This window comes from Aquarana catesbeiana, linkage group LG09 (genome assembly GCF_042186555.1).
Source record: "Aquarana catesbeiana isolate 2022-GZ linkage group LG09, ASM4218655v1, whole genome shotgun sequence".
Taxonomy (NCBI): Eukaryota; Metazoa; Chordata; class Amphibia; order Anura; family Ranidae; genus Aquarana; species Aquarana catesbeiana.
This window is the reverse complement of record NC_133332.1, coordinates 59,509,629-59,626,561: the sequence shown is the minus strand read 5'-3', so window position 1 is coordinate 59,626,561 and position 116,933 is coordinate 59,509,629. Positions and strand designations below refer to the sequence as shown.

Here is a 116,933-nt window from a genome sequence, read left to right as displayed (position 1 = left end):
CATAAGGCAATAGATGGATACTCTTACCAGATGTGGTGGACCCACTTACTGGCGGTAGTGGGTCAGTAGAGCTTGTGTGGGCCGAATGCCTCACAATGTAGATCCAAATGGAAAAAGCGATCACCCCCAGCAAGATAACCGGACTTCAGTGATGACAATCCTGGCACGATACCTGGATTCTTGTGGTTCTCCAGTAATGACACCGAAACTCCACTTAATGTACTGACCCTCCCAATGTCAGAATGTGTAAAGGAGGCTCAACTGACTGGGGCAAAATGGAAAAAAGGGAAAAGGCTGCATATGGTGCAGATCAAACCAGAAAGGTTTATTTAAAATGACGGTACATCAAAGTTAAATGAGTACATAAAAAAGTGATCACAGGTAAAATATAAAATCAAAATAGCAATATGAGGAGCATGCATAGCAAACCCAGAGAGAGGATGAATCTCCCTAATGGGGGCACAGACAGCAATAAAAACTGACATGTATTCTAATCCCTCCCCACTCTATCCAAAACTGAAAAAAAAAAGTTTTGCCTTTAGTTATATTTTAAGAGTTCCCTTCACAAGAACTAAGGGGCCAAGCCCAACCCCTGAAAAACAGCCCTACATGATTTGGACCAGTGCACAAAGCAAGGTCTATAAAGAGGAGGTTATGAGTAAGCTCTAGTTGTAGCATGAAAAGCGTTAACTTTCAGCCATTCCCCACACTGTCTGTGAGGATTTTATGGAACATGCAATAAAGATTGAAGAAGTGCAGCGGATTCCGGATCCTTTTCTTTTCTGTAGCTTATCAGATGAGCTGTGCTAGCACCTTCACCACAAGTGGCTGGTAGATAGATGGCTAATCACTCACCTGGGGCAGCTTTGCTTGTGTGTTTTTTCCAGGATGCTTCATGTCTCACTTCCACTCAAAAGTGTATATACTACATATTAAAAAAAATAAAATAAAATAAAACATAGTTAAGTATTATATAGATAAACCAATAAAAACATTTGTAATTGTGCTCACAATCACCACTGTGATCCTCAATCTTACTATCCACCACCATGTGTGCACCCCAAACAATGTATTTTCACCAGTTAAAAAGACCTATTTGGTCAGATACAGTCAACTGGGTAATATGGCACACTCTGCATATACAGTAGCTGTGTATTACTAGCAAGATGGAATGGGCTGGGCAAAGAAACATGGCAATAAAACATAGTCCACATAAATCAATATGTCCATGTGGGGAGAATAATATGCTGTCTTTAGAAGGCTGTCGGTTCAAAAGTTAGAAGAGGCTCTGAAACATAGGAAAGACAAAGAACAGCGCCCTCTAAGTGCAGTAAGTTGATTATTTTAATAGTTTAAAAATAAGCATGGGAACACTCACAAACGAGCGAAATTTTCCAGCATGGGTGTATCATATGTGTGTTCATCCATGCTGTCCCGAGGTGAAGCCTGGCTGATGATGGTAGTGAACTGTTGTCTGGCCATGATCCGGCTGCACTGTTAGCTCACAGCGCTTCTGGATAGCTGGAGCGAGGATCGGCGGTGCTCTGTGACGAGGTCACAAGCTGATACCTGTAGTTTACCTTTGTATCCGGCACTTGAATAGAGAATTTGCACAGGAGTGCGGCCGTCCATCCTTCTTTTCTTCTAAGTATCTGTTTGCATACAGGGCTTGAACCCTCCATGTGGGATAGAGGCTTTTTGGAGCAGCAGGGTAAGAGAAACTGCCTTAGAGCGATGTACATGTACATATATGTTTTGGACTTTCTGCTATAACATTGCTCAGGCTACATCTCCCCAATGACCTGTCTCCCAGTTATTGTGATTGAATCACACCTCCACTATTCCCTTATTCTCATTATGGAAGAAATTCCTATAGCAACAGATAACATCAGAATGAACTACATTCAGACTCTTAAAGCATCATCAGATAAACCACTCTGGTCCAGTCAACAGAACTATACAACACAACAATCGGATGATGGTGTCAGGTGTACTTCTGTCTCAGTCTGATTCATGGTTTCTGACAGTAGGCGAAGGCCATGAATTCAGAAGATGCAGTCAATCCACTTGTTGGTAATATTTTTTCCAGATTGGATGAGCAGGATCGCCGCATGGATCAGTTTGCCATGGCGTTACAAATGCTCCTGAGTCGCACGGCTCACCTGGAATCCCCCACTGTGGCTGCATCAGTACAACTTGTGTTGCAGGCCATCCCTGCTGCTGCTCCAGTCTCTGCGCAGACACCCACCTCGAATATTACCTCTGTAGGAGGTATGTCTGGTTCCGCTCCACTTCCCCAGTGATTTGGGGGTGATCCAGTCCAATGCATAGGGTTTCTCAACCAGGTTGAGATATACTTTGAGATGCTGCCCCAGGCGTTTCCCACGGACAGAAGCAAAGTAGGTTTTGTGATATCTTTGCTTTCTGAGAGAGCCTTGGCCTGGGAAAACTCTCTATGGGAGACACAAAAACATGTTTTCTTGAGTTACCCTAAGTTTGTGGCTGCTTTTAAAAGGGTATGTGATGTTCCCGGACGCTCCGCTTCTACTGCCAAGCTTCATGTCCATCAAACAGAGTACGAGAACTGTTGCCGATTACGCCATTGAATTCCGTACTCTGGCAGCAGAGGTTGCTTGGAGCAATGAGGCCCTCATGACTGCTTTTTCTCATGGTCTCTCGGATACCATCAAGGATGAGATAGCAGCCCGAGATATACCCACTGAGCTGGAGAAGTTGATAACTTTTGCCATCCTCATTGACTTTAGACTCAGAGAAAGACTCTCTTTTAAGGAGCGCTTGTGGAAGCTTCCTGTACATTTAGGAGAGCAATGGTTTTCACAAAGCTTGATTTGAGAAGGGCATACAATCTCGTGAGGATTAAGGAGGGTGACCAGTGGAAAACTGCGTTTAACACCAGAACAGGCCATTATGAGTATCTTGTAATGCCTTTTGGCCTTTGTAATGCCCCAGCAGTTTTCTAGGAATTTATTAACGATGTCCTCTGAGATTTGTTGCAGTTATGTGTGGTGGTTTATCTCGATGATATCCTCATATTTTCCAAGTCAATCTCTATTGTAAATTGGAGAAGTACAAAATTCCATCGTGATCAGGTTCAATTCCTGGGTTATGTCATTTCCACTGCTGGTTTTTCGATGGACCCAGAGAAACTTTCAGCAGTCCTACAGTGGCCCCGACCCATGGGTTTACGTCCTCTGCAGCGTTTTCTTGGCTTTGCCAACTATTATCAGAAGTTTATTTGTAACTTCTCGTCTCTGGTCAAGCCCCTGACTGATATGACCAGAAAGGACAGTAACCCACAGAGTTGGTCTCCAGAGTACATTAAGGCCTTTGAGAGTCTCAAGGCTGCCTTTGTTTCTGCTCCTGTGTTGGAACATCCTGATCCTATGTTACCTTTTATCCTTGAGGTTGATGCTTCTGAGACTTGAGTTGGTGCCCTTCTGTCTCAACGTCCTAGCTCTGAGAGCACTATGCATCCTTGTGGCTACTTTTCAAAGAAATTGTCACCTGTGGAGTGCAATTACGAGATTGGTGACAGAGAGCTGTTAGCGATCATTTTAGCCCTGAAAGAATAGAGACATCTCCTCGAAGGTACCACTGTGTCAGTTCTCATTCTTACTGACCATAAGAATCTCACATTCTTGTCTGAGGCTAAATGCCTCTCTCCCAGAAGAGCGCGATGTGCTCTTTTCTTGTCAAATTTCAATTACATTGTCTTATTCTTACCCGGTACTAAGAATGTAAGGGCTGACGCTTTGTCACGACAATTTTCCTCCACTTCCAAGATGGAGTCGGTTCAGGTTCCTGCGATTCCTCCTGATCGTATTCTAGCTACAGTTCGCACCAGTCTCACTTCTCCTTTGGGTGACAAAGTTCTTGCTGCTCAGGTCCATGCTCCTCCTGAGAAACCCTGTGACCCCTGCTTTGTCCCAGAGAGTCTCCATACTGCCGTGCTCCAGACTTACCATTCTCCCAAGGCTGCTGGCCATCCTGGGAAGAATCAACTCTTTTGGGCCATTTCCAAACAATTCTGGTGGCCTAGTCTACGTGCTGATGTAACCACCTTCGTAGCTGCCTGTTCCATGTGTGCTCAGAGTAAGACTCCACAACACTTTCCAGTTGGTCTCCCACAGCCCATACCCAATGGAGAGAGGCCCTGGATCCACCTGTCTATGGATTTCATTGTGGAGTTACCCAACTCCCAGGGCAACATAGTTATCCTTATGGTGGTTGACCGGTTTTCGAAAATGTCTCATTGTATTCCACTTAAGAAGTTGCCCACTTCTAAGGAACTGGCTTCCATTTTTGCTCGGGAGATCTTTCGCTTACATGGGCTACCTAAGACGATTTTCTCGGACAGGGGTAGTCAATTTGTGCCCAGGTTCTGGCGAGCCTTTTGTGCACAGTTGGCAATTCAGCTTGCTTTCTCCTCTTCGTAACGCCCGCAATCTAATGGAGCCACAGAACGAGCCAATCAGTCCTTGGAGCAACTCCTACATTGCTATATTTCTGACCATCAAAACAACTGGTCAGACCTCTTGCCCTGGACAGAGTTTGCTCACAATAGTGCCTTGAATTCTGCTTCCCGATTGTCCCCATTTATGGCAAACTATGGTTTCCAACCTTCCATGTTGCCTGACTCTTTTGTTCCGCAGAGTATTCCTGCGTTAGAGGAGCATCTCCGTGATCTTCGTGCCACTTGGGCACAAGTTCAGGAGGCTTTGCGACATGATAATGATAAGTACAGACTCCATGCTGACCGCAGATGCTGTCATCTCGCAACCTCCGACTGTTCCCTCTCTGAAGTTCGCACCTCGGTTTATTGGGCCTTTCCATATTCTTCGCAGGATTAACCCAGTGGCTTACGCATTAGACCTTCCTTCTAATATGCGTATCTCAAATGTATTTCATGTCTCATTAAAACCTTTGGTCTGCAACCGCTTTACCACCTCGGTGCCTCGTCCTCACCCTGTTCAGGTTGAGAACCATGAGGAGTATGAAGTACAGTCCATTGTTGACTCCTGTAGGTTTTGTGGGTGCATACAGTACCTGGTGCATTGGAAAGGGTACGGTCTGGAGGAACGCTCTTGGGTCCCATCCTCGGACGTACATGCCCCTGTCCTCCCCCGTGTTTTTCATAGATGTTTTCCCCTCAAGCCTGGTGGTCCTCTGAGGGGGAGGGGTCGTTGAGGAGGAGGTACTGTCAGGGCTGGGCCCAGCCCTTTCTTCTCTGAGCTGGCCGCTCAGCTGTCGGCTAATTGCCAGCTCCTATCTCTCCACAGTGACTCACCTGTTGATGATTCTGCTTGTCGGTCCTGCCTACTTAAGCCGTCCAGTCCAGATGATCTCTGCCTTCGCCTTGGTCACATCTCTAGAGACGCTCTCCTGTGTTCCTGTTAAAGATTTGCTTGGCTGACATTCCTTCTGGCTCCAGATCCTGCTTGCTGTTCTACTACGCTGTTCTCTGGCTCCCTGACATTTTGGCTTGTCTGACTATCCGTTCCGGTTCCTGAACTCTGGCTATGTTTTGACTACGTTTATTCTGTTTACCTTTTCTTATTATTATTAAACAAGTGTGATTTAACTGTACTTCTGTCTCAGTCTGATTCATTGTTTCTGACAGACGGTGAGATCACTTTGAAATTACTGTTCCGCAAGCTGGAAAATTTGATGGATAAAGAAATTAGATTGTTTAGGGATGTGAAAACATTAACGGAATATGTGTCTCTTGAGAAAATTCCAAGGGGTCTAAGGATTAAGAAATTCCCCACTTTTGATCTGTTTTAAGACACCTACAAAAAAGAATGGACTGATGCTCTGTCTGAATGCTCTTTGAAATTAATGAGGATCATAATTAAATCAAGAAAAAAAGAACTAGAGAAATTACAATGTGACATCGGTGTTATACAAAAGGATTTCTTTACAGCAATATGAGGAATTTGCTCAGTTGGATATACGTCTAAATAAGAGATTAGATAAACGTATAGATAGAATTAGATAGATGTGATTGCTGGTAAGAGTGACAAGATGGCTATGACAATAAAAATGTGTATATATGGAAAAAGCCATCTTTTCCTTTTCGTCCTTACAATAGACATTTTAAAAAGCGTGTAAGCTTTTCAGACACAGAAATTGAGTCTAACGACACTTTGGCCACCTCAGCCTCTGATTCCTCACCTGAGACCACTAATCGTCCAATTGAAGGAACCAGCAGCATGAATACCAGCAATTTGGGTTTAAACAAAAGCTTCCAGAGCATCCAGCAAGAAAAAGAAAAGCAGTGTAAGAAAACAAGGAGAAGAGGAAGACGGCATAAAAGAAAGAAACAAAGATCGTTATCGGTGACGGGGTCGGCCTCTGAAATAATGTGCAATGTTGATAATCTTTCATCACGGACACTAAATGATTCTGATTTATCTTTATTAGCAAAGGGCTTGAACTTTTGTCCTGATTTTTTTTGGCACTATTTTTGATTTCAATGAATTTGTAAGATCATTGACATCTCTCCACTTGATTTTCTTAGTCTATGTGCACTGTGTGATCTTGAAGATCTCACTCTGGAATCCAATCCTGTTCCCCTGTAGAGATTGGGAGGGCATACAACTATACCTTTCAAGCTACGCTGTGACTTTTACCCCATTAACTCCCGGGGAAAGGATATGGATAATTTCCAGAGGTTGGTGGCGAGGGACCTCACTCATCTGTCACGTAGATGCTCCAGCTCTATCATATCTGACAATCTCACACCTTCTGAAATACAGTCCCTAACCGATTTAAATGAGGACAAAACTATTGTACTGTAGTAGTGCTAGATTCCAGTGCTTATAAAGCTGAAGCAGTCCGCCAACTAGCAGAGACAACTACATATTGTAAACTTAGATGCGACCCTATGCAAAACTTTAGAAAAGAGTTAAATACCTTGTTAGATCGAGCGTTCAGTGTAGGTATCTTTACTGTTGAAGAAAAAGATATGTTTATCCTTGAGTCACCTATTATACCCATATTTCACCATCTACCTAAAATACATAGGGGATTAAATCCGGTAACAGGAAGACCGATTGTTCGGCAAGGGATCCCTTAATGAGCGCTTAGGGCAGTGGATAAACCTTCAGTTACAGCCTTTGGTTTGTGAGTTACCCAGCTTTCTTAGGGACACAAAGCAGTTGTTAATGGATGTCAAGAGTCAAGTTTGGAATCATGACCTGATGTGGATTTATTGTGATGTGAGCAGCCTATATTCATCCATCCCCCATTCCTTAGTTCATCCGGAATTTATTTTATAGTGTTTATAAAATGCAGAGCCTCTATGGGGGGGGGGCTATGTTTTCACCCTCTCTTGCCAACCTTTACATGGGTTGGTGGGAGAGGTCCTTTATCTTTGGAGCTGGGTGTCCCCATCGTTCCCATATAAAGTTTTTTCGCCACTATATTGATGCCCTGTTATTTATATGTACCAAAGAAATAGGAGGGTTGGATGAATGGCTGACTTTTTTGAATGACAAGGATTCCACTTCTATTGACTTTCTTGATGTCACATTGATGGGTATTGATAGTGGAGTTGAGTCAAAGCTCTAAGAAAACCTCTTGCAGGTAACACACTGTTGAGGGCCGACTCCAGCCATACCAAGCACACCATCAAGGGAATACCTGTAGGGCAGTTTCCCAGACTAAGACGAATATGCAGTAATGATTACAATTTTCAAGGAGAATCTTTAAAGGAACGCTTCAGAAAAAGGGGATACCCGGAATCTGTTTTAAATAGAGCCATTAACATAGCTAATAATACTAAAAGAGATGCTTTGTTAAGGGATGGAACAACCACTTTAGACAGGAAAAAGAAATTGACTGCAAGTGGTGTCCCGATGTTTTCAACACCGTATAGCATTGAGTTCAGGAAAGTTGAATCTACCGTTAAGAAGTATTTACCCATACTTTTCAACAATCCCATTTATGCACAAATTCTATCAAATGGCATCAAAACAGTTTCTCGTAGGGCCCCTACTTTGTTTTGAACCCTTTCCCCAAGTTTATACACAAGTACACACCATCCTCCACATTGGTTGCAATTTAAGGGCTCATCCCGATGTGGAGCAAATAGCTGTCCATGCTGTTTGCATATTAAGAGGGGTGATTTGATTCATTCGATGACTACTCACAAAGATACCAGGATAAAATCATTCATTAACTGCAATACCAGATATTTAGTGTACATTATTACATGTAAATTATGGTCGCTCCGGTATGTTGGTCGCACAACTCGCAGGTTAAGAGATCGGTTATATGATCATTTATACGATATACAAAAGAACCATGCGACAAAATGTGGCCAAATACTGGAATGAACATCACGATAAAGATGTGGCAAGTTTGTCCATACAAGGAGTAGAAAAAGTTACAAAACCAAAAAGAGGCGGGGACAAATTCAGAATCTTATGTAAAAAAGAAGTATTCTGGATCTTTAACTTTAATACTAGAAAACCCCTTGGCCTAAACCATGAGTGGGATGTAACATACTTCTATGAATAATGAAGCTTTGTGTGAGATAAGTGGGGGAGTTTTAATTGGGTGAAACCATTTCCCTTAGGCTCTGTTTCCACTACTGCGAGTTGTTGTGCGACTTGGCACATGTGGAGTCAAAACCCATGTATTTCAATGGTCCCCGTTCTAATTGGTGCAACTCAGGTCGCAGCGACTTCAAATAAGGTTTTTGCACTACTTTGTTCCGACTTTGGTGCGACTTGTTCTCATATAGTTTTCACCGGTCGCATGACATCGCATCAAAAATCACATTGCAAAGTCGCACTGCAAATCGTGCGACTTTGGGGTTGCAGTGGTGGAAACAGAGCCTTAGACTTTTTCCACAACCGATCCATGTTAAATTAGATAGCAGCACAATCCATGTCCACGGTATAACTAGATGTGGACATTGATTGTTTTTCTGTTTTGGTGTTTTGTATTTTGCTTTCTTTTGTTTCATTCTACTGCATTCCATAAACCATGACCATTCCACCGCACTCTCCTATATAAAAATAATGTTAGCAATAAATGAAAATGAAAATAAAAGTGCAATTTAAGGTGGGGGTGGATTGGTAGAGTTTAATAATGAGATGACATGAAACAGAATAAGGTGGAGTGGAGTGGAATGACATATAAGCAAAAATGAAATATAATCTAATACTAGGTCGAACGATTTGTTGACCCTGTTATCTATTCGCCTGTGTCTACATACAGGGAGTGGTTGAACAGCATACCATTCTGTATGAGCGGCACTATATTGAGACCATAAAGGCTAGATCTAGTCACCAGTATATGCACATTTAATAATAATACACGATCAATTGAGTGGATGGGGCAGAATAGGATCAATTAAATCAATATAATTAAATAAAATAAAGGAACATTTATTATCAAATACTTACCGTAATTTTCCTTTCCTGATGGACTCCATGGCAGCTTACGTGTGGGTTAACCCCGCCTCCTCTCCAATGCTATAGGACCCCCTACCCTATAAGATTGAGCTCACCTGTATAGACTGTGTTCCATAACTAGCCTACTCTTGACCGATGGGTGGGAACTCCATCTGCTATGGAGTCCATCAGGAAAGGAAAATTACGGTAAGTATTTGATAATAAATTTTCTTTTTTCCTGACAGACTCCATGGCAGCCTACGTGTGGGAAATAACTGGCCAATCCACGCGGGTGGGTATGCTGAACAGCAATAAATTTAATTTGACCCGTCAACCGACAGGATTTATAAACCAAAGTTCACAGAAGAAAGCGAAGCAAACTCAATGAAGTAATGTGACATTAAAGTTTTAATAGAGGCTCATGAGGCCGCTTGCAGATAACGTCTGAAGCCACGTGCCAGGCTGCCGCCCATGAAGCCGCTATACCCCTGATAGAGCGTGCCGCTACTCCCTCCGGAGGAGCCAGGCCCCTAGCTCTATAAGCCTGTTGGATTAACTGGACAATCCAGGCCATAGTTGCTCTGTTACTGCCAGAGTGATGGACAGACAGATAGTTAGAGCGTGTAAAGGAGGAAGTAACTTGCAGGTATACTTTCAGAAATTTTGCCTATGTTTAGAGGATGAAATTTAGTGGGTTCTGAATGTAGGCAGGACGATTTCTTGAAACTTGAGGAACCCTGAGGTAACTGTTGTATTTGAGTCGAGCCTAGGAATAAGGACCACCCGGTCTGGAAGGAATGTCAGAAAAGGTTCTTCGTGACCTAGTTGACCAATCTTCCAGGACCCTTTTAGCCAAGGTAATGGCTACTAGGAAAGTGACTTTAGCAGAAAGGACTTTAACGGAAAGCTGGGGGGGGACCCCATGATACTGAGTTGAGACAGTGAGTTGAGAACAAGGGGAAGATCTGATTTGGAAAATCTTGGACTCCTTTGTGGTCTGAGTCTTGACGCCCCACGGAAGAACTGCTGGATTAAAGGGTGAACTGCCCATGATGTACCAGAGAAAGCCGACAAGGCTGAGGCTCGGACTCTAGGAGAGCCAAAGAATAGAGATAGACCTAGACCAGAATGAAGGAAGCTGAGGATATCCTGAGCTTTTGGATTTCTACCTGATCTGTCCATAGAGGATGAGAACCTGACCGACTTGGCCCATATTCAGCTATAAAAACTTTATTCAAGCACTTCTTCCTTGAGCTCATGAAGGAAAAATAGTTAAATCATTCTCGAGGCATACCCAAAAGATTCCAGTCCTTCCCTCTCAAGCACCAGGCAGTAGTCTTAGTAATGTCGGACAAGGGTGCAGGACTGCCCCCCCCCCCCCGAAAAAGAAGGTCCGGCCCGGGAGGAAGAGGCACCGGGACCTGGAAGCACAGCTGGCTCAGGAGGGGGAACCAAGGTTTGTTTCGGCCAATAGGGAGCTATCGTCACCACTTCGACCGCTTCCGCATGGAATCTCTGCAAGACCCTGAGGATAATGGGGTAAGCCTTCCTGAATCTCCACTGATCTATCAGGGCATCTATTCTGAAGGCCTGGCTGCAATGGCCCCAACGTAATAATTCTTTTAAATTTTTTTTTCTATTAAAATTGCAGGGGAAAGTGAATCGAACTACCTCGGGATTGACTCCTAGTGACAGAAACCGCTCGAATGCCTGTACATGAAGAAACCATTCATTGTTGTCTAACTGAGTACGTGACAGGAAGTCCGCCTGGACATTCTAGACACCAGGGATGAAGACTGCTAAAACGTTGGCCAGATATTTCTGGGCCCAAGACATGATGATCTAGACTTCTTGGAGCAGGCTGGAGCTCCGAGTACCTCCTTGTCCCTTCCTGTAGGAGACCGCTGTGGAGTTGTGCATTCTCAATAATACTGACTCCCCATCCAAGAGAAGGACTGAAGGGCACACCAGGCTACCCGAAGGTCCAGGACATTCGAGCCTGGATTGTAAAGACGGGCATCCCACTTGACTTGTGCAAGTTCTGCCCTGCAGAGGGCCCCCAACCAGCACTGTTGGCATCTGCTGTGAACATGACTCAGGAGACGGGAGCGATGGAGTGGCAATTGATCAAGTTTTGCGTTGAAGCCACCAGAAGAGGCTGTTCCTCATCAATAATTAAGCGAGGATTCACAAAACATAACCTCTCTAGGCACTATGCCAAGTACCACAATAAAAAATTAAAAGGCACTCTCTTTTTAGCCATTGACAGAATACGTCCCCACTGGAGAGGAACTAACATGGTCAGATCCATCTCTAGACTTGAGACCAAGTGGATCTTTGACATGGCATCCTCCAGACCACAAGGGTTAAACGTAGAGTGGGATATAAATTGCTTTATAAACAATGCATGAAACAATATATCCCCTTTTGCGTTTATTCTATGTTATTTTATTTTATATTATTATTTTTTATATTTTATTTATAACTGAGATTATATAATTATTATTTTATGTTTGAATTATTATTTAAAATGTTTTAATTATTTTTGTAGAATGGCTTAATTCATGTCAAAGCCCTTCTTGAGATCAAACATAGGTTGATTTTTGTTTATCTGGTTTCGGTGAGTGTATCGGCTGTGCCCCTATTCCTTCCTGTGCAGAGCTCCTTCTGTAAATATCTTTTATTTCCACAAGATGGCGATCTTCTTCTTTTCACTTCCTAATTATACATAGGTTTATTACTAGTGGCCAGAAGTCAATATGGCCCCTCTGGATTTAGTCCCATTACACACATTACATTTGCCAGTAGTCAAAATGGCGTCTACTATGTATTTATATGTCCAAGCGTGATGACTTGTCACCCGGCCAATACCCAGACGACGTCCTATCGTGACGAAAAGCGTAGGGAGGAGCCTACAACGGTGACGTCATCACGCTCTCGGATGGGCTTGCGAGTACAGGAAGTGAATCGCGGTACACGGAGACACCGCCGCTTTGTTTGATACACTTTATGCCTCTTATTTTCTACAAAATTGTAAGTGTGATTCCTTCATTTTAATAAAAACCCCTTTTATCATACGGTTTTACGCTATGGAAGTATTCTGTTTTACATTTCCGGTAACGACCGACTGTTAAAGCTGCTGGTCCTGCATTATACCCCTGGTTTTGGGAGACCTTAATCCCTATGCTGGGCGAGACTGCCGTAATAGCAGTCATCGCCGTCCGGTAAGCAGATTCTACTTATTCTCTTCATGGTGGATCATCTACTGGCACATTTGTCAAATTTTTCCTGGATGGGTGTTTTATATCTACCTGTGGATTAAATATATCTGTTTGGACATGTTTTTCAGATCTTTTTCAGATCCTATTCTATTTTTATCTCACATGCATTTGTAATTTATGCTCTTTGTTCATTATTTTTTGGTTTGATAATTTATGTTCACTGATTTATGTTATAGTCACATGGTGAGATTTCACTTTTGCTTATATCATATTTATATTTTAGCGCTGCACTTTGTTGTTTACCACAATGTTATATGAATCGACTGATTGACGTCCCCTGAATTCCATTGTTGAAGAGATCCTGGCTGAAAAGGGCGTACCCTCCATAGGACCCACTCAACCATGAGGGACATAGAGACCATTGTGCTGATAATTTTCAAGCACTGTGAGGCCTTCAGGCATGCGGAGCTCGGAGCCAGAGAGATTTTCCCTTGGATGACTGGAAACTTCTCTACTGGAAGAGAGATGGTGTTCTCCATCGTGTTGAACTGAGCCCCTAAGTATAACGAGCGCTGGACTGGTTCTAGCTTGCTTTTCTCTTGGTTTAGGAGCCGTCCGAATTCTATCAATATGTAGGTAACTTGCTCCTTGTGGGCCAGCAGTTGCTTCTTTGTCTAGGGACAGTACCAAGAGATCGCCTAGGTAGTGGTACAAGCATATCCCTTTTGTTCAGATGAGGGCCACCAAAGCCCGAAGGACTTTCGAGAATACTCGGGGTGAGGTTGTCAGCCCAAAGGGGAGGCAGGTGAACTGCAAATGTTCTTGGCCGGCTTGGAACCGAAGGTATATGCGGAAATCCTCTGCACAGGAACGTGGAAATAAGTAAACTTTAAGTCTATTGAGATTAACCAATTTTCTGGTTGTGTAGCTTGCTGAATGGTAGCCAGAGTCTCTGTTTTGGATAGACAGGTCTATCACTGGACACCAAGAACAATTCTTTTCCTGAACTAGGAAGAGAGGGGAGTATACCCCTCGGAACTCCTTGCCGTTCGGGATGGGTACCGCCGCTCCCTGTGTTTTCAGCGAATCAATGTAGGACAGCAACACTTGCTTATCTCTTCTAGCCGTGGTAGCAGGGTAGAAATGAATCTGGGGGAAGGAGTGTTAATGAAGGACCGTGTGTGACCTGATGAGACCATCTTGATGGTCCATGAGCCCTTTTCCGACCTGCCTGGGCAGGCCTAATCTCAAAATGACTTAGCCGGCTTGTGTCCACTGGACACCTGGCTCTTTGCGGGCTTTTGGAAGGGCGCCTGCCCTCTGCTTCAATTACTCTTGAAGTCCTGGCTGGGCCTGTATGAGCGTGTATCTCATGAACGTCTAATGCTGTGTCTTCTGGGCTGGGGTCACTTCCGACCAAACAGACGCCTATCCTGGATCAGTGAGCCAAGGACGTAACCATAAGGCCCGCTCAGCCGTGAGCAAGGACAGCATAGCCCGAGCCAACACGTGGATAAGACCGATCGAAGCCTCCCCAGGAAGGCCGTTGCCGGCCTCAGTTCCTGGACTGCCGAGTCTATGGCCAGCTCTTCCAAGACACCTCTTAATATGGAGTCCACATTTTCTGTCCAAGCTCCCATCGCCTCGGACAAGCCTGCTAGGGATAGGATGGGTTTGCAAGCCATACCGGCTAACCTGTAATTTTAAGACCTTGATCTAATCTCCTCTCGAGCCCGTCCTCGAAGGATACGGCATCTTCTAAAGGAAAGGTGGCATGTTTAGCCAGACTCAGCAATGCTGCGTCCACGAGGGGAGCATTTTTTCAGATGTTTGATGTTGCTTTGAAGGGATAAAGTCTAGAGATTCTATCTGACATGGAAGTGTTCTTGTCCATTTTGCTCCATTCTTCATCAATAATATCTTTCAATTCCACCAGGAGCGGAAAGTTAGAGCGTTCCTTCCCCAGGTGATTTTCCTTTGCTTACCCGGCGGAGTGGAAGGCTCTTCCCACTTCAGGGCCTCATTGACTGCTTTGACTAGTGGGGAAACCAGAGAGAAGTCGAATCCTCCGATGAATTCATCTTCTTCCAAATCACTGACCGAAGAATCTGGGGAGGCATCGTAGGGCTGGAATAGGCCTGGATCTTCCTGGGTCTCGTCAGCCAGGGAGCCAGATAGGGTAGTGGACTGGCTCCGCGTATTGGTTGTATCCCACTCCTTTAGGGATTGATGAACCACACGCTTGACAAGAGACTCTATTTGTTGTTTTGTGTCTCTTTCTCTCCAATCGCCCGGGCAAAAACATGGGTCACACGGTGACTTGCCCTCCAAGACTCATGTCCTACATCCCCAGCAGGCTCTGCAACCATGGCTGTCATGGCGGTGTGTTGGGTGACTGGAGGAGGAATGGGAACATCTCCTCTGTTTAAAGGAGGAATGGAAACATCTCCTTGTTGGAGTTGGAATGGGAACATCTCCTCTGTTGGAGGAGGAATGTGAGCGTCTCCTCTGTTTAAAGGAGGAATGGGAACATCTCCTTGTTGGAGGAGGAAAAGGAACATCTCCTCTGTTTAAAGGAGGAATGGGAACATCTCCTTGTTGGAGGAGGAATGTGAACGTCTCCTCTGTTTAAAGGAGGAATGGGAATATCTCCTTGTTGGAGGAGGAATGGGAACATCTCCTCGGCTATTGCGTAATGTTGTGGCCTGGCAAAGTCTCTGTCATTCTAGACCACGACCTGAGAATCCAACCTGAAATGACTGTAAAAGAAAAAAGGAATTGGGGGGGGGGGGGCAAGATATGATATCAAAAGTGCCAACACTTGCGATTGTACCTCAACCCTTCCCCTCGCCTGCACATACCTTGTGCGTAAAGGCTGGCCACATGAAGGCGGTGACTTGTCCATGACCTCTGGATGAAAACGTCGCTAAACAGATGGTCTGCAAAGGCCTGATAATGCCAAATGAACCGCAGACAGCGAGGAACAGGAAAAATATCTTATCTGCCTCTCTCTTTTTTTATTTATTTATTTATTTATTTTTTTTCAACAGAATTAATTGTATAAACATTCCCACACTTTTTCAGGTAATGTGGAATAATATAATATATATATATATATATATATATATATATATATATATATATATATATATATATACATTTAACATTAACCTTCAATATTTTTAAACATCAAGATCTTAATGCATTTTAATTCAGAGAAAAAATACACCGGGCATTAAAAACTTACCAAGGCAGACCAGGGCTGGGAAAAGCTGCTGTCTCTGCTCGCTGAGCTAGAAGCTGCTTTTGAAATCCCCGCCGTGACGCCACCGCCCCCCCACCTCGCGCCTGCTCTGTGGGAGAATGTGGCGATCAGCGCGAGCCAAGCCTTTCTCTCGCAGAGGTATCCGCGCATGCGAAACAACGGCGGCGGCGGCCGCGATCCGGAAACGCCGTGGCAAGCTGGAACGCAAAGCACTTCAGCCGCCATGAGGGGAATTGGGGATACAGATAACCGGAATGTAACATAGCTGTGGGTTACAGATAAAACAAATAAACACAGAGGCGACTGCCATGGAAGGTAGATAAAGAAGAGGATCGCAGACCTTGCCAGCCGTTGATGCGTCAGTTCTTCAGGCATGCAGAGGGAGCCTCCCCTTCACCGCTGGAGTATGTAGTGCCTGAAAAAGCTACTCACCCGCCCGTGGCTGGGCCCTGAGCTGCACCGTGTAAATGGTATGCCAAATCTTGAAACCATCCAACCGGATGCGAACAGTGTGTGTAGGTCCATTGGAGGAGGACAAAAAAGGAACACAGTCTATACAGGTGAGCTCAATCTTATAGGGTAGGAGGTCCTATAGCATTGGAGAGGAGGCGGGGTTAACCCACACGTAGGCTGCCATGGAGTCTGTCAGGAAAATTAATTTTCATGTAGCCATCCCAAAATAATGGTAATTTCTTTATGTATGTTAACCATTCAACCTATCTTGATACTTTATAAATGCAAAAGAACTCTTTGGAGTTGGGAAATACAGTATGTTTTATGGAACAGTATAACAATGTAAGAGTCCAATAGAGTGGGTGCTTTTCTTTTCTTTTGAAAAGGGACGGTTCTTTGATTCAGGCACCTGTTCAGGTAAGAGGACAATATATCCTTTTTGCTGATACTTTATGCCTCTGTATGTGTCGTATTGTCACCATACAGCAGTCACCTAATAAAGTAAGACCCACTTTATAATCCAAAAAAAGTTTTAGAAGTTGTAAAAATCACAGTATAAAAAGATTATATCTTAGAGAAAGTTGTAAGGTTTTAGCAAAAAAATGTATACTTTAAATGATAAAATTCCTTTAAATGATACAATTTCTTTGATAATTAAACCCTATTTTATCAATTTCATTAATATGAGATAATTGTTCTAAATACACTTATACTTTTAGATGGATTTTCTGTTTGTCCGTCTACCACATATGTGTTTTTGTTCCACTATTATTGTTTTTACAACATTTACTATGGACGTTCACAACAGAGCACAGCAAATACACTCATTTGAGGTTTATTTACTCATTTATATGGTAATGGTGAGAAGTTTCAGTTTGACACGTTTTTCTGACACTTGTTTAATTAATCAATTGATTGCCAATTAGGGTGTCAATTGATAACCTTCACCTCATGTAATTATCTATGTACCAGTGTGTATATATACACCTGTCTGCAGACAAAAGTTTTTTTGAGCTATGAGTAAGCACCCGACCTTGGTGTGAAAAAAAGCTGATACCTGTAGTTCACCTTTGTATCCGGCAAAGGAGTGCGGCCATCCAGAGTTCTTTTCTTCTAGATCACAGACTCAGCAATAGCAAGCAAGGCTAGCAGACTATTAGCAGGCATTAAGAAAGGCTATCTACTCAAGAGATAAAACTATAATTCTATCACTTTCCAAAACTCTGGTTCAGGCACATCTGGAGTATGCCATCCAGTTCTGGTCACCAATCCTCAGGAAGGATGTCCTTAAGCTAAAGACAGTCAAGAAAAATGCAAGAAAGCTAAAAAGTAGCTGGAGTGGAGGACCTGACCTCGACCCTTCGGAACCAGACTCAGAAACAAAAGACCAGATGGTTCTACTGGAACCTCTTCCAGTTCTCGGATGAATACCTTCAATATATATGACCTGACCTGTCCCTGGCTTGCTCCACCAATGGTGACCCCCCTCCTTTCCCCTCTCCTTCCCTTTTTTTTTTCTCTTTCTTACCCATTTCTCTATTCGTATAATTAAAAAAAAAAAATTTTAGTACGCACAAATCCATGCTAAACATGGCTTCTGCACTGTGAATTCTACTACTATATCTTCTACTACTATATCTTCACTAGTAGATCCCTTGACGCCTTTCCCAAATTGATATGCCAGCTTAAATAGTCTTATTTTGCCTAGTGTAAAATATACCAGCATATTGGGTCTTTTGGATTGATGCAATTTCTATACTGTATGCCTTAACTTAGTATGACTTAACGTCATTTTAACCAACTCTGGGACACCTATGTAGTGGCCATTTCTGGTCTAGATTTTTGATTGATTTCAATCATTTTTCCTCCCAGGTTTATGTCTCCCCTTTGAGGTTTCTTTGGGGGCGATACTGACCAATATAGAAAAATAGCTTGAACTGGTGGTTTGATGTTTGATCTTTCCATCACAGGTAAAACTCCTGTTTACATACGTTTTATTTTTGATCTGATGTTTATTGTTTTACTCTCCTTTTTCAACAAAAACTGTTCATTTGTCCCTCCATTCCTGTTTTAGGTCCTCTTTCCACCAGTTAAAAACGTGATCTTATTTACTCTCTGTCAGGAAATGTTCCATCCGCTGGTAATACCTGTTATTTGGCATGCAGTACTGAGGTCCACCAGCAGGTGTCTCCTGGCAGTTTGGAACTGTCAGGAGAGCTTTTCCCTGTTAATATTATGTCATCTTTGGGCCGCAGTACTGGCGTCCACCAGCGGATGGATCCTGGCAGTGTGGAGCAGACAGTACCTCCTACAATCAGGTGTCACTTGAGGCCAATCACAGGCCTATAAATACCCGGCAAGCATTCACATGTTTGCCTTGGTTTCTTCATTGCCTCCTGACCTGCTAGCGATCTGATCCTGTGCCCTGATCCTGATCCTGTCCCGGTCCCTATCCTGTCCCACCTGTTACCTTGCATCCCTGCCTGCAGTCTGACCCATCCATCCTCTCCCTGTCCTGTGTTCTATACCCCATCGGCTGACCTCCCTGTGTATGACCTTGGCCTGGCTTACGTTTATGTCTCTGGAACATCCCCTGTCCATCTGCTGATCTGCTGTGTATGACACTGGCCTGGCTATTGTTTATGATCCTGGTATTTCCCATTTTTGCACTTATCTGTCTGTTGTTATTTGTGGGTTTCTGTCTGGGGTTGGTTATTGCACTGTGTCATATTGGAGTTGGTTGTACTCTATATTACTCACTTTCTTTAATAAATTATTATGTTTTCACGTATATACGTTTGGGTGTCCTCTGTCGCAGATCACACGGTTCTGGTCACACCTGTTCATGACACTCTCTATGGTCATCAGATGATCTATTGGCGGGGTCTGCCTCCTGATTTATGTGGTTTAAATATCAGGGTTTTTATCCAGTTTCTTATTCAATTTTTTGATAGATCTATATACAGGTAAATACATTTCCTTGGTTGGAGTATTGCATTGGCAGATTAGATGTGTGGTATTATTCTATATTTGTATATTGATTGATTTATTGTTTGTTTCATATTTTTTGTCTACTTTGTAATTTTTGTGTACTATTTATAGTGCCTGATAAATACTACCCTCCTGAGGAAGCCACGGCATGTGGTGAAACATGTTGAGAAACAAATCCTTCAGTTAAATTCTTTTAAATTGATATGTTTTTATTAATTTTTCTAAATAAAATTATATTTTTTATATAAATTGTGTGTTACCTATTGCACCTCTGATGTCCCAGTCCTTTATTCATTATGCAGATCTCTTCCACAGTTGGTGATGTCAGCATGGAGGGTAGATAAATAAAGAATAAAAAAAAATCTCTTAGATGTGTTTCTTAGCTAACACAATGTACAGGGATATTGAAAATGGTAGAGCCATAAACACTTACACACTCTCTCCTGAAACTGGATGGACTAGTGTCTTTATTCAAACATACCAACTGTGTAACTCTGTGTGGTGATTTCCCCCAATCTGAAAAATACCACATTATTTCTGTAAGATGAAGCTGCTGATCATAGTTAATAAGTATTGATTTATTGAATTATATGATTTAATTAAGTTACTTACTAAGTTTTTTTTATAGTTATAATTTATTAATTAAGTTATTTAATCAATTTGTTAATTGAATGTTTATTATTTACTTATGTATTTATTCATTATGATCATCAGTTCCACCAAGTGGCCATAATCCTGATTCACACTATTCTTAACCACCTCCGGACCGCCGCACGCATATATACGTCCTATGGCAGCAGCTAGCTGCCATAACCCTGGTATCCTCTTCTTCGGCGGGCGGTCCGGTTTCCGATAATAGTAGTCTCTGCGGATTTGCCGCGAGATCCCTTTTATCGGCGGCGGGAGAGGGGCCCCCCTTCCGCCACTCTCCGGTGCCCTCTGCCGCTTACCGGAGCCGTCGGTAGCAGCGGAGGCAATCAGATCCTTGTCTTTCCTAGGTATGGAGACGAGTGAGGGAAAGATGGCCCCCACCCATCTCCATACCATTGCAGGGCAGAAGAGACGTCAAAACCTCACTTCCACCCATAGCTCTTAAAGGGGCATTATTTTATTTTTATTGCATTTTAGTGTAAATATGAGATCTGAGGTCTTTTTGACCCCAGATCTCATATTTAAGAGGTCCTGTCATGCTTCTTTTCTATTATAAGGGATGTTAACATCCCTTGTAATAGGATTAAAAGTGACACAATTTTTTTTTTTTTTTTTAAAGAACAGTGTTAAAAAAAAAAAAAAGGTAAAATAAATAAGAAAATTTTTAAAAAAAATTTAAATGTGCCCCGTCCTGCCGAGCTCACGTGCAGAAGCGAACGCATACATGAGTATCACCCGCATATGAAAACGGTGTTCAAACCATACATGTGAGGTATCGCCGCGATCGGTAGAGCAATAATTCTAGCCCCAGAACTCCTCTATAACTCAAAACATGCAACCTGTAGAGGTTTTTTAAATGTTGCCTATGGAGATTTTTAAGGGTAAAAGTTTGTCGCCATTCCATGAGGGGGCGCAATTTTGAAGCATGACATGTTGGGTATCAATTTACTCGGCGTAACATTATCTTTCACAATATAAAAAAAATTGGGCTAACTTTACTGTTGTCTTATTTTTTAATTTAAAAAAGTGTATTTTTTCCAAAAAAAGTGCACTTGTAAGACCGCTGCCCAAATACGGTGTGACAGAAAGTATTGCAATGTCCGCCATTTAATTCTCTAGGATGTTAGAAAAAAAGTATCATTTTTGGGGGTTCTAAGTAATTTTCTAGCAATAAAACCTGTTTTTAATTTGTAAACAACAAATCTCAGAAAGAGGCTTTTTCCTTAAGTGGTTAATAATGAAGAAGGTCCTAAAGAGAAAATAACAAGTAACATAAAATTTTCACAAAGAATGAATGTACACGCAGTTTCACAAATAGCTTGTTTTAACCCCTAGGTTGATGAGTGTGCGCTAGAGATATCCACACCCAATGTCTAGAACTTGCATGTATTTCTGCTAACAACTGATAGGAGTGAGATAATTGCAATTTTTCCTGAAGTCTGTCAGTCCCGGTTCACACGTGTGCAATGTGAGAAACCCTGCGAATCCTGTGTGGGTTCCCACATCGCACCTGAATAGCCGGCGGTTCACACTGACATCTGTGAACCACTGCGGGTGTCAATATAAAGTTAATGACACCCCCAGATCGGTTTGCGGATCGCAGTGTAAACTGTGAAATGGTGCAGGAATAGGATTGCATAGATGTGAACACTCATGCGATCCGATTCCAGTGCGGACCAAAAAAGGGTCCTGCACCATTTTGGTGCGAATGCAAAGCGATTTCAGACATACATCTGTATGGCTGAATTTGCATCAAACACACATCGCATGTGATCTGCCCAGCAATGCCGAGCGAATCACATGTGATGTCTATCATCGCACAAGTGTGAACCCAGCCTCAGTGATCCTGCACAATATGTATAGTGTTTAACCGCCTCACGCCCGCCGGCTGTCAAATGACAGCCAGGCGGCACAGCTCTTGTTCTGGGCAGGCGTCATATGACGTCCTCCCAGAACAACCGTTCTCGTGCGCCCCCCGGGGGAGCGCATCGCGGCAATTGGTGGTGCGGTGTGTCAGACACACCGCTGCACCGATCTAGGTAAAAAAGCCTCTGATGGAGGCTCTTTACCACGTGATCAGCCATGTCCAATCACGGCTGATCATGATGTAAACAGGCAGAGCCGTTGATCGGCTTTTCCCCACTCGTGTCTGACAGAGTAGAGGGGAGCCGATCGGCTCTCCTCTACTGACCGGGGGGGGGTCTGTGCTGATTGTTTATCAGCACAGCCCCCCTCGGATGCCCGTCCAGGACCACCAGGATGCTGCCAGGACCACCAGGGATTGGCACTACACTGGACCACCAGGTATGCCACCCTAGACCACCAGGGAAATGCCAATCAGTGCCCAGGCAGCTTCCTATCAGTGCCCAGGCAGCTGCCAATCAGTGCCCATCCCGAATGCCTGCCAGTGCAGTCAGTGATGCCTATCAATGCCATCTATCAATGCTGCATATCAGTGCCCAGCAATGCCGCCTATCAGTGCCACCCATAAGTACCCATCAATGCCACCCATGAGTGCCCATCAGTGCTGCATATCAGTGCAACTCATCAGTGCCGCCTACCGTCTATCAGTGCCTATCGTCAGTGCCCATCAGTGCCACCTCATTGATGCCACCTCATCTGTTCCACCTTATCAGTGCCCATCAGTGCCGCCTTATCAAAGCCCATCACTTAAGGAGAAAATGTACCTGTTTACAAAATGTTATAACAGAAACAAAAGAAAAACTTTTCTCCCCCCAAATTTTAGGTCTTTTTTTATTTGTTTAGCAAAAAATAAAAACCCAGAGGTGGTCAAATACCACCAAAAGAAAGCTCTATTTGTGGGAACAAAATGATAAAAATTCTGTTTGGGTACAGCTTAGCATGACCGGTGTAAGTGCACTGTATTGAGGTGGTTGATCATGTAAACTGATCTGTACCATAGTACATTCCTAGTGTACTGGAGAGGGAGGAGTGCATGAAAAACTAAACAGACCTTTACACAGTGGGGGAGGTTATGTACGCAGCAGTACATTACACAAGACTGTGCATAATTTCAGGATATACCAAACATAACCAAGCAAGCAAACAAGGTGAGTAAAACACAGAAGAAAACAAGACAGGGAACATTTGAAGCGAATTCACACTATTGTGTTGCAGTAAAATTCACATGTGCATTCGATGCACTGGTGCAATGCAGTGTCATGCATTCTGGATGGATGGATTTGTGTTTTAGCATTCAGTATTGCAATGTGTGAACAGAAATGGTACGGACATCTTTTTGGTGCATTTTGGTGTGTAAAAGCCTTGAAGAAATACATGTTAACGTATGTGTGCAAACACACCATAGTGTTGTGAAGTGGCCTTGAAGATACAAAAAAAAAAAACACAAAACTTTATAGTACAGAGCAAAATGTAACGCCATTTTGGGTGTAACATTCATAGATTAGACTGTAAAATATTTTAGTAGGTATCTGATAGAGCATTATGATCTGCAAATTTCAGCAATGTTTTAGCAGAATAGCAGTACACTTAAGTTCACCTTTAATATTAAATAAATAAATAAATAAATAAATAAATGCACATATTTTTTTCATTTATTATGGGAAAATTCCCCCAGAGGGGTTTTTTAGCAGCAAAGTGAATGAATAGTAGATACATTTGGAAAAATACATTCTTTATTTAAAGTTATTGGCATACAATATTTCCATGATAGTTGAAATATGAGCTCCAAAGGGGGCATGCTCAAAAGTGCAAAAGATGCAAACACAGAATTGTACATAACATTACAAATAATGTCTAATGTACATAACATATATCTAATAATTAACATTACATGACAAATAATGTCTAATAATGTAATTATTAGATGTATGTTATATACATTAGACATTATTTGTCATGTAATGTTATGTACAATTCTGTGTTTGCATCTTTTGCACTTTTATGCCCTGTACACACGGTCAGACTCTCCAACGGAATATGTGTGATGGGAGCTTGTTATTGGAAATTCTGACCATGTGTGGGCTCCATCAGACTTTTTCCATCGGAATTTCTGACACACAAAGTTTAATGCCCTGTACACACGGTCGGACTTTCCGACGGAATATGTGCAATCAGAGCTTGTTGTTGGAAATTCCGACCATGTGTGGGCTCCATCGGACTTTTTCCATTGGAATTTCCGACACACAAAGTTTGAAAGCAGGCTATAAAATTTTCCGACAACAAAATCCGTTCGCATAAATTCCGACCGTGTGTGGACAATTCCGACACACAAAGTGCCACGCATGCTCAGAATAAATTAAGAGACGAAAGCTATTGGCTACTGCCCCGTTTATAGTCCCGATGTACGCGTTTTACGTCACCGCACTCAGAACAATCGGATTTTCCGACAACTTTGTGCGACCATGTGTATGCAAAACAAGTTTGAGCCAACATCCGTCGGAAAAAATCCATGGATTTTGTTGTCGCAATGTCTGATCAATGTCCGACCGTGTGTACAGGGCATTAGGCATGCCTTCTTTAGAGCTCATATTTTAACTATCATGGAAATATTGTATGCCAATAACTTTTAATAAAGAACATATTTTTCCAAATGTATCTACTATTCATTCACCCTGCTGCTAAAACCCCTCTGGGGGAATTTTCTCATAATATATTACCCAGGGTGTGCAGCACCATTACCTCTCCTTATATGTGTTTTTCCCATGCTTTTGCATTCATTTTTTTGCAAATGAGTCTGAAAAGCATTGCAACTGTGGTCAGTGGATCGTGGGTGCAATGCCAGGCTCCTGCAGAATCTTTCCAGCTCCCTGCCTGTAGGTACAGGCATTCAGTTAGAGCTGGAGGAAGGGCCAATGGACTCTAATGCCCCGTACACACGGTCGGACATTGATCGGACATTCCGACAACAAAATCCATGGATTTTTTCCGACGGATGTTGGCTCAAACTTATCTTGCATACACACGGTCAAACAAAGTTGTCGGAAAATCCGATCATTCTGAACGCAGTGATGTAAAACACGTACGTTGGGACTATAAACGGGGCAGTAGCCAATAGCTTTCATCTCTTTATTTATTCTGAGCATGCGTGGCACTTTGTGCGTCGGATTTGTGTACACACGATCGGAATTTCCGACAACGGATTTTGTTGTCGGAAAATTTTATAGCCTGCTCTCAAACTTTGTGTGTCGGAAAATCCAATGGAAAATGTGTGATGGAGCCCACACATGGTCGGAATTTCCGACAACAAGATCCTATCACACATTTTCCGTCGGAAAATCCGACCGTGTGTACGGGGCATTAGTGTGGTGATCTCTACCCTGGTATTGCATTGAGAATTACCAGTCCATCTGCAGTAGTGGAAGTTGAGACTTTTAGTTTAGCCAATGGGACTTGTGTCCCATTATTATTATTGTTATACAATATTTATATAGCACCAACAGTTTGCGCAGCGTTTTACAATATAAAAGAGAGACAATACAGTTATAATACAATAACATACAAGAGGATTAAGAGGGCCCTGCTCAGAAGAGCTTACAATCTAATAGGGTGGGGCAGGTGGTACAAAAGGTTGTAACTGTGGGGAATGGGCTGATGGAAGTGGTAAAAGATTAGTTGTAGGCATGATAGGCTTCCCTGAAAATATGAGTTTACAGGGGTTGCCAGAATGTAGCAAGAGTAGGGGATAGCCGGACATATTGAGGTAGCGAGTTCCAGAGGATGGGAGAGGCTCTGGAGAAATCCTGGAGATGAGCTTTGGAGGAGGAGATGAGGGAGCTTGAGAGTAGGAGGTCTTGGGAGGAGCGGAGAGGACAGTTTGGGTGATATTTGGAAACAAGATTGGTGATGTAGCTCGGGGCAGATTTGTGAATGGCTTTGTATGTTGTGGTTAGTATTTTGCATATAATTCGCTGGGCAATTGGGAGCCAGTGTAGGGATTGGAGGAGAGGGTTGGCACACGCTGAACGGTGGGTAAGGTGAATAAGCCTGGCAGCAGTATTCATGATAGACTGGAGAGGGGATAGCCTATGGAGTGGCAGGTCAATGAGAAGGGAGTTGCAATAGTCAAGGCGAGAGAGTGAATGAGGAGCTTGGTGGTTTCATTTGTTAAAAATGGGTGAATTTTAGAGATGTTACGGAGATGAATTCTACAAACCCATGAATGAATGACACAACTATGTGGACCCTGCACAACAGTGCCGATTTCAGTTCTGTTAGCTGCTACAGGGAGGGCCATTTTGGTTGTAACATGGTCTTAACAGTGGATGTAGCCTTTAAGCTGGCTGTACACGTTTTTTTTTAACTAATTAATTCCTCCAGCCACAATGTACAGTGCGGTGGAACAAATCCCCAAGGTAGCGAGACCCGGAGAAGAGAAAATAGATGCAGGGTCGTCATGACTAAGAGAGGAACAGGTCTGAGAAGGGTTAAAGAAATCAGTAGTTAGTGGGGTAGGGGGCGTAGCTTACCTGATTGGTGGCTTAAGGGTCAGATGTTCAGAGTGGAGCCGCAAGGGCTTTTCTGTGCAAGGGCTGATGGGTAATCATTCTGGAAAGTTCAGTTGATGTGAAGAGTTTCTGCTGTTCCCCTGCAGAGAAATAACAGACAGGATGAGCGAGGCCTTATGAGACCAGGTCAAGGCTGCAGCTGCTGTGCGGGGTCCACAGTGGCACCAGCAGCAACTGATGGGCATGATAGGGGGGTCGGGGTTGATCTGTCTCCTCCTGGGTCCCCCCATCTTCCAAACGTGCTAGGAGGATTCGTCCTCCTGAGTGCCTGAGCCCTTCTCACACCCCCCGGGTCCTGCGGCAGCATGGGAGCTCCACTAGGAACCCTCCAGTGTCCTCTGTTGTGCCCCATGCCTCTGGCTTCAGCAACGGGCCTGAGAGGAATCCCTTTCACTGGCAGGACCTGCGGGAGGAGGGGACCCCATGCTCTCACCCTTCCTCCTCCCCCTCTTCACTGACCCAGGATCTGGCGGCTGAATCTCCTGCTAATGTGCCGAGTGGGAGGTCAGCTTGGCACGGGAATCGTTCTGCAGCGGGCAGCGGCAGGAACCCTGTCTCTTCTGGTGCTGGGAAGATGTCCTGTGGACCCGGAGGCCGCGTGTTCCCTCTGCACGGCAGCTCGTCAGGAATCCAGAGCAAGCAGCCCCCTCCCCTGTGGCTGGGAGAGAGGCTCAATGTGGGAAGAGACCAGCTTCAGGCAGCAGGAGGGGTTGGGCGCCCTCTGCTGCTTTTTCAGTGTCGTTGCAGCCTGGCAAGACTGATGATGGAGTGACAGCTACATGGGGAGTGGCTCCATCCTTTTAAAGGGCCTGGAGACCCCCTTCTACAGCTGGGGGTGCACGGGGATGCCTGCAGCTTTCCAAATGTGTCTAAGGCGCCTGAAGCAGACGAAGGACGTCGGGGCTCTCTGGGCCTGAGTCTCCAGCAAGCGGGGTGCCTGCGGCAACACCTTTAGGTGAGTGGTCCGACTAATCCAGCGAGGTTTCCAGTGATGACGGCGACAGGCAGTCGGCGCCCTGCTCTACAGAGCCAACTGGGATCCGGAAGTGTGGCTGATCGCCATCCGGTGCAAAGGGAGCCTGGTAAGTCACGTTCTTTAACTACCTCTTTATCTCAAGGTGTGGGGGTTGATGCAGGGGATCAGGGTGGGTCCCCTGGCGGGGTTAATATAGGTCTACCGGTAAGGAACCCTGAGGATACGTTGGGCTTGGTGGAATTTTTTGTGGGTTTTCACGATTTGTTGGGCCATTGTGCTCCGTCCGGGCCTGCTGGGCCCATTTTGGGGCCAATGGGGGCGTGGCTCCCTGCCGTAGCCACGTTTAGTGGCTTAGGCCGTGATGTCTCCGCCATACCTCGTTCTGCGCTACCAATGGTGGTTGGCACCGCGTCACAGCATGGCGAGCAGGGAAGGAAGGACGTAGCGCTGGGTACCGAGGTTGTGGCTCGGAGTCGCATAAGGCCAAGGAGTCGGGAAATGATGGGGTTTGCCTGGCAGATATGGCGAAATGTGAGGTTTATGTCTGCTTTCAGGGTCTGTTGGGGGTTCATCTTAACACTCCAGATGATGTCAGAGTGACGAAACGCGTAGGCCGGAGTCAGCATACGACCTTGCATCACTTCCTTTCACTGAGATAGTGTCAGCAATACATGCTTGTTATACCTTTTTCCGAATCCAACAATAAAGACGGAGCTATCTTATACTGCTACACAGTGGCATATACTGTGGATATGTGAGACCCCAAGAGGGGGTGGAGGATCTGGGGAGTGCAATCATTACAGGAGCACGAATAAGGCACGCACTAAGTGTTTATTCATTGAAAAGCCCACCAGAGCCAAAACGGATTCCTTCACTGGCACAACAGCACTTTTATTGTATTAGTCACGTGTTCACTTGTTTATGCACACCAGCACTTTGTATATTTATTTAATTGTATGAACATATTGCATTTATGGTTATTTTAATAATGATTTGTTGTATCTAATTTACCATTTAAACAAGTTGATATGATATACACTGCACTTCCTATTTAGCCGGGCACATAGCCTGACACACTTTTCACTTAAGAGTTCCCAGCCATTAGTATTCATTTCATTTTTTATTTTATTTCATTTTTTCATGTTTATTTTTCAATTTTATTTTTTATTTCAAAAATGAGCACATAGGCACAGTACATCTGACATTATTTTTGGTTGCAGATACTCATTTAACAGGCACTACTTAATTCACATTTTTGCTCCCCACCTAAAACTCCTTCCTCCCCTTTTGGGGAGTAGAACACACCTGAACCCTATCAGGTTTAGAACAGCGCCATATCTACTTCTCCCTTTTTTTAGCTTCATACTCCACCTAGTGGAAGTAATTGGTAGAGGCAGCAGTTCTAGAAAACATCTCCGGAGTAATATTCCACTGCGCGAGGACTTTTTACTTTTTTTCCCTCTAGAAAAAAACTACTGTTGGCAGTCCAACGAGGGAAAGTGCCGTTTCCGTGTGGCCTGTCGTTTCCTGGCTCCCAGTTATGCCAGGTGCTTTAAAAAAGGGAAACAACAATCCGGTGAGTCCAATTCAAAAAGGGAGGACCCCAGTAAACCTGTCCGCGATGCTGCCGTACCTAAGTAGGTATCCCAGGAGGGCAGCGGCAGCTTTAGTTGCAGATGGCTTTGCCAATGGCTTTTGGATTCCCTGTTCTTTACCTATGACTTGCACTTCTGTGCCTAGGAATTTAAAATCCAAGGAGGTTGAAATGGGCAGGATGGCCGGCCATTTCGATCAACCACCCATACCTTTGTTGCATGTGTCACCTTTGGGGGTGGTCCCTAAAAAAGAACCCAACAAATTTAGGCTGATACATCATTTGTCGTACCCGAAGGGAGCTTCGGTGAATGATGCGATTGAGCCTGATTTAACTTCAGTGTCGTATACCTCTTTTGATACAGCGGTCAGTTGGGTTCAGCGGTATGGCGGAGGGCATTGTTGGCAAAGACAGGTATTGAATCCGCTTTTCGTCTGTTGCCAGTACATCGGAGAGACAACAGTTGCTGGGTTGTTTTTGGGGTGGGCAGTTTTTTATTGATCAATGTCTGCCCATGTTCTTCTCTATTTCTTGTTCCTATTTTGGGACTTTTAGTACTTTTGTGGAATAGGTGGTGCGGGAGGAATCGCAAGTGCGCTTAGTTCTGCATTACCTTGATGATTTTCTTTGTATCGGACCCCCAAAGTCCGTGGTTTGCAAGGTCCTTTTGCAGACTTTGGAAGGGATCACACGGCGGTTCGGGATCCCTCTTGCTCCTGAAAAAATGGAAGGTCCTTCCACGGAGATTTGATTCTTGGGTATCATCATTGATACACAGGTGATGGAGTGTCAGTTGCAGTCCTTGTTGGGTAAGCGTAACTTCACCTGCCGCATCATACCTATGGGGCGCATTTTCTGCCTTCGCCTTAGTGCTGCTACTTCGGGGGTGAGATTGCTGCATCATTACATTGGACTTTCGGGCGAGCACACGGCTCATCTGCAGGTGTGGGAGGATTTTTTTACCTCTTATAACGGGAGGTCCTTGTGGATGGCCCCGGTGGTGTCAGCTTTTGATATTGATCTGTATACCAATGTGGCTGGCAGCTTGGATTTCGGGGCATATTGTCAGGGGGCATGGTGCGCAGCAGGGTGGCCGGAGGAATGGCGAGCTGCTGGATTTTTGAGCAACCTGGTACTATTGGAGCTTTTCCCAATTGTGGTGGTGGTGGTAGACATTTGGGGATCTCGGTTTCAGAATCTCCGGGTTTGCTTTCCTTGTGATAACACAGGGGTGGTTACGGTTGTGTCCAGTCTGTCTGCTTCATCTCCACCAGTAGTTCGCTTGCTGCCTCACCTTGTTCTTCGTTGTTTAAAATTGAACTGTTTTGCAAAAGCTGTGCATGTCACGGGAGTAGAGAATTCAATTGCTAATGCTTTCTCTCGTTTTCAGTGGGACAGGTTCCGGAAGCTGGCACCGGCGGCTGAGCAGTGGGCAGTTCCTTGTCCCGCACATCAGTGGAGACTGGCATTGTGATAGCTGGTGCCCTGGTGCAACGCTTGGTGAGTGAGGGTATCTGGGCAGCGTACTCATCAGTTTGGTGGGAATGCTCTGGATTGGTAAGTTCCATTGGTGGTTGCTCTTTAGATCAGGACAGACTTTCCTTGCTGTTGTATGTTATCAGGACGGAGTTAACAGTGGGTGCACATGTGGTTTTTCTTTGTCTCCAGACTCCTCCAATGGAGGCAATAAGGTGGCTGGATTCAAATGTACGCATTTTTCATTGTTAGATTTGTACATAAACAAACAAAACAAATTCATATTTTGAGCCTTTCATTAGACAAACATTTAGTCATCTGTATATTTGCTGCGCAATATGTGGGACCATTAAAAATTAAATATTTGACCAAAATAATGTCTAACTTTGTCTAATAGCATCCTTTGCATAAAGCTACAGCTCTGATATATCGGGATGAACCCTTCATTACTGGGTCCAGCTTCCATAAATATATTACAATGGCTTGTTTTCTGTCATGCTGTTTGTGTAAGAACTCCAGTTTCATGTTTCAAAAAGACAACTTTTTCCTGGCAATATTATAATAAATGATAACAATACCCTGCGGTCATGCAGAGATGTCCATAAATCCAAAATATTCTTCTACTTTATACCATGGCACTTACAAGGAAAAGGGGCACTTGATTTCACAATCCACACATTCTGCTTTGGATTTCAAAAATAAAAATAAATAAAAAACAAAAGGACCAACAATCTGTATATGACAGACCAGAAAGCTCTCAGCCACATCAAAAACTATACAATTGGCTGCAGGTGGGATCTATCCTAACAGGGTGTGTGGACTTGATGTGATGGGTCTGTTATATTTAAATTTTATTTATTATTGCTCTCACATCATGGACCGCACATCAAGTTATTATCAGACCTTTAGATTTCATTTTGGTAGAAAAACTTCTTATGTATCCCATCTTGGCTTTGTTAAATATTATGGCAGCTGTATTCCAATTAACAACCTTATCTTAATCTTTTTTCTCTCTCAATAAAGGAAAAATTACAAAATTGTTATTTTAATTTAAACTAATCCCATTTTTACAAATTTCCCCAATAACCTGGATTTCATTTCCAACCAAAGGTTGTCTAAACCAGTTACAATATATCTAAATTGTTAAACTCATATCAGAAATTAATACTCAAATGATAATCTCAATATCACACCCTAATACTAATATATATCCACAGATAAATTTCCTTAAATGAGCACATTTTCCACTATCAAAGGATATTCAATTTGTATAATGCACGGTTAAATGTAACCTTCATTTTACCATGTTTGGAAAACAGATTCAAAATAATTGCAATCACATTGTTTATCATTAGATTAATTAACCCGGCACATTTTGTTATAAATGTTTTGTCTAAAAAACTGAAATTGGCATGGTGTTCTTCCAGCTCATCACTGATCTCTCATCCCAGCTAAATTCTTTCATGAGAATGCAAAGGAGGGGGTCACATCTGCATACATGACACACACAAGAGATAGAACTAAAGGTTCCAGCATTCACACACATACACTAATATCTCTCTAAAATCTCTTACATTTTCTTTTAACTCTTTAATATTTCCCTGCTTAACTTCTGCTTTCCTTATTTTGTTCTGATCTCCTTTGCATCCCATGTATTGTAATCCCATACTTCACATACTCTAGCTTCTATGGTTCTATGATCAGATGGGTAGCCATGGTGCTCATCCCATTTCCCTCTCTGACAACATTTAAAGTATTCTGTTTTAACTTTACTAGTTGTAGTGCCTGACCCCAAATTTATCCCACAACTTAACATAAAAATGTCCCTTTCTGTCTAGTGTTAATGTCACCCTTGATCTATCCTGCTCACATAGATAGCTGTTTCTCTAGCTGTTTACTCTGCATGATTCTTGGCCCCTATGGACTTTGGTTCCCAGTTGATGCCTTCTATGGAGAAACGTGTCGGGTGGAGCAGCTGATTCTGACGTTATCACGTTTTATCCAGCTATTTGGTTTGATCCTGAGATGTTGCTTCATTAGTTTTTCAACCGTTCCTGTTTTCATTTTTATGATTGCTAGATTGCTAGCTTGCTGTGAACATTTGCTGTGAAGTTTTACCAAAGTTTTTTAAATTGCTGTGAGCAAGTTTTTTGGAATAAAAACCCCCTTTTCGAAGTTTATCTGCACTATGGAGCTTTTTTCTTATCTCCCTTGAGTGTTAACCGCTGAGATCATCCATGAGAAGAGATCTGAATTAAGGGTGATTATAACTGTTCCTGTGTGTGGATTCCAAAAGGAGAGAGGAGTTAGCTTCGGTCGTTGAGGGTGATTGTAATCACTATCCCTGGATTGAAAGACAGGTGGAGGATTTCGATGCCGGCAGGCTGATGCAACAGGCTCTCATGATCTCTATAATTTGAGGTTCAACTGATCTGGTAAGCGGCAGTAATATCACAAGTTTTTGGGCTGCAAGAACATCTCATTCCCATCTCTCCTGATTACTGAGTTTCTCCATACTCACATTGTAATTTTTATGGACTTTGCTTATATATTTTTGATCACTTAGATACACTCACCTTAATGGATTTTGTATATATCAGAATACTTTTGCTTTAGGTCCTTGTAACAGGTTGATGGTGCACACCACTGTTCACATGGGCGTTTTTTGGTAGCATTTTTTGGTAGCATTTTTTTACTTTATTGAATCACTTTTGAACAATACTATATATATCTTTATATGAGTTTGTATGGTTGTGTTTAATCATCTTCACTGATTAATTAATTGGTGCGTGCTTGTTTTTCGTAGATATATGTTTTTGAGCTTTTTTGTATTTAGGCTTACACAAGCAGCTGCACTTTTTTCACTTTCACACAGAAATTTCCTTTATAGCTACAATGTGCTGTCACGAACAGAGGATAAGACCACCTGGGACTGTAACTCAAGATCTAGCGAAAAATTGGACAACTAACCAGGTGTACTCGGGAACTGATCCTTACAGCTGCGGGAGCAGTGTGACCACACACAAACAGACAGTATCTCACAAAAGTAAGTACACCCCTCACATTTTTGTAAATATTTTTCATGTGACAACACTGAAGAAATTAAACTTTGCAAAGTAGTGAGTGTACAGCTTGTATAACAGTGTAAATTTGCTGTCCCCTCAAAATAACTCAAAATACAGCCATTAATGTCTAAACCACTGGCAACAAAAGTGAGTACACCCCTAAGTGAAAATGTCCAAATTGGGCCCAAAGTGTCAATATTTTGTGTGGCCACCATTATTTTCCAGCACTGCCTTAACCCTCTTGGGCATGGAGTTCAACAGAGCTTCACAGGTTGCTACTGGAGTCCTCTTCCACTCCTCCATGACAGCATCCCGGAGCTGGTGGATGTTAGACACATTGAGCTCTCCTCCACCTTCCGCTTGAGTATGCCCCACAGATGCTCAATTGGGTTTAGGTCTAGAGACATGCTTGGCCAGTCCATCACCTTTACCCTCAGTTTCTTTAGCAAGGCAGTGGTCATCTTGGAGGTGTTTTTGGGGTCGTTGGTCATGTTGGAATACTGCCCTGCTGCCCAGTCTCCGAGGGGAGGGGATCATGCTCTGCTTCAGTATGTCACAGTACATGTTGGCATTCATAGTTCCCTCAATGATCTGTAGCTCCCCAGTGCAGGCAGCATTCATGCAACCCCAGACCATGACACTCCCACCACCATGCTTGATTGTAGGCAAGACACACTTGTCTTTGTACTCCTCACCTGGTTGCTGCCACACACGCTTGACACCATCTGAACCAACTAAGTTTATTTTGGTCTCATCAGACCACAGGACATGGTTCCAGTAATCCATGACCTGCTTGTCTTCAGCAAATTGTTTGCGGGCTTTCTTGTGCATCATCTTTAGAAGAGGCTTCCTTCTGGGACGACAGCCATGCAGACCAATTTGATGCAGTGTGCGGTGTATGGTCTAAGCATTGACAGGCTGACCCCCCCACCCTTTCAACTTCTGTAGCAATGCTGGCAGCACTCATACGTCTATTTCCCAAAGACAACCTTTGGATATGACGCTGAGCACGTGCACTCAGCTCCACGGTCGACCATGGTGAGGCCTGTTCTCAGTGGAATCTGTCCTGTTAAATCACTGTATGGTCTTGGTCACCATGCTGCAGCTTCAGTTTCAGGGTCTTGGCAATCTTCTTATAGCCTAGGCCATCTTTATGTAGAGCAATAATTCTTTTTTTCAGATCCTCAGAGAGTTGTTTGCCATGAGATGCCAAGTTGAACTTCCAGTGACCAGTATGAGAGAGTGAGAGCGATAACACCAAATTTAACACACCTGCTCCCCATTCACACCTGAGACCTTGTAATACTAATGAGTCATATGACCATGTTAAAGGTAAGGAAGGGAAAATGGCTAATTGGGCCCAATTTGGAAATTTTCACTTAAGGATATACTCACGTTTGTTGCCAGCGGTTTATACATTAATGGCTGTGTGTTGTTATTTTGAGGGGACAGCAAATTTACACTGTTATACAAGCTGTACACTCATGACTTTACATTGTAACACAGTGTATTTTCTTCAGTGTTGTCACATGAAAAGATATAATAAAATATTTACAAAAATGTGAGGGGTGTACTCACTTTTGTGAGATACTGTAGGTGTGCCCGAGTCGCAAGGTCTAAGGAGCCACTTGGACCTCACCAGAGCCACTGGAGGTGTGAATGTTGCTCTGGGAGACAGCCCCCCAGGTTGTGGTTCTCTAGTACATGCGTGCGGGCACAGTACAACCAAATAGCAAGGTGGATGGACACAGGGTACACAAAGACACTATACTGAGAGAGACACACACGCAGTAGCAGGAAATTAAGGGATCCATGGACAGAAAAGGGTATATAACTGCACAGCAAGAGGGAAATCCTGAGAACAAAGACAGATTCAAACAACACATAGAATAAGGGAATACTCAGAAACAGCAAACACCAGAGGAACAGGAGGGTCTGTCTTCAGCGTGGAGACACGTTGGTCGAACACTAAGCCACAGGTGCAAAGGCTTAATATTACCTGGGTTCAGGGTGAATAGGCTGGAAACCGAGCAGTACCAATCAATGTACACCAGTGGTGGCCCCTCTTTACACGCCTGGCCACTAATCTACATGCAGGGTGCTGGACACATGTATTCCAATGTGTTTTTTTTTAAGCACATGATTAGAGCCTGAGACTTTAATTGGCTGTTTGACAATGAAGAAAATGAATATTCGCTATTGTCTTCCTGATTCTACTCTCAGCCAGTCAGGAAGCAGGTTCTGATCGCCGCCTTCCCGTCCGTTTCCCATGGGGGGGGGGGGGGGGTGCTTGTGGCGATCGCCACCTTTCCGTTCCGAAATATTTAGCACCAGCCGCAACTGTTGTACACGGAACCATGACATGTGCAAGGTAAATTAACAAAAAAGTATTTTTGCTAGCACATGACTGGATGATGGAAGTCAATAAAACTAGACTTCATTAACTAAGCTAAGTGAAAAATCCCTTAAATGTGCTTTAATCGCTGGTATTTTTAATTAATGGGTTTGTTTCATCTGTGCTTAAAAGGTTGCCATTGTCCACAGCCCTCTAGAAATTGCCTGGCTATTATACTGATTTTATGATTTCAGAACTTTAAGGACATATTTGCGCAGGAGTTTAGCTATTGTGCGAATCCCAGCGGCAAGAATCTACTGAGTCGCGTTGCTGGGTTTGACAGCTGTGAACAGATAGCTGCAGTCTTCAAGCCCATACACTGTAATGACAACCAGGTAATTCGCTGGCTTTTTGAACATCCATGAATAACTGTGACCACTGATGGCTTGTCATTGCAGTGTGTATGGGCCCAGTAAAGCCTAGTACATACTATTAGGTTTTTTTACGCTCAACCCAGCTTGCTGAACGAAATAAAAACTGAGGCGCTCAGGTGGAGCCACTGTATTTACTATGAAATGTTAGTACAGCGATCTCCCCCCACTGAGCTATTGTTCTGACAGGGGGACACCCCCCCGCCAGAATACACCGGATGCCATGGGCGTGGCTTGACCATGGTGGCGTGAAGAGGAAGAGAGACTGAGCTCTGTGCGGCCGGAGAGCAATTCAGCGTATTACACTCCACCTACCACTTTGAGAGACCCAGGTCAAAGAGGGGTAGAGGCTCTAAATCTCAGAGCACACCCGGCCACCCTTACATTACCCAGTACCTGTCCGTGAGAGCCGGGAAATCTCTCGCAGCGGGATCCAAGATGGCGTCCAGCCAACAGAACCAGCAGGACGTGGGGCCTAACCAGCCCCCAGGACAATTAATCACAAAAAAGGCTGCAGCGGTGAGTCAGGACTGTTGCCTGCTCTCTCCTATCTCAACACCACCGTTACCGCAGCTGAGCCCAAAATCACGCTCTGAGGCATCACACAGCTCTATACTGTTGGCCAGCTTGGAGGATGCAGATCTCAGACAATTACTGCAGGACCCTCCCACGAAAGCTAACATCCAACAAATGCTGAGGCAGTGGACAGGAGCTCTAAGAGAGGACATTGAGGAACTCAGGTCCAATGCACAGGCTGCAGACTTACAGTTGCAATCCTTGGAAGATCAACAGACCTCCTGTGCCTCTCGCATAGACACCTTAGAAACCCAGATGGATGTAGCGATGCAATTACACAGGAAGATGCAGAAAATCGCAACAGGCGCAACAATATTAGGCTGAAAGGTATCCCTTAGGCGACAGGTCTGCATGCGCCAGTGACCGCTATTTTCAATCAAATCCTTGGAGACCCACTATTTTCTATGATCCAGATAGACCGGGTCCATCAGGTTCCAGCATCTAGAGTGGCCGCCCAGGAGGCCCCGCGTGATGTACTGTGCCGAGTACACTTTTTCAATTTGAAGGATGCCATCATGTGAGCAGCCTGGCAGAAAGGTCTACTAGATTTTGATGGGGCCCAGATCCAGCTCTTTCCGGACCTCAGCTGTCACACATTATATCGCAGAGGTTTGCTGAGACCACCGCTGGAGCTCATCCGCTCTGCTGGAGTCACATACACTTGGAGGTACCCACTCTCTCCTGGTTAAAAAGGACAACCGGTTCTTCTCCCTGCTTAATCCCACCCAACTGCCACAGCTCTTCCTGTTACTGGGTTGCCAGGCCATCAAAGTTCCCCACTGGACAGTCCTGCCAAGACCTTGGGACAGCCAGGGAGCCCTACTGCAGCGTCCACAACGGGACTGCAGATCCAGATCCTGTCGACCTTGTGATGGTTAAGTTGATGAACACCCTGATGACCGTGAAGCTTAGACCAAATGGCTTTTTGATTTCAAGTGTATCGTGGAGGTTATACATTACGTAACGTATCTCTGGGAAACATTTATTTTTACATGGGCACGCGACTGTATGCTGTGTTGACGGTTCTCTACACCCACCCCATTATGCAGGGGTATATCTTATTACTTAGTGGCGGACTTTAGCACATAGTGCTGAATGGAAGTGTTTAAGTTACCCCATGACCCGGGAAGATTTCCGGGATCAATGTGCAGCATTGCTCCTCCCTTCTTCATATTATGGACATGGCTGGTTGGGTCAGAAGGGAAGTGAGAGAGGAGAAAGAATGGGGGAGGAAGGAAAGCGATTTGTCTATGTACGTTCTTATGCCCAGATATGTATCTCACTATATCCACAGGGTTACAGGTGTGTTGTCTGGTGGTGCCATCATGCTAGCAGATCTATTTTCAATATATCCAGGCATTGCTATTGACACCGGTGATAGAGTTAAATACTTGCACCGCTGGGTGATAGACGTCCCCAGATGGACCGGTGTATGCACTGGGCAGATGGTTGATAACACCCTACCGGGTCCAGTCTATGACCTATTGTTCTTTGATATTAGCAGACTGTTACCCTTGGGTCAGTTTTTTTTTGGCTGCCTGCCACTTGGGGGGGGGGGGGGGGGCAGGGGGGTGCCTTAACAGCCAGGGAGCTATGGCCCTAATGGCCTACTAGATGTCCCCAACTATTCGAAGGACTAATATGCTGAGACACCAGTTGATGCTGCCCTCAGGGATCCAATGCCTGGGGGGGGCTTACTCAGAGACTGGCAGAAAACCAGATGGGGACAGCATTGCTGTCCTCGGAATGGTCGGGGTGGTGTCACCGGGTGTCGCAGTAAGCCTCTTTATCAGGGTTCTCTCATGATTATAGATGATATGTGGTTATGTTTTGCAATTTTTTCTCAGTTTTCAGGTACTGTATCATTGAAATGACTTCCTTACTAGGTGGTTTTAACATTCAGACTAAGTATATTAGACTCCTTTCAAGATGCCTGCACACCTCGGTACACCACCTTGCTTTGCCTAATCTCCCACTGTACCCGCTTCTCCTCAATTTGAGGATTGTTAGAAGGGAGGCATCCACTCCTTTTCTGCTGGTTCTGACGGGATCCGAATTCCGAACCCCCTCAGACATAACTCTTCCTTTTTTCCTACATTTTTATCCAGTCTTTCTATTTTCTTAGGGTGTCCGCTCCCCTCTTCCTTTTACACTTTCAACTTTTCTAATGCTCCCTCCTTCCTTTTCCCTTCTTGCTTGCCTTCATCCCCATCTCCTTACTTCCCCCCTCCTCCTCTTCCCCTCCCCCTTTTTTTTCCTCTCCCCAATCCTTCCCCCTTTTCGTTGGTTTGGTCCCGGGATTGCTACACACGTCGTTCTCACCATGACTCACTTAGCTGCAGTCTCGTACAATGTGAAAGTGCTTAATAGTCCTGAAAAATGCACTAAATTACTAGCAGAACTATGGAGACTAAAATCCCAGATAATATTTCTCCAGGAAACACACTTTAAAAGGAGTGCTATTTTTTTATAATTGGGTAATCACAGATTCCCCACGTTATAGCATAGTGCCTCTCCCGATTCGAAATCCAAGGGGGTCTCCATTTTACTTTCTAGCCAATTACAGTGAAAAGAAACTCCGCTTATTTGAGATGAGGAGGGACGGTTTATTTTTGCTAAGGGACTCCTTGGTGAGCAAAGAGTAATGTTAGCCTGTATCTACTTACCTAATGAACATCAGATCTCTGTTATGATCCCCTACCTAACTCTGTTAGAACAACACAAAGAGGGCATTATTTTAGTAGGGGGTAGGGATGAGCCGAACACCCCCCGGTTCGGTTCGCACCAGAACCTGCGAACGGACCGAAAGTTCGCACGAACGTTAGAACCCCATTGATGTCTATGGGACTCGAACGTTCGAAATCAAAAGTGCTCATTTTAAAGGCTAATTTGCATGGTATTGTCCTAAAAAGGGTTTGGGGACCCGGGTCCTACCCCAGGGGACATGTATCAATGCAAAAAAAACTTTTAAAAACGGCCGTTTTTTCGGGAGCAGTGATTTTAATGATGCTTAAAGTAAAAAAAAAAAAAGTGAAATATTCCTTTAAATATCGTACCTGAGGGGTGTCTATAGTATGCCTGTAAAGTGACGCGTGTTTCCCGTGTTTAGAACAGTCCCTGCACCAAATGTCATTTTTAAAGGAAAAAATCTCATTTAAAACTGCTTGCGGGTTTAATGTAATGTCGGGTCCTGGCAATATGGATGAAAATCAGTGAGACAAACGGCATGGGTACCCCCCAGTCCATTACCAGGCCCTTTGGGTCTTGTATGGATATTAAGGGGAACCCCGCACCCAAATTAAAATAAGGAAAGGTGTGGGGCCACCAGGCCCTATATACTCTGAACAGCAGTATACAGGCTGTAGGTTTGTTGTTAAGTAGAATCTCTTTGTAATTTTGAACGGGTACATTTTTAACGTGTTTAGCTCCAGCCAAAAAATCTTTTTTAAGCTTTTTGGAAAACATAGGGAAGGGTTATCACCCCTGTGACATTTGTTTTGCTGTCTTTCCTCCTCTTCAGAAGATTTCACCTCACTTTTTGTCCCAATGGATTGGAAAGCATCAGTGGAAAGGAGAAATGTTTTTCCCATATTAACTCTTACAGGAGAGAATTTCCCTTCCTAGGGGTAGATTTATTCTCACTTCCTGTTGTCTCCTTCTGTTTGCAAGTAGGAGTTGTTTGTAAGTTAGTTGTTTGAAAGTAGGGTCCTGCCCTATATACTCAGCAGAAATTTGGGCCTTAGGTGTTGCTGTGGCCACAACACTGTAAGCCCTCACAGGGCTCTGCTGTGAAATATTAGATCAAGAATTGTAATTACATGCCCCTGTTGAACAGGAGCTGAAAAATTAGGCCTTAGGCACTGGTGCTGGTGCCACAACAATGCAACCCCTCACAGACACTCTAGTTGGAATGCAGGAACGAGCCCTGCTGCAAAGTATTGCATCAAAAATTGTAATTACACGCCCCTGTTAAACAAGGGCTGAAAAATTGGGCCTTAGGCACTGGTGCTGGTGCCACAACACTGCAACCCCTCACAGACACTCTAGTTGGAATGCAGGAACGAGCCCTGCTGCAAAGTATTACATCAAAAATCGTAATTACACGCCCCTGTTAAACAGGGGCTGAAAAATTGTGCCTTAGGCACTGGTGGTGGCACCCAGAACCAAAAATGTTCTTACAAGCTATCAGTGTGATGATTGAGGAGGAAGAGGATAATTACTCAGGGATAGTCACTCAGCATCAGCATAGGCAGTCTTTGAAGGGATCTGAGATTTCAAAAAAAATTATTCGGTTACATCAGCATCAGGTGCTTGGTAGCTGGTGGTGATCCAAGACTGATTCATTTTTATGAAGGTCAGTCGATCGACCGAGTCGGTGGACAGACGCACCCTGTGATCGGTTACCACGCCTCCAGCAGCACTGAATGTGCGTTCCGAAAGAACGCTGGATGCAGGACAGGCCAGTAGCTCAATTGCATACTGTGCAAGCTCTGGCCAGTGATCCATCCTCAAGACCCAGTAACCCAGAGGATTTTCGGTGGGAAAGGTGTCCAAGTCTGATCTTGCCCCTAGGTATTCCTGCACCATGTAAAACAGACGCTGGCGATGGTTGCTGGAACCGATCATACCTTGGGGCTGCGGACCAAAAAATTTTCTGAACGCATCGGTCAGACGGCCACCTTCTCCACCGCTCCTTCTTTGACTGACCGAAGCCTCAGCAACACGTTGTCCAGAAACAGGAGTTTGTAACCTCCCAGTCTGTCACGTACCTGGTAGGTAGAGCCCGGAATGCAGGGAACGGCCTCTCGTATACCTCCGACTCGGGAACCCCTGGTAGTGATGACAGGGGCTCGGGAGTGCGAAGGGGCACAAGTGCCTGACTGGAAGGCTGGAGCAGAGAGCTGAATCAGGTAGTCAGCTGGGAGGTGTCCTGTAGTCCGGCAGCAGGATGTGGACAGCAGGGAGGTGTCTTGTAGTCCAGCAGCAGGATGTAGACAGCTGGGAGGTGTCTTGTAGTCCAGCAGCAGGATGTAGACAGCTGGGAGGTGTCTTGTAGTCCAGCAGCAGGATGCAGACAGCAGGGAGGTGTCTTGTAGTCCAGCAGCAGGATGCAGACAGCAGGGAGGTGTCTTGTAGTCCAGCAGCAGGATGTAGACAGCAGGGTGCAGGCAAGCCGGGTCAAACACAGACGGGCAGATCAGGTACAGAAGGTAAATCCAGGAGAATAGTCAAAGTCCAAAGCCGGAATCAGGGCAGGCAGAAACAGAGTAGTCAAAGTCCAAAAGCCGGGATCAGGGCAGGCAGCAAACAGAGTAGTCAGGAACAGTCCAACAGGTATCAGGTAGCAAATGCAAGTAACAGGGCACAAGGGGTCTTCAGAAACGCTGTAGACCAGACAGCAAGGCAGCAGTGGAACAGTCCTCTTTAAATAGCCCCTTTGGCGCCAAGTGCTGTCACAGGGCGCCGCTATTGGCGCTATTGCGCATGCACGTACGCACGTTCGCGCTAGTGGCACTATTGCGCATGCGCGTACGCACGTTAGCGCAATTGGCGCTATTGGCGCTATTGCGCGCGCGCGAGCGCCGGATGGCGCTTCTGTGCACAGGCATTCCTTTAAACTTTAGTTTGCTGGGATATTTGCAAGAGGGCTTTTCCTGACATTGCCCCCCTCCAATGGGCAGCCTCCGGATGCCCAACTGGGCCATTTTACTAGGATGAGCTCTCTTAAAGGCTAGAATTAATCTTTTGGCATGGATGTTAGTCTCTGGTTCCCAAGAGTTATCCTCAGGCCCATACCCTTTCCATTTGACCAGATATTGAATCTGGTTGCGTCTTTTCCGGCAATTTATGATTGATTCCACTTCAAATTCCTGCTCACCGTCAATGAGTACAGGTTCAGGAGGACCAGTGTTTCGGTGAAGGAAAAGATCCGGGACTGAAGGTTTAAGAAGGGCCACATGAAAGACTGGATGGATATGAAATGACTCCGGTAATTTTAATTCGTAGGCCACATCGTTGATCTTCCTTATCACTGGGAAGGGACCCACAAACTTAGGGCCCAATTTCCTGGAAGGGCAAGCCAACTTCAGATTCAAGGTAGACAGCCAGACATGATCCCCTATCTTCAGATTAAGCTCCCCTCTCCTCTTCTTATCAAAAGTCGCCTTGTTCCGTTCCTGGGTCTTTGACATGGTCTCTTGGAGTAGCTTGTTGTTAGTACTGAAAAAACTCAAGGTTTCCTGGACAGCTGGCACCGAACATTCCGGAACATTGTTGGACAAAAATAAAGGATGAAAACCATAATTTGCAAAAAATGGAGACTGATTAATTGCAGAGTGAACAGAGTTATTGTAGGCGTATTCAGCCAGAGGTAATAGAGAAACCCAGTCATCTTGTGAAAAACAGGAATAGCACCGTAAGTATTGCTCCAAAGTCTGGTTAGTTCATTCAGTCTGACCATTAGTCTGAGGATGGTAAGCAGAAGAGTAGGAGAGGTCAATTTCTAGAGATCCACATAGAGCTTTCCAGAACTTGGAGGTAAATTGTACCCCTCGATCAGACACAATGTTTGCTGGTATACCATGGAGCCTTACGATTTCTTTAATAAAAACTCTTGCCGTCTCTGAAGCAGAGGCGGTACCTTTCATGGGTAAGAAGTGGCTCATCTTGGAAAGTCTGTCGACCACTACGAAAATAGTGGTGTAGCCTTCAGATGGTGGTAATTCAACGATAAAATCCATGGAGATCATCCTCCATGGTCTTTCTGGAACAGGAAGAGGCCTTAGCAACCCCCACGTCCTGGTCTTGCTGCCTTTGTTTTGGATGCAGGTAGTGCATGATTCCACGTAGAGTTTACAATCCTCCCCTAGCTGAGGCCACCAAAATGTGCGTTGGAGCAGTTCGGAGGTCTTGTGTATCCCGAAGTGGCCAGCTAATTTGTGATCATGGCAAGATTTAAGAACAGCAACCCGTGTTTGTTGGGGTACAAAGATTTTATCCTTGTACCATAGTAATTCATCTCTGGACTCTAGGGTGACATCTGCTGGAAGGGGAGTTGCTGAAGACGCCTGTCTAATTTGAGACAGCAAGTCTCCTTGGAGCATCAGAAAATTACCAGGAGCAAGGATGGTGTCTGGAGAAGGAGGAACTTCAGGTTCACTGAACATCCGGGACAGGGCATCAGGTTTGGTATTTTTTGATCCTGGTCTGTAAGTGATGTGGAAAGTGAACCTGGTGAAGAAAAGTGCCCACCTGGCCTGGCGTGGTTTCAACCTTTTGGCAACTTTCAGGTATTCCAGGTTCTTATGATCGGTGTATACAAGAATAGGATGAGCCGCTCCCTCCAGGAGGTAGCGCCACTCCTCAAGTGCGGCCTTGATTGCTAGTAGCTCCCTGTCCCCAACATCATAATTTCTTTCGGGTTCTGTTAACCTGCGGGAGAAGAACGCCACTGGGTGCAATAAGGCCTTGGGGCCCTGTCTCTGCGAGAGTACTGCTCCCACCGCTATCTCGGAGGCATCTACTTCCAATATGTAGGGTAAGGCCGGATCGGGGTGCTTCAGGACAGAGGCCGACACGAATTGGTCTTTCAGGAAAGTAAAAGCAGCTTGAGCTTCAGGAGACCATTGGAACCGGGTGCCTTGACGAGTCAGTTTTGTGATGGGAGCGATGATGGAAGAGAATCCCTTAATGAATTTACGGTAAAAATTTGCAAATCCCACAAAGCGCTGTATTCCCTTCTTGTCTGTCGGAGCTGGCCATTCCAAGATGGCAGAGACCTTCTGCGGGTCCATCTTGATGCCATCTATGGAAATAATTAGACCCAGAAACTGAATGCTTTGGCGTTCGAATTCACACTTTTCGGGTTTGGCGTATAGGCCATGTTGGCGGAGCCGGGCTAGAACTTTCTTGACATGCTCTTGGTGGACAGGCAGAGAAGAGGAAAAGATCAGGATATCGTCCAGATATACTATGACGAACAGGTCAAGATAGTCTCTGAAAATGTCATTCACGAAGTGCTGGAAAGTGGCGGGAGCATTGCATAACCCAAAAGGCATCACCAGATATTCAAAGTGTCCGAAGCGGGTGCGGAAGGCAGTCTTCCATTCGTCCCCGCTTCGGATCCGGACTAAGTTGTATGCTCCCCGAAGATCAAGTTTGGTGAATACGGCTGCACTTCCCAACCTCTGGAATAGTTCGGGTACCAAGGGTAAAGGGTACCGGTTTTTGATTGTAATCTTATTAAGATCCCGGTAGTCTACGTAAGGGCGTAGGGAATGGTCCTTTTTCTCCACAAAGAAGATTCCTGCTCCAGCTGGTGAAGTGGAAGGCCGTATGAACCCCTTTTCCAGATTCTCATCGATGTATTTCTTAAGTGTGGCAAGCTCCATCTCGGTTAAGGGAAAGATTCGCCCAAAGGGGACCTCTGCCCCGGGAAGAAGTTCGATTGGGCAGTCATAGGGTCTATGTGGGGGAAGTGTTTCTGCCCCTTTCTGACTGAACACATCCAGGAAGTCATGGTATGCTTCTGGAACGGTTTGGCAGTTTTCAACATCGGTTTCAAGACAAAGTAGGGGAGATGGAGCAGTAGTAAATCCTTGTAGACAATGTTGACGGCAGTAAGGAGAGGAAAAGCTGATGTTTCCAGTAGACCAGTCAATTTGTGGGTTATGAGCTTTGAGCCAGGGCATACCCAGTATGATGGGAAACAGGGGTGACTCAATGATGTCCAGGCGGAGTACTTCTCGGTGGTTGCCGGAAATGATGGTGTCTAGAGGAACTGTCTCTTGTGTTACGGGCCCAGATTTGATGGCCGATCCGTCGGCCAGGTGTACAGACAGTCCCTGTGCTCTGGGTCGTAGGGGGATCTGGAACTTGTGAGCAAATGATAAGTCCATAAATCCGCTACAGGCCCCGGAATCAATTATAGCGGTTGCCCGGATGTTCCCTCCTGGAAGCTGCAGAGAAATGGGAACAGCCAGGTGAGTGGCATTGTTAAACATAGCAGATAAGGAAGTTGAATAGAGGGTAGTATGCTTACAGGTCTTTGCCGGACAAGTCCTCACGTAATGTCCAGATTCCCCACAATACAGGCAGAGGTTGTTAGCCCGCCGGTGCTGTCTTTCTTCAGGGGTGAGAGAAGGACGGATCAGGCCGAGTTGCATCGGTTCAGAAGTATCGGTAGAGGAGTGTGCAGGAGGGTTAGGTACACGTGGTAACATCCACACTGGGCGAGATGGACCAGTTGCGCGTTCAGCCCTGCGTTCTCTTAAACGTCTATCAATTTGAATTGACAGGTTGATAAGGTCTTCAAGTGTGGCAGGAATGCCTACCCGGGCTAATTCATCTTTTAATGGTTCAGAAAGTCCCATGCGAAACTGGTAGCGTAGGGCGGCGTCGTTCCAGTTTGTGTCGGAACTCCAACGTCGGAATTCAGAGGCATAGTCCTCCGCCGCCCTACGGCCCTGCTGAAGTGAAAACAGTGCTGCTTCTGCGGTGGCTGCCTGTTGTGGGTCTTCATACAAGAGCGCCATGGCTTGGAAGAAGGTTCCCAAGTGGTCGAGGCAATTGTTCTTCTGCTCCAGAAGTCGATGGGCCCATGCCTGAGGTTCGCCTAGTAGGAGGGAGATGACAAACCCTACTTTAGTGGTTTCCAAAGAAAAAGTCCTGGGTTGCAATGCAAAGAAGAGTTCACAGGCATTACGAAATGCTCTAAACTTGCTGCGGTCCCCAGAAAATCTTTCTGGTGTAGGTACTTTGGGTTCAGGCGGCAGCATGACCACAGAGGGAGCAGTAGATGGACCCGGAGCTGGATTAGAGAGAACTTGGACACGCTCCTCTAGTTGCCTATAACCGTATTGTAAGTCTTTGACAGCTTGTGTAAGTCCGGCTAGATGACGGCATAAGTCCTCCATGGGCGACGTCCCCTGCGTGGGCTCGGACATGGCTGTCTGGTACTGTCACGTACCTGGTAGGTAGAGCCCGGAATGCAGGGAACGGCCTCTCGTATACCTCCGACTCGGGAACCCCTGGTAGTGATGACAGGGGCTCGGGAGTGCGAAGGGGCACAAGTGCCTGACTGGAAGGCTGGAGCAGAGAGCTGAATCAGGTAGTCAGCTGGGAGGTGTCCTGTAGTCCGGCAGCAGGATGTGGACAGCAGGGAGGTGTCTTGTAGTCCAGCAGCAGGATGTAGACAGCTGGGAGGTGTCTTGTAGTCCAGCAGCAGGATGCAGACAGCAGGGAGGTGTCTTGTAGTCCAGCAGCAGGATGTAGACAGCTGGGAGGTGTCTTGTAGTCCAGCAGCAGGATGCAGACAGCAGGGAGGTGTCTTGTAGTCCAGCAGCAGGATGCAGACAGCAGGGAGGTGTCTTGTAGTCCAGCAGCAGGATGTAGACAGCAGGGTGCAGGCAAGCCGGGTCAAACACAGACGGGCAGATCAGGTACAGAAGGTAAATCCAGGAGAATAGTCAAAGTCCAAAGCCGGAATCAGGGCAGGCAGAAACAGAGTAGTCAAAGTCCAAAAGCCGGGATCAGGGCAGGCAGCAAACAGAGTAGTCAGGAACAGTCCAACAGGTATCAGGTAGCAAATGCAAGTAACAGGGCACAAGGGGTCTTCAGAAACGCTGTAGACCAGACAGCAAGGCAGCAGTGGAACAGTCCTCTTTAAATAGCCCCTTTGGCGCCAAGTGCTGTCACAGGGCGCCGCTATTGGCGCTATTGCGCATGCACGTACGCACGTTCGCGCTAGTGGCACTATTGCGCATGCGCGTACGCACGTTAGCGCAATTGGCGCTATTGGCGCTATTGTGCGTGCGCGAGCGCCGGATGGCGCTTCTGTGCACAGGCATTCCTTTAAACTTTAGTTTGCTGGGATATTTGCAAGAGGGCTTTTCCTGACATTGCCCCCCTCCAATGGGCAGCCTCCGGATGCCCAACTGGGCCATTTTACTAGGATGAGCTCTCTTAAAGGCTAGAATTAATCTTTTGGCATGGATGTTAGTCTCTGGTTCCCAAGAGTTATCCTCAGGCCCATACCCTTTCCATTTGACCAGATATTGAATCTGGTTGCGTCTTTTCCGGCAATTTATGATTGATTCCACTTCAAATTCCTGCTCACCGTCAATGAGTACAGGTTCAGGAGGACCAGTGTTTCGGTGAAGGAAAAGATCCGGGACTGAAGGTTTAAGAAGGGCCACATGAAAGACTGGATGGATATGAAATGACTCCGGTAATTTTAATTCGTAGGCCACATCGTTGATCTTCCTTATCACTGGGAAGGGACCCACAAACTTAGGGCCCAATTTCCTGGAAGGGCAAGCCAACTTCAGATTCAAGGTAGACAGCCAGACATGATCCCCTATCTTCAGATTAAGCTCCCCTCTCCTCTTCTTATCAAAAGTCGCCTTGTTCCGTTCCTGGGTCTTTGACATGGTCTCTTGGAGTAGCTTGTTGTTAGTACTGAAAAAACTCAAGGTTTCCTGGACAGCTGGCACCGAACATTCCGGAACATTGTTGGACAAAAATAAAGGATGAAAACCATAATTTGCAAAAAATGGAGACTGATTAATTGCAGAGTGAACAGAGTTATTGTAGGCGTATTCAGCCAGAGGTAATAGAGAAACCCAGTCATCTTGTGAAAAACAGGAATAGCACCGTAAGTATTGCTCCAAAGTCTGGTTAGTTCATTCAGTCTGACCATTAGTCTGAGGATGGTAAGCAGAAGAGTAGGAGAGGTCAATTTCTAGAGATCCACATAGAGCTTTCCAGAACTTGGAGGTAAATTGTACCCCTCGATCAGACACAATGTTTGCTGGTATACCATGGAGCCTTACGATTTCTTTAATAAAAACTCTTGCCGTCTCTGAAGCAGAGGCGGTACCTTTCATGGGTAAGAAGTGGCTCATCTTGGAAAGTCTGTCGACCACTACGAAAATAGTGGTGTAGCCTTCAGATGGTGGTAATTCAACGATAAAATCCATGGAGATCATCCTCCATGGTCTTTCTGGAACAGGAAGAGGCCTTAGCAACCCCCACGTCCTGGTCTTGCTGCCTTTGTTTTGGATGCAGGTAGTGCATGATTCCACGTAGAGTTTACAATCCTCCCCTAGCTGAGGCCACCAAAATGTGCGTTGGAGCAGTTCGGAGGTCTTGTGTATCCCGAAGTGGCCAGCTAATTTGTGATCATGGCAAGATTTAAGAACAGCAACCCGTGTTTGTTGGGGTACAAAGATTTTATCCTTGTACCATAGTAATTCATCTCTGGACTCTAGGGTGACATCTGCTGGAAGGGGAGTTGCTGAAGACGCCTGTCTAATTTGAGACAGCAAGTCTCCTTGGAGCATCAGAAAATTACCAGGAGCAAGGATGGTGTCTGGAGAAGGAGGAACTTCAGGTTCACTGAACATCCGGGACAGGGCATCAGGTTTGGTATTTTTTGATCCTGGTCTGTAAGTGATGTGGAAAGTGAACCTGGTGAAGAAAAGTGCCCACCTGGCCTGGCGTGGTTTCAACCTTTTGGCAACTTTCAGGTATTCCAGGTTCTTATGATCGGTGTATACAAGAATAGGATGAGCCGCTCCCTCCAGGAGGTAGCGCCACTCCTCAAGTGCGGCCTTGATTGCTAGTAGCTCCCTGTCCCCAACATCATAATTTCTTTCGGGTTCTGTTAACCTGCGGGAGAAGAACGCCACTGGGTGCAATAAGGCCTTGGGGCCCTGTCTCTGCGAGAGTACTGCTCCCACCGCTATCTCGGAGGCATCTACTTCCAATATGTAGGGTAAGGCCGGATCGGGGTGCTTCAGGACAGAGGCCGACACGAATTGGTCTTTCAGGGAAGTAAAAGCAGCTTGAGCTTCAGGAGACCATTGGAACCGGGTGCCTTGACGAGTCAGTTTTGTGATGGGAGCGATGATGGAAGAGAATCCCTTAATGAATTTACGGTAAAAATTTGCAAATCCCACAAAGCGCTGTATTCCCTTCTTGTCTGTCGGAGCTGGCCATTCCAAGATGGCAGAGACCTTCTGCGGGTCCATCTTGATGCCATCTATGGAAATAATTAGACCCAGAAACTGAATGCTTTGGCGTTCGAATTCACACTTTTCGGGTTTGGCGTATAGGCCATGTTGGCGGAGCCGGGCTAGAACTTTCTTGACATGCTCTTGGTGGACAGGCAGAGAAGAGGAAAAGATCAGGATATCGTCCAGATATACTATGACGAACAGGTCAAGATAGTCTCTGAAAATGTCATTCACGAAGTGCTGGAAAGTGGCGGGAGCATTGCATAACCCAAAAGGCATCACCAGATATTCAAAGTGTCCGAAGCGGGTGCGGAAGGCAGTCTTCCATTCGTCCCCGCTTCGGATCCGGACTAAGTTGTATGCTCCCCGAAGATCAAGTTTGGTGAATACGGCTGCACTTCCCAACCTCTGGAATAGTTCGGGTACCAAGGGTAAAGGGTACCGGTTTTTGATTGTAATCTTATTAAGATCCCGGTAGTCTACGTAAGGGCGTAGGGAATGGTCCTTTTTCTCCACAAAGAAGATTCCTGCTCCAGCTGGTGAAGTGGAAGGCCGTATGAACCCCTTTTCCAGATTCTCATCGATGTATTTCTTAAGTGTGGCAAGCTCCATCTCGGTTAAGGGAAAGATTCGCCCAAAGGGGACCTCTGCCCCGGGAAGAAGTTCGATTGGGCAGTCATAGGGTCTATGTGGGGGAAGTGTTTCTGCCCCTTTCTGACTGAACACATCCAGGAAGTCATGGTATGCTTCTGGAACGGTTTGGCAGTTTTCAACATCGGTTTCAAGACAAAGTAGGGGAGATGGAGCAGTAGTAAATCCTTGTAGACAATGTTGACGGCAGTAAGGAGAGGAAAAGCTGATGTTTCCAGTAGACCAGTCAATTTGTGGGTTATGAGCTTTGAGCCAGGGCATACCCAGTATGATGGGAAACAGGGGTGACTCAATGATGTCCAGGCGGAGTACTTCTCGGTGGTTGCCGGAAATGATGGTGTCTAGAGGAACTGTCTCTTGTGTTACGGGCCCAGATTTGATGGCCGATCCGTCGGCCAGGTGTACAGACAGTCCCTGTGCTCTGGGTCGTAGGGGGATCTGGAACTTGTGAGCAAATGATAAGTCCATAAATCCGCTACAGGCCCCGGAATCAATTATAGCGGTTGCCCGGATGTTCCCTCCTGGAAGCTGCAGAGAAATGGGAACAGCCAGGTGAGTGGCATTGTTAAACATAGCAGATAAGGAAGTTGAATAGAGGGTAGTATGCTTACAGGTCTTTGCCGGACAAGTCCTCACGTAATGTCCAGATTCCCCACAATACAGGCAGAGGTTGTTAGCCCGCCGGTGCTGTCTTTCTTCAGGGGTGAGAGAAGGACGGATCAGGCCGAGTTGCATCGGTTCAGAAGTATCGGTAGAGGAGTGTGCAGGAGGGTTAGGTACACGTGGTAACATCCACACTGGGCGAGATGGACCAGTTGCGCGTTCAGCCCTGCGTTCTCTTAAACGTCTATCAATTTGAATTGACAGGTTGATAAGGTCTTCAAGTGTGGCAGGAATGCCTACCCGGGCTAATTCATCTTTTAATGGTTCAGAAAGTCCCATGCGAAACTGGTAGCGTAGGGCGGCGTCGTTCCAGTTTGTGTCGGAACTCCAACGTCGGAATTCAGAGGCATAGTCCTCCGCCGCCCTACGGCCCTGCTGAAGTGAAAACAGTGCTGCTTCTGCGGTGGCTGCCTGTTGTGGGTCTTCATACAAGAGCGCCATGGCTTGGAAGAAGGTTCCCAAGTGGTCGAGGCAATTGTTCTTCTGCTCCAGAAGTCGATGGGCCCATGCCTGAGGTTCGCCTAGTAGGAGGGAGATGACAAACCCTACTTTAGTGGTTTCCAAAGAAAAAGTCCTGGGTTGCAATGCAAAGAAGAGTTCACAGGCATTACGAAATGCTCTAAACTTGCTGCGGTCCCCAGAAAACCTTTCTGGTGTAGGTACTTTGGGTTCAGGCGGCAGCATGACCACAGAGGGAGCAGTAGATGGACCCGGAGCTGGATTAGAGAGAACTTGGACACGCTCCTCTAGTTGCCTATAACCGTATTGTAAGTCTTTGACAGCTTGTGTAAGTCCGGCTAGATGACGGCATAAGTCCTCCATGGGCGACGTCCCCTGCGTGGGCTCGGACATGGCTGTCTGGTACTGTCACGTACCTGGTAGGTAGAGCCCGGAATGCAGGGAACGGCCTCTCGTATACCTCCGACTCGGGAACCCCTGGTAGTGATGACAGGGGCTCGGGAGTGCGAAGGGGCACAAGTGCCTGACTGGAAGGCTGGAGCAGAGAGCTGAATCAGGTAGTCAGCTGGGAGGTGTCCTGTAGTCCGGCAGCAGGATGTGGACAGCAGGGAGGTGTCTTGTAGTCCAGCAGCAGGATGTAGACAGCTGGGAGGTGTCTTGTAGTCCAGCAGCAGGATGCAGACAGCAGGGAGGTGTCTTGTAGTCCAGCAGCAGGATGCAGACAGCAGGGAGGTGTCTTGTAGTCCAGCAGCAGGATGTAGACAGCAGGGTGCAGGCAAGCCGGGTCAAACACAGACGGGCAGATCAGGTACAGAAGGTAAATCCGGGAGAATAGTCAAAGTCCAAAGCCGGAATCAGGGCAGGCAGAAACAGAGTAGTCAAAGTCCAAAAGCCGGGATCAGGGCAGGCAGCAAACAGAGTAGTCAGGAACAGTCCAACAGGTATCAGGTAGCAAATGCAAGTAACAGGGCACAAGGGGTCTTCAGAAACGCTGTAGACCAGACAGCAAGGCAGCAGTGGAACAGTCCTCTTTAAATAGCCCCTTTGGCGCCAAGTGCTGTCACAGGGCGCCGCTATTGGCGCTATTGCGCATGCACGTACGCACGTTCGTGCTAGTGGCACTATTGCGCATGCGCGTACGCACGTTAGCGCAATTGGCGCTATTGGCGCTATTGCGCGCGCGCGAGCGCCGGATGGCGCTCCTGTGCACAGGCATTCCTTTAAACTTTAGTTTGCTGGGATATTTGCAAGAGGGCTTTTCCTGACACAGTCTCTGGGAACGTGTTGCACAGACCTTTCTGCAAGGCCTCCCGAAGATGTTTCATCCTCTGCTCCCTCTGCGATGGCAAGATAAGGTCCGCAACCTTACCCTTGTAACGTGGATCAAGGAGGGTTGCCAGCCAGTATTGGTCCTTCTCCTTGATACCACGAATACGAGGATCCTTACGCAGGCTTTGCAGGATCAGGGAGGCCATGCAGCGTAGGTTTGCTGAGGCATTCGGTCCGGAGTCCTCTGGGTCACTAAGGACGACATGGTCCGCAGCCACCTCCTCCCAGCCACGTACAAGTCCATGTGTTTCTTGGGACTGATCCCTTAAAGACTGCTGCTGATGCTGAGTGCCAGGCTCCACCTCCATACTGACACAATCTTCCTCCTCCTCCTCCTCCTCCTCTTCCTCCTCGTCCTCTTCCTGTGTGATCGGCGGGCACGCAGGAACACTGTCTGGATAAAGGGGGCCTTGAGAGCTAAGGAAGTCCTCCTCTTCCTGCCTCTGTTCTGCCTCAAGTGCCCTGTCCATTATTCCACGCAGCGTGTGCTCCAACAGGTGGACAAGGGGGACAGTGTCACTGATGCATGCACTGTCACTGCTCACCATCCTCGTGGCCTCCTCAAATGGTGACAGGACAGTGCATGCATCCCTGATCATGGCCCACTGGCGTGGGGAAAAAAAACCAAGCTCCCCTGACCCTTTCCTGGTGCCATAGTCGCACAGGTACTCATTGATGGCCCTCTGCTGCGTGTGCAGCCGCTGCAGCATGGCCAACGTTGAGTTCCACCTGGTGGGCATGTCACAGATTAGGCGGTTCTTGGGCAGGTTAAACTCCTTTTGGAGGTCCGTCAGCCGAGCACTGGCATTATATGACCGGCGGAAATGCACACAGACTTTCCTGGCCTGCCTCAAGACATCCTGTAAGCCCGGGTACCTGCCCAAGAACCGCTGCACCACCAAGTTAAGGACGTGAGCCAAACAGGGCACATGGGTCATTTGTCCCTGTCGGAGGGCAGAGAGGAGGTTGGTGCCATTGTCGCAAACCACCATTCCTGCCTTAAGTTGGCGTGGCTTCAACCACCTCTGAACCTGCCCCTGCAGAGCTGACAGAACCTCTGCCCCAGTGTGGCTCCTGTCCCCCAAGCACACCAGCTCAAGCACCGCATGGCATCTTTTGGCCTGCGTACTTGCGTAGCCCCTTGAACGACTACGGAGCACCGCTGGTTCCGAGGAAGAGGCCATGGAGGAAGAAGAAGAGGAGGGGGTGGAGGAGAGAGGTGTGTCACAATCATTAGCATTTTGGAGGCGTGGTGGCGGAACAACCTCCAACACTACTGCACCTTGTCCTGCATCCTTCCCAGCTGCCAGCAGAGTCACCCAATGCGCCGTGAAACTTAGGTAACGTCCCTGTCCATGCCTGCTGGACCATGAGTCAGCGGTAATATGCACCTTACCGCTGACCGCCCTGTCCAGCGAGGCATGGACATTGCCTTCCACATGCTGGTAGAGAGCCGGAATCGCCTTCCCGTGAGAAAAAGTGGCGTTTGGGTACCTGCCACTGAGGAACCGCACATTCCACAAACTCACGGAAGGGGGCAGAGTCTACCAACTGAAAAGGCAGCAGTTGAAGTGCTAGCAATTTTGCCAAGCTAGCATTCAACCGTTGGGCATGTGGATGGCTGGGAGCAAACTTCTTTCGGCGGTGCAGCAGCTGGGGCAGGGAAATTTGCCTGGTACAATCTGACGTCGGTGTACCAAAATCAGATTGCCCACAAGTACGTGGCTGTGACACACCTAATTCTACACCTTCATTCCTCTCAGTGCAGGTCTCAGAGAGGACTGAAGGTCTAGTGGGGTTGGAAATCTCAGCTGATGAGGAGCAAGCAGAGGTCCTCTTTGTTCTTTGGTGTGGGTCTTTTAGATACGCTTGCCAACGAACTGCATGGCAGGTCAACATATGTCTGGTCAAGCATGTGGTACCCAAGCGGGAGATGTTTTGGCCACGCGAGATACGCTTGAGACATATGTTGCAAATAGCAGCGGTGCGATCTGATGCACTCGTCTCAAAAAAGGCCCACACCAAAGAACTTTTTGAATAACGCGCAGAGACTGCAGCGCCCTGCACATGTGGAGCTTTGGGGTGTGATGCAGTCAATGTGCTGCCCTTAGGCTGGCCCCTGGAGGGCATCCTGCCTCGTTGGTGATGTGCCGCCTCCTCCTCCTCCTCCTCCTCCTCTCTCCTATCAGGCACCCACGTTGAGTCAGTGACCTCATCATCCCCTCCCTCCTCATCACTGGAGCAAACCTGGCAGTATGCTGCAGCAGGGGGAGCATGACTGCCAGATTGCTGTCCTTCTTGGGCACCCCCTCTGTCCGTGCTCGTGTTACTGCCTTCATCGAGCTCAGTATCATCATCAGAGCCTTCCAAACGCTGGGCATCCTCCTTGAGCATGTACCCAACACTGTGGTCAAACAGTTCGAGGGACTCCTCAGGAGGACATGGTGGGGCTAGGGAAGGAGTCACTGATGACATTGAGCCGAGGGAAGAGGCCGCTGCTTTGCCAGACAAAGTACCCTGGGCATGGGTGAGAGAGGATGAGGAGGATGAGGACGGCTTGGTCATCCACTCGACCAAGTCTTCCGCATGTTGCGGCTCAACATGGCCAGCTGCCGAAAAAAAGGCCAAGCGTGTCCCATGGCCACGTGCTGATGAGGATGCACTGCTTGCCCTCTCTTATTGGCTTGTGACTGTCTGCCTCTCCTTCTTGGCCTTCCAGACATACTAATGGCCTGTAGCTGCACTAAGCTGGGATATATATATATATATATATATATATATATATATATGTACTGATACTGCAGCTAGCAAAATCAACTGCCTGCCTGTAGTATGAGAACACCACCAACCTTCTACAGGTAGCTTTAGCTGAACACTGTGAGGTGGACGCACCCCACTAACTTGTAGGTTTAGCAGAACACTGTGAGCAGGACGCACTGCACTAACTGTAAATAGTCTAGCTGCCTGACTGTGGTACTAATAGGATCAAAAGAACACCAGCAATTTTCTTCAGGTAGCTGTATTTACTGTAACAAGACAAGCCTGCCTGTCAGTAAGAAGATAACAGAAACGGATCTAGCTGAACACTGTGAGCAGGACGCACCCCACTAGCTTGTAGGTTTAGCTGAACACTGTGAGGTGGACGCACCCCACTAACTTGTAGGTTTAGCTGAACACTGTGAGCAGGACGCACCCCACTAACTTGTAGGTTTAGCAGAACACTGTGAGCAGGACGCACTGCACTAACTGTAAATAGTCTAGCTGTCTGACTGTGGTACTAATAGGATCAAAAGAACATCAGTAATTTTCTTTAAAATACTGTAACAAGACAAGCCTGCCTGTCAGTAAGAAGATAACAGGAACGGATCTAGCTGAACACTGTGAGCAGGACGCACCCCACTAGCTTGTAGGTTTAGCTGAACACTGTGAGGTGGACGCACCCCACTAACTTGTAGGTTTAGCTGAACACTGTGAGCAGGACGCACCCCACTAACTTGTAGGTTTAGCAGAACACTGTGAGCAGGACGCACTGCACTAACTGTAAATAGTCTAGCTGCCTGACTGTGGTACTAATAGGATCAAAAGAACACCAGTAATTTTCTTTAAAATACTGTAACAAGACAAGCCTGCCTGTCAGTAAGAAGATAACAGATAGCTGAACACTGTGAGCAGGACGCACTGCACTAAATGTAAATAGTCTAGCTGCCTGACTGTGGTACTAATAGGATCAAAAGAACACCAGTAATTTTCTTCAAAATGCTGTAACAAGACAAGCCTGCCTGTCAGTAGGAATATAACAGGAACGGATCTAGCTGAACACTGTGAGCAGGACGCACTGCACTAAATGTAAATAGTCTAGAAGATAACAGGAATGGATCTAGCTAAACTGAATACAGTGTATATATATATATATGCAACACCTGGGATGCATATATATACACAATACACTTTAAGTGCAGCTAACTGACTGACTGTCCTGCCTAATCTAGCTAACTCAAATGAAATGACACTGTCTCTCTCTCTCTCTAAGCACACCGGAACACACTGCACAGGGCCGCCGTGCAGGCGGCCTTATATAGTGTGGGGCGTGTACTAAATCCCCTGAGCCATAATTGGCCAAAGCCTCCTTGGCTTTGGCCAATTATGGCTCTCTGTTAAGGCGGCGCTGTGATTGGCCAAGCATGCGGGTCATAGTGCATGCTTGGCCAATCATCAGCAAGCAATGCACTGCGATGCCGCAGTGAATTATGGGCCGTGACGCGCCACACGAATTTGGCGCGAACGGCCCATATCGTTCGCAATTCGACGAACGATCGAACAGCCGATGTTCGAGTCGAACATGGGTTCGACTCGAACACGAAGCTCATCCCTAGTAGGGGGAGACCTTGATACTAGGTCTGTTACTTGACGCATCACGGGGTGCTTAAATCTTTACTACACGACCACCAACTGATTGATAGCTGGCATACTCTGAATCCCAGAGATAGGGACTATCCCTTTTATTCCTCACTGCACAAAACATATACCAGATTAGATTATATCTTCCTGTCTCAAAATGCTCTTCTGTATCTCTCTTCAGCGAGTATAGGATCTTTCACTATATCAGACCATGCCCCGACCCATTGCGTCCTTGAGCTCGGTAGAGGGTATTCTCGTGAGTGGCACTGGAAACTGAATGAGTCTCTTTTGAATGACTCTTCGTACAATGATCAACTTACCAGCGAGTTGATTTCATATTTTGCGACTAATTATACGGAGGACACCTCACCCTTTAGCCTGTGGGACGCACATAAATTTGTTATACGGGGAACGTTTATTAAACCAGGGTCCTGTCATAGAAGGCTCCTTTCAGCCCAGATTGACACTTTACTTTCAGAACATAAATTGGAGCAGATTCATAAACACTCGCCAGATTCACCTGTTTCAGATAAACTCTTGGATTCGAGAGATAAGCTAAATTCGTTACTAACAGAACAAGCTAACAAGCTTGTGAGGTGTAGGCGGTTGTTTTACGAATTTGGGAATAAACCGGGGAAGCTGCTGGCGAATGTGCTGCGGACCACAAGGGCAAAGTCTTATACCTGACAGAAAAAATCTGACGGAAGCTTTTCATCGTCTATTCCGATCGTGTGTGTGCCTCATTGGACTTTTACTTTCGAAAATTCTGACGGACCTAGAAATAGAACATGCTCTAAATATTTCCGACGGAACCAATTCCTATCGAGAAACCCGCTAGTCTGTATGCTGTTCCGACGGACCAAAAACAACACTTGCTCTGAAGCAAGTACGAGATGGAAGCTATTGGCTACTGGCTATTGAACTTCCCTTTTCTAGTCTTGTCGTAGGTCACCACGTTCTGGACGGTTGGACTTTGGTCGGACTTTGGATTGACCATTTTTAGGCAAGACCGCTTGAATGGAATTCCGTCGGAGTGCCGTTGGAGAAACCTTCGGAGTTCATTTCGGCGGCTAAACCGGTCGTGTGTACGCGGCATTACATTGCAAGGAACAAGGCAAAAGATGATGCTCGAACGTTTTAGGCCTTTTACACTGACCTGTATAATTTGAACTCTCAATCTAAGAGGGGTTTAATCCAACAATACTTAGAATCCTCTGGGATGCCGAGCCTATGCAACGATATAGCTACAGAATTAGACCACCCGATTACAACAGATGAATTCCTAGCGGCATTGAAGGCAATGAAACCGGGAAAAGCGCCAGGCCCGGATTGGTTTACGCTTGCATATTACAAGACGTTTGCAGCAATTTTAGCATCACGATTTACGTCAGCTTATACATTTTTAAGAGATGGACGTGACTTTCCCGAGATTGGTCTGCAGGCACATGTAACGGTAATTCCAAAAGAGGGCAAGGACCCCGCTCAATATGCTAGCTATAAGCCGATCTCGCTTTTAAACGTGGACCTGATAATTTTCACTAAAATCTTAGCGAATAGGCTGCTTCCATATATCTCCTCGCTGGTGCCCCCTGACCAAGCAGGGTTCACCCCCTGCAGGGAGGGAAGAGACAATATACAAAGAGTGATCAATGTGATTCATTTTGCCCGGGCTACTTGTTCCCCTCGGAACTCTTCTCTGTGGATGAGGAGAAGGCATTTTACAGGGTGGATTTGATGTTCCTGCGCTCTATGATGGAGCATATAGGCCTAGGGGAGGGGATGTGACGATGGGTAGACGCATTGTATTCAAAGCCCTCAGCTAGGGTAAAGGTTAATGATATCCTCTCCGACGCTTTTCGGATACATAATGGGACGCGGCAGGGCTGACCGCTGTCACCTCTGATTTTTATATTAACCTTAGAACCCTTTTTGAGAACCATCCAGATATTAAGGGTATAACCACTAAGCCACATACACATAAAGTAGCTGCATACATGGATGACCTAATCTTCTTCCTTACATCCCCCACCGTTTCACTTCCCTCGCTTCTTGCAGAACTCAGTCTCCTGCTGGTGCTGGTTTCTTCTTTGTGAAGAAGAAGAGTGGTGAACTGAGACCTTGCATTGATTATAGAGGTCTCAATCGTTTCACGATTAAGAATGCCTAGCCAATCCCGTTGATTACAGAGTTATTTGACCGCCTCAAGGGAGCAACGGTTTTCACTAAGCTTGATCTGAGAGGGGCTTACAATCTTGTGAGGATTAAGGAGGGCGACGAGTGGAAAACTGCGTTTAATACCAGAACAGGCCATTATGAGTACCTCGTAATGCCTTTTGGCCTTTGTAATGCCCAGGCAGTTTTCCAGGAATTTATTAACGATGTCCTCCGAGATTTGTTGCAGTTATGTGTGGTGGTTTGTCTCGATGATATCCTCATATTTTCCAAGTCCCTGGAGAGCCACCACACAGATGTCTGTCGTGTGCTTCAGAAATTAAGAGAGAACAATCTCTATTGTAAACTGGCGAAGTGTGAATTCCATCGGGAACAGCTTAAATTCCTGTCATTTGCACTGCTGGTTTTTCGATGGACCCAGAGAAACTTTCGACAGTCCTACAGTTGCCTCGACCCGTGGGGTTATGTCCTCTACAACGTTTCCTGGGTTTTGCCAACTATTATCGAAAGTTTATTCGTAACTTCTCATCTCTGGTCAAGCCCCTGACCGATTTGACCAGAAAGAACGGTAACCCACAGAGTTGGTCTCCGGAGTCCATTCAGGCCTTTGAAAGTCTCAAGGCTGCCTTTGTTTCTGCTCCTGTGTTGGCACATCCTGATCCTACGTTACCTTTTATCCTTGAGGTTGATGCTTCAGAGACTGGTGTTGGCGCCCTTCTGTCTCAACGACCTACCTCTGAGAGTGCTATGCATCCTTGTTGCTACTTTTCCAAGAAATTGTCACCTGCGGAGTGCAATTAAGAGATTGGTGACCGAGAGCTGTTAGCGATCATTTTAGCTCTGAAAGAATGGAGACATCTCCTTGAAGGCTTACTGACCATAAGAATCTCACATTCTTGTTTGAGGCTAAACGCCTCTCTCCCAGAAGGGCGCGATGGGCTCTTTTCTAGTCAAGTTTCAATTACATTGTCTCATTCTTACCCAGTACTAAGAATGTAAGGGCTGATGCCTTGTCACAACAATTTTCCTCCACTTCCAAGTTGGAGTTGGTTCTGGTTTCTATGATTCCTCCTGATCGTATTCTGGCTACGGTTCACACCAGTCTTACTTCTCGTTTGGGTGACAAAATTCTTGCTGCTCAGGTGGATGCTCCTCCTGAGAAACCTTGTGACCGCTGCTTTGTCTGAGTGTCTCCGTACTGCTGTGCTCCAGATTTACCATTCTCCCAAGGCAGGTGGCCACCCTGGGAAGAATCAACTAATTTGGGCCATTTCCCAACAATTATGGTGGCCTAGTCTACGTGCTGATGTAACTGCCTTCGTAGCTGCCTGTTCCGTGTGTGCTCGGAGTAAGACTCCACAACACCTTCCAGTGGGCCTCCTACAACCCATACCCAATGGAGAGAGGCCCTGGACCCACCTGTCTATGTATTTCATTGTGGAGTTGCCCAACTCCCAAGTCAAAGCGGTTATCCTTATGGTGGTTGACCGGTTCTCAAAGATGTGTCATTATATTCCACTTAAAAAGTTGCCCACTTCTAAGGAACTTTTTTACATTTTTGCTCAGGAGATCTTTCGCTTACATGGGCTACCCAAGGTGATTGTCTCGGACATGGGTAGTCACTTTGTGTCCCGGTTCTGGTGAGCCTTTTGTGCACACCTAGGAATTCAGCTTGCTTTCTCCTCTTCGTATCACCCGCAGTCTGATGGGGCCGCAGAACGAGCCAATCAGTCCTTGGAGCAATTCCTACATTACTATATTTCTGACCATCACAACAACTGGTCAGACCTATGACCATGGGCAGAGTTTGCTCACAACAGTGCTTTGAATTCTGCTTCCCGATTGTCTCCGTTTATGACAAATTATGGTTTCCAACCTTCCATGTTGCCTGACTTGTTTGTTCCACAGAGTATTCTTGCGCTAGAGGAGCATCTCCGTGGTCTTCGTTCCACTTGGGCACAAGTCCAGGAGGCTTTGCGTCATGCTAATGATAGGTACAGACTCCATGCTGACCACAGACGCCTGCCTGCGCCTTCCTACCAGGTTGGGGACAGGGTCTGGCTATCATCTCGCAACCTCCGACTTCCTGTACCCTCACTGAAGTTTACACCTCGGTTTATTGGGCCTTTACATATCCTTCACAGGATTAACCCAGTGGCTTACACGTTGGACCTTCCTCCTAGTATGCGCATCTCAAATTTGTTTCATGTCTCCTTATTGAAACCGTTGGTCTGCAACCGCTTTACCACCTTGGTGCCACATCCTCACCCTATACAGGTTGAGAACCATAAGGAGTATGAGGTACAATCTATTGTTGACTCCCATAGGTTCCATGGGCGCATACAGTACCTGGTGTATTGGAAGGGGTATGGTCCGGAGGAATGCTCCTGGGTCTCATCCTCGGATGTACATGCCCCTGCCCTCCTCCATGATTTCCATAGACATTTTCCCCTCAAGCCCGGTGGTCCTCCGAGAGGGGGGGTCGTTGAGGAGGGGGTACTGTCAGGGCTGGCTCAGCCCTTCCTTCTCTGAGCTGGCTGCTCTGCTGTGGGCTAATTGCCAGCTCTCTTCTCTCTCCACAGTTAACCAGCTGTTGTGGATCTGCTCGTCAGTCCCGCCTACTTAAAGACATCCAGCTCACTTCTTTCCTGCCTTCGCCTTGGTCACATCACAAGAAACCAATCTCCTGCGTTCCTGTTTAAAGACTGGCTTGCTGACATCCCTTCTGGCTCCTTATCCTGCTTGCTGTTCCTCTACTTGGATCCTTGACTTCTGGCCTGGCTTATTACCCGATCTGGTTACTGAACTCTGGCTTGGCTGACTACCGGATCCGGTTACTGGACTCTGGCTATGCTTTGACTACGCTTACTCTATTTACCTTTTATTTTTATTAATAAACAAGTGTGATTTAACTGTAATTCTGTCTCGGTCCGGTTCATGGTTTTTGACAAGGTGCTCCCAATTTGCTGTGCACTACCTGTATTATGTAATGCCATGGTTTTTTCTTCTATTTTTGTCTCTGTACCTTAATACTGTTGATTGCACATGGTTTTGTAAAGTTCCTTGACTTTTAAATAAAGAATTAAAAAAAAGAATACACCGGATGCCGATCGACAATCTTTTTTCCGTCATGCCCCTTCGACAGGGGCCATTTGGCTGTCATACACACGGGCCGAATGTCAGACTGGCCAATACTGCCCGATATTTGGCCTGTGTATACTGCCCTTAAGTCACTGACCTACAACATGTTACAGCCAGTGAAGACACAACTTCTGAGCTAGGCTCTTGTCCATTAACAGTGACTCAAAAGGAATGGAGCTAATAGACCAGCTTGACAACAAAACATGTAAAAAGGAACAATTACTTTATTTCAATAAAGGTCAAGCAGTGGTGTCGCACTTCAATTTACTTTTTTTTTATACTACACTACAAGCCAAGGAGGCCACCCTTTAAGGTACTTTAAGGTAGCAATACCAATTCGATTTACGGTTTTCTGCACTATTTTTCCACTTAAGCTTGACAGCAAAGCAGCTAGTATTTTCATAAGTTTTTATTGCCAAAAGATATTTGGTTGCTAAGCACCGCTATGAAAAGTGGATGGTCAGTGTTTTAAAGAGGAAGTAAACTCCTGTGCATAGTTTGTACCTACAAGTAAGCCTATAATAAGGCTTACCTATAGGTACTGTAAATATCTCCTAAACCTTTAGGAGATATTTACATTACATGCAGCCAATCACGTCATCAATGCATGTGCTTTGAAGGAACCCGTGCTGTTACCCCTGCGCATGTGCAGGCATGACGTCATCGTGGCTCCGGCCTGTCACACAGCCATAGTCAGTGGACCCAGAAGAAAGACCGGGTAAATATGGACACTGTCTCCAGCAATTACATCGCATTGCTGGAGTGCTTTGTTTTTTATAACCGCTTTAACCCCTTTATAACTTTGTCATGTTTTTCAGTGTCAGTGACTCCACTCTTCAGGGACAATGGAGTTTGGTGGAGTGGGGACACTCATCTTGGCTGTCTGCATCGCCTTTCTCATATTCCTCCGGATGTGGAATAATAACAGCAAATGGAAGGACCTACCTCCGGGGCCCACTCCTCTTCCTCTGCTTGGGAACATTCTACAGCTGAACGTCAAAGAGCTGCCTCGGTCATTCTTAAAGGTGAGGACAATCTTACTTTAATCGAACCAGTGCTTTCATCCTACAGAGCATAGAAATAAGTTCACTTAACTGTCTGCCAACCCCCTTCCCTACACTCCTTACCAGTGGTAGACAAGTGCAACCTGTTTCGTTCCGAATTCGTCAAAATTCTGCATATTCGTTTATTATTATTATTCTTCAGGATTTATATAGCACCAACAGTTTATGCAACGCTTTACAACATGGGGGCAAGACAGTACAGTTACGATACAAATCAATACAGGAGGAATCAGAGGGCCCTGCTCGTTAGAGTAGAACAAAAGGTAATAGCTGTGGGGGATGAGGTGATGGAGAAAATGAAAATACAGTTGTTAGGTGTGTCTAGAATAGGCTTCTCTGAAGAGAAGTGTTTTTAGAGATCGTCTAAAAGCTAATAGAGTAGGAGATAATCGGACAGATTGGGGTAAGGCATTCCATAGGATTGGAGAGGCTCTGGAGAAGTCCTGGAGGTGAGCATGGGAGAAGGTGACGAGGGAGCTAGAAAGCAGGAGGTCTTGAGAGGAATGAAGAGAACAAATAGGTTGGTATTTAGAGATTAGGCTAGTGATATAGATATAGTTAATTTGGAAACATCTGAATTAACGAAAAACTGTTTAACTAATTTTTCCGAAAACAAATGTTCGAAAATCCGAAAATTTTAAAGAACGAAAACCTGAAAATTTTAAAGAAAGAAAATCCAAAAATTTGAATGAACGAAAATCCAAAAATAAAAACGAAAATATGAAAAGTCGAAAAAAACAAAAATCCAAAAGAACAAAAAACATTCGTATAATTTATATTATAATTAAATTATTACGCTTATTAACCAATATTATAGTTTTTTATTATCATTGTTTATTAATAACAATAATAAAAACTAGAATAATAGTTATAAACTATTCAATTATAGGTATTGGAATTTTCTTTCAAATTTGGCTGCCTGTTAGTGAATGTAACGAATACGAATTTATCCGAATTTACAAATTTTCCAAAAAACGAATACTGCATCTATACGAATGGAACATACCGAATTCACATTTTTCAGAATTACCGAAATAATAAACACCTCATCTACACGAATGGAATGTACCGAATTTCAATTTTTCCAGAATTTATGAATCACCGAAATAACGAATTTCGAGCATAACAAATGATCTGAAAAACGAAAAAAAAAAAGAAGAAAACGAAAGCGAAAAAAAGGAAATTTTTCATCAGTGCACATGTCTAATCAGTGGCGACTGGTGCTATATTTTTGGGGAGGGTGGCAAACAATCCACCTGCGACCCCCCCGGTCGGTCAGTTGGATGGATCACCCACACCCCCCCTCGGTCGCTCATTAGCCCCGCACTTACCCCATCTAGGTTGCGGGCAGTGCTTTCTCCCTGGACGGCGAGCAGCAGCTTCACCCAGCGTCTCCTCTTCCTCGGATTTACGGCGGCTTCCCCTGCATCTCCTCCTGCTCTACCTCTTCTCCTCCAATACAAGCGCTTCTCCTCTGGGCCAATTGGGTCTCAGGACTTGCTTCCTGATTGACCGAGAGGAGAACCAGGAAGACAATAACGAATATTATTTTCTATTGCCACAAAACTGGGTGGTGCTCTGACCCCCCCCGAGCCCACCCTTTTTTAAAGCAAATTTGAGCCTCGGGCTGTAATCATGAGCTTCTAAAAAAAACCATTGGAATCCATGCGTCCGGCACCCTGCATGTAGATTAGGGGTCAGGCGCATGGATTAGGGGGGCGGCGCCCCTGTGACACATATGGACGGGCTGCTACTGCTCCTTATACTAACCTTCCCTTTTCTCTCCTACAGCTCAATTTACCCATTGGTGCAAATAAAAATATCCAATTGCTCTGGGTATGGAGGAACATGTGTCCCTCTTCCTTCCGGTGTTAGGTGTCTGGGCAACCAATCACCAGGCCTGAGCACCGTCAGATGTTAGCGGAGATTGAGTTCTTAGTCCTGTGTAAGCTTCGACCTGATCTAACATAGGAATTTAACACCGGTTAAATTGTCATTGCAGTATGTAAGCAAAGTAGGAGCAGGAAAGAAAAGTAAATCTGGCCTTATCTGCCCCCTCTGCCTATTTTTGTATGATTTTACTACTTTTGACACAATAAAGCCGACATTGCATCGTGTGGGAGTGCAGCCGATCGTCTTCTTTTGTTCTAAAAGCTGGCCTTATATTAGTAGAATTTTGTTCAAATATGTTCATTCTAAGAATATTTGTTCAATGTTCTAATAATTAGTGGGGACAAATTGATGTTAGATCTTGACGACATTGATGAGAGAATTTAAAGGAGCAGGATGGAAAAAAGTTCTCGAATATACAAATTTCTAAAAGTGTATGTGGTGTTCGTTAGTCAAATTATATTCATTCCAAAATCAAATTTTAAAATGAGCAAAATTTTTGTATTTTCTTGAACGACATTCGTCCAGTCATCTAAAGAATTTTTATACAAATTTCATATGAATATGTGTACAATTGTTCATTCGAAAATCTACTAGTGGGGGGCGTGACCGGATGTCGGTGTTGGCTGAGTGTGGAGCGTGAACGAGCAGTGTGTTGTGAGCTCCCCCTCAGCGTATTGCCACGGCTGAAGTACCCGAAGTACCCGGCAATACTAGACTGCTCTGCGCCCTGTGTGACAGTCCCTGGTGATCTGAGCGGTAGAGGGCGAGTGTGGAGGAGGGGTCCGGCGGAGGAGGAATCGGCGCCCATAGCCTGAAAGCCAGCGCGCTCTGTGGCAGCGTCGCTGGTGCTGCTGCCACCACTGCGCATGTGCAACCGGAGCCCCGGGAAGTGAAAGTGCTCAGAAGCAGTGGAGGGTGGAAGACTGGCGGCTTCAGTGCGGAGGTCCCTGCCAGGTGGCACCTAAAGAACCCCCCCGGAGGGTGGGTGGAAGCCAGCGGATGTGCAGCTGAAATCCGGTCTGGAGAAGGCAGGTGAGCAGGACTTTGAAATAGGGCACAGGCCTTGACAGCCCGCTGTTTGCTGTTCGCTGTTGCTGTTACTAAGAGACGGTGTGCGGGTAACTGTGGCACAATCTTCAAAGTTTCAGGATCAAGTAATAGCATACAGCATAATTATTGCCTGTTTAAAACGCCACACTGCCAACTATAGCGCTTCTGTTTCTAGTGACACTTGCCATTGGTGACCATTCTGGGACCTGCTGTTTGCTGTGCTGTAATAGGACTTTGGTACAAGTTTCAAAGTCTCGGGATCAAGAAATAGTGTACAGCACAAATAGTGCCTGTTAAACGCCATATTGCCATTTATTTTGCCTCTGCTGTTAGTGACATTTTGCCATTTGTGGCCATTCTGGGTCCTGCTGCTTGCTGTGCACCCCTCTATTTTTCTTTGTGTGATTTAGACATTTAAAGTCAGCAATGTCAAGGAAAAGAGGGGAGGAACCAGGTAACATGGAGAATCTGGGGACGCAGTCACTGCGATCCGCAAAGGAAAAGGGAAATCAGGCGGCGGCAGCAGCAGCAAAGCTGGAGAAATTTGCGCATGCCCCTGAGCAGACCCCCACAAAAACTGGGTTAGCAATGCAAGTTAAAGCATCTGGGGATAGGAAAAGCCAGGGACAGGCTTCATCAACCGCAGCAGGAGGGGGGCCTAAGAATGTGAATAACAACAAAAGCACAGGGATGGGGGAAAATGCTTATATACCATTACCAACTAATGCTCCTACTATAGATGCTGAACCCACCCTGCGGGAAGTACTACAAGCGGTTAATATGTGCAAAACATCATTGGAGGGTTCAAGCTGCCAAATTAAAGAGGTTAAAGAGGAACTATTATTAATAAAGCAAGAGTTGCAAAAGGCAGTGGAGAGGATAACAGCTTTGGAGGGAAGGGTGAGCCAAATGGTAGATGATGTATTTCCACTACAGCAAGATGTTAAAATCATGAAGGATCAAATGGGCAGAATTACTGAAAAAATGGATGACATGGAAAACCGTTTAAGAAGGGACAATGTAAGGGTAGTGGGGCTCCCAGAAAGGTGCGAGGGGCATAACTCTATTGTTTTCTTGGAAGGTTGGCTCATTGAAATATTTGGAAGAGAAACATTTTCTCTACAGTTTGCGATTGAACGGGCTCATCGAGTCCCCTTCAGGGCCCCGCCTCCTGGAGGCCGCCCCAGGTCTCTATTAATGAAGCTCCTGAACCACTATGACAAAATAATTTTACTGCGTAAAGCCAGAGAAAAGGGGCCTATTTTTTACAAAGGAGCTAAAATCTCTTTTTTTCCGGACTTCTCACCGGAGTTGCAGAGACGCAGGGAGGGGTTTGTGGAGATCAAACGCATCTTACAAAAATTCGACGTAAAATACGCTCTATTGTACCCAGCTAGGCTACGGGTAGAGGCAGCTGAGGAGGTTCTCTTTTTTGATTCCCCGACAGGAGCAACACGCTGGTTTGAAGGAAACAAACAGAGACTGAAACTCAAGGAGAGGAGCCAAGTGAGCTAAGATACCTGATATGAAGATTTGGGACGATGGGAAGAACTATGGGCTTGGCAAAGGGTGGTAGTAGGAATTTGTATGTTAAGTAGGAATGAGAGAAGGGGATGGTATTACACTTAAAATTTGGTACATGAGTACATTATTAGCAGTGGGTGGGGGGAATATGGTAGGAATGGGTATGGCACTGGGAATGGATGAGGTGGTCACGATTAAAGCCCCTAGGGCGAACCTGGTAAGGTGGGGGAAGGACGGGGGTGGGAGATTGTTGGGGTGGGTGGTTTGGGGTGGTGGGGGGGTGGGACGGATGGGAGGCGGGGTGAATGGGGGTTTGTAAATTCAAGACAGAGTGAAAATAGAACACATTTAGTAGTTGGGGGGGAAGGTAAGGGGATAGGGGAAGGGGATCCAGGATTGAAATCAAGTGTGGTAAATAAAAAAGGAAAATGGAAGATAAGGGGGAACACATGGAATAGTCACCAGAATAATAGTAATAGTAAGAATAGTAGGTTAAGTCATACGGGCATTAAAGCACAGAGTGCAAGCATGGGGTGTTTTTTTTTTTTTTTTTCTTCTCTCCCTCATATAATGCACTTCACGGCAATAGTAGTGGGTTTCTTTGTTATTTGCCTTAAGGGTATGGAGTCACAGAGGATGCAGAGGATTTTTGCACAATATATTGTACTAAGCCTAAAGTTGGGATTCTCCCTGTTTTTTTCATTTTTTTGTTTTTCTGATATGCGTACCACGGGGTCTATAAGAACTGTTTCCCGCTCCTCGCCCTTTTGATGCAGTCTAAGGTTTTTAAGATAGGCTCCTGGAATATACGGGGGATGGGGAACCCAAACAAGAGATCGGCCATCTTCTCGCTGTTGGAAATGAGGGGGTGGACCTGGTCTGCTTGCAGGAAACCCACTTTATAAAGGACACGGCAAAATACCTGCAAAATAGGAGGTTTCAGGCCCAATTTCACTCTGCTTACTCCTCGTATTCCAGAGGGGTGAGCATATTGGTGAAAAGAGGTGTGGTGTTTTCCTGTCGGCAGACCAGTATAGACGATATGGGCCGCTATATTTTTCTGCATTGTTTAATAGAAAATAGAATGTATGTCTTAGCTAACATCTATATCCCCCCACCTTTTAAACTCGAAGTGTTGTACAAGTTAATGGAATTTATGGTAGACAAAATGGACACCCCGGTAATAGTCGTAGGTGACTTTAACGAGGTGACGAACATAGCACTGGATAGATTTCCATCAAGAGCTCAAACACACAATCTAGTAGAGGGCCGTTTAGGCCAGTTTTTGGTAGAGGCAGGATTGATAGATGTGTGGAGGCTTCGGAATCCTGGAATAAGACAATACTCCTGCTTCTCGGCCTCCCACTCCACCCTTTCCAGGATAGATCTGACCCTCGGGAATACAGAAGTGGTGCCGTTAATAAAAGATGTAGCATACTTCCCGAGAGGGGTCTCGGATCATTCCCTGATGGTGGTCTCAGTGAATATAGGGGGTAGGGAGTCCCGGGGATCCTGGAAATTGAGTCCATATTGGTTGGAGTTAATGGGAGAACCGGAGAGGATAATAATAAAGCTAGAAGAATTCGTAAGATTTAATGCAGGTTCAACCACAGGGGGTATACAATGGGATACCCTGAAGGCATTCCTCAGGGGTATACTGATCCAGGGGGTGGCAGGTATCAAGAAGAAATCAAGAGAGTGGGAGGAAGGGATTAGGAGGGATTTGGAGATGGCAGAGAAACAATTCCTGGAGGATCCATCCCCAGAGAGGCAGAAACAGTGGGAGGACAAACAAGAGTCTTACAGAATAGCAGTATTAAGGAGGGGGGAGAATAAGCTACTTTTTCAGAGACAACGAGTCTTTGTGGAAGGAGAAAGTGTGGGATGCATGTTAGCCTACCTAGTAAAAACCAATTCCTCCTCTTCGACAATTCCTGTAATTAGGACCCTAAATGGTGAGATCTCTTCTCATAGTTCAGAGATCACGGACACATTTGGGAAGTATTACGAAAACCTGTACAGGTCACAAGGGATGGGAGGAGAGGAGGATATGGATAAATTCTTCAGTAATATGCCAATCCCCAGTGTCACAGAGGAGGATAAAGAGAGATTGGACGCGCCAATAACTTTAGCTGAACTAGGGCAAGCGGTGAATGGAATGGCAAATCATAAATCTCCGGGGCCAAATCTCCGGGTTGAGATCTATAAGCAATACGGGAAAATCCTGTTACCAGAATTACTTAAAACTCTGAATTGGGCATTAAAGGCGGGGAGGTTGCCCGACTCTATGACCGAAACCACCATTATCCTGCTCCACAAAGAAGGGGGGGACCCGTTAGAGCCGTCGGCATATAGGCCAATATCTCTGTTGTGTACGGACGCCAAGATTCTGGCAAGGGTACTGGCGTCTAGACTTAACAAAATCATTTGTAAACTAATACACCCGGACCAAACGGGATTCATCCCTCACAGGACTACTAGCATGAACATAAGGAGGGCATATATGAATCTCCAGACCCCGACAGAGAATATGGGGTCAAGAGCCGTGGCGTCTCTAGACATAACTAAGGCCTTTGACAGCCTGGAGTGGAATTATCTCTGGCGGGTTCTGGAAGAATTCGGACTAGGCCCCGTTTTTATAAAATGGGTAAAAATTCTGTATAATGGTCCGAGTGCGAAGATTAAGGTTAACAATGAATATTCACAAAAAATCTGTATAGAAAGAGGGACGAGGCAGGGGTGCCCTCTATCCCCTCTCCTCTTTGCTCTTGCTATGGAGCCACTAGCAATCTACATCAGGTCTTGTCCTAGGGTGAGGGGGTTTATAAGAAGAACAGGAGAGGAGAAGATTGCCCTGTATGCCGACGATGTCCTGCTGTTTCTTGGAGACACTGAGGACTCCCTTAGGCAGGTAATGGATATAATGGAAAGGTTCGGTAACTTGTCAGGATTAGTGGTGAACTGGAAGAAATCGGCACTTCTGCCCATAGATATCCCTAATATTTCTGTGTCACCGGGAATTTCCCAGTTGAAAGTGGTTGCAACAATACGATACTTGGGTATAGACATGACAAAGGATCCCAAGCAGTATATAGAAGATAACCTAGCCCCATTACTGGTTAAATTTAAGCGCAAAATTGATATCTGGAACCGGCTACCCCTATCAGTGGCAGGGAGAGGTAACTTGATTAAGATGGTCTGGCTGCCCCAGTTACTGTATCTGTTACATAACACACCGGTGTGGGTGAATAAAAAATGGTTTAAGAAAATTGATACTCTATTTAGGGAGTTGGTGTGGAAGAGGGGTAAGGCTAGGATCAGCCTCCAGAGTCTACAGCTGCCAATCAAGGAAGGGGGAATGGCACTCCCGCATCCAAGATGTTATTTTCTCGCGGCACAGCTGCAGCATATAAGCGGCGGAAGCGTAGATGGAGGGTTGTTGACCCTGGAGGCGCCACACAAGACAGTGGTGGAGGCATTGGAGGCTGACTCTTTTCCTGAGAGCGGCCCCACAATTAGGATGTTAATAAAGGTCTGGAAGGCAGTAAAGAACTTAATGGGCTATGTTGGGTTTACAGAATATGCCCCCCTGTGGCACAATAGGAACTTACAGGAGGTGGTGGCCATGGGGGAGTTTAAAGAGTGGGAGGGATGGGGCATAAACAGACTATCCCAGCTATACAAAGGGAACGTATTAAAATCTTTTGGGGAACTTCAAACTGAAAACGGAATCCCAAAGCAAACCTTTTTTAGATACTTGCAAATGAGATCTGCTTTGGCTGCCCAGTTTAGGATACATCCTTTAGTGTGGAGCGAGGCTGCATTGCTTCAGAAAGTGGTTAAACCTGGAAAAATAAAGGGATTTATTTCAGAAATATATGCACAGCTGTGCGGTAAAAGTATTGTAAGGCCAGAACACCTTGGGTGTAGGGAGGGATGGGAGGTGGATGTTGGGAAATTATCAGATGGACAATGGAGGAAAATATTGGAGATCGGGCAGCTGGTCTCAGTATCCCCTGCGCAGAGAGTTTCTCACTTAATGCTGGTACATAGGGCATATTATACACCAAAAAAACTATTTAGATGCGGACTAAGATTAGATGCTAAATGCCCTAGATGTGGTGGGGAGGGAGACCTGATACATATGGTCTGGAGATGTCCCAAGTTAGCTCGATACTGGACAGGGGTAGTAGAAGCCATTAGTAGCAGGTGGGGGATACCCTTGGAAACAGAGGCCAGACTATGCATTCTTGGAGATAGAATATGGGGACAGGAGGAGATAACACTAAAAACAGCAGTCTTGAGGTGCCTGTATCAAGCCCGGAAGTTGATTATGCAAAGATGGCAAACTGTAGCCCCCCCCACGGTGGAGGAATGGGTAAAAACAGTAAATGAGATCATTTGGAAGGAGAGAGCCCTATACATTAGAAGAGGAAATATAAAGAAATATGAAAAGATGTGGAACCCCTGGTTGATGAGTATCGGTTGTAAGGAATAAATGAAAGAATGTGGGACCTTGGATGGGATGGGAGGGGGGGGGGGGAGGGGGGGAGGGGTTAGGCAGAAGGGGTAGATAAAATGGACATGGATTGATTAAATGAACTTTGTCTATATGAATTGGAGGTTGTCTCCACATGCCTGTTGGAAGATATGTAAATTTTATGAATTGTAAACTATAAGAAATGTTAATAAAGAATATTTAAGATAAAAAGAAAATCTACTAGTGTATGGCAAGCTTTAGTGTAAGTAGTAAGGAGCCTTTCAATTAAAGTAGATCTTTAGGCAAAACTTTTGTTTGGATAGAGTAAGAGAGGGTGAAAATCCCTGTCAGTTTTTTTTTTTCTTCCATCTGTGTCCCTTTGGGGAGATTTACCATCACTTCCTGTCCCATGGCCAAAACAGGAAGTGAGAAATCATCTCTTGGTGACCCCCAGGTCACCAAAACTAGTCTCCCCATTGGAAGATTTCCCTTCTATTACTGTTCTGGGGACAACTTAAAATTTGTGATTTTCTTTTATTTTCACTTTCAACTGTAACAGTAAACCGAACAAATAGAGAGGATGAATCTCCCTATCGGGGCAAAGACTGCAATAAAATTCTAACAGGTGTTCCATCCATCCCCACTCTGTCCAAAACAAAAAAAATGTTTTGCCTTTAGTTACACTTTAAGTAAAGCTGTTGCTTCTTTCAGCTTGAATTAATTACAGGTTAACGTAAAATGGACCTTTACGTATCTGCATCAATAAATTCATTACATGTCACAATATAGATCAATAGTACAATTTAAACAAAAAAAACAAAAAAAAAAAAACAGCTTTACCTTTTACAACATCAATTTCAAGAAAGTTGGAATGCTGTGTGAAATTTACATTAAAAAAATGCAATGATTTGCAAGTTGCATAAACCCATATTTTATTCACATAGAAAATAAAAAAACATCAAATGTATAAACAGACAAAAAGTACCATTGTAAAAAAAACAAAAAAAAAACAAAGGTAATTTTGAAATTGATGGCAACAACACAATTAAAAAAAAAGTAGGGACAGGGCAACAAAAAACTGGCAAAATAAGTGGTACTAACAAGGAAGAGCTGGAAGAACATTTTGCAACTAGAAAGATGAATTGGCAACAGGTCAGTAACACGATTGGGTATAAAAAAGAACATCTTAGAGAATGTCTCAGAAGTAAAGATTGGCAGAAGTTAACCAATTTGTGTAAAATTGCATCTACAAATTGACAAACAATTTCATAATAATGTTCCTCAATGTAAAATTGCAAAGACTTTAACTATATCATTATCTACAGCACATTATTATTATATAGCACCAACAGTTTGTGCAGTGCTTTACAATTTAAAGGGAGACAATACAGTAACAATATAATCCAAATCAAGAGGTTTAGGAGGGCCCTGTTCCTGGGAGTTTACAATCTAATAGGGTGGGGCTGGTGGAACAAAAGGTAATAACTGTGAGGGATGAACTGGTGGGAGAAATAAAAGATTTGGTTATTAGCTGAAGGCAGGATATGCTTCCTTGAAGATTTCAGTTTTTGGGGATCGCCTAAAAGTGGACCGAGTAGGAGATAGCAGGACAGATTTGGGTAGGGAGTTCAAGAGGATGGGAGAAGCCCTGGAGAAGTTTTCAAAAGATTCAGAGAATCTGAAGAAATCTTTATTCATAAGAGACAAGGTCAAAAATACAATATTGGATGCCCGGAATCTTTGGGCCCTCAGACAGCACTGCATTAAAAACAGGCATGATTCTGTGATGGGCATCACAGGAATACTTCCAAAAATCACTGTCTGTGAACACAGTTTGGTGTGCATCCAAAAATGCAAGTTAACCACTTGACGACCGCCTCACGCCGATGTACGTCGGCAAAGTGGCACGGACAGGCAAAATCACGTACAGGGTACGTGATTTGCCTTCCGCGGGTGGGGGGTCCGATCGGACCCCCCCCCCGGTGCCCGAGGCGGTCGTCTTTTGTCCAGCGGCGATCGGTGATGAGGGGGAGACCATCCGTTCGTGGCCCCCCCCTCGCGATCGCCGCCGGCCAATGAAAACACTCCTTTGCTGCTGTATGCTAAACAGCAGCAAAGGAAGTGATGTCATCTCCCCTCGGGTCGGTATTTTCCGTTCCGGCCCGAGGAGAGAAGACATCTATGTGAGTGCACCAACACACACACACACAGTAGAACATGCCAGGCACACAAAACACCCCGATCCCCCCCCCGATCGCCCCCCGATCCCCCCCCAATCACCCCCCCCCCCCTGTCACAAACTGACACCAGCAGTTTTTTTTTTTTTTCTGATTACTGCATAGTGTCAGTTTGTGACAGTTACAGTGTTGGGACAGTGAGTATTACCCCCCTGTAGGTCTAGGGTACCCCCCTAACCCCCCCTAATAAAGTTTTAACCCCTTGATCACCCCCTGTCACCAGTGTCACTAAGCGATCATTTTTCTGATCGCTGTATTAGTGTCGCTGGTGATGCTAGTTAGTGAGGTAAATATTTAGGTTCGCCGTCAGCGTTTTATAGCGTCAGGGACCCCCATATACTACCTAATAAATGTTTTAACCCCTTGATTGCCCCCCTAGTTAACCCTTTCACCACTGATCACCGTATAACCGTTACGGGTGACGCTGGTTAGTTCGTTTATTTTTTATAGTGTCAGGGCACCCGCCGTTTATTACCAAATAAAGGTTTAGCCCCCTGATCGCCCGGCGGTGATATGCGTCGCCCCAGGCAGCGTCAGATTAGCGCCAGTACCGCTAACACCCACGCATGCAGCATACGCCTCCCTTAGTGGTATAGTATCTGAACGGATCAATATCTGATCCGATCAGATCTATACTAGCGTCCCCAGCAGTTTAGGGTTCCCAAAAACGCAGTGTTAGCGGGATCAGCCCAGATACCTGCTAGCACCTGCGTTTTGTGCCTCCGCCCAGCCCACCCAAGTGCAGTATCGATCGATCACTGTCACTTACAAAACACTAAACGCATAACTGCAGCGTTCGCAGAGTCAGGCCTGATCCCTGCGATCGCTAACAGTTTTTTTGGTAGCATTTTGGTGAACTGGCAAGCACCAGCCCCAGGCGTCAGGTTAGCGCCAGTACCGCTAACACCCACGCACGCAGCATACGCCTCCCTTAGTGGTATAGTATCTGAACGGATCAATATCTGATCCGATCAGATCTATACTAGCGTCCCCAGCAGTTTAGGGTTCCCAAAAACGCAGTGTTAGCGGAATCAGCCCAGATACCTGCTAGCACCTGCGTTTTGCCCCTCCGCCCGGCCCAGCCCAGCCCACCCAAGTGCAGTATCGATCGATCACTGACACTTACAAAACACTAAACGCATAACTGCAGCGTTCGCAGAGTCAGGCCTGATCCCTGCGATCGCTAACAGTTTTTTTTGTAGCGTTTTGGTGAACTGGCAAGCACCAGCCCCAGGCAGCGTCAGATTAGCGCCAGTACCGCTAACACCCACGCACGCACCGTACACCTCCCTTAGTGGTATAGTATCTGATCGCATCAATATCTGATCCGATCAGATCTATACTAGCGTCACCAGCAGTTTAGGGTTCCCAAAAACGCAGTGTTAGCGGGATCAGCCCAGATACCTGCTAGCACCTGCGTTGTGCCCCTCCGCCCGGCCCAGCCCAGCCCACCCAAGTGCAGTATCGATCGATCACTGACACTTACAAAACACTAAACGCATAACTGCAGCGTTCGCAGAGTCAGGCCTGATCCCTGCGATCGCTAACAGTTTTTTTGGTAGCATTTTGGTGAACTGGCAAGCACCAGCCCCAGGCGTCAGGTTAGCGCCAGTACCGCTAACACCCACGCACGCAGCATACGCCTCCCTTTGTGGTATAGTATCTGAACGGATCAATATCTGATCCGATCAGATCTATACTAGCGTCCCCAGCAGTTTAGGGTTCCCAAAAACGCAGTGTTAGCGGAATCAGCCCAGATACCTGCTAGCACCTGCGTTTTGCCCCTCCGCCCGGCCCAGCCCAGCCCACCCAAGTGCAGTATCGATCGATCACTGACACTTACAAAACACTAAACGCATAACTGCAGCGTTCGCAGAGTCAGGCCTGATCCCTGCGATCGCTAACAGTTTTTTTTGTAGCGTTTTGGTGAACTGGCAAGCACCAGCCCCAGGCAGCGTCAGATTAGCGCCAGTACCGCTAACACCCACGCACGCACCGTACACCTCCCTTAGTGGTATAGTATCTGATCGCATCAATATCTGATCCGATCAGATCTATACTAGCGTCACCAGCAGTTTAGGGTTCCCAAAAACGCAGTGTTAGCGGGATCAGCCCAGATACCTGCTAGCACCTGCGTTGTGCCCCTCCGCCCGGCCCAGCCCAGCCCACCCAAGTGCAGTATCGATCGATCACTGACACTTACAAAACACTAAACGCATAACTGCAGCGTTCGCAGAGTCAGGCCTGATCCCTGCAATCGCTAACATTTTTTGGTAGCGTTTTGGTGAACTGGCAAGCGCCAGCGGCCTAGTACACCCCGGTCGTAGTCAAACCAGCACTGCAGTAACACTTGGTGACGTGGCGAGTCCCATAAGTGCAGTTCAAGCTGGTGAGGTGGCAAGCACAAGTAGTGTCCCGCTGCCACCAAAAAGACAAACACAGGCCCATCGTGCCCATAGTGCCCTTCCTGCTGCATTCGCCAATCCTAATTGGGAACCCACCGCTTCTGCAGCGCCCGTACTTCCCCCATTCACATCCCCAACCAAATGCAGTCGGCTGCATGAGAGGCATTTTTATGTCCTCCCGAGTACCCCTACCCAACGAACCCCCCAAAAAAGATGTCGTGTCTGCAGCAAGCGCGGATATAGGCGTGACACCCGCTATTATTGTCCCTCCTGTCCTGACAATCCTGGTCTTTGCATTGGTGAATGTTTTGAACGCTACCATTCACTAGTTGAGTATTAGCGTAGGGTACAGCATTGCACAGACTAGGCACACTTTCACAGGGTCTCCCAAGATGCCATCGCATTTTGAGAGACCCGAACCTGGAACCGGTTACAGTTACAAAAGTTAGTTACAAAAAAAGTGTAAAAAAAAAAAAAAATATGAAATAAAAAAAAATAGTTGTTGTTTTATTGTTCTCTCTCTCTCTATTCTCTCTCTCTATTGTTCTGCTCTTTTTTACTGTATTCTATTCTGCAATGTTTTATTGTTATTGTTATTGTTATTATGTTTTATCATGTTTGTTTTTCAGGTGTGTAATTATTTACACTTTACTGTGCTTTATTGTTAACCATTGTTAACCATTTTTTTGTCTTCAGGTACGCCATTCACGACTTTGAGTGGTTATACCAGAATGATGCCTGCAGGTTTAGGTATCATCTTGGTATCATTCTTTTCAGCCAGCGGTCGGCTTTCATGTAAAAGCAATCCTAGCGGCTAATTAGCCTCTAGACTGCTTTTACAAGCCGTGGGAGGGAATGCCCCCCCCCCCACCGTCTTCCGTGTTTTTCTCTGGCTCTCCTGTCTCAACAGGGAACCTGAGAATGCAGCCGGTGATTCAGCCAGCTGACCATAGAGCTGATCAGAGACCAGAGTGGCTCCAAACATCTCTATGGCCTAAGAAACCGGAAGCTACGAGTATTTCATGACTTAGATTTCGCCGGATGTAAATAGCGCCATTGGGAAATTGGGGAAGCATTTTATCACACCGATCTTGGTGTGGTCAGATGCTTTGAGGGCAGAGGAGAGATCTAGGGTCTAATAGACCACAATTTTTTCAAAAAAGAGTACCTGTCACTACCTATTGCTATCATAGGGGATATTTACATTCCCCGAGATAACAATAAAAATGATTAAAAAAAAAAATATGAAAGGAACAGTTTAAAAGTAAGATTAAAAAAGCAAAAAAATAATAAAGAAAAAAAAAAAAAAAAAAAAAAACACCCCTGTCGCCCCCTGCTCTCGCGCTAAGGCGAACGCAAGCGGTGGTCTGTCGTCAAACATAAACAGCAATTGCACCATGCATGTGAGGTATCACCGCGAAGGCCAGATCGAGTGCAGTAATTTTTCCAGTAGACCTCCTCTGTAAATCTAAAGTGGTAACCTGTAAAGGCTTTTGAAGGCTTTTAAACATGTATTTATTTTGTTGCCACTGCACGTTTGTGCGCAATTTTAAAGCATGTCATGTTTGGTATCCATGTACTTGGCCTAAGATCATCTTTTTTATTTCATCAAACATTTGGGCAATATAGCGTGTTTTAGTGCATTAAAATTAAAAAAAGTGTGTTTTTTCCCCAAAAAATGCGTTTGAAAAATCGCTGCGCAATTACTGTGTGAAAAAAAAAAATGAAACACCCACCATTTTAATCTGTAGGGCATTTGCTTTAAAAAAATATATAATGTTTGGGGGTTCAAAGTAATTTTTTTGCAAAAAAAAAAAACTTTTTCATGTAAACAATAAGTGTCAGAAAGGGCTTTGTCTTCAAGTGGTTAGAAGAGTGGGTGATGTGTGACATAAGCTTCTAAATGTTGTGCATAAAATGCCAGGACAGTTCAAAACCCCCCCAAATGACCCCATTTTGGAAAGTAGACACCCCAAGCTATTTGCTGAGAGGCATGTCGAGTCCATGGAATATTTTATATTGCGACACAAGTTGCGGGAAAGAGACAAATTTTTTTTTTTTTTTTTTTTTTTTGCACAAAGTTGTCACTAAATGATATATTGCTCAAACATGCCATGGAAATATGTGAAATTACACCCCAAAATACATTCTGCTGCTTCTCCTGAGTACGGGGATACCACATGTGTGAGACTTTTTGGGAGCCTAGCCGCGTACGGGACCCCGAAAACCAAGCACCGCCTTCAGGCTTTCTAAGGGCGTGAAATTTTGATTTCACTCTTCACTGCCTATCACAGTTTCGGAGGCCATGGAATGCCCAGGTGGCACAAAACCCCCACAAATGACCCCATTTTGGAAAGTAGACACCCCAAGCTATTTGCTGAGAGGTATAGTGAGTATTTTGCAGACCTCACTTTTTGTCACAAAGTTTTGAAAATTGAAAAAAGAAAAAAAAAAAATGTTTTTTCTTGTCTTTCTTCATTTTCAAAAACAAATGAGAGCTGCAAAATACTCACCATGCCTTTCAGCAAATAGCTTGGGGTGTCTACTTTCCAAAATGGGGTCATTTGGGGGGGGTTTGTGCCACCTGGGCATTCCATGGCCTCCGAAACTGTGATAGGCAGTAAAGAGTGAAATCAAAAATTTTCACCCTTAGAAATCCTGAAGGCAGTGATTGGTTTTCGGGGTCCAGTACGCGGCTAGGCTCCCAAAAAGTCCCACACATGTGGTATCCCCATACTCAGGAGAAGCAGCTAAATGTATTTTGGGGTGCAATTCCACATATGCCCATGGCCTGTGTGAGCAATATATCATTTAGTGACAACTTTATGAAAAAAAAAAAAAAAAAAGTGTCACTTTCCTGCAACTTGTGTCAAAATATAAAATATTCCATGGACTCAATATGCCTCTCAGCAAATAGCTTGGGGTGTCTACTTTCCAAAATGGGGTCATTTTGGGGGGTTTTGTGCCACCTGGGCATTCCATGGCCTCCGAAACTGTGATAGGCAGTGAAGAGTGAAAGCAAAAATTTACACCCTTAGAAATCCTGAAGGCGGTGATTGGTTTTCGGGGCCCCGTACGCGGCTAGGCTCCCAAAAAGTCCCACACATGTGGTATCCCCATACTCAGGAGAAGCAGCTAAATGTATTTTGGGGTGCAATTCCACATAGGCCCATGGCCTGTGTGAGCAATATATCATTTAGTGACGACTTTTTGTAAATATTTTTTTTTTTTTTGTCATTTTTCAATCACTTGGGACAAAAAAAATAAATATTCAATGGGTTCAACATGCCTCTCAGCAATTTCCTTGGGGTGTCTACTTTCCAAAATGGGGTCATTTGGGGGGGTTTTGTACTGCCCTGCCATTTTAGCACCTCAAGAAATGACATAGGCAGTCATAAACTAAAAGCTGTGTAAATTCCAGAAAATGTACCCTAGTTTGTAGACGCTATAACTTTTGCGCAAACCAATAAATATACGCTTATTGACATTTTTTTTACCAAAGACATGTGGCCGAATACATTTTGGCCTAAATGTATGACTAAAATTTAGTTTATTGGATTTTTTTTATAACAAAAAGTAGAAAATATCATTTTTTTTCAAAATTTTCGGTCTTTTTCCGTTTATAGCGCAAAAAATAAAAACCGCAGAGGTGATCAAATACCATCAAAAGAAAGCTCTATTTGTGGGAAGAAAAGGACGCAAATTTCGTTTGGGTACAGCATTGCATGACCGCGCAATTAGCAGTTAAAGCGACGCAGTGCCAAATTGGAAAAAGACCTCTGGTCCTTAGGCAGCATAATGGTCCGGGGCTCAAGTGGTTAAAGCTCTATTATGCAAAGAAGTCATATCTTAACATTATCCACTAACTCAGCCTCCTTCTCAGGGCCAACGCCGATTTAAAATGGTCTGCTGCAAAGTGGAAAACTATTCTGTGGTCAGACAAATCAAAATTTTACATTTTTTTTGGCGACCACAGGCATCACATCCTCCGATCTAAAGAAAAGAGGGACCTTCAGGCTTGTTATCAGCGCTCAGTGCAAAAGCCTGCATCTCTGATGTTATGAAGGTGAATTATTGCATATAGAATGGGCAGCTTGCACATCTGGAAGGGCACCATCAATGCTGAAAGATATATCTAGGTTTTAGAGGAGCATATGCTCCTATCCAGACATCTTTTTCAGCAAAGTCCTTGCATATTTCAACAGAATGATGCTAAACCACATACTGCATCTATGACAACAACATGACTTAGTTGTAGAAGAGTCTGGCCTCCCTTAATTGGCCTGGCTGAAGTCCAAACCTTTCACCATATGAAAACATTTGGTGCATCTTAAAAGGAAAAATAGGGCACAGAAGACCCAGGACTGTTGAGCCGTTGGAATCCTATATCAGGCAAGAATGAGACAACATTCCTAACCCAATACTCCAGCAACTGGTCTCCTCAGTTCCAAGATATTTACAGAGTGTTGTTAAAAGAAGAGTGGATGCTACACTGTGGTAAACATGGCTAGACATGAGCAGCAGAGAAAAATGTGTTTATTTTGTTTTGAAAGGATTTGTTATGGTACTAACTTTGTTTCATTATTCATTTTCGGAATTCATTTAGTTTCATTTCGTTTTGTTTAGTTTATTAATTTTTGAACAAATTCCAAATTTTTGGAACAACTACAATTCAAAATTGGCCAAAAATTGAGAGACTGATCCAAATTCTGTGTGAGAAAAAGCTGGTTGGTAAGAAGCTGGCCCGCAAGCCGGCCGCGGCGTCCCTAACAACCACGACTCATCTGTTGTGAGCAGAATGGAATCCCTTTGACAGCAGATGAGTCATGGTTGGTAAGGCCGAAAGGTCACCCTGCTCCTTAACAATCAGCTATTATCGAATGAAATCAAATCATTAATTTCATTCGGATGAAAACTACCAAATTTTGTTTAATTCCTTAATGTTTGATTCAAATTAGTTGAAATTTGTTACTGTTTTATTTTGATACATCCGAATTTCCAAATAAGGAAAATTTCGTCCGAATTTCAATTCGGGATGAAACGAACCGCACGTGTCTAAACATGGCCCTGCCCCAACTTTTTGGAGATGTGTTGCTGCCATGAAATTCAAAATTACTTTATTTTTGTCTTAAAATGGTACATTTTCTCATATTAACCACTTCATTACCAGGCCATAGTCATATGACGGCCTGAGATGGGATCTCCCATCCTGGGTGGCCGTCATATGACGTCCTGGGATTCCCGGCCGTCTAGGGGGCGCGCGCGCGGCATTGCTCGGGACCCGGTGCTTGTGCCCGGCGGCCGCGATTGCCGCCGGGTACCCGCGATTGCCCGTTAACCTGGGCTGGACCATGGATCTGTGTGTTTACCAATCTGTGTTCCCAGTACAGCGTAACACTGATCGGTCTCCTCCCCTTGTACGTCCCCTCCCCCTACAGTTAGAATCACTCCCTTAGGAAACATAATTAACCTCTTGTGTCCCCCTAGTGGTTAACCCCTTCCCTGCCTGTCACATTTATACAGTAATCAATGCAATTTTATAGCATTGATCGCTGTATAAATGTGAATGGTCCCAAAAATGTGTCAAAAGTGTCCGATGTGTCCGCCATGTCGCAATCACGAAAAAAAATCGCAGATCGCCGCTATTACTAGTAAAAAAAATAAATAAATACATTTCTTTTAAAAATGCCATAAATCTATCCCGTATTTTGTAGACGCTATAACTTTTGCGCAAACCAATCAATATACGCTTATTGCGATTTTTTTTACCAAATATATATGTAGAAGAATACGTATCGGCCGAAACTGAGGAAAAAATCTGTAATTTTTAAAAAAAATTGGGATATTTATTATAGCAAAAAGTAAATAATATTGTGTTTTTTTCAAAATTGTCGCTCTTCTTTTTTTTATAGCGCAAAAAATAAAAACTGCAGAGGTGATCAAATACCACCAAAAGAAAGCTCTATTTGTGGGGAAAAAAGGACGTCAATTTTGTTTGGGTACAGCGTCGCACGACCGCACAATTGTCGTTTAAAGTGCGACAGAGCTGAAAACTAAAAATTGGTCTGGAAAGGAAGGGGGTGAAAATGCCCAGTATTGAAGCGGTTAAACATTTGATATGTTTTTTGTTTTCTATTGTGAATAAAACATGTTTTTTGGAGATTTGCAAATCATTGCATTCTGTTTTTATGTATACTTTACACAGCATACCAGCTTTTTTGGAATTGGGATTGTATTAATAAAATCAGTCACAGTTAAGTGAGTTTGCCTAGGATGTGATGATATCAACAGTCTGCTGCAGGCAATAGGAAGCATTTTCTCAATCTTTTCTCCTCCAGTGACCAGGCTGGAATGTTGTAACTTTATAGCAAGTCACATGAGAGGCCATAGAAGGAGGAAGATCTGTGTCACACATTAGTGAACACAGCCAAGGACTGCACCATCCCCAGAATTTACATAACTGTGTCATCTCTATAAATCTGGTCTGTATGTCTAAGCTTCAATGAGCTCTGGTCATGAATGCTTTAAAAATACTTCTGTGCTATTTATATAAAATGATTTTTTCTTTGCACTCCCTATCTCTGATTGAAACTTTTTACAGAGCCATCTATACAACGATATAAAGTACAACTTTTCTTCTTCTGATTTTGTTGTAGCTTGCGAAGATCCATGGAGATGTATTCACTGTCCATCTAGGGAGCATGACAGTGGTTGTCCTACATGGATATGATGCTGTGAAGGAGGCTCTAGTAGACAATGCAGATGTCTTCAGTGACAGAGGAAAAGCACCTGCAGCTGAATTATTTTTTAAGGGCTATGGTATGTAACAGTCCCAGAGGCATGAGCCGATGTCATCATAACAGATAAAACTTGAAACATTCATTTCAGGAATTCTTAACTGATGTGTGATTCCATTAACAGGAGTGATTCTGAGTAACGGGGAGCGTTGGAAACAGCTACGTCGCTTCTCTCTCACCACGCTGAGGAATTTCGGGATGGGGAAGAGAAGTGTTGAAGAACGGATTCTGGAAGAGTCTCAATGTCTTAGAGAGGAGTTTAGAAAAAAAGCAGGTAGATTTAACTATAGACTTTCCTTTAGGAAGGAAGCAGCCACAACCCAAGTAGAAGAGCCTTTACCCTGCCAGCATAGTACAGAGAAGGACTCTTGCTCTCTGTGTTCAAGCAGTGATATCTCTACAGAGGGCTGACATGCTCCCTGCTGAATCACAGCTAAAACTCTGCACTCAGCAAAGCTCATGCACCCTGCTGATTGGAGAACTCTATAACATGATATGACACATATAAGGGAGTCTGAAAGGCTGCACACCCCGAATAATAAAATGTTGTAGGAAAGGAAAATTTCCCTGTGGGGTTTTTAGCAGCAATTGTGAGTCAACGATTTTATAAAAATATAAATGATTTTATTATCAAAAAAGCAAATGGACAATATAAACACATAAGTTAAAACATGAGCTCTGGGTATATACAATGAGAGACTATTACATTAGAAAAGGGGAAAAAATCACAATATTGACAATACCATAAAGGTTGGAAAAAGGATGAAATTATTTAATCTTGCAACCTACAAAAATTGAATTGTGGTTGTGCTGTCCGATGTTTGGAACAAAGCCCCAATGCAATTCGACCTATATATTTATGGTCTTCCTCAGGGGGTTCTTGTGTTCAATAATTGAATTGTAGTTGTGCTGTCCGATGTTTGGAACAAAGCCCCAATGCATTTCGACCTATATATTTATGGTCTTCCTCAGGGGGTCTTGTGTTTAATAATTGAATTGTGGTTGTGCTGTCCGATGTTTGGAACAAAGCCCCAATGCATTTTGACCTATATATTTATGGTCTTCCTCAGGGGGTTCTTGTGTTTCTTCTTCATCAAATAAGCTTGCTTATCCAGAGACTTCTTATTAAAACAAACACACATGAATTAGACAGTTGATATTCCCACTGGTGGTCTTGAAGGCTGCTGGGGAGTGGTCCCCACCTCAACCCCATAGAGGGCTATCCACGGCTGCGGGACTTACAAGTGGTCACAAATTATTGGGCACTCCAAAAGGGGGGGGGAGAGTGAGGGCCATAGGTACCTGACTGCATGTTTAAATTGTTAGGACTTTAGTCCCTGTGATAGGAAACATCAGGTCCAAAATGTAGATCAGTGTAAGTCACTACAAATAGCTAAAGGCTCTGATGGTCAGTAGGTATGGACGCTCGGTTGATCCAAAAACAACTGATGAATGATTGGAGAATGCTAGATGTGATTCATTGGAGGCATTAGACACCTGCAGAGAGACCACTGCTTCCACACAGAGCGCAAGGGTCCTTCTGTACACTTATGATGGCTTATTTTGTTTTGAATATGGAGGGGGGGTTCCATGTTGTATCATCAGCTTATGATCGATTGATCATGGAGCATGTGATAGACTCACCCAGGACAGAGGCTTTTGGAGGGGACTAAATGCTAGCTTATTGCCTACCGACTATAGGCCTTGGCATTTGAGGGAGCTACAAACATTTAGGAAGATGTTCAGTTATGTAATACAAATGGACATTTTTAAGGATGCCATGATGGTCTCTGCCAGCTTGGGTCTCAGTAGACAGGTATATGTGAAAGGAACATTGGTTAATGAAAAAGTCCTAGGTCTCCTGTTTAGGGATGAGCCGAACACCCCCCTGTTCGGTTCGCACCAGAACATGTGAACAGGCAAAAAATTTGTTCGAACACGCGAACACCGTTAAAGTCTATGGGACACAAACATGAATAATCAAAAGTGCTAATTTTAAAGGCTTATGTGCAAGTTATTGACATAAAAAGTGTTTGGGGACCCGGGTCCTGCCCCAGGGGACATGGATCAATGCAAAAAAGAGTTTTAAAAATGGCCGTTTTTTCGGGAGCAGTGATTTTAATAATGCTTAAAGTGAAAAAATAAAAGTGTAATATCCCTTTAAATTTCGTACCTGGGGGGTGTCTGTAGTATGCCTGTAAAGGGGCGCATGTTTCCCGTGTTTAGAACAGTCTGACAGCAAAATGATATTTCAAAGGAAAAAAATTCATTTAAAACTACTTGCGGCTATTAATGAATTGCCGCTCCGACAATACACATAGAAGTTCATTGATAAAAACGGCATGGGAATTCCCCACAGGGGAACCCCGAACCAAAATTTTAAAAAAAAATGACGTGGGGGGGTCCCGCTAAATTCCATACTAGGCCCTTTAGGTCTGGTATGGATATTAAGGGGAACCCCGGCCAAAATTTAAAAAAAAAAATGGCGTGGGGTCCCCCTCAAAATCACAGGTCTGGTATGGATTTTAAGGGGAACCTCGTGCCAAAATTTACAAAAAAAAATGGCGTAGGGTCCCAGTTTTTGAAAATTCCTTTATTTAAATGCTTCTTCTTTCTTCTTTCTTCTATCTTCTATCTTCCTTCGGTTTCTTCCTCCATCTTCTTCTTCTTCTGGTTCTTCTGGTTCTTCCTCCGGTGTTCTCGTCCAGCATTTTCCTCCACTGCGTTGGCGTCTTCTTCCCTTCTTCTTCTCGGGCCGCTCCTCATCCATGATGGCATGGAGGGAGGCTCCCGCTATTCTCTTCACCTTCTTCTCTTCATCTTCTTCTCTTCATCTTCTTGTCTTCCTCCATTCCATCATGGATGCAGAGCGGGCCGAAAAGAAGATGAAGACAACAAGATGAAGAGAAGAAGATGAAGAGAAGAAGATGAAGAGAAGAGCGGGAGCCTCCTTCCATGCCATCATGGATGCGGAGCGGCCCGAGGAGAAGAAGGGAAGAAGACGCCGACGCCGCGGAGGAAGATGCTGGACGAGAACACCGGAGGAAGAACCAGAAGAAACAGAAGAACCAAAAGAAGAAGAAGATGGAGGAAGAAACCGAAGGAAGATAGAGGATAGAAGAAAGAAGAAAGAAGAAGCATTTAAATAAAAGAATTGTCAAAAATTGTCTCTTGTCATTTTTAACATTTTTTACAGTTTTTTAGTGAAATGGTAGGGGTACCCCCTTACCATTTCACACAGGGGGGAGGGCAGGGATCTAGGGGTCCCCTTGTTAAAGGGGGCTTCCAGATTCTGATAAGCCCCCCACCCGCAGACCCCCACAACCACCGGCCAGGGTTGTGGGGATGAGGCCCTTGTCCCCATCAACATGGGGACAAGGTGTTTTGGGGGCTACCCCAAAACACCCTCCCAATGTTGAGGGCATGTGGCCTGGTACGGTTCAGGAGAGGGGGCGCTCTCTCGTCCCCCCTCTTTTCCTGCGGCCTGCCAGGTTGTGTGCTCGGATAAGGGTCTGGTATGGATTTTTGGGGGGACCCCATGCCATTTATTTTTTTAAATTTTGCCGCGGGGTTCCCCTTAAAATCCATGCCAGACCTGAAGGGTCTGGTATAGATTTTGAGGGGGACCCTGCGCCATTTTTTTTTTTTTATTTTAGCCGGGGTTACCCTTAATATCCATACCAGACCTGAAGGGTCTGGCATGGAATTTTTTAATTTTGGTTCAGGGTTCCCCTGTGGGGAATTCCCATGCCGTTTTTATCATTGAACTTTTATGTGTATTGTCGGACCGGCAATTTATTAATAGCCGCGAGTAGTTTAAATGACTTTTTTTCCTTTGAAATGTTATTTTGCTGTCAGACTGTTCTAAACACGGGGAAACATGCGCCCCTTTACAGGCATACTATAGACACCCCCCAGGTACGAAATTTAAAGGGATATTACACTTTTATTGTTTCACTTTAATCATTATTAAAATCACTGCTCCCGAAAAAACGGCCGTTTTTAAAACTTTTTTTTGCATTGATCCCCTGGGGCAGGACCCAGGTCCCCAAACACTTTTTATGACAATACCATGAATATAAGCCTTTAAATTAGCACTTTTGATTTCTCCCATAGATTTTTAAAGGGTGTTCCGCGGCATTCGAATTTGCCGCGAACACCCTAAATTGTTTGCTGTTCGGCGAACTTGCGAACAGCCGATGTTCGAGTCGAATATATGAGTTTGACTCGAACTCGAAGCTCATTCCTACTCCTGTTTACTAGTCTGAAGGGTCTTTCACCCACTGTTAATTGTGCTAAGTAACAAACCTATTGTCTCCTAGAAAACTATTAGGGGAGGTGTTTATACTTGTAATAATGTGTATTGTACTTTGTGAGCCTGGGGCCAGGAATGAGCTCTCCGAGTATCCAGGTGGCTAATTATTGTAATGTGTATAGTATATGTTAGGTTGTTGTAATTATATTCCTGGTTACAGTTTGTATTGTTAGGGTAATATAATCGGGGGGGGGGGGGGGGGGGTGTCCATTCGTTGGCAGTTCAACCGTTTTTTTTTTCTTCTCATCCACCCTAATAAGCATGTATCATAATATTACTCATTCAGTCTGAGAAAGTTTTTAATCTCCTTCCAGGTTCACCTATTGACCCCACATACCTCTTGACTCTGGCGGTATCCAACGTGATATGCTCCATCGTATTTGGTGAACGTTTTGATTACGAAGACAAGAAGTTTCTTGGCCTTCTTGCTTTACTGAAAGAAGCCTTTGGAATAGTAAATTCATTAGCTGGGCAGGTAAACACAACATCCGTGTGTCTCTATATTGTAAATCTGGACTGAAAGTAAGAATGAATGTATGAATGTGAAATAATTATTGCTGGTTTCTAAGCTTTTTAAAGTTAAATCAAGACTATAATTAATAGAGGTCGTAGGGGTTCCCAAAAGAGCAGGTATTCACATACCATCACTTCCATAATAATGCTAAAAAGGATAGAAAAAAAGAAAGACATGTAAATAGCTTGTGTTTTAAGAAAGAAATTCTGGCATTACCTGACACCAACAAATACAATAAGGTTGTCTTATAGTGTGTATATACATGTTGGGGTAACTTCCTGACTCTCACGGGAACTGAAGAAGTCGTTTGTAAGCTGCAAACTTCTTCAACATTACAGAAAAGGTCCAGTTGAATGTGATTAACTATTGCTAGTCATGCTCATAGTTTCCATATCTCACACTTGTAAGAGTTTCTTACATAGTTTGGTCCCATTCCTTATACTTGTATAGCAACAGTTTATCCAGTCTTCCTCTAATAAACTGAGTACTAGGTTTATGAAGGAAAGGTCATTCTGTAAAGGCAGATGGCGGACCACCTTTCTCTGTGTTTTGGAGATAAGCAGACCATATACTGTGCCTTGAACTTGCTTTTACTAAGGAAAGACATGGATCCTTGTCCCTGTTTTGCAAGAACACAGGATCCATGCCTTCCCTACTTGCAGAACAGAAATCTGCCTTGTTTACATAGGCAGACTGCCTTTGTAACAAACGATCAGTGGGTGCTTGCGGACAGCAAGCTGATCGGCTCCCGGTGTGCATAATTACAGTGGGAGTGAGCCGCCAGCGGCGCACATTTGCTCCCCAGACCCGAAAGTGCAGGATTATGTAAAACTGCTATAGGGCAGTCGTGAAGTGGATAATATAGTGTCCAGAAGTTGATCCCAAATGGTGAATGGGTGGAATATTCTCAAATGGATCACAGTGATATCCACCTCCAGATAGTTATCAGAAAAGTGCGTCTTAATGCAAAAATGATGTTTAAAGGTCATCCACAGTGTGTCAGTTCCACTATCTTGATATATGCAATTTCTGGATGATCCCTTGGGAAGCATTGTGGTAGGAACCGCTATTACAGTGTTCTCCACTATCTTCTTGTGTCCTGTGCCAAGCAGCCGAGCAGCTGCCCTGCTGCATTGTGAATACAGGAGGTGGCCTACTTAGCACTGGTGCCATTGGGAGAGTGCTTTACATTTTTCCAATGGATTCAAAGTGTTCTCTGATTAGATGAGGTAGAGAGGAAGCAAGGTATGCAGCCATACAAAAGTAACTACACAGAGAGGAACGTATTACAGTGGAGTCAACATTTATTGGAAAATGAAGATGTACAAGATGGGTGCAATGGACGAAATACAGTCCATGTCTGTTGGGTTGAGTCTCAGATGCCACCTCTAAGAGAGCTCACTGAATGCTTTAGGATGTTGTATGAAGACATTAGCTAATTGTACAGCTCAGAAGCTTCTGCTAGTGTCATAAACTGGCATAAACAGGCGCAGAATACATAGCAAGTGTGTAATTTTTCCTCCCTTCGCTTGCTATATGGCCCTTCAGGCTCAAAATGGAAGCCCCCCACTCCCTAGGAATTCATTGACGACAGATCTCTTCATTTTTATTGTTTTTTCTTCTTTGGCCTGTTTGTCCTTGATATACACAATAATGTGACACCGTACATTTCCTACTAATGCCTAGCATGGGCAGTGCTTTATTGGGTATATAGTACATACCATGTAATATATTTCTCTTGTTTTCTTTTCTTGTTCATACTTTTTTCCTTTCTGTTTCCCACACCCAATTGTCTACCTGGGATATTCGCTTAGGGTAACGGATTGGTCATAAATACCTACGGTTTTTCTGATATATTCAAAGGTCTGAAGGTGACAATTTGTCTACTGATTGCTTGTATATTAAACATTTTAATTTTTCATAACTTTAAGCTGATCCCATGGTATGAGCATTGAGTGCGTCACATAGGAGCGATTCACTGATGTTTTTTCTCCTTGGCCGTCTATTTAGTTTATTTTATTTAAAATTACTTGTGTTCCTGTTTTCATCTTCATTTTTTGTTATATATTGTTTTTACTTTTTGATTTATTTTGTTTCATCTCTGCCTGTTATTATTATTTATTTTTATTTTATATTTATATTTATTTTTTCATTTTCAATATTATTTTATTATGTATTTATTTTGTATATTTATTTTTCATTTTCTCATAATTATTTTTATTTATTTTTTCATATTCACCTTCGTTTGTATTTGTATTTATTTTTATTTTTATTTCTATTTCTCCTTTCATTTATTTTTTTGTTTTTTCTTCGTTTTCTTGGCCCCCCTTTGTTTTCCTGCTCTACTTTTTTTTTCTTTTCATTTTTCTTGCCTTTTCCCCCCCTTTTTTCCTCTTCCCTCTTTCTTCTCCTTTTTTCACCCTTTTTCTCTGCTCCACCGGTTGTCATTTCCCCCCCTTTTTTTCTTTGTCTTTTTCCCCTTTCCCCTGTTTCCTGTCTGTGCTCAATTAATTTTTGCTTTTCTTTTTTGTCTTTCTTTCCTTTTTCCTCCCATGGTGCTTTTCGCTTTCTTTTGTTTTCTTCCCATTTTCCCTTCTTTCCTTTTTAAGATTTCTCCTTCTATTTTCATCTTACTCATCTTATACCTTTTCTCCCATTCTTGTATCACTCTTCTTTGCTTTTCTTGCCTTTCCTAGCCTTGCTTCTACACACGTGCACTATTTTCTGCACTGTTGATTACCCAATGCGGTGCCAGCCGTACGTCACAGGTTTCCGTGGCGACAGCGGTCCCGCAGATAGGCGTCCTCCCGTCACCCTGTTGCTATGAGCTCTGTGCGCATGCACGGCATATGTGGCACACCATGATTGGCGGCCTCCCATACAGCAAAACACTGGGTCCTAGTGGTTGCTTGTTTGTGATCGGGTGCATCTGGTTGATGTGCCTGATCTATTACATGTACACTGATGCTTCATATGTAGGCTGTATTCTGTAATATTATAGATTGATTACCCCAGGCTACTTTAAAGCGGAGGTCTGCCCACCGCTGCAAAAATTAAAGACCAGCAGCTACACATACTGCAGCTGCTGACTTTTAATAATCGGACACTTACCTGTCCTAGAGTCCAGCGATGTCAGCACCACGGCTGATGTTTCCACCAGCTGTCAGGTGCATGCTGCCTCCATTGCCAGTAAGGGAACCCAGCAGTGTAGCCTTTCGGTTTCACGCTGGGAACCCTACTGCGCATGCGTGAGGCTCCGCTCCTCTCTCCTACTGGCCTGGTGGCCAGGGAAGGAGGAGGGAGGAGGAGGGAGCCCCAGCGATGACGCAAATATCCGTGGCTGAGGCTCCTGGAAGTGGGGACAGGATACCTGTGAAAGACAGGTATCCTGTCCTTCCTCCCCCCCCCCCCCCGAAAGGTGCCAAATGTGACACCGGAGGGGGTAAGGATTACAGCGAGTGGAAGTTCCACTTTTGGGTGGAACTCCGCTTTTAAGTTATTTTGCTGCCTTTTATGTTTTGACGTTTTTGGTGGGATTCAGACGTCAGATTGATGTCACAGGGTGGGGGCGGTACCATTCTTTTCATGTTTTGAAATTTCTGCATGTTCTGATTGGTGGATAATGTAGTTATATTCTGCTCTGACACTGTTGAACTTTATCACATGCCTGACGAAGGGGCCCTGCGCAGCTCCGAAATGTTGCACTAAATAATAAATAAAAGAAACCTTTGGATAGAAGTGTTGATCCTTTGGTGTGCTGGCGAATATGTACATTTACACAATGATGAGACTGAACAAGCCCAAAATAACTCTATGCAAGTTAGATGATAGATATAATCCTGTGGTTCTGAGTTGGACAAATGCATATAAAGCACATTTATACAACTCCAGAAGAATCCAACTCAAAGACAATATAAATTGCTAATTAAAAAGATATTTTATTGTGCTTTTCTCCTGCATATACAGATACTTTATAATTGGTTATTTTTATTTCAGCTACTTAATGCTTTCCCAAATCTTTTCCGCCATTTGCCTGGACCTCATCAAAAAGCATGGAAGAATATCATCACTTTGAAAGAATTTGTAATGGATAAGGTCAAGGAGCATCAAGAAACCCTGGACCAAAACTGTCCCAGGGATTATATTGACTGTTTCCTAATAAAGATGGAAGAGGTAAGAAGTGCTCATTACAAATCACATGCCAAGGGGTTTTGTTATACAAAAATGGAGATGATGAGAAGTTTCTCTGATTCCCATAGCAATTAATCTGCATATTTCAGGATCATGTAATAATGTCTGTAGATAGCTGTAGCCTATTGCAAACAATATGGCTATCAATAGCAGAACATTGTACTATGGGCCATAATAGCACATAAAACAGAGTTAAACTGATAACTTTTATTGGTTAACAAGGAGATTAAAATGGCAAGCTTTCAAGATGCCTCCAATCGCTTCATCACTATATTATGTTTAATAATGAGCCATGAACTTTCTGGAATTTTAAAGCTCATCTCCAAGTAAAACTTTTTCAGACTTCAATAGAGTTGAAAAGGGTTTGAAAATCTGTCCTTCGTATTCTTGTTTTGCTAGGTTTATATTCTAATATGTTCATTCTGTTGGGGAGATTTTCCCTCACTTATTAACCTTCTGGCACCACAACATGCAAGGGTGCCCCCAGAATAAGAAGGCACAGACATGACAAAAAAAAAAAAGGAAACTTGACAAAGTCCCCACTTGAGACATTTCATGTTACTTCCTATGACTTCCTATCACTCTGACTCCCTGCCACTGAGACAGAAAGTAAGGGGCAAATTCCTCAGTAGGGTCACAGGCAGCAATCATGAAAGTGGTTCTAATTCTTCCAGACCCGATCCAAAAAATAGGTTTCAAGCAGAACACCAGGTATCAAAGTAATTGTTTCCTTTAGTCCCCTCCCATACACCAGGACAAAGCAAATGCTTTATTTATACAATTTTTTTAGCAAAATATCACCTTTTTTTGGAAAATTAATGTAGTGGTCACATGACCACTCTAGTCCCATTGTCTCCTATCTGTGGTATGACAATGCAGACTATATTTCTTAGACGCTTGTGCGATTCAAGCTGTTGTGGACATGGCTGCTGTACTGTTTTGACCAATGAAAGACCATTGGCTACAGTGACTGTATCAATACAGTTGCTGAGACTCGCACAGCATGAAGTCCCTATTGCTGGAGGAGAAGTGCCCCACATGCCCCACATGAAGAACATGGAGCTGTAATGCACAAAAAAATTGTGGTATCAGTAGTAGTATCAGTAAAGAACAGTCAAATAATAAAAAATAAAAATCCAACCTGAAGTTCTGCTTTTAGCTGACCTTGGACTTTGGATCATTTGGCTATGAAAAGTTAGCCAAGTAATAGTTTGCCAATACCACCTCTTCTCTACTTTATGGTTGCTCCAACTCTAGGCCTACAGCTAAAATAAATAATGGCAGTCCCCTATACGTAATATATTTGTTCCTTAAGTGTCGGTTCACACTGCTGCGCTGCGAATTTGTTCTGTTTTTTTGTCCTGTGTGAGGTGCGATTTTACCGCGAATTTACCGCGATTTTAACGCGATTTTACCGCAAATTTCAGGAGTTGGTCATAGCTGCGATTGATGTTCTAGCCAATGGAATCATAATGGAAAAAGAAAAAAGGTGTTAACTTCCTGTGTATTTCCTGGTTTTTGTGGAGAGTAGTGTGGTGGAATTCGCACATATCTGAACCAACAATGCGATTCCAGAACGATTTACATTGATGTCTATGGAGGCTAAATTTGCAACGCAACGCAGTAAACTCGCACAAGACCCTTTTTTTTATCGCATCGCATTCGTAGGGGAATCGCAACGCATGTATGTGAACGACGGTCATTGAAAACAATGACTTTATGGATGACATGCGAATTTAGAATGTTTTTGACGCATCAAATTCGTCATGAACTCGCATCAGTGTGAACCGGCACTTAAGAGTAACTCCACTTTCGTTGAGAAAAAAAAACATTCCCCTCTGGGGGATCTATGTACATTGCAGAAATTCTAACAAACTTTTGTTGTAGATTTCTACCTTTTGTTATTCTAAAGCTGGTTGTTTGTGTCTGTGTTCAGAGTGAATTTCTTTGGGAGTGGTTTTATAATTATCAAGCAGCTGCTGCACCTGCAGGGCTCTAATGAGATAATTGGCAAGGTCTGCATCCCTTTAGACGTGATTTCCCTTTGGGAGTATCTCACCAAAAATTACATTTTTGTTGCAGGGGATGCTCAAGATCTGATTTGTATCTTGGTGCAGACTTCTGGTAAAATCAATACATTCAGACACAGAGCCCCAACCTGGCCCCATCCCCTCTCCCCCCTGATTGGCTGACTGACTTTGATTGACAGCCGTGGGAGCCAATGGAACTGATGCCCTGTCTCAGACAATCAGGAGGAGTGTCCTGGATGGCTTAGGGGATAGTGGACATCACTTCAGAGAGAGGGGGCTCAGGTAGGTGATTAGAGGGGTGCTGGGGGGGCTGCTACACACAGAAGGTTTTTTATCTTAATGCATAGAATGCATTAAGATAAAAAAACCTTCTGCCTTTACAACTCCTTTAAAGTGGTTGTAACCCTAAAAAAAAATGATTCTGTTCATTTAAAGCATGATCTATAGCATAGTGCTTCTGCAGTGTCATTTCTCCCATTCTTTGCTGTAAAATACCTGGTTGATCCTGCCTGTTCCTGTGTCCTACTGTGGGTGCTGACCACTAGGGATGGACTAGGCAAACGGTTCAGCCCGAGCATAAGTTCGGGGCGAACTTATGGTTGTTCGGCGAACACCGAACAATATGTTCGGGGCAAATTTGAAAGCCGTGGAACATGTTAAAGTCTATGCGACACTAACATGAAAAAACAGAAGTGCTAATTTTAAAGGCTTATATGCAAGTTATTGTCATAAAAAGTGTTTGGGGACCTGGGTCCTGCCCTAGGGGACATGTATCAATGCAAAAAAAGTTTTAAAAATGGCCGTTTTTTTTGGGAGCAGTGATTTTAATAATGCTTAAAGTGAAACAATAAAAATGAAATATTCCTTAAAATATTGTGCCTGGGGGGGTGTCTATAATATGCCTGTAAAGTGGCGCAGTTTTCCCGTGTTTAGAATACCATAGCAAAATTACATTTCTAAAGGAAATAAGTCATTTAAAACTGATCGCAGCTGTAATGAATTGTCGGGTCTCGCCAATATTGATAAAACTCATTGCAAAAAACAGCATGGGTTCCCCGCCAGTCCATTACCAGGCCCTTTGGGTCTGGTATGAACATTAAGGGGAACTCCGAACCAAAAAAGTTTTAAAAAATTGCGTGGGGGTCCCCCCAAAATCCATACCAGGCCCTTCAGGTCTTCTATGGATTTTAAGGGGAACCCTGCACCAAAATAAAAAAAATGGCTTAGGGGTCCCCCCAAAATCCATACCAGACCCTTATCCAAGCATGCAACCTGGTAGGCCGCAGGAAAAGAGGGGGGACGAGCGAGCGCCCCCCTCTCCTGAACCATAACAGGCCACATGCCCTCAACATGGGGAGGGTGCTTTGGGGTCTGACCCCAAAGCACCTTGTCCCCATGTTGAGGGCATGTGGCCTGGTATGGTGCAGGAGAGGGGAAGCTCGCTCGTCCCCCCCAGAACGAAGCCGTAAACATGGAAGGGACGTCATGACATCACTTCCCGTTTACTCGGCTGCCAATGGCGCCGGTTTTAAAAAAATATACAGCTTTCAGAATCGCCAAAAAACGGTGATCTGAATACTTTGAAGTGCAAGACCCCCGATTCCTCCATAAAGAGTACCTGTCACCACCCGCATATGTAAACGGTGTTCAAATCACACATGTGAGGTATCGACAGGATCGTCAGAGCGAGAGCAATAATTCTAGCACTAGATCTCCTCTGTAACTCTAACCTGGTAACTGTAAAAAAAATTTAAAGCTATTTTTAGGTACCGTAGTTTGTCGCCATTCCACGAGTGCGTGCAATTATAAAGCATGACATGTTTGGTATCTATTTACTCGGCGTAACATCATCTTTCACATTATACAAAAAATTGGCTAACTTTACTTTTTTTTTTTTTTAATTCATGAAAGTGTCCCTTTTCCCAAAAAGTTGCGTTTAAAACACCACTGCACAAATACTTTGTGATATAAAATATTGCAACAATCGCCATTTTATTCTCTAGATTCTCTGCTAAAAAAATATATATATATTTAATGTTTGGGGGCTCTAAGTAATTTTCTAGCAAAAAATACGGATTTTAACTTAATGTCAAAAATAGGCTTAGTCATGAAAGGTTATAATTAAAAAAAAAAACACATACACTATAGTTTATGACCAGAAGGGATACCAGCAAGGTCACAATGTGACTTTACAGACACTTTAAGTCTGCTGCTGAAGTAATTTGCTTGAGAATCTGTCCTCCTGCACCTACTTGTGTTTTTGAAGTATCCTGCACCCTTATCCCTCTATCCCCGTGTTCAAGTTGTGCAATAAATCTTTAAAAAAAGACACACATAGACAGCCTGAGATTTTTTGGTGTGCTCTGGTGTCGGTATTTGGGCTGTAGCCCTTGAGCAGGTAAGGGAGACCTGTCTATTTCCAGTGGCCCCTGTGGGGATGAGCACTACACTAGCAACCCTAAAAAAATAGTAGTATTAGGACCAAGTTAGCTTGCTGGTGGCACTGTGGTGCTCTGGGAAGAAAGCTGCAGTTTTCTGCCCAAAACGCCACAGTGCCACCAGGAGGCGAACTTGGTCCTAACAAGTAGATCTGCGAAGACTGGCCTGCAGTAAAAACAGTTTCGGCTGAATTCCTGGTATGGCAATTTTTACATAGTGACATTGGTCCTTGCACCAATGTAAGTATGTACACTGCTCATAAAAATTAAAGATTAAACAATTAAAAAAACACTTTGAAAACACATTACATTTCAATGGGGAAATATATCATGCTGGATATCTATAATGATATTTATTTATTTTTATTTTTATCAGGTACTTATATAGCGCTGTCAATTTACGCAGCGCTTTACATATTCATTGTACATTCACATCAGTCCCTACCCTCAAGGAGCTTACAATCTAAGGTCCCTAACTCACATTCATACATACTAGGGACAATTTAGGCCGGATCCAATTAACCTACCAGCATGTCTTTGGAGTGTGGGAGGAAACCGGAGTACCCGGAGGAAACCCACGCAGGCACAGGGAGAACATGCAAACTCCAGGCAGGTAGTGTCGTGGTTGGGATTCGAACCAGCGACCCTTCTTACTGCTAGGCGAGAGTGCTACCTACTAGACCACTGTGCCACCCATATGGACTGGGTAATGTGTTAGAAGCGAAAGGATGCCATATCAGTTGATGGAAATGAAAATTATCAACCTACAGAGGGTTGTATTCAAAGACACCCCAAAAATACAATTTTTTTCTGACTGTTTTTCCCTAGTTTTGCATTTGGCTAGGGTCACTACTGGTAGAATGAGGTGATACCTGGACCCTATAGAGGTTGCACAGGCAGTCCAACTCCTATAGAATGGCAAATAAATACTTGCCATTGCCAGAAGGTTTGCTGTGTCTCCCAGCACAGTCTCAAGAGGATGACGGAAATTCTAGGAGACAGGCAGTTACTTTAGGAGAACTGGACAGGGCTGTAGAAGGTTCTTAACCCATTAGCAGGACCGGTATCTGCTCCTTTGTGCAAGGAGGAACAGGATGAGCACTACCAGAGCCTTATAAAATGACCGCCAGCAGGCCACTGATGTGAATGTCTCTGACCAAACAATCAGGAACAGACTTCATGAGTGTGACTTAAGGGCCCGATGTCCTCTAGTGGGCCCTGTGCTCACTGCCCAGCACCGTGGAGCTCGATTGGTATTTGCCATTGAACACCAGAATTGTCAGGTCCTCCACTGGCGACCTGTGCTTTTCACAGATGAGAGTAGGTTCACACTGAGCACATGTGACAGACATGAAAGGGTCTAGAGAAGCCATGGAGAACATCATGCTGCCTGTAACATCATTCAGCATGACCGATTTGGTGGTGGGTCAGTGATGGTCTGGGGAGGCATATCCATGGAGGGACGCACAGACCTCTACAGGCTAGACAATGGCACCATGACTGCCATTAGGTATCGGGATAAAATCCCTGGACCCATTGTCAGACCCTACGCTGGTGCATTGGTCCCGGGTTCCTCCTGGTTCATGACAATGACCGGCCTCATGTGGCGAGAGTATGCAGCCAGTTCCTGGAGGATGAAGGATTGATACCACTGAATGGCCCCCACGCTCACCTGACCAAAATCCAATAGAACACCTCTGGGACATTATGTTTTTGGTCCTTCCAACACCGCCAGATTGCACCTCAGTCTGTTCTGGAGCTTAGTGATGCCCTGGTCCAGATATGGGAGATAATACCCCAGGACACCATCCATCATCTCATTAGGAGCATGCACCCCAACGTTGTCAGGCATGCATACAATCACGTGGGGGCCATACAAACTACTAAGTATCCTTTTGAGTTGCTGCAATGAAATTTTAGCAAAATGGACTAGCCTGCTGCATAATTTTTTCACTTTGATTTTCAGGGTGTCTTTGAATTCAGCGCTCTGTAGGATGATCATTTAAATTAACATCAAAAGATGTGGCATGCTTTCGTTTCTCACACATTACCCAGTCCATATCAGTATAGATATCCAGCAAGATATTTTTCTCCATTGAGATCTGATGTGTTTTCAAAGTGTTCCTTTATTTTTTGTGAGCCATGTGTATGCTGGAATTCTTCTTCAAGGTTTTTAGGTTTTCAGTATGTGATTTCTGTTTTGTTCTCAGGAAAAGGATAATCCCAACACAGAGTTTCACTTTGAAAACTTGTTCGTCACAGTGATGAATTTATTCTTTGCCGGGACTGAAACCACAAGTACAACAATAAGACTTGGTCTGAGGATTTTGCTCAAGCATCCAGATGTCCTAGGTATGAGAATTTTAATGATCTTGCTGCAAATGCCGAATGCTTAAAGCTGAAATTCAGACATTTTTCCAACTTTTTATCAGATCCCACAGTTGGTAGTTCCCACAGTCCTCATAGATTAAAAAGAATTGCTTGCTCTACATATTTTGCGACCTGAAATGTCACTTCTTCAGGAGCTTCAATAAATCTAATTGGAGAAACATACTCAAACATACAGTACAAAATATTTGCATGGTGGTACAGGTGTGTGTATGTACATGAACTCAGCAATAATGTGGTGCTTAAGCACATGGTCTCAACGCTCATCTATACCGGAAATAATGACCGCAGAACAACCCCCTCCAATCAGAGATGACAACCAGGGACACCAGGGCCAAGTAGTAGCCACAACAAAGGCATGGATTTTGGGATGTGGGGATGTACACATAAACTGGGTATAAAAGGTATAACAGCAATTATTGAAATAAACTGCTTGAGTTGTGGTTGGGGTATACTATAGTTCTAAATCCCATACTTGCATATAAGCCAGTCTGCCTCCACTACTGTGTGTGTCACTTTAAGCCAGATGCTTTTCAATCTAGGGAGAAAACCATAGTGTTGGTGCTCCTAAGATCTTTAACAATATAATGGCAGAAAAAGCCTAGCCATAGAAATATAAGGAAAGGGAACTAACAGAGCTCAAAATACCTTGATTAGCTGGTCCAGGATAAATAAATTCAGTCAGAATCATGTGTGCACATTCACAAGGATTATACAGGCATCCAATACTGGCAGGTTAAACATTCACCGCCTGGGAAGCAGAGTAAACAGGCATGCCATGAAAACCAGGGGATTGTATGCATATACTAGGGCGAAAGTGACACGACAAAAAGTGCTGGGTAAAGTACATGGGTGTACGAAGTTCCGAGTATGAGGCTGCCGGTTCACTATTTCCAGGGGTTGGATGGACGGGCACATGTGCACTGAAGTACCAGACATTCCAGTCCCAGTGCCTGCCGTTTGCAGTGAGCCAAGGTGACAGAGATGGACAGTGTCTCCAAAATGCCGTGGGTGGATGCATCGTCCCACCATCCTGGGTTAAGGTGGCCCAGGAAGGTGGGTTTAAGCCCCACGGCTTGGGTGGCCACACATCCCAGCCGTGTCTACAGCAACATTCTGCAGCTAATGCCCCCAGCGTTCAAAAAGGGAAATTGCGATCAAAATTCCGGTCATAAGAGTGGAAAGACACATGTGTACAAATATAAGCTTCAAGATACAGGGCTGGGACACACGTTCCCGGCAAATACAGTAATTTAAATCTAGCAGTACAATTTGATTGGACAATTACTATGTTTGTACATTTAAGTTGTTGGAACATTGACTTCAAAAAACATTTGTGATGGTGTTGGTGATGGAGGGAGGAACAGGTCACATCCCGAGCATCCCTTTCGGCATGGTTAAGTAATTGATCAGCATGTGGGTGGTGCCCAGGTGGGGAAGGAGAGGAGTGTGCGCTCATGCTCTTGCAGGCTGCCAGAGGCATATGCCAAAACGCAAGTGTAGCATTAATGCGATGCTCTCAGTAATGAGTGACACTCCTCACACAGACAGTAGTTTTATTCCATGGCACAGCTCTTCTCCTTTATAAACTGTACACTATAAATAACAGTCCCTCATTATACTTTCCCCCTCCATGTAGCATTTCGGAGCCACTGCCGCATGACATGCACCAAACTTCACCAGTCCATCTACCTGTCACCTCATCTCAGTGACACTGACATAAAAGATTAATGTTTCATCTCCACTAGTGATTGAACTTGTATCCCAGGAAGCTCCATGCCACTCTCTGTGCTTCAGTACTTTGAGGAGTCACTCCGTCTTCCAGGACTTCCAGGCTGGGTCCTTAGGATGCCTTATACTGCAAGTTGATTTGGGAAGCCTAAGCATACACGTTCCCTCATTACCTGGGCCTTCTGTCACCTATGCCAAGTCACCTCTGCTTCCTGACCAGATGGCTGCTATATGCTTATAGACACTAGTACTTTAGTCCTTTGCAATGGCAATATAGCCTTCTCTAGTTAGCATTACCATTCATTCAGACTCTGGTACACCTTCTTCTCTTGTATTGTCCTGTCCCATGGTGTGACCATATGAGTGATAGGCCTTGAATGCACCCCTCTGAGTACGTCTTCTAGTAACTTTAGACCAGGCAAGGATACATTAACAACAAAGTTATCTATACTAAAAGTTGTTTAAGTAGAACAGAGCATTACAGATAGCTTCTTCACAGTCATCCATTCCTTCTTACAAATTGCTAGCTTGGTGCCTTCTGGTGCCCCTGCCCATTGAGGTAGTCATACCTTTTAAGTGTAGGGAAAGTCCTTAGAGTCTATATGTTCTTGTATAAGTCCTCGAGTCCATGTCCTGGAATACCAACTGGGTTCCTGCCAAGTGGTGAACCAACAACAAAGTATATGTTAGAGTTTATAGCAATCTCCTACTTCAATTCCCACATATGGAGCATATCAGTCTAGAGGTGGTTCCTTCCTTTTATCTACTTGCCCATAAGCAAAAGGACAGCACCACCCAAAAACCCAGGAAACCTGGCCAGCATAGTTAACCCCTAGCTTCCCCAAGGCACGCATTTAGAAGGGCAGCATAACTAAACAGTGCCACACTTAGTACAGACAGAGCATAATAATAACAAAAATAAAAAAATCATAACAACCACTTAGTGAGCACCTGTCTACAAGAAGATTGCATTGCAAAAGTCTACAGCACCCATTAGGCAGCAGGGAGGAACATGAATACCTAAAAGAATGCTGTGGATGTGCTCTTTCTTATAATGCTCTTGAAAGGGGATCCAAGGCAGGGTGCTGCAATGTTTACAGAAGCCTGCTGACCCCTCTCACCAAGCTCAGAGCAAAGACCAGAAGACAGACCCAGTGATTATGTCACTGGATCTCATAATGGATATTTATTGAAAATAAAATAATTTGCTTGAAAAATTTGATTTGCATGTTGACTGGGGAAAGGGGAACCAGAAGAAATATTATATGGGTATATTACACTTCAGCTTCTATGAAAAATGCTGAGTCACATTTCCATTACTCTGAGGCAAATGTCCAACCTCTTGCAAAAATCCCAACATGCAGGTACGATGATAGTGGATGCACTGGGCTCGAAATGTAAATTTTTCTTCCTAAACCTCTATTCATCTCTTCTCAGCTAAAGTCCAGGAAGAAATAGACGAGGTTATTGGCCCAGATCGCTGCCCATCTGTGGAAGATAGGAGCAGGATGCCATTTATGGATGCTATGATACATGAGATACAGAGGTTCGGGGATATCTTGCCATTAGGTGCACCTCATGCAGCTGCCCAAACCACCCACTTCCGAGGCTACACCATTCCCAAGGTTGGAGAGTTTATTTTTTACTTTTGCAGTAATTTGAGTTTGAGGTTACTTCTGAATTGCAAGCCCCACAGTATACGTTATTTGCATAATTTAATAATAAAAGGGAGCCCCTGTGGCATACCAATGCATTGGAACATTATAGTATAATGGTCCCAAACTGATTCATTGATGAGGTCAGGAGTCTGCACGGCCTGGCCCTTGAATAACTGCACAGTGAACATTTTTTTTTCAAACCAATATAATAATAATAATAATAATAATAATAATAATAATAATAAATTTTATTTATAATGTACTTTACATCAAAAGATCTCACAGTGCTACAGGTTAAAATGAGCCGTTTATACAAAGAAACGAACATCTAAAAAGAACAAAAAGCTTTGCTAAAAAGAAATGTCTTAAGACCTTTTTTAAAACAGTCAGTGGATTTAGGAGCCTTCAAGGTGTCAGGTAGGGCATTCCACAGGCGCGGGGCAGCTGCACAAAAAGCCCGGTCTCCCATTGTCCTAAGTCTAGTTCTAGGTATTTGAAGAAGGTTTGCGTGAATGGAGCAGAGGGAACGTGATGTGTTTTGTGGTTTAAGAAGTTATTTAAGGTAAGAAGGAGCATATCTATGTATATATTGGTATGTAAGGAGGGAAACCTTGTACTCAATCCTGGTGGAGACAGGAAGCCAATGGAGTGAGTGGAGAATGGGGGTAATGTGCTCATGTTTCCGCACTCTCATCAGGATGCTTGCTGCAGAGTTTTGGATGTACTGAAGCCTCTGCAGACTCTTTCTAGGAATCCCAATGAGAAGTGTGTTACAGTAGTCCAGTCTGGAGGAGATAAAGGCATGAACCAGGCTAGTGGTAAGTAGTGCCTTTACATGCATATGAACTTTAATGGCATCCCAGTCTTAGTCCGTAGGGTTCAATATTGAGTTGACCCAGCCTTTGCAGCTATAACAGCTTCAACTCTTCTGGGAAGGCTGTTCACAAGGTTTAGGAGTGTGTCTATGTGAATTTTTCACCATTCTTCCAGAAGCGCATTTGTGAGGTCAGGCACTGATGTTGGACAAGAAGGCCTGGCTCACAGTCGTTGCTCTAATTCATCTCAAAGGTGTTCTATCAGGTTGAGGCCAGGACTCTGCAGGACAGTCAAGTTCCTCCACCCCAAACTCGCTCATCCATGTCTTTATAGACCTTGCTTTGGGCACTGATCCAAATCATTTTGGTGGAGGGGAATTATGTTGTTGTGGGGTTGGCTTGGCCCCTTAGTTCCAGTGATGCAAACTCTTAAGGTGTCAGCTGACCAAGACATTTTATGGAAATTTCATGTTCCCAACTTTGTGGGAACAGTTTGGAGATGGCCCTTCCTGTTCCAACATGACTACGCACCAGTGCACAATGCAAGGTCCATAAAGACATGGATGAGCGAGTTGGGGGTGGAGGAACATTACTGACCTGCACAGAGTCCTGACCTCAACCTGATAGAATGTGTTTGGGATGAATTAGAGTGTAGACTGCAAGCCAGGCCTTCTCATCCCACATTAGTGCCCGACCTCACAAATATGCTTCTGGAAGAATGGTCAAACATTTCCATAGACACACTCCTAAACCTTGTGGACAGCCTTCCCAGAAGATTTTAAGCTGTTCTAACTGCAAAGAGTGGGCCAACGCAATATTGAACCCTATGCACTAAGACTGGGATGCCATTAAATTTCATGTGCGTGTAAAGGCAGGTGTCCCAATACTTTTGACAATATAGTACATGACACATATATGCATACAGCCGGCAGGATGGTGTGTGCGTCCCTTTTACAATGATCCACCTTGGGGAAATCTCCTCCTAGACAGCAGACGCTACTGTAAAAATGGAATCTGTGTACTCTCTGTATGTAGCAGAATACATAGTCTTTCCTTGAATATGCAATACAGTCTATAACACTATTTTCTGGCAAGATGATCAAGTAGCTGCAGATATAACAGTTCTGTATAGCAGCAAAGTAATATGGTTCTGAATATATCAGAGACAGTCACTGTAGCACAAGGAAATTCCATGCAGAGACCATGTGGCACTTAAAATACATAGATCCCAACTGTCCCTGATTTCGAGGCAATGTCCCCGATTTGGAGCAATGTCCCTCTCCCCCCCCCCTTTTTTGTCCCTCATTTTGATCTGATCTATATAGTTGTATATAAAATGCACTTTTTATCTTTCAAAAAGTCTTTCCCAGCGCTAAACTTTTCATCCGATTTCTAAACTGCATTTGTACATTTTAAAAGCCAATATAAATAGTAGTGGTAAAAAAAAGCCCTTGTGGATTTAATTAACCTTTTTTTTTGGTTAATTCTCCTTTAAGGGGGTGTGGCAGGGGGGCGTGTCATATGCCTACATACGTTTGACAGTAGGTGTCCCTCATTCACATCTCAAAATGTTTGGAGGTATGATAATATAGTAGTCTTAGGCAGACACAAGAAACATGTAGAATCTGCGCCAGTCCCTCTGTGCTGCCCTCTAACCACTGAACAAACAGGAATCAGATCAAACAATAATCAAGATGTCTCCCTGAAGTCTCTCTCAGCTACCCTCTTCCAGAAGCTTCTTTCACTGATCTCTTCTCCCAGACTCAGATTTAGAGCATTCTACTGTCTAACATCACACACTCTCTTTCCAGGCTGGCACATCCTTTTCTATAGCTATCCCATACAAGCCGCAGCAGCCATTTTGGGGTAGGATGAGTTTTACTGAGCTATATTGCTGGCCAAGTGTTTGGAAAAAGGTGACCTCTAGCAGGAAATAGTCGGTGTCAGATAGTAAATAGTTGCTGCCACATAACAGATCAAAACCTCTATGACTAAGTCTAAGTGGGCGGGGTGAAATGCCTCAGGGGCGTGGCTTAGGAGGAGTTCAAAGCTGATGCTGTTCACATTCCTCTCCACCTGTTCAGCCAGTGGTGTTCTTGTCTCTTATTTCCTCATTCTTCACTGCTTTCTGGATCAAGCATAAGACAGCCGGCTCCTTTACATTGCTGTGAGACTCAGGATTTTTTAGTAGCAGAGCACCTTGAGCAGCACTATAAGTGGTTACAGGGTTCAAAATTGTAGTTTTGGCAATCAATAGAGTTCTGCTACACCATACCTCCCAACATTTTGAGATGGGAATGAGGGACCCCTACTAGCAAATGTATGTAGGCAGAGGACACACCCCCTGCCACACCCCCTTAAAGGAGAATTAACCAAAATAAAAGGTTAATTAAATCCACAAGGGCTTTTTTTACCACTAATATTCCTTTATATTGGCTTTTAAAATGTACAAATGCAGCAATTTAGAATTTGGATGAAAGGTTTAGCACTGGGAAACACTTTTTGAAAGATAAAAAGTGCATTTTATATACAACTACATGGATCAGACCAAAATTAGGGACAAATGATGGGGAATGAGGGACATTGCTCCAAATCAGGGACAGTCCCTCGAAATCAGGGACAGTTGGGAGCTATGGCTACACACCTCCACAACAGGTAACAGCAAATGTCTTCGGTGTAGTATGCCAACTACTTAGCCACCATGCCGACCAGGTTATCAATTCATGAAATAGCTATTAATAAAATAGATATCTCACCATTTTCTATCCTGCCTTTTCTATTTATCTCCATTTAGGGAACAACTGTCTTCCCATTGTTGACATCAGTGTTGAAGGATCCAAAATACTTTCACAACCCTCATGTGTTTGACCCATATCGTTTTTTGGATGAGAAGAACCGATTTCAAAAGAATGAAGCTTTCATGCCATTTTCTACAGGTATGGCTATTGTTGAGGGAGAAAAAAACAAAAGAATGGAAGTGTAGGTGGGGTGCAGCGGCAAAAACACACACAGTCCAAGTATGATGCAAAAAACTTGTATTAAAGTAATGCCAACAGCAGTTCAGTAAATTCGAAGGGAAAACAGCTCAACCGGGAACACTCTCATATTCCACAGCATGTAGAGAGCAGGTCTCAGCCAAACTGACAGCGCCTGGAGGGGCAGAATGAGAGCAGGTCTCAGCCCACCCAGGTGTGTTACAACAATGAATGAATATTTGCTGTTGTAACACTGATCCTCCTACTGGCCAATCAAGAAGTGGGTTTTGACACCGGTCACTCGATTTTCTGAAAGGACAGGTGATCCTATTGGACGCCTATGAGGAGGAGGGGAGGAGCTGGAAGCCACCATAGAGGAAAGGACTCAGAGCCGAGCCACTGCACAAGGCTGCTTGCCACCCCCCCACGATTGGGTAAGTGCCTAATCGACCAGCAAACAGCAGGGGGCGGGGGTGGTTGGTTGTTTGCTGTTGCCCCCTCCCCAAAAAAAAAAAACAGCTGCCACTGAAAGTGACTCCAGTGCTCTTCCTTCACCAATATGCACTCACCGTAATGCCATTGATAAACAGCAGATAAACAGGTATCAATCCAATCTAGAGGAATTCCCAGCAGCCATTCGATTAGTTCCTTAGATAGACAGTGTTCAATCAAGGGGAATCCTAGCCAAAAAATGCTCACCATACAGAGCCCAAGAAGTGATATATAGTGTAGTATCATTATTTAAAGTTTTAGCAATTTAAAACAGCTTAAAAACTTTCCATATGGTGTACACTAACATAAAAAATAAAAACAATACTTAAATAGGCTCTGCCGACCCATGATGGCCGTACAATTAAAAAAGGGTGCGCTTGGCCAATATAGTGAAAGACTGCAGGACTGAAAAAATCCCTGGATTGGTGGGATGTGGTAAATGTGGTATTAAGTGTAAAGTGTGCTGTCAAAACTAAATGTATAAGTTCATAGACTTATATGCAAATACCAAATGTGCGTAAACAATTGATTAAAAATGACAAAAAACTTGAAACAAATCACTGAAACAAAGTCTGAAAAACAGGAGTCCTGAAATTAAATAAAATTATGAGTGCAAAAAAACCTCTAATAGGCAAGTTCAAAATTATGGTTATGATAAGAACAACATTAATGTTGTAAACCCTTGTGTTTTTTCACCTTAATGGATCCTATCCATTAAGGTGAAAAAACACCTGGCAGTCACCGGCCCCCCCCCCAACATTTTACTTAGCTGAGCCCCTTCATCTCTTCAGCAGGGACGCGCTTTCGCTCTTTCTATGGGGTCCCGGCTCTTGATTGGATAGATTGATAGCAGCGCAGCTATTGGCTCCCACTGCTGTCAATCAAATCCAATGACGTGGGCTCTGGGGCGGGGCCGAGTCTGGCATTCGTGTCTGTGGATGCAAATGCTGGATTCAGGAGCGCGCCTGCAAGGTAACCCCCTCGGGAGAGCGCTATCTGATGCGAGGAGGAGCCGCGAGAGCCGCCAGGGGGCCCAAGAAGAGGATGTTCGGGGACACTCTGTGCAAAACGAGCTGCACAGTGGAGGTAAGTATGATATGTTTGTTATTTAAAAAAAATAAAAAAAACGATCCTTTACAATCACTTTAATGACAAAAAAATTGTGTGTATAAAAATGAGTCCATCTGTGAATCAACTGCTAGATCCAATGAAAATGTCCATCCAAAACAATGCAAGAGTAAAGGTTCAGTACAAACATATCCAAACATGCCTGTCAGTGCCACCTATCAGTGCTGCATATCAGTGCCAGTCAGTGAAGGAGAAAACAAAACAATATAAAAAAAAAATGTAAAAAACAAATGTCTTCATCAGTTTAGACCGATATGTATTCTTCTACAAATTTCACTGTTCCTAATTACTAGGAACAGACCATCTGTCTCTCTTCTCCTGTCAGAATGGGGATTTGTGTGTTTACACACACAAATCCCCGTTCTGGCTCCTGTGGCCGTGATCGCGGGTGGCCAGGGGCTGGTCGGCAAGTGGTTAACCACTTCTGGACCAGCCTCCGCAGTTTTACTGCAGCAGGTTGGCTGGGCTGGGCAAATCAACGTTATCTTACCTCACTTTTCCTTTTGGCCACTAGGGGCACGCCCGCAGGGTGTGTCCAGAGCCAAGGCGAGTGCCCTGTGGGCGCGATGACCGCCGGACACCCATGATTGCTCGTGACAGAGCGATAACCGAGATCTGTGTGTGTAAACACACAAATCCCAGTTCTTTCAGGGGAGTAGAGACAGATCGTGTGTTCATAGTAAGTATGAACAGTGATCTCTCTCTCCTCCTAGACAGTCCCGTCCCCCCTACAGTTAGAACACACCTAGGGAACACAGCTAACCTCTTGATCGCCCCCTAGTGTTAACCCCTTCCCTGCCAGTGACATTTACACAGTAATCAGTGCATTTTTATAGCACTGATCGCTGTATAATTGTCAATAGTCCCAAAAATGTGTCAAAAGTGTCCAATTTGTCCTCCGCAATATCGCAGTCCAGATAAAAATCGCAGATCGCCGCCATTACTAGTAAAAAAAAAATAATAATAAAAATGCCATCCCCTATTTTGTAGACGCTCTAAAAATATATCCCCTATATTGAAGAAGCTATAACTTTTGCACAACACAATCAATAAACGCTTATTGCAGATTTTTTTTTTACCAAAAATATGTAGAAGAATACTTATCGGCCTAAACTAAAGAAAAAATTAGTTTTTTTGAAAAAAATGTGGGATATTTATTATAGCAAAAAGTAAAAGATAGTGTTTTTTTTTCAAAATTGTCGCTCTTCTTTTGTTTATAGCGCAAAAAATAAAAACCGCAGAGGTGATCAAATATCACTAAAATAAAGCTCTATTTGTGGGAAAAAAAGGATATCAATTTTGTTTAGGTACAGCGTCGCACGACCGCGCAATTGTCAGTTAAAGCAATGCAGTGCAGTATCACAAAAAATGGCTTGGTCATTGAGCAGCCAAATCCTCCGGGGCTGAAGTGGTTAAAAAGAAATATTCAAATATTCAAAACAAAATGAGCTTATTAGAGCAATCTGGCATCAAAATGCCTTTAATGGCCAAAAATTAAACCACAGTGCCAGATACGTGCCTTTATATCCTCACACTGTAAATTAACAATTAAATAGAGAAAATTTTATTTAAATAAAAATAATGAAAATTTTATAAAAAATTACAAAAAATCAAAAAAGAATTTAAACTTCTATGAGTGAACACTGGTGTGCATGGTTCCTCGCAAAACCATTGGACCCTTGTAGATGAGCACCACCTACTCTAGAGAAAGTAGACTGCCAACAAATAAAAACTAAACTATAAAGAATAAGACCCCTTTCACACTGGGGCGTTTTTCAGGTGCTTTTGGGCTAAAAATAGAGCCTTTAAAGTGCCTGAAAAACGCCTCCCCTGCAGCCCCAGTGTGAGAGCCTGAGTGCTTTCACACTGGGGCGGTGGGCTTGCAGGACGTTAGAAAAAGTCCTGCAAGCAGCATCTATGTCAATTGAAATGAATGGGCAGCGCTTCGGCAGTGGCACTTTTCGGTAGTTAAAAGTGCCGCTAAAACAACGGTATAGCGCCGCTAAAACTAGCGGCACTTTACCACTAATGCCCGGCAAGGCTCAGTGTGAAAGGGCTCTAAAAGATATAAAAGTGGATGGCTTTTGCAAAATAATAAAAAAAACAGCCAACAACTTAAACCAACCAGTGAGCAATTAAAGCAAACAAATGCAAATAGTGACGGCTACTGTCAGCCTGTTATCACTTTGTACAGTCCACCTCTTTTTGCATACACCTGTCATCCCAGCAGCGAGAATCTGCTGATTCTTGCCACTTGAATCCTGTGTGTGCCTGTTATCCCCTGTGCGAAGGAGGCCTATAAGGTAACCATAGTAAACACCCCCACCAGTGTTAATGGTTTGTTTCAACACTCTAACTTTTTGTGCTTGCAAGATTGGTCTGTTAAGGACAGGTAAAACCCAACAATGACAACAAAGGGATATAAAGCTTAAAAAAAAAAGAAAACAAATGTAGCCACTACAACTGAGGACTAGTAGGTTGTAATATATTTTTGTTTTTGGGTTTAGGTACGCTTTAGGCAATGCCTAGATAAAAATCCATGGTACTTCTTAGCAAGATAGACTATGCTGTCAATACATGCTGTACATCTCAAGGTTTAATTTAGAATTCTGGATGCAGCATCATTTTAAAAATACAGTGCAAAGAGCAATATCCACTGGGCAACCCGTCACAAAACAAAATCATCATTAAGCAGTCCATAGATGGCAGACTGCTAAAAGTTAATCCCTAGTCTTTGACAGTGGCTGGTGCTCAAATTTTTTTTTGGGGGGGGGGGGGGGGGCGCAAAATTTTTTTGAAAAAAAATCAATTGCAGCCACTGTGCCATCAAACACTGCCACTGTGCCCTCAAACGCTGCCACTGTGCCCATCATACGCTGCCACTGTGCCCATCATACGCTGCCACTGTGCCCATCATACGCTGCCACTGCGCCCATCATATGCTGCCAGTGTGCCCATCATATGCTGCCAGTGTGCCCAAACACTGCCATTGTGACCATAAGACGCTGCCACTGTGCCCATCAAATGCTGCCACTGTGCCCAAACATGGCCAGTGTGCCCATCATCTGCTCCCAGTGTGCCCATCAAATGCTGCCAGTGTCCCTCCCGGGACACACCGCTGACACCCCCCGCGTGTGAGTGGATCGCGGGACACAACGTTAACACCCCCCCACAAGTGGTGGATCGTGGGACACAACGCTGACACAACCCCCCCGCGCGGATGGATCGGCGCTTACCTTGTCCTCTTTTCCGGCGTCTCCTCTCGTTTTCTCTGCCCCACTGCCACCAAAGCGCTGAGCATCCAATAGGGATGCCTGGCGCTTTGGCCAATCAGGAAACAGGTCTCACTGACCTGCCTCTTTATTGGTGGGGAGGCAATGCGGTGTGAAAATAGTGAATATTCATTCGCTATGGTCGCACAATTGGGTGGACTCAGGGTGCACCCTCTGCGCCCCGAGCCCACCCTTTTTTGAAGCCTATTAGAGCCTCTGGCTCTAATCAGGTGCTTCAAAAGAATACACCCCCTCCCACCCCCGCCATAGGAATCCATGCGTCCGGCGTTCTGAAAGGGAACGGAAGCATGGATAGGGAGGCGGCAGCAGGGTTAAGGGGGGCGGCGCCCATGCGCCCACAATGCACGGGCCGCCACTTGTCTTTGACCTGCTGCTTGAGTTGATTATGATTTGCCCATGTAGTGCTGACCCCGAGAGGGACTGCTGTAAATAACCCAGGAGGTCTCCCTTTACCTGTTCACAGGCTGCCAGGCCCAGACACCAGTTCTAAGCACATTTATCAACACAAGCTCTGTCTAGGAGATGTGTTTTTGTAGAATTATTGCATTGCTTCATATAGAAAAGAGGGATGAGGGTGTAGCATACTCCCAAATGCAAAACAGGAACAGGAGGACAGATTTTCAAGCACAAATACTATAGGAGTAGCCTTTACTGGAGGTAGAAGGGATAGCCAGCGAATCTGAGACTCTGAGCAGTCTCCATCCTTACAGCAGCCTCTGGCATTAATCCCCAAAGCACAAACATACCTGGAGTCCTAGATTAAGGTTCTACTCACAATATCCAAGGACAGCTGACAGCCACCCAGCTTCCACGCAACACTCTTCATTGAGAGAAAAAGAGACATTCCCCAGTCCAGCTTCTTCGGGTGATGACCCCCAGCAAATATCCTTCAGTCCAGGTTATTTCAGGTCCTCAGCCAGCACATGCTGAGGCCTAGCAGTACTTCAGTACAGGGAGGCAGCAGACCCTAGCGAATAAAGCTTATCTTCTCCCCAGCCACCTTCTGGATGCCCCCTCCCAGTAATTGGCTGGGGTCAGTTAAATATTCAGCTTCATACAGACAGACAGGTGCAATCAACCACCAAGCTTAGGGAAACCCGACCAAACCTAGAAAATAGATTGTTGCTCTACTGAGTGCAAAAAGGTTTTCACTACACTTAGCTAGTTGCACGTCAAAACTATTAGACACACACAAATACAAGATATGATTTGTTGTTTTTCTGTTTCTACAGGAAGGAGAATCTGCCTGGGAGAAGGCATGGCAAGAATGGAAATTTTTATTTTCCTCACGTTTATCCTGCAAAATTTTAACCTGAAATCAGATGAGGATCCTTCCACAATTGATCTTTCTCCTCTGCCCAACAGCAACGGCATTGTCCATCGGTCTTTTGAGATTTGCTTGGTTCCCCGTTAAGTTCCTCTGTTCACATGTCACTGTCCGCTAATTAGCCTGAAGAGAGAGACCTTATTTTACTGGGTTTGCAGTTTCTTCCCATTGAAACCTCAATGTCACATGCTGACATATTCCTAATAATTTAGGGCTGTGTGTGATTTAGGTGCCGTCTAACTGCTCCCCTCCCTCTACTGACTGAATTATGAGCACCTAGCAATTAAATATTTTGCATACCTGAGACTTTTGCTATCTAATAGTATTACTTTAATAAAACATTACTACACCAACCATTAAAACTGCAGCAATTGTATTCATTATTTAAAAAAAATATTCTGAAGACACTCAGTTCTTAGAAAACACATGTCCTTAGGCTGGATTCATATCTGCGTTCCTCTACATATGAAGTCACTACTGCACCAAGTAGTAAAAGTTTAAACTCTGACCAACAATGCTATATACTGTATATATATATATATATATATATATATATATATATATATATATATATATATATATATATAGCGAGGTCCCGGGCCCCTTTGGTCTAATCAGAACCTTCAGAGTTAGGGACAGCTGACATCCTTCTAGTGGGTTACAAGGCATGGTGGGTGCAGTGGCGTAGCGTGGGGGGTGCAGGGGGTGCCGTGGCCCCGGGCGCGACATTTAGGGGGGCACCAGTATGTGTCACTGGCTGCCTCCTCCTAATTTCTAATTCCTGTGTCCCCGGGCTCCGGCTGCCATGTTAAGTGTCCGGCGCCCTGTGATTGGGCGTATGGGGGTCATGTGAGGCGTAGGGCTGGCCTGTCCTCGATCGCTCCTGAAGTCCCGCCTCCGCACATGACCCCCCCATACGCCCAATCACAGGGCGCTGGATACTGAACATGGCAGCAGCCAGAGCGCGGGGGAGAGAAGAATGTGAGCCGCCGCTGTCTTCTCCTCCTCATCCGGATCGATGCAGGCCAGGATAAGAAGGTGAGTGAGAAGGGGGGGAGAGACTGTAGGCAGGACAGTGTAGTGTAGTATAGTATGGAGGTCAGTGTAGTGGACAGTGTAGTGTAGTATAGTGGTTAGTGTAGTATAGTATAGTGGTTAGCATAGTGGTCAGTATAGTGTAGTTTAGTATGGAGGTCAGTGTAGTGTAGTATAGTATAGTGGTTAGTGTAGTGGTCAGTATAGTGTAGTGGACAGTGTAGTATAGTGTGGTGGTCAGTGTAGTGTAGTATGGTGGTCAGTGTAGTGTAGTGGTCAGTGTAGTGTAGTATGCTGGTCAGTATAGTGTAGTGGACAGTGTAGTGTAGTATGGTGGTCAGTATAGTGTAGTGGACAGTGTAGTATAGTATGGTGGTCAGTGTAGTGGACAGTGTAGTATAGTATGGTGGTCAGTGTAGTGTAGTGGTCAGTGTAGTGTAGTATGGTGGTCAGTATAGTGTAGTGGACAGTGTAGTATAGTATGGTGGTCAGTGTGGTGTAGTGGTCAGTGTAGTGTAGTATGGTGGTCAGTATAGTGTAGTGGACAGTGTAGTATAGTATGGTGGTCAGTGTAGTGTAGTATGGTGGTCAGTATAGTGTAGTGGACAGTGTAGTATAGTATGGTGGTCAGTGTAGTGTAGTATGGTGGCCAGTGTAGTGTAGTGGTCAGTGTAGTGTAGTATGGTGGTCAGTATAGTGTAGTGGACAGTGTAGTATAGTATGGTGGTCAGTGTAGTGTAGTATGGTGGTCAGTATAGTGTAGTGGTCAGTGTAGTATAGTATGGTGGTCAGTGTAGTGTAGTATGGTGGTCAGTATAGTGTAGTGGTCAGTGTAGTGTAGTATGGTGGTCAGTGTAGTGTAGTGGACAGTGTAGTATAGTATGGTGGTCAGTGTAGTGTAGTATGGTGGTCAGTATAGTGTAGTGGACAGTGTAGTATAGTATGGAGGTCAGTGTAGTGTAGTGGTCAGTATGGGGGGCAGTGTAGTGGATAGTGTAGTATAGTGGTTAGTGTAGTATAGTATAGTGGTTAGCATAGTGGTCAGTATAGTGTAGTTTAGTATGGAGGTCAGTGTAGTGTAGTATAGTGGTTAGTGTAGTGGACAGTATAGTGGTCAGTATAGTGTAGTGGACAGTGTAGTATAGTGTGGTGGACAGTGTAGTATAGTGTGGTGGTCAGTGTAGTGTAGTGGACAGTGTAGTATAGTGTGGTGGTCAGTGTAGTGTAGTGGACAGTGTAGTATAGTGTGGTGGTCAGTGTAGTGTAGTGGACAGTGTAGTATAGTGTGGTAGACAGTGTAGTGTAGTATGGTGGTCAGTGTAGTGTAGTATGGTGGTCAGTGTAGTGTAGTATGGTGGTCAGTATAGTGGTCAGTATAGTGTAGTATAGTGGTCAGTGTAGTATAGTGTGGTGGTCAGTGTAGTGTAGTGGTCAGTGTAGTGTAGTATGGTAGTCAGTATAGTGTAGTGGACAGTGTAGTATAGTATGGTGGTCAGTGTAGTGTAGTATGATGGTCAGTATAGTGTAGTGGTTAGTGTAGTGGTCAGTATAGTGTAGTATGGTGGTCAGTATAGTGGACAGTGTAGTGTAGTATAGTGGACAGTGTAGTATAGTGGTCAGTGTAGTATGGTGGTCAGTATAGTGGTTAGTGTAGTATAGTATACTGGTTAGTATAGTGGTCAGTATAGTGTAGTTTAGTATGGAGGTCAGTGTAGTGGACAGTGTAGTATGGTGGTCAGTGTAATGTAGTATAGTGGACAGTGTAGTATGGTGGTCAGTATAGTGTAGTATGGTGGACAGTGTAGTGTAGTGGACAGTGTAGTATAACAGACAGTGTAGTATAGTGGTCAGTGTAGTGTAGTATAGTGGTCAGTATAGTGTAGTTTAGTATGGAGGTCAGTGTAGTGTAGTGGACAGTGTAGTATGGTGGTCAGTGTAGTGTAGTATAGTGGACAGTGTAGTATAGTGTTTAGTGTAGTATAGTGGACAGTGTAGTATAGTGGACAGTGTAGTATAGTGGTTAGTGTAGTATAGTGGACAGTGTAGTATAGTGGACAGTGTAGTATGGTGGTCAGTATAGTGTAGTATAGTGGTCAGTGTAGTATGGTAATCAGTATAGTGTAGTATGGTGGTCAGTACAGTGTAGTATGGTGGTCATTATATTGTGTTGTATAGTGGACAGTGTAGTATAGTGGACAGTGTAGTATAGTGGACAGTGTAGTATAGTGGTCAGTGTAGTATGGTATAGTGGACAGTGTAGTATAGTGGTTAGTGTAGTATAGTGGACAGTGTAGTATAGTGGACAGTGTAGTATGGTGGTCAGTATAGTGTAGTATAGTGGTCAGTGTAGTATGGTGGTCAGTACAGTGTAATATGG

General features: G+C 44.6%; 1 protein-coding gene across 2 annotated transcripts; it reads left to right on the top strand.

Moving 5' to 3' along the window:
• The first annotated feature begins 22,947 nt into the window (after positions 1-22,947).
• On the top strand, positions 22,948-113,883 carry LOC141107698 (cytochrome P450 2C8-like). Of its 2 annotated transcripts, XM_073598614.1 has the most exons (11): positions 23,061-23,077; positions 30,455-30,564; positions 63,595-63,801; positions 84,086-84,248; positions 84,351-84,500; positions 88,856-89,016; positions 93,052-93,228; positions 99,925-100,066; positions 103,271-103,458; positions 107,101-107,242; positions 113,427-113,883. In XM_073598614.1, exons 3-11 carry the CDS (start codon positions 63,622-63,624, stop codon positions 113,606-113,608), a joined length of 1,485 nt encoding a protein of 494 aa, XP_073454715.1. In that variant the 5' UTR covers positions 23,061-23,077; positions 30,455-30,564; positions 63,595-63,621; the 3' UTR covers positions 113,609-113,883. The 2 variants fall into 2 exon arrangements, with proteins under 2 accessions (XP_073454714.1, XP_073454715.1); XM_073598613.1 differs by lacking the exon at positions 30,455-30,564 and having other exon boundaries at positions 22,948-23,077.
• The last annotated feature ends 3,050 nt before the right edge of the window (positions 113,884-116,933 follow it).

Bases quoted from the DNA above. Each gene is read 5' to 3' on its own strand.
- LOC141107698 (XM_073598613.1), top strand. From the start codon at position 63,622: ATGGAGTTTGGTGGAGTGGGGACACTCATCTTGGCTGTCTGCATCGCC. The intron at 84,249-84,350 runs GTATGTAACAGT...TTCCATTAACAG, and splicing joins ATTATTTTTTAAGGGCTATG to GAGTGATTCTGAGTAACGGG. The intron at 107,243-113,426 runs GTATGGCTATTG...CTGTTTCTACAG, and splicing joins TTTCATGCCATTTTCTACAG to GAAGGAGAATCTGCCTGGGA.